Source organism: Emys orbicularis, chromosome 18, assembly GCF_028017835.1.
Source record: "Emys orbicularis isolate rEmyOrb1 chromosome 18, rEmyOrb1.hap1, whole genome shotgun sequence".
In the NCBI taxonomy this organism is placed as follows: domain Eukaryota; kingdom Metazoa; phylum Chordata; order Testudines; family Emydidae; genus Emys; species Emys orbicularis.
The window spans coordinates 13,891,755-14,020,660 of NC_088700.1; the positions used below are offsets into that span (position 1 = coordinate 13,891,755).

At 53.6% G+C, this 128,906-nt stretch overlaps 6 protein-coding genes across 9 annotated transcripts; 3 read left to right on the forward strand and 3 right to left on the reverse strand.

Annotated features, from left to right (window-relative positions):
* The first annotated feature begins 4,342 nt into the window (after window positions 1-4,342).
* Window positions 4,343-19,173, forward strand: CERCAM (cerebral endothelial cell adhesion molecule). Its single transcript, XM_065418788.1, has 12 exons — window positions 4,343-4,560; window positions 8,104-8,214; window positions 9,260-9,377; window positions 9,956-10,090; window positions 11,462-11,666; window positions 12,087-12,206; window positions 12,809-12,885; window positions 14,381-14,487; window positions 15,618-15,750; window positions 16,209-16,336; window positions 16,694-16,897; window positions 18,936-19,173. Exons 1-12 carry the CDS (start codon window positions 4,343-4,345, stop codon window positions 19,171-19,173), a joined length of 1,794 nt encoding a protein of 597 aa, XP_065274860.1.
* Window positions 19,174-24,948: 5,775 nt separating this feature from the next.
* CFAP157 (cilia and flagella associated protein 157) lies at window positions 24,949-35,192 on the forward strand. Its single transcript, XM_065419020.1, has 9 exons — window positions 24,949-25,100; window positions 26,950-27,221; window positions 28,286-28,439; window positions 29,048-29,315; window positions 29,663-29,793; window positions 31,618-31,768; window positions 33,718-33,905; window positions 34,612-34,777; window positions 35,085-35,192. Exons 1-9 carry the CDS (start codon window positions 24,949-24,951, stop codon window positions 35,190-35,192), a joined length of 1,590 nt encoding a protein of 529 aa, XP_065275092.1.
* A 756-nt stretch (window positions 35,193-35,948) lies between these two features.
* Window positions 35,949-43,447, reverse strand: PTRH1 (peptidyl-tRNA hydrolase 1 homolog). Its single transcript, XM_065418984.1, has 5 exons — window positions 43,352-43,447; window positions 39,703-39,922; window positions 38,623-38,722; window positions 37,058-37,103; window positions 35,949-36,161 (listed from the first exon to the last, which is right to left on the reverse strand). Exons 1-5 carry the CDS (start codon window positions 43,445-43,447, stop codon window positions 35,949-35,951), a joined length of 675 nt encoding a protein of 224 aa, XP_065275056.1.
* A 2,499-nt stretch (window positions 43,448-45,946) lies between these two features.
* On the forward strand, window positions 45,947-55,050 carry TTC16 (tetratricopeptide repeat domain 16). Its single transcript, XM_065418985.1, has 13 exons — window positions 45,947-45,991; window positions 46,515-46,693; window positions 47,842-47,932; window positions 48,693-48,836; window positions 49,402-49,502; window positions 49,602-49,731; window positions 51,084-51,298; window positions 51,485-51,726; window positions 52,800-52,941; window positions 53,064-53,229; window positions 54,145-54,287; window positions 54,585-54,770; window positions 54,999-55,050. The coding sequence occupies exons 1-13, from the start codon at window positions 45,947-45,949 to the stop codon at window positions 55,048-55,050; spliced, it is 1,836 nt and encodes a 611-aa protein (XP_065275057.1).
* Window positions 55,051-56,059: 1,009 nt separating this feature from the next.
* TOR2A (torsin family 2 member A) lies at window positions 56,060-62,049 on the reverse strand. Its single transcript, XM_065418778.1, has 5 exons — window positions 61,914-62,049; window positions 60,375-60,640; window positions 59,218-59,393; window positions 58,752-58,879; window positions 56,060-57,910 (listed from the first exon to the last, which is right to left on the reverse strand). Exons 1-5 carry the CDS (start codon window positions 62,047-62,049, stop codon window positions 57,666-57,668), a joined length of 951 nt encoding a protein of 316 aa, XP_065274850.1. The 3' UTR covers window positions 56,060-57,665.
* Window positions 62,050-64,916: 2,867 nt separating this feature from the next.
* On the reverse strand, window positions 64,917-120,423 carry SH2D3C (SH2 domain containing 3C). 4 transcript variants are annotated; one of them, XM_065418693.1, is made up of 12 exons: window positions 120,384-120,423; window positions 114,983-115,649; window positions 102,496-102,535; window positions 78,840-78,968; window positions 75,942-76,390; window positions 74,642-74,766; window positions 72,531-73,096; window positions 71,110-71,225; window positions 70,257-70,428; window positions 69,167-69,278; window positions 67,884-68,090; window positions 64,917-66,096 (listed from the first exon to the last, which is right to left on the reverse strand). In XM_065418693.1, exons 1-12 carry the CDS (start codon window positions 120,421-120,423, stop codon window positions 65,921-65,923), a joined length of 2,799 nt encoding a protein of 932 aa, XP_065274765.1. In that variant the 3' UTR covers window positions 64,917-65,920. The 4 variants fall into 4 exon arrangements, with proteins under 4 accessions (XP_065274765.1, XP_065274767.1, XP_065274766.1 ...); XM_065418695.1 differs by lacking the exons at window positions 102,496-102,535; window positions 114,983-115,649; window positions 120,384-120,423 and adding an exon at window positions 94,516-94,590; XM_065418694.1 differs by lacking the exons at window positions 102,496-102,535; window positions 114,983-115,649; window positions 120,384-120,423 and adding an exon at window positions 94,510-94,590.
* Between the last annotated feature and the right edge of the window lie 8,483 nt (window positions 120,424-128,906).

Genomic DNA, 128,906 nt, shown 5'->3' on the forward strand with positions numbered 1-128,906 from the left:
GTGGGAAGCAGTGTGTTTAAAGATTAGATTGGTCAGTCATTTTGCTGTGAGAATTTGTGTGTGTGTGTGGGTATATTCTCACAGCAAAATGACTGACCAAGTATTATTTTATCAACTTCAATTGGTTAATAACTGAGCAAAAGGATTGGTTAATAACTTAGACTGATTAATAATTAAAGCCCACAGTGTTTTAATATCATGTGCTGCAAAGAGCCGCAGAAGACCCATTCAAGAGCCACTTGGGGCTCGCGAGCCGCAGTCTGAGTATCTCTGTCCTAGACCCTTCAAACCTCTGACCGCACTCAGGTTTAAAGCAGACTCATTGCTTTCTATGCAAAGGGCTCTTGGCTGTGCCCAGGGCCAGCACCAGCACAGCAAGCAGATGCTTGGGGCGGCCAACGCAAAGGGGCGGCACGTCCGGGTCTTCGGCAGCAATTCGGCGGCGGGTCCCTCGGTCCCTCTCGGAGGGAAGGACCTGCCGCCAAAGTAGAAAGCGGCGCGGTGGAGCTGCCGCTGAAGTACCGCCGATCACAGCTTTCCCCCCCCCCCCCGCCACTTGGGGTGGCAAAAACGCTGGAGCCGGCCCTGGCTGTGCCTGACAGCTGCCTTATCCTGGCATGACATGAGACCCCACCCGCTCCAAATGGCCTAAGAAAACCTGCAGGCGAGGATACTTCTTGCATAAACTCAGCAATTATGCCCTGAACCAATTCATAATCTCTGCCACATCAGCAGGGGTCTCAGGCATGAATTGTAGACAACAGGCCAAGTTCACCCCATGCTTGACCCAGTCAGTGGAGTTGCCCCAGGGATGAATTTGTCCACTGTGTGCCTCTTGAATTAGAGAGCTAAACTCATTGACCACTAGATGGCAGCAGATTGCTGATGGAAAAAGAAATGATCCCTGGGAAGGATTTCACGGGTGTAAATACACCACGAAACTGCTGGTGTTCAAGGTGCAGAGCATCAGGTGTAGAGAACGACACGGCAGTTCGGAAGCTGGTGTGCTCATAGACCTTCTGTGGTAGATCTTCAAGGAGATGGATCCCACAGCCCTCTCTATCCTCTCTCATTCCCCAGATCACTCCAAACTAGATGTGTCAGCGACAGGTGCTTCTCTATGAGATTGGAGATGAGATGGGGTGTTTTGTGCTGAAGTCTGGCAATGGTCCCATGGTCACCAGGAGGCATAAATCTGCAGAGGTCCTAGAAGTCATGCTAAGCGCAGCACAGATGTTGTAATTCTCCCATCACGTACCACTATACCCTCTTCAGTTCCATACCTGCCAACATTTGTAAGCTAGAAAGAGGAGGCAGAACCCACCCACCTCCAAACTCAAATGATAGACACCGAACTAGGTGACAATTAATAATAATGTAACAATTAATAACTAATACTTAATTTGTCTATAGCTTTTTCCACATGTGGCCCTCACAGCGCTCTGCAAACATTGTGAACTCAAACTCTCAATCCCACTGTGAGGCCTGTAATTATTAATCTCCAGTTACAGACAGGGAAACTGAGGCTGAATTAAATTTGTCTAAGTGTATACTGTGCATCAGTGGGGATAGAGCTCAGGTTACCTGACTTGGAGTCCTGTCATTTAACTAAACACAAGGAGCAGCTCAGCCTATTGTACTGTGGGGACAGATTTTTGAAGAACCTTATACCAGAAAAAGAGGAAAGGGAATCCAACTCCTTGTTTAAAAAAAAAAAAAAAAAAACCAAACCAAAAAAACCAACTAGCTATTGTATTTGCCTCCATGGAGCAGTGAAGTTAGCAGGCTGATTTCAGGCTGTTCAGCTGTATTTTCTGTTTGTTCTACATGTATTGTGTGTTCATTTCATGATCCCGGATTATAGAACTTCCTTTGGGTCTCTGAGTTGCTGCCTGGGGTCTGGAACTTCCAGAAAACTCTCTCCTGCTGCAGAGAGTTTGGTTATTTATCAGAGTTCTTGATCCTCCCGTTCCTAGAGAGGACCAGGGTGGGTTTGTAGGAGGAACAGCACTCTCTGAATAAACTATCCAGCCCTTCCCTAAATGCTCACCAGTCCAACACACATCAGCCAGGAGATAGAATTGAAGCCTGCTGTGTAGAGAAGAGAGAGGCTATTTCTATGTATGACTGACTGGAAAAGTGTGTGTTGTGGCTGGTCCACTAGAGGATAACAGTTTACTACTGCTACCAGCCAACAGAATTGCTTCTTTAGCTTAAGTGGTAGAGGTCGGTGGGGCAGTGCTGAAGGTCCCAAGTGCAGACATTAGGGTGATCAGATAGCAAGTGTGAAAAATCAGGACACTTTCCCCCCCCCCGCCCCGGGGTTGGGGTATAGCTTTGTATATGACAAAGTCCCTAATATCAGGATGTCTGGTCACCTTCGCAGACACTGCTGATGACCCATGCCAGGGGTGGAGGTTTTATATGCTGTCTTTCATCCGCCGAGGTAATACTCGGCCTTGATGTAAACGCGATTTTCTTTGATGCTGCAGGAATGTCAGGATTTCCTGAAAGGCACAAATGCTATTGCCCTCACACCCCTTCTCTGTTTTCTCTTCCAGGTTCTGTGTCTTGCTGGCTTGACTGTTGTAATGAAGTTTCCTCCCCCCCGGTTTCTGTTTATCCCCCTTCAGATGTCCCAGATGGTCAAACACAGCTGTCTGGGCAGGTTTTGCAGCAGCTGCGATGAGCAAGGATGGAAGGCATCTGCCTAGTCTTTCTGGATAGCTGGGTCCCTCAAACCCCTCGCGATCAGTAGGGCAGGTATGCCAGATGTAACTACTCTTGGGCTCCAGTATGACACTGGGGATGGTCTCTAGGTAGAACTAACTGAATTGTTTGTTAGGAAAAGTTATTTATCTGGCAGATTTAGCTCCTTTTCCAGCTTGCAAATGGTCTGGGGGCCGATCATGATATTTACAGATCTGTTTGTCATATAAAAGTGTTTGCCACATACATTAAAGCCAGTGGATCATTGGCCAAGTATGCGCCGCAAACATCCCTTTGAGCTGTGTGATTGGGTGTCAGTCATGTGGGGTCGTTTCTGTTCCATGATTGGATTAACTGTTTTGGCCCCAAAACAAATTTTATTTTTGTTATGAAATCAATATTATTTTGCAATTAATCGGCTCTTGGCAATGGGCCTGGAATTTGCTCTCTGCAAACGTTGGTTGTGTGAATGAAGCGTGGCTTGCATGGATGCTTGTGGGGGAAAAGGGACACGTGTGAATGCGGCTGAATCAAAATGTGGTTCTGAATTCTTAAAAACAGACGTGACTCATTGCTCCTGCTACTTGCCCAGCTCTCAGGCAGGGGAGGCGAGAGGGGTGTTTGTGTTGGCTGCTCTCGCTAGAGGGGGATGCAAGTCTGCTACATGTGTAACACCAGACTAAAGGGAAGAAAAGGCATATTCCACCACCCCAGCTTTCCATGAAATCTGGGCTTTCTTGCAGGCAAAACTTCTGGAATCACAAGACTCATAGCTGTGAAAGATGGAAGGTCAGATCCCAGCCAGCCCACCTCCAGCTAACCAAGTTTTGTGCCCTACGGGGCATTTTCAAAATGTCTAGTTTTTAAAATGCCAAGGCCATAATTTGCTTACTAAAGCTGCCCCTGCTCCAAGGGGTCGAAGGATGGTGCTCCACGGGCCCCTTTATGCCGATTTGCAGCACTAAAGTGACCACACAGGGACTGTGAAGGACGCACCCTGAGGAGACACCCAAGGTAGGGGAGTTCCCAGCAGGGAAAGGGTCAGGGGAGCTGGTCCTAGGTCACATCCCAGCACAGGGGGCATATTGGGGTGTTCTTGGGAGGAGAGAGGGGTGGCCTGTGCATTGGAGTCGTGTTCAGTGGCTGGCACTCCTAGGCACTATGCTAATATCAACACACACTAATTCCTCCACCTCGGCTGTCAGCCAGACCAGCCCTTGCTGGAGATCTGAACGGATGAAGGAGGCCCAGATGTAGCACAAAGGTGCACGCCCAGAGCAAGGGCGGATGCCAATTCTGGAGATGAGCTCGGCGGGGCTCAGCTCTCAGCAGCCAGGTGTCCAGCCCACAGAGCCCCCCAGCCCAACTGTCCCCCTGGGACTAGGGAGAGGGAGGCCGGCCCTGCTGCTGCCCAGGTTGGTGGCACCAGAATTTGATCTGCAGGGCACAGCCCCAGTGCTACCAGGCCTCGTCCCTTCCCCACTGTGGGCATCCCCCTCTCCTCTCCCCTCCCCTCCCCTCCCGGCGCTGATTCCCAGCCCGGCCCCTCTCTTCCCCCCCCGCCCCCTGCTCCGCCCCGCTCCCAGCTCCGCTCCTCGGCCGCTCCCCACTGCTGCAGCCGCTGCCCGCGGACATGCGCCCCCCCGCCGCTGCTCTGCTGCGCTGCGCCCTGCTCCTGCTGCTGAGGGGCTGCCCCGGGCAGGAGGAGGAAGGGGGGAGCCCAGCCGGGCAGCAGCAGGAGCTGCCCACCGTGGTGATCGCCATCCTGGCCCGCAACTCGGAGCACTCGCTGCCCCATTACCTGGGGGCCTTGGAGCGCCTGGACTACCCCAAGGAGCGCATCTCTGTCTGGTAAGGGCTGCTCGGCTCAGGGGGCACCGGGGCTCCCCGGGGAGGGCAAGAATCCGGGGGTGCCCCCTCTCCCCAGACCCCAAAGGGGCCCTAGGGCTGGGGTTAGTGCCAGGGCGAGGAAGGGCAGCCTGGTGCTGCAGGGGGCAGCAGGGACATGGGGGTGCAGGGGGGATGTGCCCGTGCAGGATGGGTGCCATCTCACTGCTGTCCCCTTACTCGGGGGCACTGCCAGACTGGGGAACCCCTCCCTCCCCAACTTAAAGGGACGCTGGGCAGTGGGGCAGCAGCGGGGCAGGGCTGGTGCCTGAGTTATGGGCTGGACACTCTTCCATCCTACCCAAGGGGGGATGTTCTCCCCCTGCTCCTGGAGGTTAATACCCCCCTCACCCCCCTGTGCATACCGTGAGATACGGGGTGTCTGGAGCTGGGCGCCTCATCCCATCTGCTCTCACTGCGCCTCGCAGCCACCGCAGACGTATTTGACAGCCTCTCACATGAGCTTGTAGGAACTATTACCTCGGGAGTATAATCGTTGTAAAGAGCATCTTTACCATATGTGCACGTCTGTTGGCAGCGGACATGCCCTGCTCGAGATCCAGATGTGCAGTCTGCTGGCCAGCAACCAGCTGTGAGCTGGGCGACTCTTCTATTGTTACCTTTTTCCATCTCGGATACTTACGGTCTGTGGTTGTGTGAGAGGAGACTCCAGTCCCAGCCTCTCCCAGCAGGAGGTGCTGTAGAGTGGGTGCAAGCACATTGGTCCTGTGGGAGCTGAGCTCTCCCATTACAAGTCACAGCCTTGTGTTCAGCTCTCGAGGTACTGGGATGAATGGGGTCTCAGTCCTTGTGAAGTGTCAGACCTTGGGTGGGGGTGGAGAGGAGTATTTGAGGAAGGGGATGTTGTCCTTCAGCTGTGATCAGGACCCTGGGAGCAAAGACTCCTCTCTGCCCGGTGTTGCTGGCAGGGGCTGAGGCTGGCATTTCCAAAAAGCTGTTTTAAAAAACATTTCTCACTGTTTCACTTGCACGAGAAAGTAGGTGAGAGGAAAGGCTAGAGGAGAGCAGCATGGATGAGAAGAGGGTGAGGGAGAGTAATTGGCTGGTCTGCTCAGCTCTGCCCTGCCCCGCTCACTCCCACTACGTCTATGCCCTGCCTGTCCAGCCCCAACCTGTGCTAGGCGGCGATACACGACATTCGTCGCTTTCTCCCATCTCGGTTGGAACAGGACTTGCCACTGAAGCCGGGCCACGTCCTGCGGATGTTGTCATGGGCATGGCGGGGCTGAAAACAAAACTGGGAAAGGAGGCCGTAGGCATTGTGTGCATCCCACAGCCCTGCCCGGAGCAATGGGGAAAAGTGAAGGAGGAGAACGGTTAATTACAAGTTGGGAAGAGCCTGGTCTGAAGACAAATGAGCCCTTGTGTTTGGTGGCTGCCCAGGCCCCGGCAGGGCAGTGTGGGGGCCTCTTGAGTGCTAGTCAGAGAGGGGGGAGGGATAGCTAGTCAGAGTGGGGGGAGGGATAGCTCAGTGGTTTGAGCATTGGCCTGCTAAACCCAGGGTTGTGAGTTCAATCCTTGAGGGGGCCACTTAGGGATCTGGGGCAAAATCAGTACTTGGTCCTGCTAATGAAGGCAGGGGGCTGGACTTGATGACCTTTTCAAGGTCCCTTCCAGTTCTAGGAGATAGGATATCTCCATTAATTTAATTTTTTTAGTCTGCAGTTTGGAAGGAATTCTCCCTTCACGTTCCCTCTCCCAATAGCAGATTGCTTAAAATTACATGTTAATTCTCCAAAAGATTCCCGCTTGCTGACTTTGCTGGTGCCAGCATCCCAGGGAGGTATTTATAGCGCAGGAGCCAGCGTTTGTGCCTGGGTTGCTCGTGTCTCCTTTTAAAGGCATCGCAGCGGCTCTAGGGTGGAAGCAGAGTTCACAAGGGGGTTTAAGCTCATCTATGCCTGGATAGGAACATCCTGGGCTAAACTTATTCCTGAGGCCCATACAGTTACACCAGTGATTAATTTGGCCCATCTGGTCCATATTAAAAAACTGGTAAATCAATCTATTGCCTTGCACTTACAGAGGTGGCAAAATCCCCATTTGACAGGTGGGGAGACTGAGGCACGCGGAGGGTAAATGACTTGTCCGCGGAGCTGGGATTAGAACCCAGGAGTTCTGATCCTTACCTCCCTGCACTAGCCATTAGACAACACTCCATGCAGAAACAGGGTGTTTGGGGACAACTGGCACTGATAGCTTTATGACAACGGAGAGCAGGGAACCAGTTTCACATTCAAAATTTCTCTGCAGAGCATTGTTGGCATGCTGTCGGGCTGCCAGTAAGGCTGGGCAGGCTTGGCAGCTGTCAGAGGGCAGTTCCTGGTGGAGCCCTGCCCCTTAATATTCCCAGTCAGTCTCCTGCTGCCACTGCTCCTGAGTACAAGTGGAGATCCCAGCCAGCTCCATGGAATTCTCCCACTCAGCCGAGAGCACTTTAGGAAGAACCTGCTTTTCTATGGATAAGAACATCCAAGCTGGGAATGGGCGATGGGATGGACCACTTGATGATTATCCGTTCTGTTCATTCCCTTTGGGGTACCTGGCATTGGCCCGTCAAAAGACATGATACTGGGCTAGATGGACCCTTGATCTGACCCAGTTTGGCCATTCTTATGTTCTTATCCACTTACATCAGATGGAATTAAAAAATTGGATTTAAACCCTCATGCTTCAGGGCATGAATCAAATATACTCTGACGTGGGTCAGGAAGAAACTCCCCTGCAGGCAGGTTATTCCATAATTGTCCACTGTGGGCTTACATGCACCTTCTCCTGAAGCATCTAGCACTTGCCACTGTTGGAAACAGGACTTTGGACTGCATAGACCATTGGTTCTCAACCTTTATAGACTACTGTACCCCTGAAGCTCAAGCCCCGCCGCCTGGGGCTGAAGCATGTAACTTAGCTTCACAGGGCACCCTGTGGCATAGGGCCCCGGGCAATTGCCATGCTTGCCATCCCCTAATACCGGCCCTGCGCTTGCGACCCCCCCCCCCCCGAGGCTCATGACCCCCAGGTTGAGAACCACTGATCTAGATGAGTTGATATACCCCCTGGAAGACCTCTGCATACCCCCAGGGGTGCAAGTTCCCCTGATTGAGAACCACTGGGATAGACCATTGGTCTGATCCAGTCTGGTAGTTCCTGTGCACTGTTAGAGGCTTCTTCCTCATTTCTGCCTGTAAGGCCAGCCCTGTGCTTGAGACACTCAACTTCTTCATTCACGCACCCTCTGGAGTCATGAGTCTTCTCAGCTCCCTGGCATCCTTGTTTGCACAGCTCTCTGCTTATGTCCAGATGTGTGGGATTTGGAGGTCGGGAGGCATTTGGGGAGGGGGATCTCCCTGAGAGCTACCACTGTGGCTTCCGATTGAGTTTCATAGGATTGTGTTGCTGGGTTTGGGGCAGGAAGGCACGTGCTGCAGGAAATGGGGCTGGGAGAAGGGGAAGAGCTAATGTCTCCTCTGCATTCTGATTTTTCAGGTGTGCAACGGACCACAATATCGACAACACAACCGAGATCCTGTGGGAATGGCTTACGGCCATGGAGAAACACTATCGCTACATTGAGTGGAAGTCCGTGGAGGAGCCCAGGTAAGGTGCATGGTCACCTGAGGCCCTGCTGTAGCAACGCGTCCTACCAGAGAGTGTTTTGTCTAGTTCATGCATCGGGAACTGAGGGGCTGAGTGATTTGCCCAAGGCTACAAGGGAGTCAACTGGAGATGGAATGGAACCAGAAGTTTCTGGGTCCCATCCCTGCACTCAGCCTACCAGACCTCACCACTGCATTTTTCTTACATGCAGCTTTGTGGTTTGCACCTCCAGATTTGGGGCATAAAAGTCTTTGCATGGAAGTGGGTCTAGCATCCTCTTCCACCCTGTGGTGGTTCTGATCCAGTTTAGGACAGGATGCATGGATATTCTCCTCCAGGTGGGATGGGGATGGCTTTCTCCCAGCACCTTCCACTGGGATCAGCCCTTTGGTGGCACCCGGAAGAAGGCGTCTGAGGTTACCTGCCCATTGGCATTGTGGCGGTCTGCCCACTGGTCGGCTGCTGTCTGTGCCCCATCCTGTTCTGATCCACCCAAACCTGCCATGCCAGTTCTGTGTTCTCCTGTCTTGTCCTGCTCTTGCCTGGAGCTGACTGCACAGAGAGATCCCCCAGGGGCGAGAGGTCCCTATGCACAGAGGGAGCGAGAGGCCCTGCACACAGATGGAGACAGGGAGAGTCTGTTTGCTACAGTCTCCTCGCTGGGAATGTGTGCGCTGCGGTAGCTGACTGTGGCCTGACCCAATCCTGAGCCTGCGTTAGTGAGTCAGTTTCATGTTTCTTCCCTCCCCACCTGGGGCTGTTCAGGCAGCACTGATCCACCGCGCACATGTTTGGGCTGCTTGTGGGATGAACAGGCTGGGCAGACATAGGGCTGTGCAAGCTGAATGGCTCCTCAGTGAGGGATCCCTCCCCTTGCTGCCCCAGAGGGACTCCATGCTAAGCAAACCCAGTCAAGATGAGCCCTTTGTCAGACTGAGCTGATCCTGCCCTGGCCAAGCCACTCAGCCATCAGGCATGCAGGTGCAGTGAGTTTGTAAGTTCACAGCCAAGGGCAGGTTATTAATTCTTTGGTTGCCTGATGCAGCTCTTACCCCGATGAACTTGGCCCCAAGCACTGGACAGACGAACGCTATGAACACGTCATGAGGCTCAAGCAGGAAGCTCTGAGCTTCGCCCGGGCCAAGGGGGCTGATTATCTCCTGGTAAGAGAACTCTGTAACTGGACCAGCTGGGCCCGCTTCCTTCCTTTAGCACAGGAAGGATTTCAGCCCTCCCGCAAGGCCCAACCTGGAGGAACATGACCAGCTTTCAGATGCGTTGAAAGCGGAGATGGGAAAGTTCTGTTGTCACTCTGCCCAGAGCAGGATAGTTCCTTGTGGCAGATTCTCCGGGGGTGTATCCAGCCTACTTTGAAATGACCCCACTGTGGAAACCTGTCATCTTCCTAACTTAAGCTTTATGGCCCTGGTTCCTCTCTGTTTTGTTGTGGATGCTCCAGAGCCATCGCTCACAGATAATGTCCAGGGCTGTCTGAGAGAGCCCCCTGCTAGGAAAATATCCTCCAAGGGTTTCCCTTCCTGGCTGAGTGGTTGGAGGCTGAGGGTGCAGGAGAACCCAGGAGTTTCCCAGAGTGGCATGGAGCCGTGCCTGCCCCAGGCAGGCCGTTGCTGGGCAGGAGCTCTCCCTACTAGCTCGCCTACCTAGACATGTTGTGATGAGCAGCCGCAGCCTCGCTTCAAGCGTATTGCTCCCGCTAAGCTGGCTGTGTTTCCACCACTAGCTCACCGATACAGACAGCATCCTGACCAACAATCAGACCCTGACGTTCCTGATCTCGCAGAACAAGTCGGTGATCGCCCCCATGCTGGACTCCCAGACATATTACTCCAACTTCTGGTGTGGGATAACCCCTCAGGTAAGCTGCCTGGGGCGGGCAGGGGGACTGCCCTGTGCTGGAGGATGTCCTGTTTGCTGTCACTCAGCGGTGGTGCTGCTGCCAAGAGTGGTGTGTGTTACCCTTGGGGGTGCCCCTGTCCTGCAGTTCCTGATGGACCTGGGGCAGGTATGGGAAATCTTCTCCCTTAACCACAGCCAGAAAACATCTCCAGGCACCTAACTGTAAGGTTCCTGCCTGAGGAACCTTCCTCGAAGCACCACCTCTGCCCTTCTGGGCACCCCCTGCCAGCCCAGAGTCGCTCCTAAGGTCTCGTAGCCAAGTCACCCAGTCAGTTCAGGCTGCAGCTTCCGCGGGGGGGGGGGGGGGGGCGGCGAGCCCCGGCAGGGGCTCCGCTCTCCCCCCGGCGGCCGGGGGGAGGGCGCCGGAGGGGAGGGCGGCCGGAGCCCTGGGAGGAGGGCGACGAGCCCCGGCGGGGGCTCGGCTCTCCCCCCCCGGCGGCCAGAGTGCCGGGGGCAGGGCGGCGAGCCCCGGCGGGGGCAGGGCGGCGAGCCCCAGCGGGGGCTCGGCTCTCCCCCCGGCGGCCAGAGCGCCGGGGGCAGGGCGGCGAGCCCCGGCTGGGGCTCGGCTCTCCCCCCGGCGGCCAGAGCGCCGGGGGCAGGGCGGCGAGAGGGCGGCGAGCCCCGGCTGGGGCTCGGCTCTCCCCCCGGCGGCCAGAGCGCCGGGGGCAGGGCGGCGAGAGGGCGGCGAGCCCCGGCTGGGGCTCGGCTCTCCCCCCGGCGGCCAGAGCGCAGGGCGCGGGGGGGGGGAGGGCGGCCAGAGCGCCGGGGGGAGGGCGGCGAGCCCGGCTGTGGCCCCGCTCTCCCCGGCGGCCCGAGCGCCGCGCCGCCCCCCTCCAGGTGCCGCCCCAAGCACCAGCTTGGTTGCCTGGTGCCTGGAGCCGGCCCTGGCTTCCGCCGAGAAATTCCACTGGTGCCTTCTCGGCCGTGTGCCAACCTGCCCATCACTCTTCCTTCAGGTGAGCTCTGCTGTCTCCTAAAACCCCTGAGTGGCCTCTAACGTTGCCCCCTCTCTGCTGTGTGGGGTCCGGGCTCTGCTGCAAGCCCTGTCACCCCGTTTAAGACTGGGGAGGAAACCTACAAGCCCCACCTGTCTGTGTTCAGCTGGACATGTGTGATGTGCTGGGATTCGGCAGGGAGGAAAATATCCCCCCCAGTGTCTCTCTCCTTGGGGCAGAGGCTGGATGATGAGGATGGAGGGAAACTCTGAAGCATCTGAGAGTGGCATGGGGCCCAGCCTGCTGCTGTCAGGGCATGACTGTGAGGGAGCTCTCCGTGTGGGAGACTTGCTGGCTCCGGTCAGTGGGAATTACCCCACCCCTGTATTTCCCAGGGTTACTACCGCAGGACGGCAGACTATTTTCCCACCAAGAATCGCCAGCGCGTGGGCTGCTTCGCCGTCCCCATGGTGTATGCCACCTTCCTGCTTGACCTGCGAAAAGAGGGGACCTCCGAGCTCGCCTTCCACCCGCCCCACCCCAACTACACCTGGCCCTTCGATGACATCATCGTCTTCGCCTACTCCTGCCAAGCAGCGGGTGAGGGCCAGAGGGAAGGGGCAGAGTGGGAGAGGGAGGGGTGGAGGACCCGCAGTGAGCTGTATTCGCTCCTTTCTGGGGGACCTCCTCAAGGCATCCCATGTCCAGGGGTCAAGGCCAGAAAACTGTGAAATTTGAATCCGTCCCCATGTAGATGTGGAATTGAAGGATGTAAAAAAGCAGTGCATTTCCCAGGGGCTGTCTCCTGCCCCGTGCTGGCCCTGCACAGCCCCTTTGCCCAAGGCAGGGTGGTGGGTGGAGGTGATGGAGTGGGGATCTGGTTGGCACATTAGGAGGATCCCAGGGCTTGTGCTTTGGGATGGAGCAAGACGGGGAAGGCTGGTGTGCAGAGCTCTCAGCGAAGGGGTTGGGAGCAGGGGCTGGTGACCTGGGGTTACTCTGGCTGCCGCTGCCTTGCAGGAGTCCAGATCTACGTGTGTAACCAGGAGCGGTTTGGTTACATCAATGTCCCGGTGAAGTCCCATCAGACGCTAGAGGACGAACGCATCAACTTCGTGCACCTCATCCTGGAAGCCATGGGTAAGGGCTCAGGGACCCAGCCGCTGGCTGGGGGAGTGATGGGGAGCTTCAGCTGGGGTCCTAGCCCTGGGGCGCAGATCAGCAGATGCAGCTCCCCTGAAGTCAGTGGAGTTTCACCCGCTTACACCATTTGTTTGGGGTGCATTTGTCTGAGGAGTTGACAGACAAAGCGTAAGCGGTTCCTGTCCCTCTTTGGCAAACGCCCTTAGCGGACATGAGGGAAGTGCGCTGGGTCTCGGGTGGGCGTCCGCGCCGTAAGGGGGCTCACTGGCTTTCTTGCTGGGAGTCACAGCAGCAAAGCCTAAAGATTGAACGGGCCATGGAAAGTGGAAGACCCCAGCTCAGCCATGAGGCACTGTGGCGGGGGGGGCAGCCTGTACCATTCTGGTGGGCTCTGAGCACTTGAGCCTTCTGAGCTGTCAGTGCGGGCTGGGGCTGGCCTATCATCCTGAAGCAAATCCTGGAGAGGGGGGGAAGCTCTTGGCCCACACGCCCAGCTGTATCCGGTGATGCAGTGAGGGTGTTTGCTTCTGTCTAGGCCCTTGGAGTGAGGGCTGTGGGCACAGTGACTCCACCTTAGCCACGTGCTCTGTCTCTTGCAGTGGACGGCCCCCCGATGTACCCCTCTGAGCACGTTTCCCTCAGCCCCAAGCACCTCGGTAAAATGGGCTTTGATGAGGTGAGCACCTGGCTGGAAGTGAGAGCGTATTTCCCCTCCCTGCCCAACACAGCTCCCTCATGGCACCTACTGTCCCTCCACCTCCCTCTGGAGCCTACCCCTGCTGGGCTGGCCAGCGGAGACGCTGCAGTGTCATGTGAAATCCCCCCACCCAACTAAGCGGGCTGCCTCCATACCCCCTGCTGGGTGAAGGACCCTCTTCAACCCATATCCCTTGTCTGGTAGCCTGTGGCTGCACCATTAAACCCCCATGTGGGGACACCAGGGAACAGCACGTGAGGATGGGTGGCTGGTGAGGGAGGTCTGGCAGGAGCTCCGTCCCATGAGCAGAGACCCCACTGAGCTCCCAAAGATTCCGCTAATGCTTCAAAGAGGAGAGAGCTGCTAGGGCCCTTCCTTCATCACACTCATGGCCATGGAGCGGAGCTTGTTCCCCTCCGCGTGCCCAGCTGGGATAGAGCTTTGTCCATCCTCTGTGTCCCAGGGTATCCCATTCCCTTCAGTCACAATGGCCTGCCCACCGCTGAATGGAGGAACCCCATATGGACTGTCCCCTGCTCTTGGCAGCTTCCCTTGGTGAGCATGAGACTGTGCCCTTCCCTGGGTCTCTAGCCCGATGTTTCCTGGGCTGGAGTCATAGAACCGTAGGACTGGAAGGGACCTCGAGAGGTCATCTAGTCCAGTCCTCTGCACTCATGGCAGGACTAAGTATTATCTAGACCATCTCTGACAGGTGTTTGTCTAACCTGCTCTTAAAAATTTTCAATGATGGAGATTCCACAACCTCCTTAGGCAATTTATTCCAGTGCTTAACTACCCTGACAGTTAGGAAACTTTTCTCTAATGTCCAACCTAAACCTCCCTTGCTGAAATGTAAGTCCCTTGCTTCTTGTCCTATCCTCAGAGATTAAGAAGAACAATTTTTCTCCCTCCTCCTTGTAACAACCTTTTATGTACTTGAAAAATGTTATCATGTCCCCTGTCTTCTCTTCTCCAGACTAAACAAACCTAATTTTTTCAATCTTCCCTCATAGGTCATGTTTTCTAGACCTTTAATCATTTTTGTTGCTCTTCTCTGGACTCTCTCCAATTTGTCCACATCTTTCCTGAAATGTGGCGCCCATAACTGGACACAATACTCCAGTTGAGGCCTAATCAGCGCAGAGTAGAGTGAAGAATTACTACTTGTGTCTTGCTTACAACACTCCTGCTAATACATCCCAGAACGATGTTTGCTTTTTTTCCGACAGCGTTACACTGTTGACTCATATTTAGCTTGTGTCCACTATGACCCCCAGATCCCTTTCTGCCGTACTCCTTCCTAGGCAGTCATTTCCCATTTTGTATGTGTGCAACTGATTGCTCCTTGCTAAGTGGAGTACTTTGCATTCGTACATATTGAATTTCATCCTATTGACTTCAGACCATTTCCCCAGTTTGTCCAGCTCATTCTGAATTTTAATCCTATCCCCTTTAATATTTGATTCTTCTTTAGATTTTCCTGATTAACCTGGTGCGGCGGCCAGACCGGCGCCAGCGGATGCTGAGTTCTCTGTATGAGCTGGAGATAGACCCCCTGGTGGTGGATGCTGTGGATGGGAGGTGATTGCTCTGTGCTCTTTACCCTGCTTTGCCACAGCTTGGGTGGGATGCCAGAACCTCAGAGGGGTAGAGGGGGAATGGGTTTTGGATACTGGCAGGGGCGGCTCCAGGCACCAGCGCAGCAAGCGCCTGCCTGGGGCGGCAAGCCGCGGGGGGCGGCCTGCCGGTCGCCGTGAGGGCAGCAGTCAGGCTGCCTTCGGCGGCGTGCCTGCGGGAGGCCCGCCGGTCCTGCGGTTTCGGTGGCAATTCAGCAGCGGGGACGCCGAAGGCGCGGGACTGGCGGACCTCCCACAGGCATGCCGCCGAATCCGCGTTACCAGCGGACCTCCCGCAGGTGTGCCGCCGAAAGCAGCCTGACTGCCGTGCTTGGGGCGGCAAAATACATCGAGCCGCCCCTGGATACTGGGCACAGGCAGGTTTCTTGCTGCTGAAGCTCAGCGCTCCCACTGCTGCTTTGGGTTGGGGGTGGGGGTGGGGGATGCGTTATGACACCACGCCTCGAACCGAGAGGGGAAATTGTGCTAGTCTGTGGTGGAAAGCTGGAACGACACTGGATTGCCTCCTGAGCAAAGGAAGCAAAAGGCAGATGTTGGACATGGAAAGACGAGGCAGCAGCCAACGTTACACACGAGCCCCTGGCTGTCAGTGTCCCACGAGCTCAGCCTGCCAGTGTCTCACAGCACAGCCCGCCAAATCCTCTGCATCCTCCACAGGTTATTGGGCTGGAGAGTCCCACCTCCACCAGGTGTGGCCAGGCCCCTCCTGTGAGGTGCTTATGGGCGGTGTGGGGGAAGGGGGGAAGGCTCACCTTCACAAGGGACTCCCCTGTTGGAGGAGGTGTCGGTGGCCCAAGGCAGGGAATAACCTGCCCCAGATTGGAACTAGCCCGTCTCCGTGGGGAGCTCCCCTCAGGGGGGTGGTGCTGGGAAGTGGAAGTGACTAGATCCGACTGGGCCAGGAGCAGGGATAGAAGCGCCAGCTGTTATTACAGGGTGCAGAACAGTGGGAGTTAGAGACAGGAAGGATCTATCATGCCCACCTCATCGATTCCCCCCGGCCAGTGCAGGATTGTTCCCTCCCACCTGTTCTCCAGTGCAGCACTTCTCTAACCACGGCCTCTCGCCCTCCAGCGCTCTGAACAGCAGTGACATTAAGATCCTGGGTGTGGATTTACTCCCAGGATACTACGACCCGTTCTCTGGCAGGACACTCACCAAGGGGGAGGTTGGTTGCTTCCTCAGCCATTATTACATCTGGAAAGAGGTAAAGACCTGAGGCAAAAGAAGACAATAAATGGGGAGGGGGAGATCACACTAATGCCGAGGGGGCCCATGGCACTGGGCATTGTTCAGAGTGAGAGACAGACCCTGCCCCAAAGAGCTTACAGTCTAAACAGAGAAGGGAAGTGACTTGCGCAAGGTCACCATTGTCAGAGCTGGGACTAGAACTCAGGTCTCCTGAGTCCCTGTCCAGTGCCCTGCCCACTGGAGCACGTTGAGCAACCTTCCTGGCTGGCATGGTGCCCTCGGCAGCAGCCCCTGGATGGGGGTGTCTCCTCTGCCCCACTCCTCTGTTCTGTGAGGCCGTTCTTCACAACAAGCCCCAGCCCAGACTTAGTTTCCGGACTGGTGCCGCTGTCCCGGGGAAGGGAAGAAGGGGGGGAGGGGTCCAGGATGGAGCGGCGGAGCCTCTAATGACAACCACTTGGGCTCTCCCTGCAGATCGTGGCGCGGGGGCTGGAGAAGTCGGTGGTGTTTGAGGATGACGTGCGCTTCGAGGCCTATTTCAAGGTGCGGCTGACGCGGCTGATGGAGGAGCTGGAGTGGGCACAGCTGGACTGGGACCTGATGTACGTTGGACTAGCCCACAGTGAGGGGGAAGGGGCGGGGGTGGGTGCTGGCCCCATCCTGAGCTTGCCTTCTGTATGCTGTCACTGGTTGAATCCCACCATGGTCTGGGGGGGGCCTCCCCCACTTCCCTATGGGTTAGCGCCCTCTGATGCTGGCTACTGTTTTCAGGTAGCTCAGTGCCCTGAGCACTGTTGTTTTCAGCCCCAATGGCTGATTGGAGCCAGCCACCCGGAGACAAGCCTGTGTCCCATTCCCAGCCCCTCGAGCCAGCCAGTGCCCTGCAGCGTGTCTGCTGCCTGGGATTGCTACGGGCCTGGCTCCTTCCCTTCACTGATGGGCTGCTCTTGCCTTTGCAGCTACCTGGGCAGGAAGCAGGTGAACTCGGACGAGGAGGAGCCGGTGGAGGACGTGCGGAACCTGGTGGTGGCTGAATATTCCTACTGGACCCTGGCCTACATCATCTCCCAGCGGGGGGCCCAGAAGCTGATCGCGGCCGAGCCCCTGTCCAAAATGCTGCCAGTGGACGAGTTTCTGCCCATCTTGTCTGACAAGCACCCAAAGTAAGGATAGGCTCCGGCTGCTGCTCCATCCCAGGGGCGGGGCTGGTACAGTGCTGGCTGAGAAGGGGGGGAGCCCAGTGCTGGGGGGGTCTCCGATCCATGCAGAACCCCCGGGAAGGGGTTTTGATTCAGTTTTCCTACCCAGTCAGGTGTGACACCCCTTTGCTAGTCTGCTTTGCAGCTCAGACTCCATCAGCAGCTTGGCTGTGTAAGTGAAGAAACATGCATGTGTGTCTTCTCTCCCCCCCCCCCCATCAAGCGTTACTTGTGCGCTGAAATAAAACATCTGTTACTGTGAGCTCATTCCCCTCAGCCCTGGCTGCGCTCTGGTCTGTGGAAAACGGTCGTCAGTGAGCTGTGGGGGAGGAGAACAGAGTCATTGCTGGCCGAGCCAGGGCTGGTGTGAAACAAGTTTGGAGGATTTCAGCTCCATTTCTAGTGGATCAGCCACATCCCCATGTCTGACCATCACGGCTGAGCACTTCTTCCCCGCCCCCCCACCCCCCCACACTGCCCCTTACTGACTGACTGGGTCATGGAGACTCCGCCCTGCCTGACGTCCATGGATCATCCCCCCCAGGTTAGGGTTGAGGCCAGCCTAGGGGCTGCTTGCTCTGCCCCTGCCCCTGTTCCCTGGTAGGCAGAGGGCTCCGGGGCTTTCGACCAAACGCTGTTCAGCAGCAATGCAGTCACACACGCGGGGTGAGGGGGGAGAACAAGGATCGTTGGAAAACCCGGTGGACCTGAGAGTGCAGGTTTCACGGCCAAGGAATCTGTGAAATGCGTGTCTGGGGATCATGGCGCCCCTTTGCACAGACACCAGGCTCTACATACAGCATGTGGACAAGGCCACCGACTCCCCCTCTGCATTGTGTCCCCCGTTCATCCCCACGCAGTGTGCAGTCCCACAGATATTCAGCCATAACCCCCCCACCCCCCAGACGTCACCCAGCCACTCCATGATGGCCATGTGGCTCACATCCTCTGCAGCTGTCTTAGGTGCTCTCAGATTCCAGTCAAACTGTTGCAATGGGCTGGGAGTTCTGGTTTCCCAATGCTGACTTCCCACCCCTCCTGCAGACCTCGGGGGGGAGGGGAGGAGAAAAGCAGACTGAGCTGGGGGGAGAAGCGTGGGGTGATGGGAAGGGTTGAGAGAGAGATGGAAAAACTGTGGGATTAAAAGAGTAAAGGGAGGGATGGAGGAGGAAGGTGGACAGACTAAAGCCCTGGGTGTGAACCAGGAACCATTCCAAGTCCCAGGCTAGCTAGAATAACATCAGCATTGGCTGTCTGGCACTGGGCCAGCCCATAGCCTAACTGAGCGCCCTGCTCTGCAGGAGACCCCAGTTCGATCTGAATGGCAGAAGGCAGGGGCTGGGCGAGCAGTGGAGGTGGATGTGACAGGAATCGTCCCCGGGTGTAGAGGGGGGCACCATGGACCAGTCCAGAGCGACCCTAAGGGCTGCCAGGAGCCCTGTGCTGGGATGCAGGATGTTGGGGGGCGGGAGGAGGGGGTTGCCAGGTTGCGGAGCTTCCCAAGGAGGCTGCTGGCTGCCGGCGGTCCAGTGCCCCATTCCTGCTCCTCACGGAGTCCTGCAGACCTGGCAGCCTGCAGGGTGAGCTCATCGCGGGATTCCTTGTTTGCTGTAGTTTAACGAGGAGCCTGGGAACGGCCTAGCTCTGCCGTGGATGTTGAGGAACATGTTTCTGGGCAGCCGGCCCGAGCCAAGCAAAGTGCTTTGGCTGCCGTTTGAGCTGCTCCATCAGGGCCTACAGACTCTCACTGAACCAGGAGCCTGCCTGGAGTTCTTGGCTCCCATGTCCAGCAGGAAATGCTTTGGATGATCCATCCAGGTGCTGTGTCTCGGGGCACTCCCTCCTCTTTGGTGTGAGAGGCCCAGGAACAGAGCGTTAGAGGGGACAGGGGCTCCAGGCTGCGGACAGATCCTGGCATCCCCCTAGGTGTACAGATTTTGCTCTCCATCCCGTTTTGCGTTCCTACTCAGCGTCACTGATTTTTCCACTCTCCCTTTTCTAGCGAGGATTACAAGCAGCATTTTGCTAACCGAGACCTGCTGGTGTATTCGGTGCACCCCCTGCTGGCTTACCCCACTCACTACGCTGGGGACTCCAAGTGGCTCAGCGACACGGAGACTTCTACCATCTGGGATGACGACTCCAAGAAGACGGACTGGAGCGGCTCGCAGAAAACACTGAAGGATTCCCGAAGCAACACTGGCCATTCCTTCCACTCGACCTCCCGGGATGAGCTCTAACATCGGGCTGGTAAGCCAGGCCCGGGAACAGCTGCAGAACACGTGTGTAAACATGCAGATTCACGTGTTCGTGCGGATGGAAGTTGGCTGCCAGGAAATGCTGCCCTGCAAATGCGTCTCACAGACATGTCTGAAATCTCCCCTTCAGCTTCAGTGTCCAATAGCAACTTTCCCCTTCCCTACCCTCCTTCCCCGCTGATCCCAAAGCACCTGACGGACACCTGGGAATTAGTGTCCCAACCCCCTTCCTCTGGGGTAGGTCAGTATCATCTGACGAATGAGGAAACGAAAGCACTGAACTGGATTTGCCCATAACTGGCCAGTAAGTTAGTGGCAGGTGAACAGAACCCAGAATTCCTGACTAGGGTGACCAGACAGCAAATGTGGGTGGGTAATAGGAGCCGATATAAGAGAGACCCAAAAATCGGGACTGTCCCTATAAAATCGGGACATCTGGTCACCCTATTCCTGACTCCCAGGCTGTGCTTTGACTACAAGACCCCAGCTTGTTTGAGCTGTCGTTGGGGGAGTAGCTGTGATGTCCCATTGCTCCCCTCAGTACCAGGTGCTCTCCCAAGAGGGTATGCAGGAGTATCCAGGGGGCTAACGCTCATCCTTCCCCAGGGTTCTGACATGTGACCAGCTGCGATGTTAGGTATGAATTAGCAAGACGCTCTCTATTGGTCTACATCCCAAGGGTTGAGGACTTGGGAAGGGAGATACAAAGCCGAACCATGGGAGGTCACGTCAGTACTAACCATGTCCATTTGGGAGGCAGTGTTGTCTACTGCCTAGCAGAGGGGACCGTGGGCCCGGATTCCTGGGTTCTATTCCTGACTGCCACTGATTCTCTGCGTGACCGTGGGCAAGTCACTTTACCGCTATGTGTAAAACGAGGGTGATGTTCCTCTACTTCCCAGAGTGGGGGAGAGGCCACATTTAGCCATTGTTTGTAAAGTGCTTGAACTCCTCAGGTGGAGGTGGCAGGGGGAGAATACATTGCTCCTGGCACCCCAAAGGTTCCCTTCACATTCACTGCTCAACCTGCCTCCTGCTGGCTAGGGAGGGTGGGTGGGTGGTATATTTCACAGGGCTTGCACTGTAATTGGAAAATGAAACAGTGCATGATGCCAAACAGCAGAGCAGCCCTACGCTTTGTCTGCCCCAACCTAACCCAGCAATCGTTCATCCTCGTCAGAATTTCCATGCCAAAGTCCTGCTGTCTGGCATTTTTAGTGCTAGCAGGAAAACGATCCGTGGGCAGGTGTCTAGAATTGAAGGGCTCAGGCTGGGAGCAAATGTACTGGGCCAGGTTTGAAACCAAAAATAACTTTGCCTTATTTCCGTGGTTAGCACGTGGTGGGTCAGGCGGACAGTCTGAGGTTTAGCGTGCCAGCATGTACCCTCTTCTCCCCCTGTTCTGCTCGGAGCCAGCTGGCACCCTCCTCCCCAGAGGTGGCTGCACTGAGTTGGGGCTGGCAGGCGCCCCAGAAATGAAGAGATTATTTTTCACACCGACTTGTTAGGTGTCCTCGGAACACACGCTGCAAGCGTAACAACGGGGCAAACTTCCCCCATGCAGATCCCCACCACTGAACCTCAGTCCTGACCAGGAGGGACCCTTTTGGGGGGCAGAGTAGAATCTGGTGGTCTGCATGGCCCATTTGGACCTTGTTCCTTTTGTTGGCTGGCTCCACTGAGATTCTCAGCAATACAGCCAGGTCCTCTTGCAATGACAAGCTTCCTGTGGGACACAGGGAAACCCAGTGCCGAGGAGGGGGTGCATTTGGGGCAGCAAACAGTTTAGTTTTGCAGGCTGGCATCACAGTGGCACAGCAGCCAACCCCTGTTGCACCAGTAACGCTGGCCTCTCACTTCCTTTTCCAGGGGTGCTTCCCATTCCTCAAGCGCGACAAAGGAGGATCACGGTGGGCCGCTCTGCTCGGCTGCAGATTCGACTGGTTCCTGGCTGAGAGATGCAGCTGTGTTTGCTTGACCAAAGGGGGGTGTTTAACCTGGGCCCGTAATTGTCACTCACTGAAATAGACCGTATGCAGGGTTTGCACCGAGGACCAGGCTTGACTAGCTGCACACCTCTGCTAGGTGGTGAAGCTTTTGGTCTAGTCCTTTGCAACCTACTACTTCTCCTTCCCCATCTCTAGTGGCGCCTCTCCCTGAAAGGACAGAACGGTTTGGCAATGTACGAGGCTCGGTAACCTTCCCGATATTGACTTGCTCAGTATTTTCAGATTGAGCTAATTCCTGCAGGGACGCAGGAGCCCACTCATCTGAGATCTGCCAGGCCATAGGGCCAGGGGTGTGTGTTAGAGCCGATGGCTCTTGCTGTATATTGATTCTTTTGTAATACTTGTTTGGATGTTGTCTTATTTGATCAGCTCATCCTTCTGCTCCATGGAATCAAAGCTCTTTCTCTTCTCCACCCCAAGTTGGAGCTGATAACCACCCTGGGGGCCTTTCTGAAAAGGGGAGGGCATCTAGACATGAGGGGACGGGTGCTTAAGAAATGCCCCAGACAGACTTAGAGCTGTAGCGTTCAAATCCAGTGCAGGGAGAAGTAATGCAAAGATCCGCCCAGTTTCCTGCAGATTAGGGTTCTCTCTACATTATGCCAGCCTGCCTGCTGGGTTTTCCCTCCCATGTAGTATGGTTTAACTGAACTAAGCAAGCCAGCCGGAGGATTAAACTGGACTCTATTTAAGCCAACCCACCCATATTTTGTCACCATCTTCTTGTTCTCTATAGCCCCCTCTAGTGTCTATTGCATTTGTTCGCTCTGCTCTGGGCTACTAGCATGTGTGCAGTAGTCTGCAATGCCCAGATCGCCTTCTTTTCTCCATGTGCAATGCACTGACAGCGCCCAGAGATCACCTCTGAATGCCACTTGGGAAGGGGAAATAAGCTATACCAGTATAGGGCACCTTTACCCGTTATATCGGTACCTGGTATAGAAAAATCACACCCTTAACTGACTAGTTATTATGGTCCAAAATCCATGTGTGAACTGGGCGGTAGTGGGAGCAGAGCACTGCGGGGTGGACTCAGTGTGGGATCCAGGATATACGGGATACGCTCTGGGATGTCATGGTGTGAGAAACCTGTAGCACCAACACAACACTCAAGCTCAAGATTTGCGTGGAAGAGCACCCTGGGTGTGGGCTCTGTGGGGTTGGAGGGAGGGTACTGCCTGCCTTCCGCTCTGTGAATTTACCCCGTGTGTTGGCGCTTCCATCATTGATTAGTGCTAGAACATGAAGCCTGGCTTCGCGTCTCAAACAGGCGCCTGAAAGGCAGGTGCTGCCTAGCTCTGCCACTGGCCAGGTGACCGTGGGCAGATCACGGTCTGTGTCTCACTGTCTGTGTCTCACTGTCCTCAGCTGTTGAATGAGGGACGTGAGCCTTCCCTCCTCCAGCACTGGGAGGGTTAATTAGTTTAATTTCTGTCCAGGGCTTTGAAGATGCCCTGGGAGGAGGGAGCTCCGCCTGCCCCAGTGATGTGTATCTTAGAACTTGTTCCGGTTCTGTGCCTTCTGGATAGTTGAATCTTAGTCTTAGCTGCACGGGGAGGGATTCTCGCATCCGTTCGGCTGCTCTGAAATGCCAGAGTGCATGTTGGCTTGTGAAGACCTGTGTGGAATGTCCTTCGCCCTGCATCACTGTCAGGGGGCGGAGACCATGCTGGCCTGCCCTTGTGGTTGTTACAGAGACGGGGCCTGGCTCAGCCCCACCTTCCCCCCTGTGTAGTCACTGAAATGGGAGCAGAGAGGGTGTAAAACTCCCCTTCTCACCGGGTGACATTTCACAGCTGCTTTGCACAGGTGTGAATGATACCGGGTGCACGATGCAGAGGGGAAGACTCTTGGCTTCAGAAGAGCTGTTCGAAGTGACCCTGCGGCCTGAGCATTCCTGTACAGAAACCAATCGCTCCCCCGGTAACTGGGAGAGACCTGCTTCTAGCCATTAGAAATGAGCCCAGACTTACCTCCGTTTATAGAAGCCTAGAACCTGCCTTCTCGGTAGACTGGCAAAGCAGTTCAGTGGAGTAAGAAAATGCACTCCCTGCCCCAATGGGGTGTCTCTGTCTAATCATCGCCTTCCTTCCCAGTTAGATCTTTGAAGTGATATTCCTCCCCCCATCCCCTCCCATTATATACTTGGCACTAGAATTCCTCTAGTCACTTTAATCTACCACCCACTGACCCTGCCACATTTGATTAGCACCTGCCCCGAAAACAAGAGAAGAATTTAATGCCAGGCCTTTGGGTTACATCAAATGGCCCCTAAAGTTTCTTGTTCAGTGATGCAAAAATATTTGCTCTTACTCACTTTGGACTGGGCCAGGGCCTGGAGCAATCACAGGGTGCAACCTAACTGGTCTCCATGTGACCTTCAGTAAGGGCACAATGGTAGAGGAAGCTATGGACCAAATACACCATGCCTAGAACTGTCGCTCTGCTTGTATCAACTCAGATGCGTTTAATTGTAGGTGTCAGTCCTTTACGAAGGTGAATTAGTATCACTGTACCCATCTCACAGATGGGAAGATCAAGGCATAGCCCAGGTGCCGCTGAGCCACTGGCAGACTTGGTGTCCTGCTGCCCAGTTCCCTGCTTTAGTGGCCAAATCATGCTAGATTTTGTATAGGGAACAAATCCTTGGCTGTATCCCAAGGCATCCATGCCTGTGTGACTTCCCTAAGCAGCCCCTGTCTATCTTAGCGATTTATATGACACTGGACCATCTGAGCACCTCTCCGTCCTTTTAATGTGTTTATCTTCATGTGGCCCCTGTGAGGTAGGGCAGGAGTATTATTCCCCAATTACAGGGAGGGAACTGAGGGCAAGAGACGCTAAGTGACTTGCCCATGATCACATGGGGAACGTGTGACAGAGCAGGATTTAAACCCACATCATCTAAGACCTTGACTAGAGCCTTAACCACTGCACCATCCTTCCTCTGTCCCACCTTTTTACATCCACAGCAGCTGTATTTTCCTTGGCGTGTATAACCAAAGTCCCAGCTGCTGCTTTAAACCAAGCTGAGCAGGGGACGGTGTCGTCACTGCAGTTTTGCACTATTCTAATCTAGCACACAGGGTAACATCCGGGGGGGGGGGGGGTTGCATGCTCATTCCCATGTAAAGGGGTTTTATCAGGGGGGAGGGCGTTGGAGTGGGGGAGTGTCAGGGACTGGGGGATCCAGGGAGGAACCCACAGGGGGCACTTTAAGAGCTCATTGGTTTTTCAGGAGGGTCAGAGAGTGCCATTGACCCTGCCCTCTGCAGCAAACTGGGGGGCATCCCACACAACCCCCCTCGCCTGGAGGGAGGGGGCACAGTACAGGGAACACCCTTGGGGGGGGGGGAAGATGGAGGGCAGCAAAGCCTGGGGGCGCAGCCCAGGGGTCCCCAGTTTGGGGGGTGGCCCAGCCCAGGGGATTCCAGTTTGGGGGGTGGCCCAGCCCAGGGGTCCCCAGTTTGGGGGGGCCCAGGCCAGGGGTCCTCAGTTTGGGGGGGGGGCAGCCCAGGGCACTCCAGTTTTGAGGGGCAGCCCAGGGGTCCCCAGTTTGGAGGTGGCCCAGTCCAGGGGACCCCGCTGGGCGGAGGACGCAGCTCAGGGATCCCCAGGCGGGTCAGCTGCCCCTTGCGGGCGCCTGGCCCTTTAAGCCCCGCTCCCCGTTGCTATGTACAGCGCGCTGCCCCGGTGACGCGGGGTCCCGCGAGGCTGGTCCAGCGGCCGCCGGGCTCCCGCCGTGGCCATGGCCCCCAAGAAGAAGGGCGGCGGCGGCGGCAAGAAGGAAGACGCGGCCAAGGAGGCGAGGCCGGAGGGGAAGGCGGAGCAGCCCCTGGCCGAGCACAGCCGGGAGTTCTACCTGCTCCAGATCCGGGACCTGGAGGAGCGGCTGGCCCGGTGCGGGGTCCCCCCCCCGGGGCGCTGGGCTAACCTGGGGCGCCCACCCAGCCGCCAGGGAGGAGCCAGGCCTGGGGGCGGCTGCGCCCCCCGAGGGACGAGCTGCGGGATCCCCATCCCGGGGGTCTGTGCCCACCGAAGGGGCTAAATCCCGCTGCCCGCGGGACCCCCAGGCTCTGCCCACGCTGCCCAGCTGTGCGGCCCCCGGCATGCCCTCATCAGAGCCCCCTCGAGGGACTCTTTGGTGCCCTTTCTGGGCGGGGGCATCTGCTCCTCACCGCAAACACCATGGGGAGACCCGGTCAGCAGCCCCCCCAAAGCCCAGCTCTGTGGCTGTTAAACAGTTGCCCGTGTCCCTCCCCAGAGACAGCTGCATTTCAGTGAGGGGTGAAGAGTGCCTATATACGTCCCTCCCCAGAGACGGCTGCGTTTCCGTGTGGGGTGAAACGATTCTTGTAAATACGGCTTGCTAAGTGCTCTGGGGCCAGGTGTTTCAGAAATGTAGGTGTTATGATGATCGCTATCCAGGCTCATGATCACCCTTTACTGCTGATGCTGCAGAAGCCAGTGAAGCCCTGGGTCAAAGGTGCAGCTTCTCTTTCTTCTGCTCCCAGACACTTTGCATTGATCCCATGGGCCAAATTCGGTCCTTGTGTAAGCAGGTGCAGCTCCCATAGAAATCAAGGCACCTTGCAGCAGGACTCACTTTAGCTGCCTGTGTTGGAATTAGAATGTCAGGGCTGGGCAGAGAGATCTGTCCACTTCCATTCTGGTGTCCACCTCTTGTCTCCTTCCCATCCTGGGATAGGGCTGGGGGGGTCCCCAGCTGCTGGATGGGAGTGCAGGGGAATGGGCCATGAGTAGGGCCCTACCAAATTCATGACAATGAAAAATGTCACGGACCGTAAAATCTAGTCTCTCCCCCCCTGAAATCTGGTCTGTTGTGTGCTTTTACCCTACACTATACAGATGTCATGGGGGAGACCCGCGTTTCTCAAATTGGGGGTCCTGACCCAAAAGGGAGTTGCAGGGGGGGTCACAAGGTTATTTTAGGGGGGTCGCGGTATTGCCACCCTTACTTCTGCGCTGCCTTCAGAGCTGGGTGGCCAGAGAGCAGCAGCTGTTGGCCGGGCACCCAGCTCTGAAGGCAGCGCCCCGCCAGCAGCAGCACAGAAGTAAGGGTGGCAATACCATACCTTGCCATCCTTACTTCTGCGCGGCTGCCTTCAGAGCTGGGCTGTCGGAGAGCAGCGGCTGCTGACTGAGGGGCCCAGCTCTGCAGGCAGCAGCGCAGAAGGAAGGGTGGCAATACCAGACCATGCCATCCTTCCTTCTGTGCTGCTGCTGGCGGCAGCTCTCCCTTCAGAGCTGGACTCCTAGCCAGCAGCCGCCGCTCTCCAGCTGCCCAGCTCTGAAGGCAGGGCCGCTGCCAGCAGCAGTGCAGAAGTAAGGGTAGCAGTACTGCAAACCCCCCCCCCCACAATAATCTTGTGACCCCCCCCCCCATACACACACACAACTCCTTGTTGGGTCAGGACTCCTACAATTACAACACTGTGAAATTTCAGATTTAAATACCTGAAATCGTGAAATTTATGATTTTTAAAATCCTGTGACCGTGAAATTGACCAAAATGGATCGTGAATTTGGTAGGGCCCTAGCCATGAATAGTCCCCCTCTCCAGTCCCACTGCAATCAGGCTGTGAGCTGTGCTCCTGTGCACGCCCCGTGCCTGTGCCCAGGCAATGGGAGAGACTGGACCAACCTATAAATAGGTGAGGGGCAGGCAGTCAGCCCATCCTGGAGACTGCTGTCTGACTGCCTGTTCGGCGCTGCTTCCCCCTGGCAGGTACCAGCGGAAATGGGATGAGCTGCAGGTGAACGAGACCCTCTTCAGGGTGGAGTACGATCAGATGGCCAATGACAACAAGGAGATCGTGGCCTTTCTCAAGAAGACCCTGAACCAGCGGGTTGATGAGATCGCTGACCTCAATGACCAGCTGCTCAGCCTGCAGCAGGCCAAAGAATCCGAGAAGGATGCCTTCGAGGCCCAGCTGGCCCAGGTTCGACACGAGTTTCAGGAGACCAAGGACCAGCTCACTTCGGAGAACATGCTGCTAAGTAATGTGCCCTGGCTCAGATTGGCCCCTTCCTCTTCCCCCTTGCCCCATGGTCCTTCCTGGGGCGGGGGGCTGCTGGTGCAGCCGTGCAGGGACAGAGCCTGAAATTCTGAGGGTTGAACAGTCCCAGCCTGGGGCTGTGGCCACAGGCTGTTGGGAGAACAGTCAGTGGAAATCTTCTGGCTGGAGTGGGTGGGAATTTGTACCTCCACCCTCAGACTTTTTTTGTGTGTGATGAAAATGTTTTCAGCAGTTTTTGTTTTTCATTTTCAGCAGCACACTTCAACTTTTAGTAATAATAAAAAGGGTTTGAAAAATGATTTATTTATTTGGCCCAAAGCTGCTGAAAACCAAAAAAAAAAAAAATGTTGGGCCTTTGGCAGAAGGTTTTTGAGTTTTCTGATGAAAAATCTTAAATTTTCATTTAGCCAAATACCCTGATTTTCCGTAGAAGAAGAGTTTCACTGGAAAATTTTTGACCAGCTCTAATTCCAGCTGCGTGTGGTGGAGGACACATGGGGGTGTGGAGACAGAGGTGGTGTATACATAGGGTGACCAGATGTCCCGTTTTTAAAGGGACAGTCCCGTTTTTTGGGACTTTTTCTTATATAGGCGCCTATTACCCCCCACCCCCGTCCCGTTTTTTCACAGTTGCTCTCCAGTAACCCTATGTATACACATTTGAGCCTCCCTCTCTTTCCACCACAATGTGGGTTCCAGTGCTGGAGGCTCCTGTCTATTGCTGGTCCCCATAGCAGGTGCAGCCTGGACAGCCTCAGGACAAGCTTTCCTCATATGCTGGCCCTATATTATTGATATTACAGCAGTACCATTGTGCTAGGTGCTGTACAAAAGTACTAAAGAAACAGTCCTGGCCTCACAGAGTTTGCGATCAGGGTGGTTAAGAAGACGCAGAATAGGAGTGTGGTGTGAAGAGCAGTTGGGGAGAATCTCACAGTGGGGTTTGCCGGCTTGAAGCACTTTGCTTCCCCCCCACACCCCCCGTGGCTAAGCGTGGAAGCCCGCAGTGGTCCTTCTGGGGTCCTGAGTGATCTCTGTTGGCAGGTGGGAAGCTGGCTGCGCTGGAGGAGTTCAGGATCCAAAAGGATGAGCTCATGGGCAAGTTTGCAGCCCTAGAGGAGCAGCTGAAGAAACAAGAGGACGATCACAAGGAGTATATCTATAACCTGGAGAGGAAAGCTGTGCTGGACAAAGACAGGTCAGTGCCAGACGGAGACTGACTGTGTGTAATTCCCCACTGGAGTCTGAAGGTGGGAGTGTGGTCTCGTGGTTAGTGCCAAGTGTGGGACTTGGGAGCCATGGTTTCTGTTCCTGGCTTTGCCACTGACTCGCTGTGGGACCTTGGGCAGGTCATTTCACCTGTTTCCCATCTGTGAGATGGGGACGATATTCGGGGGGAAGAGTGAGCCTTGATGACTGGGAAGTGGTTTGAGACCCTGGAATGATGGTACTCAAGAAGGGCAGACTGCTGGGATTCAGGGAGGGTTCTCTCCCTTGGGTGAGTGGGATGCCAAGAGAGCTACCTTCTGCAGCCTGGTGGTGGATGGGTGCTGTGCAGGGAGAGCTTCCCCAATAGACAGGCAGGAGAGCTCCTTCAGCGGGCCTGGGGGTGAGTGGGATGGTGTGAAAGCTCTCTCAGCGGGTGGAGTGCCAGGAGCACTCCTTCCCTCGGGCTGGTGCTAATCCTTTGGACTGGGGTCCGATTTGCTGGGGCTAAGGCGTTAGCAGCTGCGGTGGGCCCTGCCCCAAGAGTGATGTCCTTCTCTGTGTGTCCTGTGTGCGTACGTGCACGCCCCACCCCTGCAGGCTGAAGAAGGAGATGATGCAGCGTGTTAACGTGGTGGCAGCCGAGTTCCGCAAGGTCTCCAACAGCCAGATGGCCGAGACCACCAAGCGCACCATCCGCGAGAACGTCGCCATCAACGTCCAGCTGGCCAGGATGTCCGATCGCAGCTACGACCTCATCCAGGAGAACGACATGCTGAAGGAGGCCCAGGCCGAGATGCAGAAGCAGCTGGAGATGCTGGAGCACAATGAGAAGCAGATGGCCAAGAACAGCCTCAGCAACCAGAAGGTCAGAGCTCAACCAACGCACAGAGGGATGCGGGGTGCCGAAGCCAGGCTCTGGTCCTGTCACTGCTCCAGCTTGTCTGCACCTAGGGACCACGTGGTGGCTTTCAGGGGCCTGGTCTCCCCATTCCCTGGCAGCGCTATTGCCCTAGAGTTTGCTCAGACCCCCATGTAAGTGCAAGTGGGTCATCACTTGGTTGGCTCATTACCATGGCAGTAGGGACCTGACAGTGGGCATGGGCAACTTGCAGCCTGTGTGCGCGGCAGTGAGGGAGCCTGGTCTGAGGCTGGTGCCTGAGACGTCCCTCTTGTCTCCTGATCCCAAAGCTGTGTTCCTGCTGCTCATTTCAGATGATTTGGATGCTCACCAATAAATGCAAGGAGCAGCAGGTGCTGGTGGATGAGTACAGGCAGCAGAAGGAGGCCATGCAGCAGCTGAAGGTGGCCCATGAGATGCTGCAGAAGGAGAACCAGGCGCTAAGGTACGTGGAGCAGAGCGGAGGTCACAGCAAGCCGTCGGGGTCCCAGCAGCAGATCTCATTCCCGTGATGCAGCCGGGTCTTGTTGCAAGGCCATGTAGAGGCAAAGCAGAGTCCTTGCGCTGTGATCCCATCACATTTCCCAGGCTAAGTGTGGCCAGGCCAGGTGGGGTGGGAGACCTTCAAGGAAAACTCAAGTATTACAGGAACTGGGGGCCGTGCTTCAGAAAATGGTGCTCTGCCTCTGGAACGGCAAGCTCAGTGTGGTGCTGTACTGCTAGCTCTTCCATGCCACGCACAATGCAGAGCCTGACTCCAGCGGGCAGGGGCCTGGAAGCTCAGTTCCACGGGAAATTCCCACATTTTGAAAACAGGTTTTGTTCTGAATTTAAAAAATTGAAATTTGTAACAAAACAAAAAATTCCAATCGGCGTCTACTTGGGGCTGCGAACATATTTCATTCTGATAATGTTGAATCATTTTGTTTCAATAAGGTCAAACATTTCAGTTTTGACTTTCTCATTTTGATTCACTGAATGTAAACATTCATGTTCTATTAAAATATTAGTGTTTTAATATTAGGCATTTAACACAGTATAGAGTTGAGTAGACATTTAATGTTTTAGGATGTCTACGTGAAATTAATCAAAATGAGGAAGCCAAAAGGAAACATTTTGCCTTTTCAAAATGCAACAGGAAAGTCAATGGGATTCATTTGGACTTTTTCCCATTGAAAATGTTGTTGAAATCGACCCATTTTGATTTTGACGACAGTGCTTTTTTCGATGGAGAACTGTGCTGTGGGAAATGTTTTGACCAGGTCTAGTCCTGACCCCTTGTGCCCATGAACCCCACAGAGTGGGGACTTGGAAGAGTTGTGTTAACCGAGGTATCCTGGCTCAATGCCCTCTGCAATTGCAATTCGACCGGGGATTCTTCTTCACTTCCTGACCTAAACTGCCATGCAGTGTTGTGGTGCGTTTTTAAATAGTTGCCACTTTCCACCCTAGAGGTGGCTGCATTTAAGTGCTGAGGGAAGTGGTCCCTGTATATCCATTCACCTGCTTCACAGGACCCTTGTGACATTTAACAAAGCAGTGTCTGTACAGCACTTGGAGCCCTTTAGATGGGAGAGACTAGGGAAGGGCCGAGTATTATCGGGATTATGCTTCCCCTGAATGTGTCTGTGTCACCTAAACCTGCTCAACCCCCTGACAGACTCTGTCATGTCCCCCCACCCCTCCAGAAGAGCTGCTGCGCCTGATCCTGCACAGAGGTCCCCAAAAGGTGTTCCCAGGCACTTCCCAGGGGGTGTAACTCTTGGAAAGTAAACTCTCTAGGAGACCTTGCTTCCATAGATGTGCAGAGGGGGCTTAGCCCACCTCAGCCTCTCTGGGGACCTGACTTAGACACACATCTCCATGGAGATCAGATTTAGACACACCCACCCGTGCTCACGTATCTCCCTGGTGGGCTGACTTAGACAGACAGGAAGGCGGACAGAGACATATACATACGTCTCCCTGGGATCTTGGCTTGGATGGCTAGACAGACAGACACGTGCACACATCTCCCTGGGGACCTGATTTGGCCAATCAGACAAACAGACACATACATGCCTAGGGACCTGACTTGGATGAACAGACAGACAGACCTCTCTGGGAAACCTGATTTAGACAAGTGCATGCGAATGCGCACACAGCTCTCTGGGGCCTGCTGAAGGGGATGAACACTTCCCCTAGAGCACCTGCACTCCAAGCACCCCCAGGTGAAGTGGCTGTTTGGTGTTTCACCCCTGGCTGTTCTTGTCTGGCTTCCTCCCTGCAGACAAGAGCTGAAGGAGCTGAAGGAGGAGGTGAGGAGGAAGGTGGTCGAAGGGCAGAGTCAGGCCAAGCTCCTGGAGGAAGAGCAGAAGCTCAGGAAGAATGCAGAGAGGATCCTGAACCAGGCTGTCCAAGCCCTTAAGGACCTGCTGCAGGTGAGATTCACACAGTCTCGGGGATTGGGGTGGACGTGTTCTGGTGGCTGCTTGGCATTAAACAGGCCAGAGCCCAGTGTGCTCCTGAGATGGCGACATTTCCTCGGTTTGCGCCCAAAAGCTAGAATAGAACAGACGCACCAATGGACATAAGACCACCGGGATCACAGAGGTCAAAGGTTAGGAAAGACTTGAGAATTAGAAAGGGAGCAATATTGTCTGCAGGAGCCTGCGAACCAGGACTCCTGGGTTCTATTCCCAGCTCTACCACTACGTCGCTGTGGGACATTGCGCAAGGCACGTCGCTGCTCTGTGCCTCGGTTTCCCCAAGTGTAAAATGGAGATGATTATACTGACCTACCCCATGGGCAGCTGTGAGGCTTGGGCTATTAGTGTTTCGAGGCGCTCAGAGCTCTTTCCAAGGAGAGTCTGTAGAGAGCAAAGCGGTTCCATTAAGAACCGGGTAACACAGGTACAGGCAGCAAACTGTTGGGAAACTCATGAGCTCTTGTAGGATAAAGGAGCTTGCCCACAATCCTGCTAAGGAGAGTTAGACGCCCCTGACTAAGAGCTCTTGAGCCGTATCTGTTTATCTTGGGTACTTATATGGACCCCATTAGTAGGACTTGGGTAATATCCCCCCCCACCACACTCCAGTGAGGCAGAGCAGTGCTACCATCCCCCTTGTACAGATGGGGACCTGAGGCACAGAGAGACTAAGTGACATGCTCAAACTCACACAGGAAGTCTGCGGTGGAGCTAGGAATTGAACCCAGGCCTCTAGACACCCAGGCTGGCCCCCTAACCATTGGACCATCTGCTGCCCTTGTCCTTGGCTCAGTCCCTATCGTGAGAGGCTGGCTCATGGGACAATTCCAGAGTCCTGAACTATCTGGGGTTTCACGTCATGGTGCTGTGTTGACTTGGCCGGAATTGATTTTGCATCAGGCAATGAGGATGTTGTGTCAATTAGGGAAGACTTGACATTAATAGGAATGGATTTTACATCCATTCGGGGATGCTGTGTCACTTAAGGTAGATGCTGTGATAGTCTGGGAGAGCACAATGGCCTCACCATGGTGTTGTGCCTCCAAGCACACATTGTGGTGAGACGTCATGGCACATGTGCCGTGCCTTGTGAGGGGTCTGCCCTGACCACACCCAGAGCCCTGGACTCTTTCAGATCTGAGCCACCAGCATCTTGCTCTGTACAAACACCCACCCCGGACCTTGGCACCGAATCTTCTGTGGCAGCTGTTTCCGGCTCTTTATTTTGCACCAAACCAGAATGTGTCAGGGCTACATTGGCTGGACTCTCTGTAATTTCCCTTCTCCCCTATAGGGGGTGCTAGACTGTGGCATCCAGTTGGAGGGTAGTCATGGGGGAGGATGGGTCCATGCTGCAGGCTGCTGGGGCAGACGCCCTAACCCAGCACGTACATGGTGTTTATTGCAGGTGGGGACTAGAAATCCTCCCGTTATGCCAAGCGCTGAGGCTCTTACTGAACCCCTGGCTGCATCTGAGTGAGGATCCGACGACATGTCCTGTGCTGGGGGACAGGAGGCCTCCAGCTGGGAGGAGGTGGAGTCGGTGGGGAAGAGCCAAGAGATGCTGGGCTACTGTTCCGGGGAACCCCACTAAAGTCTGGCTTCAACCTACAACCAGCCCAACCCCCACCGGCTCCAGCTCCCTGCCCGCTGTTCTGAACGGCCGTGGGGCCTGATCCTTTGTTAGATGGGCACTTCCCTCACCTACTGGAGCTGCCAGGTTCTGGGTGCACTCCGAATGCGGGAGCCAGGGCGATGGTAGTGGAGACTGAGCTGTGGGGCTTCCTCTGCCTACAGTGGAGGTCCAACCCCTGTGCTTTCAAGTCATGGGGGGGGGAGCAGGAGCTGCAGTGCCGTTTCCCCTCCCCTCGGTTCACCTCCCCCACTTCGTCGCCCCACAGGAGAGGCCGTCTGATGAGGAGGATGGCGACTTTGACATGATGTTCCAGCTGCGCCACCAGGAGATGCTGCGGAGCCTGCTGGGGCTGCTGAGACGGGCGACCACGGCTGGGCCCGCGCCTCAGGAGCAGGTGTTCGGGCCCCAGAAAACGGCCAACAGGGAGCATGGACTGGAGTCCCCAGCACAGAGGCAAGTAGGAAATGCAGGGAATAGCCCCACTCCCCATGCAGTCCCTACCCCAGCATCTCTTCGCACCCAAGAGAGGCAGGTCCCAGCTGGAGGCCAGGCCAGACCCCCAGAGGCAAAGGGGAGAGAAATGGGGTTGTACCTTTTTGGCCTCTATAGTCCTGTGTGACACGTGGTTGCGTTTCCGCCTTCCAACTCTGCGATGTCATAAAACCTGCCTCCCTGCTCCTGTGATGTCATGACTCCCATCTCCCCCGACTTCTCCTAGAGCCCTCCAGGGGACGCATGGCAGATGAGACCCTCAGAGGTCACCTTTAGCTCATTCCCCACAGGCCACCCACCAGCAATCTGACAGCTGCGACCTCCCACCCGCATCGGCTCCATCTCGCTCTCCTTGCTGATCCCTTGAGCGTGCAGTTCTCCACTCTGGTCTCTGATTGTCTGCTTGCTCCCCCCCACCCCCAAATCTGGCTGATCCTCTCTGGCGACTGCTGTGCACAGTTGCCTCCAGCGCCTGTCCTGGCTAAGTCTGAGCTGGGGAGGCTCACCCTAAGAGGCACCCTACCCTTGCTCTACTTCCCACCTTCTGCAGTATCTTCCTGCCAATGCCGTTCTAGTCTCTGCCTTCAGGGCAGCAGGTCAAATCCTGGGCTGTGGCATTCCCCCCATGTCGCGTGGTCTAACCCAGCCCCTTTCTCCTCTGCTCCAGCCAGCTGCACCCAGCCCCGTGCCTCAAGACCTCTCCCGTCACCTCGCACCACTTGCTAGTGCAGCGGGGGCAGGGGGCGCAGCTCTTCCACAGCATGAGCAAGACAGGTCTGCTGTCCAAGACCACCCGCATCGGGACCGTCCGCACCTACGCCAGCGCCACGGAGGTGAGGGGGGCTCGGGCCACTGGGCACGGCTGGCTTCAGGGCAGGGGTATCCTGGGAGGTTAGAAAGCGAGTCGCCCAGGGCGGGCTGGGCAGGCTCAGCAGAGAGGCTGGGGATTGAGGTGAGCACCAAGACTGACTCCCACCCAGCCCCTTGTCCCTGCTCCTAATGGTTCCCTCCATGGACCCACAGGGTCAGGGGAAGCGTATCCAAGCGCCAGAGGCATTGGCCTGCCCTACCCCGCCCCAGAGAGGGATGGAGTGACCGACCGGCGTGACAGTGTTTGAATCACTGCCCGTTTCCCAACAGCCACTGATGACTTCCTGGTCGGAGGAGAAACGGGTGAAGCAGCAGCCGATTCTGCCCCTGCCAGAGATAGCGGCCAGACGCTCCTTGCAGGGCCTGCTGACCAAATAGGGAAACGCTGGGAGGGAGGGAGCACCCCTTTCTGCCAGCCGATTGCTCCCTCCCCTGCCCCCAGCACCTGCGCAAAGGAGAGGGACTGAACGTAGATGGCAAAGCGTGTGCAAACTGGGCGCCTGGGTTTATTGTACAGTCTATGCAAAACTGCCCTATAAAACCTATGGAGTTACTGAGATGCCTGGCTGGGGACCAAGGACGGACAAGGCAAAGCTGAGACCAGGCCAGACCCCCAAGTCCCAGACCTGTCCTGCAGGGGCAGGAACAAGGTGCTGCTGGGACACAGTGGTCCCAAGCTGGGCAAGGAGGCAGGCGCCCCTGACCACGACAAGCCTCCAGCTGGGGTCTGGGGTGGAGCCTGGTTGGGGCTTGGAGTCTCTCTCGGGCTCCTCCTTACTCCCCACGGCGCTGCAGTGCCAGGCGTGGGCACTTGGCCAGGTGGAGCCAGGCCATCTACCGGGCTGCCTTTGCCAGCGCTAATGGGGTTGGGAGAAGCCTGTCACCTGACTGGGTGTGTGTGTGTGTGTGTGTGTGTGTGCAGGAATAGCACCTGCCCGGCACCTCCCCCACCAGTTTCATTGCCAGGAGCTTCCCTTGGCACCTGCCCCCGCACAGCACAGCTTGTGGGGTCAGTGCTCTCTGCTTAGCTCCCCCAGCCCACCCCGGCAGCTGTGCCCAGAGGCCCATGAAGGAGTCCAGGACCACTGCTTTCCGTCGGCACCATATTCATAAAAACTCCCCCAGCTCCTGGGGTTAATGAGGTGTCCTGTCCCCCGTGTCGCCAGGGGGTGTGTGGTCCTTGCCGCTGCTCCTCTGCAGGATGTGTTCCAGCAGGAGGTCGGCCGCCTGCTCCAGGACGCGCTGCAGGACCTCGTGCTCAGCGCTGGTGAACCGTCCCAGCACGTAGCGATCCACCATGGCTTCCCCCACCGGCCGGCCGATGCCAACCCTGAGCCGCACCATGCACTGCAGGGAGAGAAGGGGATGCTGTGTGTAATCTCCCCCTCGCCACCTGCTCCTGGTGCCTGCATTCACCCGAGCTGGGCTCTCGGGACACCGTGGCAGTCGCTAAACATGCTTGGCACAGCCTGGAGCCAAAGCAGATACTGGAGGCTCTGACGTGGGGCTGGAGGGCAGGGGAGCTTTGAGACCCTGGTTAGCCAGGGACCAGTCAAAGGGGGAGCCTGTGGGGTGAAAGGGAACCCTAAGTGCTTCACTAGAGCCCCGAGCCCCACACGGCAGAGATCAGCAGCAGTGGGAGAGCTGGGCTTGTGTCCCGCTCTGTTCCTTTGTCTCCCTGGGTTCAGGCTGGGCTCCAGCTAACATGAGCTTGGAAAGAGTTTTGTCCAACAAACGCAGTTAAGTTGGTGGGCTGAGCTCCCAGCCAGGCCATGTGGTTCCACTTTAGGTAATTGCTTCCACGTTTGGGCTCATGGACAAGTCAGAAACAAGACTTGTGTGAGAAGGGCTGGGCTGGGAGCGGGGGATATATAATAATAATAATTAATAATTAATGGAGATATCCCATCTCCTAGAACTGGAAGGGACCTTGAAAGGTCATCAAGTCCAGCCCCCTGCCTTCACTAGCAGGACCAAGTACTGATTTTGCCCCAGATCCCCAAGTGGCCCCCTCAAGGATTGAACTCACAACCCTGGGTTTAGCAGGCCAATGCTCAAACCACTGAGCTATCCCTCCCCGCCAAGGGATGAAGGGCCAAGTCTGCTAACACAAACACAAGGGGAGGCGAAGGCCTTGGGGGTGGCTCCCAGGGGGCTCTGGGGCTGGGGAGAGATGGTGCTTTACATATGCACTGCTAAGATGTGTGCATGATAGAGCTCTTCACCCTGCAAGGCCGACTTACGTCTGAGTGCAGGGAGCTGATGCAGGAACGGACCCCGTTATGCCCCCTAAAGAAAGCAAGACAAACCAGCCGTCAGAGTAGGTGAGAACCCCAGAGGGATCATCCATGGGATTCACACTAAACTCTCCCTCCTCTTTGCTCTGTACGAACAGTAACTGCTCCCAAGCCTGGGGCCAGCAGGGACGCCCTGTTATCCCCCTTTACATAAGACCCAGGCACTGGGCTTGTTTACACAGAGTTGCACTTATTTAACGAGAGGTGAGACATTACCCCAATTTAGTTAAGCTGGTGCAAAGCCCACGCAGACACTTGGATTTCAGTGTAAGAGCAGCCTAGGACGGTTTAGCTTATTCCGGTTTAGACTAAAGCACAAGTCACTCAAAGCAACATCTGAGTATCCACACTGGGAAACTGAGGCAAAGTTGTGCAGAGGAGGCCCCAGGCAGGCTTGCCTTGTCTTGTCGTGCAGCTTGCTGAGCACCAGCAGCTCCCAGTGACTGCACCTGGAGTTCTGGGTGCTCAGCGCTTCTGAAAAATCAGACCCTAAGTGACATGCCCATGGCCAGAGGGGCAATCGGTGTCAGAGAGGAGCTCATGATTCCCAGTCCCATACTCAGAGCAGGCCTCACTTACATGCAGCAGCCTCTGATCTGGGCCAAACCCCCTGGGTGACCCACTGCCACAGGGTATTGCCAAAGAGGGTGCTCGGCTAGGGATATGGCTGTGCAGATACAGAGCGTCCCTTGCCCTGCACCGAACTCCCCAGCAGGGGCTCTGGCACTCAATGCTTTCAGCTGCTGGAGAAGGGCGTATACACTGCACACGCTGTCTGCACTGGGCAGGCCTGAACACAGCCAGGTATGGAACATGTAGTACTAAGAGGGGAGACCCCCAGGGAAAAGTGTGTGGCTGATATAACTGATTCAGAAAGCAACAGAGAGCCCTGTGGCACCTTTAAGACTAACAGATGTACCGGAGGACAAGCTTTCCTGGGTGAATACCCACTTCGTCAGGACTCTCTGTTGCTCTTTACAGATCCAGACTAACACAGCTACCCCTCTGATCCTTGATTCAGGAAGGTCGCTCTTCAATCAAATGTCACTGTCACCACAAACACAGGTCTTGGTTCTGTTAGGTCTCAAGTGTCAATTACGCTAGGATACGTGTGACTCGGGGAGGTTGCCTAACACCACTCTGGGCAGTGTCTGCTGTATTTTATCACAGCAGCCTGGGCACCAGTTGTTTCCTGCACACCTAGTGCCAGGGCCCACAATTTGAGGCCATCCCAATGTACTGAAATATCTCTGGTTTAACTGGTGCTTTGAACTGGAAACTGCAGGAGGTTGGGCAGACAGCAGAGTAAACCGATGTCAGTTAAAGCTTGTCAAGCACTACAGAAGTGACCACAGCTTAGAAAGATTCTGCCACCGATCTGCTGCCACCTCTGCAGTCCTGGGGGTGGAGATGGGACAGTCACAGCCCCAAATGCCCCTGTTAAAACGCACAAAGATGCAGCTCAATCAAATCTTTCAAGGTCATTTTCCACAGGGGATTTCCCTTCGTACCTTGCGCTGCCTCCCAGCTTTATCGCCATCTTCCCCAGCGGCTTGTCCAGGTCGTCGTGAACCAGGTAAATGTCTTCTACCCCGAGGTCGTAAGTTTCAGCTTGAGAAAGAAACAACGCACAAGAAGTGAGGGGAAATTAAATCCATCTGTCACCATCCCACAGCCTCAAGGACCTAAAGAAGGACACTGCAGGCGTCAGTGGAAAAAAATGACAGGGGACGTGGAGGGCAGGAAGTGCATAGCAGGCTAAGAGAACTTCTAACCTCAGGAATGCACTATCAGCCATGCTGGCAAACGAGCTGCACACGCTGTCACTGGAGCTGTCTGATGTCTGCACCACATGATACTGCTCTACGCCGCGATTGTCTTTTGGCCAAAAGTACTTTACAGTCCACACCACTGAAACACAGCGGACTGGAAGGTCGTAGCCAACTAGCTTGCAGCAGGCTATGCAACAGTGTGAGGAGCGGAACTCATAGCCCAGCACGCCAGGGAAAAGCCTGACTGTTCTGAAAACTGCCCTGGGATTTCTGATGTCCATGCAGAGCCCTCAGGACCTTGGTTCCGAACCCTGCCACCTGTTTTTTCCTAGAGATGCCAAAATGGCAAATTGCATGGAACTCAGTTAATCTTCTCCACCTCCCAAGGGTGGTGTGAAAAATTAGTAATGGGTTTAGGAGATTGTGTGTGCACCGCCCTCTACTGGACAGAACCAGATATGGTCAACTGTGTGTCATAAGCCCTATACTGGAAATGGCTATTCTCCTTTAGCTCAAGCGACAGTTTCTTGAGCTTGGTCTACTCTTATTGTCATGCTGCCTGAATGGCCATGGAACAACAAGGAAGTCCTAAGAGGCCTCCGAGTTGTTACATCGTTGTCTCCATGGAAAAGAAAAAGGAGACGGACCCTGGCAGGAGCGGGCCCTGTAGTTCCAGGGCAGGTATTTCAGACTTGTTGCTTACAGTCCTGAGTGGTCCCCTGTGGTTAAGAAGATGAAAGGTGAAGCACAAAGGTCCCTGGAAGGCTAGAGTTGTGTGTGTTGCTCATCTGGCTATTGGAAGTGTTCGGAGTCACTCACCAGCGCTTGCTACACTGAGTCCATTGATATTCATGAGCCGCCGAGGTTTCATCAGCACCAGCTCTGCTTCCTCCACATTAGTGATGGTCACGTCTGCACAGCAGCGTCTGTCCGCTTTCCACTGGTCAGCGACGTTCAACTTCTGGGCCAGCTGATTGAGCACCGCCATTCCCACGTTATGTCGGGTTCCTCGGAGCCCATAATTCCCCAGCCCTGCCACCTGCAAAGAGGACCAGCAACAGGTGTTACCGGGACTCTCTCTACATCAGCATCCAACCAACCAGAGTCACTGGAGCCAGCCCTTGTGGTGTAGTGAGGATCAAATTTGCCCTCCCTGCAGCCCTGCTCCTTTCACTACCAGGGCAGGAAATTCACCCAGCAAAACCAGCTGCTTCCCTTCAGAAGTAGCAAGACAATCACCATTGTTGATTACTGTAGGGCCAGACTCTGTAGGTACAAGGGCCTGTCCCTCTCTTGTTAAACAGAACTGAGATGGATTTAGTGCTGAGATTGAGTGAGATGCTCAAAATGAGCTCAGTGACCTAGGTGATCCCTGTCCCCCCACTCATTCCAGCTGTACCTCCCGTCTCCAGGAATAAGAAGCCATAGGATGACTAAGAGCCGTATCTGTCCTGTGATTGCTTATCCGTATGTGGGGAAGACAAAGTCCCTTAGGTAACTGCAGTTGGCAGAGCAAAGAGCATAATCCAAAGAAGGTGAGTTCCAGCTGTGAAATCACAGTACATTGACACGGTGTCATAAGATCATTTTCAAGGAGAAATGGCAACATTTATTACTTGTCTGACTGTAGTGCCGAGGGGCCCTAGGGAAGGACCAAGATCCCATTGTGCTAGGTGCTGTGCAAACAAGTCCCTATCCCAAAGAGTTCACAAACCGATGATACAGTCAGATGGGTAGAGTACAAGAGAACAATGAGATGATATCAAGTATTTTTTAGGCATCAAGGAAAAGGAAAGATTTAAGGAGGGATTTGCATGTGGATAATGAGGTAGCTTTGTGGATGTTTATCGGGGGCGTCTCCTAAGCGTGTGGCACAGCATAGGAGAAAGCGGGCGATAGGCTGGCACCATGAGCTGATCCGAGGTGGGAGTCAACATCTCCATAGTGAAGGAGAGAGGATAGGCCATGAAGGGCCTTGAAAGTGAAGACGAGCAGCTTATGTTTGAAGAGATAGAGAACGGGAAGATTCAAAGCCAGGAGTGACGTAGTCAAAGTGACGGACTAAGAAAATGATCTTTGCAGCAGCATTCTGAACAGTTATAAGCGGGGCAAGACTGCATTTGTCAAAGCCAGAGAGAAGGATATTGCAGTAATTTAAATGCAATGATGAAAGCCTGGACAACAGTTTTATGTGTGTGGATGGATAGGAAAGGCTATGTATGAGAGATGTTATGCAGAAAGAATTGGCAAGACTTAGACAGCCTGGATGTGAGGACTGAGAGGTCAGAGTCAAAGATGGCACCTGGGTTATGGACCTAAGTGACAGTCAGGATGGTGGTAGTGTCCACCGTGATCAAGAAAGGAGATGGTGGGGAGGGCTTGTGGGGAAAGATTCAGAGCTCTGTTTAGCCATGTTGAGCTTGAGCTGGATATCCACCAGATGTCCGAGTCAGGATGAGATTTTAGTTTGGACAGAAGAAGACAGGTCTGGAGTAGAAAAGTAGATCTGGGAGTCCTCAGCATAGAGCTGGTAGCTAAATTTGTGTTCACAGATGAGATTACCCAGAGATGAGAAGGGAACCAAGGACACCCACAGAAGGAGTGAGGGTTGAGGAAGATCCTCCAAAGGACACACTGAAGGAGCAATTACAGATCAAGGAGGAGAACCAGGAGTGGATGGAGTCAGACAAGCCATGGGAGGAGAAGATTCCAACATCCTGGCTGACAGGCGGATGACAGGTCAATGAGGTTGCAGTACTGGTTCTGACCTTTGGCTAGATAGAGGTCATTAAAGACTTGGGTGAGAGTAGTTTCAGTGGAGTGCAAGGTACAGAAGCTGGATTGGAGAGGATCTGGGATTGGATTGGAGGGGAGGAACTGTAAACAGCGCATTCAATGAGTTGAGAGATGAAAGAGAGAAGGGGTGGTAGTTGGAGAGGCAAGTATGGTGCACTTCCATACACTATGACATTGGATAGTGACACTATCACATTTGACTATGAGACATTTGCAAAGGTTAATGCAGTTGTAAAAGGGAGAGGTATAAAGATTACCAGGAGATATAGATTGAAGTGTGGGATAGCAGGCCTGAGTCTTGTTTGTTTTCTGTTCATTATTAGTTTATTAGAACATTGGTTGTGAATCTATCATCCATGGAACCCTTTGTGGTGGGCAGCAAAATAAACTATTTTGGGAACCAAGTAGCGTGTGTATTGTGGGACAGCTGGGAGGGAACATAAAAATTGCCAAAACAGATCAGACCTGTGGTCCCTCTTGATCAGTATACTGCTGCTTATGGGGCTTATACCCCATACTTCAGAATAAGACATCAAGGTCCTTGTAATAGTGGGCAACTAGAAAATAACCTGATCATGAGGGAAATTTCTTCTTAACCTGTCAAACATTGGCTTTGGCCTTGAATTGTCACTCCCCTTGCATATTTTATCTTATCCAATGTCACTGTGAATGTTCTCATTAGCCATATAAGGGTCAAAGGGAGGAAGGTTCAAGAGATGGGATTGCTCCTACAAAGTACATAGTCTACAGAGTCACAAAGAGGCTGGAGAATTTATGACTGGATTATGCTATTTGTTAACTTCTATTTTGTTCCACTCAAATACACTTCTGAATCATGGTTTTAGAATTAAAGGTGTGTATCTATATGCAAACAGATGCAGCGAGTTGGCACATGGGGTCACACATCTGAAACTGCTGTCTGCAAATCGGTACAATCTTGGGACCTGTGCACTGATGCTTCCCCCCCCACCCCCAGCATAGAGCCTACTGGGTGCTTCACGACACTTCAGATCTGAGTGTACTTTCTCCATTTCAACAAGGGACAGTATGTGGAACAGAAAACCGGCCTTCCAGCAAGCAGCCAGCACGCCCATGGGCTAGCGATGCCCAGAGCTATTTCTCCTGCAGGTTGGAGAACTTAAGGGGCTGGGCTGGTCCATGGGCCGTGCTGACATCCTCCAGCACAATAGTTCTCAACCAGGGGTACGGGGTCCCCTGGGGGGCTGCGAGCTGGTTTCAGGGGGTCCGCCAAGCATGGCTGGCATTAGACTCGCTAAGGCCTAGGGCAGAAAGCTGAAGCCCCACCATGCAGGACTGCAGCCTGGGGCCCCGAGCTCCAACACCTGGGGCTGAAGCCTGACAACTTAAGTTTCATGGTGCCCTTTATGCCGTGGGCCCCAGGCAACTGCCCTGCTTCCTACCCCTTAATGCCAGCTCAGATTTTATATGGAGAAAAACAGTTGTTGAGGCACAGGTGGGCCGTGGAGTTTCTACAGCATGGTGTGTGTGGGGGTGTCTGCACCCCAAGCCCTGGCGCCCCCCGCTCCTGGCTCCCCCACGGGACCTACTGCCTCCCCTTGACCCCATCCCCCCGTGACCAGGAAGTGATCCCTCCTCCCGCGCCTGCTCTCCCCCGGTGACCCCGGAAGTGTTCCCTCCGCCCACTCTCTACCAGGACCCGCTTCCCGGCGGCGCGCGGATCGGCCTCGCGGTGGCTCATGGTGCGGCTCAGTAACCTCCCGAGGCGCTTGGGCAGCGGCCGCAGCATCCCCTTCTTTCCCCCAGCCGAGCGGCCGACTGGGCGCCGCTGAGACCTCAGGCCACAAGCACCCCTTAGGAGCAGCCTCTCCGCTTCTACAGCGTCACGCCCACTGCGACCAATCACAAAGACCGCACCCTACCACGTGGCAGTGCCATCTTGTTTGCGGGCAGAAGGGATTCACACCACGTGGTTTGATGGGCGATGCCATTTTGATTATGGTGCAGGAAGGGCGCAGGTCACGTGGTCTGCAGACGCGGCCATCTTCCTTGTGGGCGGAAGTGCTCAGCTACTGTAAGCCGGCTGCCCTTGGTTTCCTTTCTGATAGGTTGACCAGATATGAGGACCCTTTCGTTTAATCTTTGCTGGTCCCTTTATCAGACTGGAAGAGCTGGTGACTTATGTAACGTACCAAGCGCCTTCAACTGCTTGCTTGTTGGCAGAGCTACCAGGCACAGGATTCATGCCTGGAGGCTGCATCAAAGCTGGCAGGTCAGACCAACCCTCCTTGACCTGTCTGTTCCATGATGTAATCAGCTTTCATGCATTTGTAGCTGATGAGGGCCGTGTATCACAATATCAGTCACGCTCCATGGCACTAGTACTGGACAAGGATGCCTCAGAAAAGTCTCTCTCAGTTGACATTTGGGCAAGAAAAAAGTTCCATCACTATTATGGGATGAACATCACGTTGTAATGATCCACATTATGGGATTCTCTTCTCAAATTATTTTACCCATTTGGATCATAGATGTAAATGGCAGCTTTAAACCCAGGTCCACATGGCTGTTGAACATACAGAGGTAATATGGAGCTGGAATCTAAGAGTCAGGACTGCTGGGTTCTATTGTTTTGGTAACATTCCTTTGTGTTTCGGTTTCTATAACATGGGGTTAATACAGATGTAAAGGAGTAAAGTGAGGTTTAATTCATAGTAATATTTTTTTTTAATGGAACTTCCCTTCTTTTCAACCAAGCATCTTAAAATACTTCACATATATTTAAGAAATGAACTCCCAAACCTATTGTCGTAGGAAATTATTCTCCTGCTTCAGCTGGTAAAATGAATCACAAAGAGATTAAATGACTTGCCCAAGGTCACCCCAAAAGTCTGTGGCAAAACCAGGAGTAGAACCTAGGAATCTCAGTCGTATGCCATAACCACATCTGCACCCATTTTGAGATCCTTGGATGGAAGGTGCTAGAGAAACACAAAGTATTATTAGAGGATAAAAATCCTTGAACTCTGATCACTCTGTTACTAACAAACCCTGGAAATCCCTTACAACTAGTGCGATGTACTGTTACCACTGGTAACAGCTGCTCTGGTGGTAGCAATGGAGGAAAATTATAGAGATAACAGGTTTCTGTAGACATAGAACTAGTCTAAATGACCCATCACCTGCCATCTATTTATCTAAGGTACTTATACAGCCACCATTACAATAGTTCCACTGTTGGTGGAAGCACTAGTGTAGACAAGATTCAGAGTTGGCAACTCTTGTGATTTTCTTGTGCTATGATTTTTGGTGTTTATCTTAAAGCCCCAAGTGCCAGACTCAGGTTATTTCCTGATAATGTAATTGAAAAAGGAGTAACTTTATAGCCCTCAGGCTGGGGAGAAAAGCTTGAAAACTTGACCTCTAAATGTTTCCAAACCAGAAGGCAAGTGCAAAGAATCCCAAATATATTAGTGTTAAAATCTCCTAATTTTTAAACCAGTTTCATAATTTGGGGCGTGTCTTGTGATTTTTCAAATGTTTGCATTGGCAGTGGAACCAGACTCCTGACGGCTATCGGTACGTTTAACATCATGTCATCTAATCGGTCTCAGAATCCCAGGGGGTAGAGTGGGGTGACCAGCTAGTAGGTGTAAAAAATCAGGACACTCTTTTTTGGAGGGAGGGGATGTTTATAGTTCCGTATATAAGACAAAGCCCCTAATAATGGGATGACTGGTCACCCTAGGGTAGAGAACATGGGTGACTGCAAAAGTCTGGTCTGCTCCAGACACCAGTGGAGCAGCGCTGGTGGAAAACAAATGCCCACAAGCCCATGGTGAGTCAGTGGCAGAGCTGGGAATGGAACCCAGGAGTCCTGACCCCCATCAGACGGGGCAGGTTCACCGCCTCTCCTTCCTAGCTGGCTGCAGTTCGATGGGACACCAGGATTTTGCCCATTACCCAGGTTAGTGACTTCAGCATGGGAGGGGCTGTTGCAAGCCCTGCCCCTCCCTCCCAGGTAGGGTGACCAGACAGCAAGTGTGAAAAACCGGGACGGGGTGGGGGGTAATAGGAGCCTATATAAGAAAAAGACCCAACAATCGGGACTGTCCCTATAAAATCGGGACATCTGGTCACTCTACTCACAAGCCAGGCTCACAGGGTGCCATGTGAGCACAGCAGGGATCCCGCCCTGGCCATGGAGCCTTCTCACTCTGGGCCCACCCCCTCGGCCCCCAGCTGCCTGGATACCGCCTGCCTAGCAACGAGGGACACAACCACTGGGATGGCGGAGGCGGCGGCCCCGCAGGAGGAGCCAGGGCAGAGCAAAGTGAGCACTGCTGCCTGGGCTAGGTGTCAGAGGGCACAGAGCTGGGGGATAGAGGGAGCTGAGAGAGGTGGGCGTCAGAGGGCACAGAGTTGGGGGGGTAGAGGGAGCTGAGAGAGGTGGGGGCAGAGGGCACAGTACTGGGGGGGTAGAGGGATCTGAGTTGGAGCAGAGGGCACAGAGCTGGGGGGTAGAGGGAGCTGAGAGAGGTGGGGGCAGAGGGCACAGTACTGGGGGGGTAGAGGGAACTGAGTTGGAGCAGAGGGCACAGAGCTGGGGGGTAGAGGGAGCTGAGAGGGGTGGGGTCAGAGGGCGACTGACGCAGAGTGGGTGGGCAGAGGGAGCTGGGAGGGGGGGCAGAGTGCCAGGTGCAGAGCTGGGGTGGGGTCAGAGAGAGCTGAGACAGGTCAGAGGTCACTGGGGGTCAGAGGTCACTGGGGACTAGAGCTGTGGAGGGGTGGCCAAGGGCAGAGACCCTGTCAGGGTGGTGGAGAGGAAGAGTGACCATTAGCCCCTCTCGCTGCAGGTAGGACTGGAGATGAAGACAAAGACTAAAGGACTGTTCCCGACTGCTGTGTCCAAAGAGAATCTCCGGGAGAGATCCCTGCGAAAGATCTTTGGGTCCAGCCAGACTTTGCGAGACCTTAAGGACCCCAGCGGAGTGAAGTCCCCAACAGCGATTGTGCAGAACAGGATACAGGAGCAGTGAGTGTCCAGCAGACACTTCTTACATTTTCACTGTTACAAACACCTGCTTTCTTGTCTATGTCCTGCAAGGAGGCTGGGAACCAAACTTTTAAGAAACCTTACTTAGTGCTGGTTCGAGGTCCTGGAATGACAGTCCTGGGGACTGGTGTCTGATTTATCCACAGAACAGGTACCGCATGGGCTGCAGCTTCCTCTGCCCAGCCATTGTGCCCTAATCCTGCTCTGGAGGATTCCCTTCTGTGGGCAAGAGGGAGGTCAGGCTGAACAGCCTGCTTGGTCCTTGGTCTCTCTGTTGAGATTGCCAGCTAGGACCCAGTAAGAGCCTGCTGTGATGGTGTTACTTGTCCTCTCTGAACTGAAATGAGACCTAGCAACTTAAGCTGGGAATTTTCACCAGAAATGGTTGCCATGCTAGGTAATTTTCTGAAAGTGAGGGCAGATTATCTGCAGTTGAACTGCCATCTGCCAGTTGGAATACTGTCTGATGTTTCACTGTGCTGATTGCCCCTGGATTTCCTCACATGAGGACAGGCAGAACAGGGACAGTCACCCATAGCCCATTTTAGAAGGATAAAACCTAGGAAAATCATAGGTCCTCTAACCTCCATGACAGACTCTCAGCTCTATATGGTGAGGCCACCAAACAACCATCAGATGGCTTCAGTGACTACCAAGCTGAGGAGGCTATGAACTAGTGACCTAGAGATGATAGCCTCTTTATCCCATTACTAGTATCTACTGGTAGTCCCCAGTTCCTGCATTTCAGAATCTGTTCTCCCTGAGCATATGGGCAGTGGGGTCACCAGAGTCTGCTGCAGAATCAATAGGTGGCCAGTGCTGGGCAATTAGCAGAGCTGTGGTCCTGCAAATTCCCCTTCTTGATCTTGAGAAGGCTCAGAACACTGGCTAGTGTGCTTGTAGACAGTCACCCTCTTTTCTCCTACTTCCACCCAAAGCTCTCCATGTGCTTAACAAATAATGAATTAAGCCTTGTAACACCCTTGCAGATAGAATCATTATCTCCAGTTTACAGGTGGAGAAACTGAGTCAGCACTCCCATGGGTCTGTGACTGTCCTAAGGGCTGTGCTGCAGGGAGGGGAAATGTGCTTCTGCATTAGCTCATAATGCTGTCTTCTCATTACAGCTGCCAGAGAGGGAAGGAGTTCTTCTCCCAAGGCGAGTGGGAGAAAGTTGTCATTTGTTATTCCAAAGCCATTAACCTGAACCCCCAACAGGTAAGAGGATCATGATTAGGCAAGGGGGAATGCAGAGCAGGCATAGTTAGGTGAAGGTACAAGCCCACCTCGCATGGCATAGGGCAGTGTTTTTCAACCTTTTTTTGGGCAAAGGCACACTTGTTTCATGAAAAAAATCACGAGGCACACCACCATTAGAAAATGTTAAAAAATTTAACTCTGTGCCTATATTGACTATATATAAAGTAATTCTCTTGAATAGGAATCAAATAAACACAAAGAAAGTATTTTATAATTACTTTATTATGAAATAGTAAGTAAACAGAAATATGAAAAATTATAAAATACTTTATTCAGTGCGCAACCTGGGCCTGTTTGGCTGAACACAAAGCTGATATTCTGAGCTATTTATAGTCCTTAACATCAGTGGTGGGATTCAAAAATTTTAGTAACCAGTTCCGACATTCAAGCATGGTTTAATATTTTTTTCCCACGGCACACCAGGCAACATCTCGCGGCACACTAGTGTGCCGCGGAACAGTGGTTGAAAAACACTGGCATAGGGAATATGGAGTCCTTCAGCAAGAAGGACAAAGCCTGTAATGCTCTTGCATTTCCAAGATTATCAAAGGAAGAATGTCATTGGGGAGGTGAATATTGGCATATATTAGAATCTGTCTGGGCGGGATTGCGGTGTTGAGTCTCAGGGTTAGTTTCAGTGTGTCCAGATAGAGGATAAACAGGCTAAGAAAGAAAGGTATCCTAAAGGACTGAAGAATGTCTGTGGGTGCATTTGCAGGTGGAGTTCTATGTACAGAAGGCAGAAGCCTTTCTCCAGCTCTGTGATTTCCAGTCTGCTGTGCTGAACCTCAGAAAGGCGTATTCCTTGTCCTCTGCAAAGGAAGAATATGTAGAGCGCATGGCCTTCATTATTTACCTGCAGGTGAAGGGTACAGAATAGCCACTACCAGCTGGCACCAGCCTTCCCCATCCCCACCCCCACTCCGTGCCTTTCCTTGATCTCTCAGTATCAGCATTAGAACACTGGGTCTAGTGACTGACCTCTGATCTTGAGGGAAATCTGGAGATGCTACTTGAAGTGGAAGTCAACATGATCTTGGATTTCCAAGGGAGAGTCCTTTGTGCATATTTATATTTGGGGACAGGGGATTCTGTCCAATCCTTCCTCTCTGAAAGGTTTCATGTTTCTACTGTTCATAGTCATGGCTAGTCTGCTGGGGCCCCCTCTCAACATGCTAACTTATTTGCAGCACAGGAAGAGCCAAAAGTCCTATTTGGGGTTCATGCATGCTCAGTGCTCTCCAGCTAGGAGGGAGTGGTATTTAGTGCAGCTGCATCTCCTCTTAAGCAGCACTTCCGTTCCTGGATTGGTTGGAGAGAGAGAGAGAGAGAAAAAGAACGCTCTGTCTTTCTCTCTTGTTAACCTGGAGCAATGGGCAGGTGGCCTGAGTCAGACTGATTCTGTGCTGTGTGATTTGAATCCGCAGGGCCAATGTCTGTTTGACCAAGAGGTCTATTGGGATGCTTTGGAGTCCTTCACTCGAGCCTCAGAGCTGCAGCCTGACAACTCACTCTATCGCAGGAGGAGGTAAACTGGGGTTTGCGAAAGGGAATGTCTTTATCTTAGCCCCTCTAACAACTGTATTCTTCACTGGTACTTTATGGTGCCCTTTCTTTCTCTTTCTAGCATTGCCTGTCTTGCAGCCCTGAACAGATACCATGACTGTTTTCGGCTCGTCAACGAAGAGCTAGATCGAGACTCAAAGAACCCAGATCTGTACATCCTGAGAGCCAAGCTGCATGAGCACTTCTGTCGGGTAGGGGCACCTACTCCGCCCAGGGTGTGCTGGCTGCAGGGAATTTTCACAGAACAGTCATTCCTGTCCCCATGTGGCCTATAGCCAGAGTTCTCAATCTGCTGGACAACGGTGGGGCTTAACCCTTTGCTGGGTTAATTGATAGTTACCTAAGTAATGGGAAGCAACAGCATACGTGCAAGGCTGCATATGGATTTCATATGGAATTGCTTCCTAAGGACAGAGAAGAGCTAAGTTGCTCTGTGGTTAATCAGTTAGCACAGGTCGGCAACCTTTCAGAAGTGGTGTGCCGAGTCTTCATTTATTCACTTTAATTTAAGGTTCCGTGTGCCAGTAATACATTTTAAAGTTTTTATAAGGTCTCTTTCTATAAGTCTATAATATATAATTAAACTATTGTTGTATGTAAAGTAAATAAGGTTTTTAAAATGTTTAAGAAGCTTCATTTAAAATTAAATTAAAATGCAGAGCCCCCCGGACCGGTGGCCAGGACCCGGGCAGTGTGAGTGCCACTGAAAATCAGCTCGCGTGCTGCCTTCGGCACGTGTGCCATAGGTTGCCTACCCCTGAGTTAGCATAAAGCATCAAATTGGTTTCAAGAGACGTGATTCTAAACCTTTCCAGCTACTCTCACTCCTTTTGGGAAACTGATTGTTTTTATCCGTTCTAGGTGACAGCCTCCTGGGCTGTGGGATTCCACACCTCTGGGGCAGGGCTCTTACCTTCCCCTCCCGTTTGGCCGTGGAATCCTACACCATTTGGGAGCCTTCTCCCTCCTTGGTCTATAGAAAGCAGGGAGAGAGATGGAAGCAGAGCCTCACTCTGTGGGTAGTGTACTCTTCTTTTATGAGCGATCATACATTTCTTGGCTCAGCAGAAGTGAAGTGCCCTCAACCCTGAGAGGATCAGAGATAGTAACTGGAGATCTTATTTCTGTTTTGTATTTCCTGTTAGAAATAGGACTCCTCTTGCCCTGCACCTGCAGAAGCAACTGGTGCCCTCGGTTAGAAACCAGGGTCTGAATGATAGGATTCTGGAGAATGCATTGAGCCACCTCTTTTACCAGCTGCTCACAGCGGTGTGGCAAATGCATAGACAGAATGAGACCGATCAGAGAAACTGCCTCCTGCCCAGTGTGACCTATTGGGCAAGCACCAGACTGGGAGTCAGGAGATCTGGGTTTCTAGTGTCGGCTCTGCCACTGATGCAGTGTGTGGCCTTGGGAAAATCTGTGTCTCAAATTCCCTGTCTGCAAAATGGGGATAACCATCCCAAGTTCCCCTTTGTAAAGTGTTCGGTAACAGAGGGAGGAGAGTGCAAGTTCTTAGTATTCTCCTAACCTCTGTTTCCAGGCTACCTTGTGTTACCAGGACGTCCAGGAGGCCATTGCGCTGGAGCCGCGGCACGAAGAAGCTCAGATTCTAATGCAGAGGCTGCTGAAACAAGCACAGAAAGCCAAGAACCAGGCTATGAATAAGGCCTTGAAGGGAAACCTGAAGGATGCCCTGCTCAAAATCACCTTTGCCATAGAGAACAGCCCCTTTGATGCAGGGTACTTCATCTTCAGGTAGAGACCCCATTGTATCCAGTCCTCACTGAGGTGGCTCGTGTGCACGTGTGACCCACTGAGGGGAGTGGGAGTCTGCACTAGTGATTGGGTGCTGGTTCCAGGTTCTGAACGCCCCAGTCATTTTCATTCTCCTTAACTAGTGGGCTCTAATCCTGTCTCCCTCCCTTCTTCCCTTCGTGGCAGAGGGACTCTACACAGAAGGGTCAAAGACTTCAACTCAGCCATTGATGATTACATCAAGGCCACAGAGCTCTGTGAAGAAGAGGGAGCTGTGGCCATGGAGGCGCAACGGCAGCTCCTGCTCACGTACAACGACTTTGCAGTGCACTGCTATACTCAGGGCTTCTTCGAAGAGGCTGTGCTGCTCCTCAACAAAGCCCTGAAAGGGGAGAAGAACGAGAAGGGACTCTATGTCAACAGAGGAGGTAACAAGGCTCTTCCTGGGTGGCGATTGAGTCTGTGGGAGGGTATCCTGGTGGGGTATCCTCTCTCTCACTTAAGAGTTATCCCAAGGAACATTTCTGGTTCTAAGGGAGTGCATGAGTGAGTGCGCTGACAGCAGTGGAACCATGTAATTGGGTATGTACAGGTGCACACGTGAGGGGGGATGTACAGTGCCTATAGCTACCCCGCCCGGGATACAATCATGTTGGGTCTCATAAGTAAAGCATAGTCAGTGCTCAAATGGGAGACCTTGAAGGGTGCTGCAGGTGGCATTCTTTCCTCCCATTCTCCTGTACCAGGGAGGCAGTGGTGTCTGAGTAAAGGACTAGGAGCTAGATCTCTGGGCTTGTATCCCTAATTCTGTAAATGATTCATTCCAGGATGCAGTCAGTCGCTTAACTTCTCTGCACCCTGTTTTCTCATCTTTAAAACGTAACTAATACCTATTGCATGGGGGGTTGTGAAGATTAATTAGTCAATGCTTGTAAAGCGCTTTGAAAATGGAAAGTGCTGCGTAACTACTAAGTGTTAGTGATTATCACTGACTCATTCCCCACCTGTGGTACTGGAAGCACCTTCTTAGCTTGGGCCCTCACATTCCCATCTCATCCAATTTATCACCAGGAAAGATCCCATGGAACTTTTTGCAACAGTTGAGGTTGTCACCTTGTTAATTCCAAATTGGAAACTACCTTCTGCCTCCCTAAAATCTCACTGTAGTTTGCTGATTGCTACATGGTGTTTCTAAGCACTGTTGAACTGCTGTTGCATTCCACCCTACAGGTGGCTGCATTTCAGTGAATATCATCTAGATGTCCTATAGCACTGTTTGTCCAGTTGCTTCTCTGTTTCTACAGAGCTTTTGGAGCCTTCAGGATGGGAGGCACTGTAGAGACATGTTGTTGTAGCATTTTATATAGACTTGGAGAGAGACAGAGAGAGCAAACAGGACAGCATCAATTACTGGCCTTTGTAGCAGCTATAACATCCCAAGACACTCAAATACCGACCTCAGCTTGCTGTTTGCTAAAGTAATCTGTGTGCTCCACTTCAGACTGCCTCTTCAGGCTGGGAGAGCTAACCTTTGCCTTGGCGGATTATCAGCAGGCGCTGGAATTGAGTCCAATGGACTTTAGTTTGCGAAAACGCGTTGGTATGTTGCTGGATGAACTAGGATTGCAGGAGCACAAGCAGAGGTATGTTGGAATGGCTCACTGCACCTTACATCCAGTTGACAGAGTTCTTATCCCCCCTAGCTCACGCTGCCTAGGGATTCAGCAGACCTGACTCTTCTGTTTCCCTGTATCTTTTCCCCCAGAAAATACCAGCGGGCAGTACACTGTTTCTCTGGTGCTATCGAGAGCAACCCTCGCCTGCCACACTATTACCTGCACCGGGCCAAGAGCCGCCTGTTCCTGCAGGATGAGATGAGTGCTAAGGAGGATGTGATCATAGCTCTGTTGCTGGACCCTGAAAATGATGCGGTACCTCACTGACACCACTCCCTGTGCCAGACACTGACCAAGTAGTGAAAATCTGTGACACCCTATTCATTTGGGCCCATAGGCTTTGTGCCGTCTCCTGGACACACACACTTAGACTGCAAGCTCCTTAGAGCAGAGACAGTCTTTGTTCTGTCTCTGTACAATGCCAAGCACAGTGGGGTCCTGGTCTAGGACCAAGGTTCCTTCACACTACTGTAATACAGACAACAATGATTAGGGCTTGGGGTTTGCAGCATTTATTTGCTAAAATTAAAAACCTAAGGAGGCTTTTTTTCCTGCTGCCTATAAACCAAGAACTCCAGTTTCTTGTAATGTGTTTTCAAGCTGCTCATGATGCATCTGGCTTCAGAGCATGCAGCCCCCTGTGACTAGGAGCTATCGGGAAACAAGACCAGGGCTTCAGTGGAAAAATAAAACCCCACATCCACCTACCGTGCTAGCTAAACAAAGTACTGCATGCCGTTGAGTATAAACTAGTCCTTCATTTTCCAGGAATTGCATTCCCCCCTCCCCGAAAGGTTTTGATGGATTAAATATTTCTTTAAATTTAAAACCAGAATTTCTACACTAGCAAGGTTTCATTTGGATAAAAAAAAAAAATTAACACTGAGGCTCATGCCTCATAGCTGTAATACTCTGGTCTGATTCCAGTGGTTGGATTTGGGGTAGGATGGCTATTGGCCCAGGCAATGTAGATTAAACTAGATGATCTGATTGTCCCTTCTGGCCAAAAACGCTAGAACTGTATTTTTAATGTAACTTATGCAAGTGTTTGGCTGCTCTCATGGGAACTGCACAGCTTAATCCTGGCAGCCCTATCTGATGATGGAAGGAGGAAGAGCTTTTACCTTCAGCACACACCTGGCCATTCAACTGATCTCATTCCCTCTGCAGGTCCTACCTGTTATGACCAGCCTCTTTCCAGGACAGCCCATCCAGGATATTATTAGCAGCAAGATTGCGGAGGTTGCCAAAACAATCTTGGAAAGAAAACTTCAAGCCTGCCCCTACTCTAACAGTCCAGCTAAACTCAAATGGTACGGAGAAGCCAATGGGCACAGGTCTGCTAAAGCTGTTTTGAAGATCTAATAAGCAGGACCCAAATCAACCACAAAATTTGCACTGATTTCAATGGAAGCAGGAGTGACAGATTTATTCCAGATAGTTTTTTGTCCCTTTGTGATCCTACAAGGACAGTAACTTGCCATCTTTCTGTAGACTGTGAATCTTGTCACAAGGACTAGATCACATGATCTCTGAGGGGATCTGTTCATGCATCACTTTTTGCAGCTACTCTGCAAAGTAAGTTCTCTGCCTTATGTGTGCCCCTACAGGCCACCTGGAGCTCTGGAGGATGAACCAAAGGAACCAGGTGCTCAAAGTGAAGATCCTGAGAGAGCCCTGCAGGATTCGGAGAGTGTCATCAGCCCTTGTGCCACGGAACATGAACTGTACAAGCAGATAGCCAGCTCCAGAAGGACAGTGAGTAAAGTAAGTGAACCTGTCTTGGAGGAGAAAAGGTGAGAAGGCAGGAAAAGTCAGAGTACAAAAACTGCTCCAGCTTCATGTTAGAGACAGCACCTGAGCTGCCTGGGTTACAGACACTAAGCTGTGTTTCAATGGAAAGTAGGTGCATTTAGACTCCTTTCCTGCTACCTCGGCTCTAATAAATATATTGCTTCTCTCGCTTCACTTTCTCTGTAGCCCCCTCCTGTTTTTTCATCTTTATTTTTTTGGTATCTGCACAGACATCCTTTCTTCCTGCAAGGTGTGGACCCAGCCATTGTCCAGGTAGCCTAGGAGCTGTCTTCCCAAAGCAGGAAAGCCAGCTCTGCCAAGAATTTTAGGCAATTTTCCAGGACGTCACTATATTTACAGGCTTTGCTGTACTACAACCTAGTGCCACAGAAGGGTGCTGAATTTATAAGAAACTTGTAACACCGCTGCTTTAGAGGTGAACATCTAAGGGGCTGTTCCTACATAGTGATAAGATTTGGACAGGAAAGCAGACTAGCTGTGAATGATCTCTGCGCACTGCATTAATCTGAATGCAGGCTGAGCAGGAGGAATGCTTTGATTAGGATAAACTCTGAAACCAGAGGTGTTAATCTAATGCAACTCATGCTGGGTGGCTGACATACATATGCCATGTATAGAAAGTTTTATGAAGTTATGCCTGTCCTTTGTACCCCAAACTCTCACCTCAATTGCTCTGACTTGGGTGGAGAGGAGAGTGCTAAACCTGGTTTCCAAAACAACAAGGTTTCAGTTTCAGTTTGTGTTAAAACAGATGAGGAAGTTGACCATGAGAACCTGAGGAAAAAATGACTGTGGCAACTGGGTTCTCCCTCTTAAGATGAAAATGTCACTGCTAACTCTCTGGTTGTACGGTGAAGTAGAAGATAACATTTGTTTTAATCTCTCTGTTGTGGTTTTAATGGTCTCCTGAGCAACTCCTTGGGCTTTTAAACAAAGGGACGTATGTGGCAGAGAAAACAGATGCCAGTGCTCTCTTGGCGTTTAACTTTGACAGAGAGCAGCTGAGACTTCACCATTCCCTATGCCAGCTGTCCCCACTGAGGATGCATGGTCCTGCTTATAGTTGAGTATGGCCCTTTCACTGGTCTTTTACACCAGAGGAAGGCCACTACTCTTGTTTTCCATCATCAGACAATAGATATTTCTTCATGTCCCTGCCTGAGTTAGTTTTGTCAGGTCAGGCAGCTGTTCCAATGCATTATGCAGGCTCATAGCTACCTCCTTTCTAACATGCCAGCTGGAATCCCAGTAAGTGACTGCTACTCATGCATGGTTTTTCAACAGATTTATTTTAAATTAAAAACAATGAACATTTTGGAAGAGGCAGAATGTTTGACTGTAAATCTGTATCTTGGTCCAACTCTATCCTGGGCAGGATCTGAACAGAGGTAATAGCACTGGCTCCTTCTCAACCAGACTGTAGGTTGCTCTAATGCTATACTGAAGAGACCTTCCTGCAGCAACTGGCATGAGAGTTCCTGGAGCACTTTCTGCCTAGACCCAAATCTGTTTGCTCAGACAGAGCTTACACTGTTTCCTCTTACTGGATGCTGGGTAGCCAGCTGCTACACAGTGAAAGGGCAAAGAGTGCTGTGCTGGTCAGTGATAGCAGAGCTGCGGGAAGGAGATTCCTATGAATTATTTCCACCCCCCAGCAGCATTTAAGTGTGATACAGTAAGCTGCATTTGAGGCACTGAATTGGAATGGAAACTGGCTCTGCCGGGACAACAGGTTCCCAGCAGTGTCCTATCAGAACGACAACCTCCAATATATAATATGCAAGAGGTTCAGCCGCTCAACACCTCAGCTGGGACACACTCATCCCAGCAATGTAATACAGCACAAGACCAATACCTGGTACTTAAAACCATTAGTTAATGCCTAGTCTCCCTGCGAGGTCGGAATCACCATTTTTATATCTGGAAAGCCTGACATGGGTGGCTCCTAATTCTTCCCTGGCAGGATGCAAGTAATTGCCATTGAATCAAAGGGAGTGACCTGGTATTCTGTGGTGGAAGAAATGTCCAGGGAGGTTAAGGGCCTGGCTCAAGGTCACACCCCAAGTCATGGGCAAAGCTGGTAGCAGAAATCACACATTCCTTTCCCCCTTATGCTAATGCACTCAGGGATACTGCAGTTGGAATCTTACCTACGAGTACCTATTCACAGTGAAAGAAAACCTGAGAAAAGTTGGCTCTTAACATTTACCCCAGAGATTTAAGATGAGACTCTGGTCAATCTGTTTAGAATGTTCAGAGGGCAGTGTGGCAGGCTCTAGGACATTGGGGCCTTCATATTGAGATTCACATTAAAATACATGTTTAAAAATGCCATTAAAAAAGCACTAGAGGGTGAGACTCCCTTGTCTGCAGCCCAGGGAAGATCATTCATTGGAGCTAGGCCAGAGAATCTTGACAGCTGCCCAGAGAGTAACGGGGAAGATCTGCACAGTTCCAGCTATCAAAGGGAGGTGGCAGTAGCCAAGAACCCTTCCCAGCCACTGATACATCCCAGCCTCTTCCCCTTTGGACTCCACATACACATCACGGTGGTATTCTTGGCTGTTCTGTGTTCACCCTCCACCAGGGCAAAGAACAGATTGATAAAGTGCTTAGAATCAGGTCAGTGTGCCCTTTGTTCCCAAGACTGCATCCGGCAGTCTCTGCCTGAGGGCTGGAGGCTGCACTTGTCCTATCAGAGTTCCACAATCTGTTGCTCTTCATGGTCATCCCCGTTGTATTGGGCACAGCAGCTTTAAGTATTCTTAAACTCTGCTCCTCTGAATCTGAGCAAGTATATGGGTAAACTTATCCTCCAAGGGCTGCTTACCAGCTCCTCAACTGTGCGCTACTTTGGAGAAAGTCCTTCTCTCAGGTTAGGAGAAGAACGTGACGCGAGAGGCCACCGTTTTGCAGCCTGTTGATGAGAACACTCTCTCCTCCTCTGGGAAGTAGGGGATGCTGTCAGCAACTGCCTGAATGATGTCCTGCTGTACCGTTAAGCCTTGCTGGGTGAGTTCATTCACCACACACTGCTTCACGTGATGTTGCTTCAGTGGGAGAAAGGGCACAAGGAGATCAATGAGGTGCTCCTCGATGATTCCAGACTTCCAAAACCCATCTGCAGGAGAAAAAGGGGGAGGCAAAGAGCTTTATCTTCAGAGTCTCTCTCAGTCCTATGGAATTCAACCCTGTTAGCATAGGAGATGCCCCCACCCTCTAGGAGGAATCAGCTATCAAAGCCAGCACCACCAGAGCTGGTTTCCAGGAAGTCATAATTAGAGCCCTGTGTGGATACAAAAATTTGGATTTGCATCCAATCCAGGAGCCACAAAGATGGTAAACAATGCGACTGCATCCAGAAATGCAGATATCTGTGGCTATAAAGTGGATATCCACAGATTTGCAGGGCTCTAGTCATAGTACCCAGAAGAGACAACAGATCAGATTCAACTGAGGGAGCTGGATCCATCTGTCATCCACTAATTGTAGTCAAGTCCAGTGTTCTCCAAATACATGGTTCTTAACAGCTGTACTGATACTTCAGATATACCAACCTATGTTAGGCCCAATCCCAAAAATTGCCAAGCAGGGAAATAAAGGAAATCTCGACGTACTCAGTACCTCTCAGGATCAGGCCCTTAATAATTAGCTTCTTACTGGGCCCCACTACCCTATCTGCCTCCTATTCAGTCGTGGGTGCCCCTTCTCCCAGTGGAACTCTGTTAAGCATGGTAATGTTTCTGTAGGCTTGACCAGCAGAACCACTCCTTTCATCTGCCAAAGCAATTCATCCAGGTCCTAACTCCACCTCAGGCTTCTCCCTGAAAACTGATAATAGCTTGACACATATCTGTAAAACACTGTATAAATATCATTGGCTTATTTGAAATAGGGTATGGCTCCCCCTGCTGGTGAGCATGCTCACTGAAAAGCATTTCCCAGTTGATGGAAAGACTTACTATTGGGATTTTCAAACACAGCTTCTGAAACTGCAGATTCCAGATCTTGCAGGCTGATCTCTTCCCGGTCCTTGCGGGCATACCAGAGATCCAGCACCATTCGATTAATTTGCTCACCTCCTCCGTTGCTGAGCAAGACCAAGACAAGAAATTACCAGAAAGTTATCCCATGACATCAATATTGTACTGCAGTGGCAGTGCCTCATTCTGCAGTGAGTATGGAAGCAGTCTTAGTTGGCCTATGAAGACTGCTACAGAGGTTGCCAAATAGTGGAAAAGACAAAGCACTATGAGACCATGTACCTTTGCAGACTGAAATGAGTTGAGATCTCATGGATCTGACACAAAATACCTGCTCTGGGTGATTAAAATAGGGAGGAACTTACCAACATTTGACCAAATTAGTAGCAATGCATTAGAATTATTCCCAACCCAGTTATACTTGCTGCAGAGGGAGCTCTCTTACCTTATGAAAATGAAGATAGCTTTTCTGTAGTTGGTTCCATACACAACCCAGGAGGGTCCAAGGAATGGTATAATCACATCGATCAGACCTGGGTGCATCTTATCCATCTCATCAAAGAGAAACACTGATCGGCCACAGTTTGTCAAATTCCCCTGGATCCAACTCTTCAGATTTTCCTGGAAAACCAAACCCAACCAACCAAGCCAGTTAGGACCATGAACTTGTTAGAAAAGCTTGAGCTACCAAAGAGCTAAGCTTACATGAGAACTACATTAGCCTGGGCTAATAATGCCTGAAATAGCAACCTCCAAAAGCTGTTGTTCCTTAGAACAGCACTTGTGATGCTCTGCCTGGAAAGAAGGATTAACTTTGTACGTTGCAAGACTGACTACCATTGGTGAAGGTTCCCTGATAAACTGTTTTGCTCTTAATTCAACATGGTGAATTTTGCCTAATTTAATATAGTGTTACTAGTACAAATCCATTTAAAGAAGAAATATTGAGTGGATTAAACGGAAATTCAAGAGCTCCGCAAGTTTAATAGTCAGACCCCAAAAGTTACTGAACATGTACTCGCTCTCCCTTCACTCTATGCTGAGACCAGCCATTAGTATGGACGCTTAGGAAAATATACTTTAACCAAATTGAGTTCTGGTGTAAGCAGGTGAGACTCTTCTGATGTCAGTTGCAGATGTTTACACCACCAAGGCTGCAGCTGGTCCAATATTTATACCAGTCCATATTTTAATGTACAGACTTTCTGGTGAAATGCATTAGTCTTCATTGAAGTGCTTTTTCCAACAGAGGATTGTAACTCAAGTTTTTCTTTAGATTCTGGGCAATGCCAAGGTTAATGGGAGTACAATCAAGTAGTTAGAGCAGAAGGCTGGTAATCAGGAGCCTAGGTTGTATGGCCACTTCTTCCACTGACTTGCTGTGTAACCCATCTGTAAAGCTGAGATAGTATCCCACAGGCTTAATTAGTGTTTGGAAAGCACTGGAACAGTTTCAGATAAGAGGTTCTATAAAAATTGCACTTTACGGTATGTGTTGGAAGGTAGGAGAAGAGTCTCAATACTTATCCAATGGCTGACTAGATAATCATAAGAGGAAATAAGTCTTGTAATTTAGCTTTCAGAGGCAGCCTCCACTCTTACCTTGTACTGCTCGATCTGTTCAGCGTGGGGAAAGTGCACTATTGGGGAGAACTGGTGGACATATGGACTGCGGACCCCATCTTGGAACAAGTAGCGGACCAGCATGGAGCTCACGTAGGTTTTGCCTGTGCCAGTCCAGCCATGGAAGGACATCACCAGAGGTTTGACAGGATCATGATTCTGTAAAAACTCTCTCACTCCTTTCACCACCAATTGCCTCACTAGGTGCTGCCCAACGAGGTTCAGGGCCAAGTCACACTCCAGACCTGGAATGAATCCAAAACAAGATTTAGAATATGTTGAATTAAGAGATGGAAGTTATTTGGGCTGTTATTTGAAGCCATCTCTGCCCTTTCCCCTCAGATGCTGGGTTGGGGGATACTTCTTTTGGGATAACTTCAGTTGGCTCAGGACCTGTCTACACTTAAAAATATACTTCTTTTACTTTACCGGTATAGTAAAAACAGTGTGGATGCATTTTTATCAACATAAAAGTGCTCCAGGAACTGAAAAGCTATACTGGCGTTAAGGCACTTTTATAGCAGTATAATTGCATTCACACTATAGCTTTTACTGGTATAACTAGTTTAAGCAACAACAACAACAAAAATCACACCCCTAACCAACAGTTACATACTGGTAAAACTTGTAAGTGTAGGCCAGGCCTCACAATGGTAGTAAGAAGTCTAACAGGGAGTAATGGGATGCAGTTAAGAAAAGGAAATACTATGATGAATTTCAGGGGATATTGGGTGGAGGAAAGGTCTCTAGAGGGAAGCTCCATTACTTTAGACATTTGAAATAAGAGTGAACAGAAACACTGAACAGACTGGAAGGAACTGTCCAGGGAGCACGGTCCCTATTCAATGCCCGTTGAAGTAGATGGGCATCTTTCCAACAGGCTTTGGATCAGGCTCTAGTCGACACAAAACGGCAACTCTCTGAACATCTGTATTGCTGTGGCCCTGAAGGAACTGGTTTTAGTGTGAAACTTAGAGAAGGGGCATCCTTCCACTTCCTCTCTAGGGATGCTCTCAAAAGGAGCAGCACGTCACAATCATCCAATAGCCACATCTGGCCCTCACCCCTGAGATCTCACCCTCTGCATCTGTGCTGGGGGCCTGCTGATCTAGTGTCTCCCCAGGGGGCGAGTCACCCTGTAACGGGGGCTCACCGAGCAGCAATCAAATGCACTTTAGTCTTCATACAGGCTCCTTAAATGTACAGCAGTAGAGCGCTCAGGGGAGGGGTGCGTGACAAGAGATCCCCTGCAGCCGGGTGTGCACCGCAGGGGACGGGTCAGGGCAGCCAACACCCCGCCCCTGGAGGAACCATCCTCCCCTGGCCCCTCAGGGACCCCCAAGGGTGGCCCCTCAGTCAGGGATGACCCGCTCCACCTCCTTCCCTAGCTGCTCAGGAGCCCCTCCCCCTCCAGAGACCCCCGCCCGGCTCTCCGTGTCCCCCATCCCCTCCCTGCTCCCCCGGACTCCTTCCCCCTCCCCTCAGGCGCGCCGCGGAGTCCCGGCTCCCCCCGCTCACCGCGCACGTCGGGCCGGAAGTCGCACTCGCAGGCGGCCGAGAAGCTGCAGCGCAGGGCGCGCAGGTCCCAGGGGGCGGCCGAGCCCGCGGCCCCCAGCAGCAGCAGGAGCCGGAGCAGCACAGAGCCGCCCCCCATCCCGCCGCGCGCCGCCTCCCGTCCCGGACCACAGGTCCCAGCCTGCCCCGCGCGGGGCCCGGCTCCAGGCAGGGCGGGAAGCAACCGCCAGAGCCGCGGCTGCCTCGGCGCTCAGGGGGCGGAGCCAAAGCGGGCGGGGTGGGGCCTGAATGCAGGGAGGGGCGGGGCACCTTGGGGGGTGGGGGGCAGTGACCAGGGTCCTCGGGGTACAGGGCCTAGGGGGAAGATTGCTCCTGTGGGGCTACCCAGTGCATGGCTGGGTTTAGCGCAGTGGTTCTCACACTTCCTATTGGCGACCCCGTTCACACAGCAAGCCTTTGAGTGCGACCCCCCCTTATCAATTAAAAATGGGGAGGGGGGGTTAATTTAATCTAACGGGGTTCAGGCTGTCAGCCCCGCACAGGGCTGACAGACAGCTCGTGACACCCACCTAGTAACCTTGCGATCCCCTGAGGGGGCGTGACGCCCAGTTTGAGAACCCCTGATTTCGTGTCTGGTGTCCACACTGCATCCCAAATGAGCAACTTCAATTCCCACAGGTGCCCAGCAGAGCTCTGCATCTACCCCCGAAAGTGTAAACCACAACGGAGGAAGAGCATTGCAGCAGGGTGGCTTGGTACCAGATCCGGGCATTTCTGGGATCATCCTGATTTTGGAGTGGTCCAAATGTCTCAGGCCTGGCTCATGGGGTCTCAAAATAACTGGGAGCCCAGGTCACGTTGCCCTCTTTAGTCAGTGTTGGGATGCATGTGCTTGCCCCGCCAGACAAACTTGCATTTGTGGGAACCTAAGGCAAGGGCGAGGAGAGAGGTTTTCACCTGAGATTTGAAATGAGATGGAGCAGCGATGAGAGGATGAGCTAGAGAGAAGTCACTCCACATGATAGAAGCCGTACAGGGGGAACCAGCAGCTGCTGCACTCATGGATGGGTGCAGCTAACAGAATCTTCCAAGACATGCATTCTGCATAGCACGAGTGAGGATCTCGCTTAAACTCACAACTGGTGATTAGTACACAGGTAAATTTGCTATTTCGGGGTATGGGAGCGCTCCTGGGGGCCCCATTTTCACCCTCTCATTTTGCCTTGTGCACCTTGGCATTGCAAACAGGTTCCCTCTAACAAAAAAGAGTTTGAAGCAGCTCTCTCTGGAGCCTGTCCATCCCCTGCTCCCAGCACTGAACAGAGGAGGTTGCTGGGAGGATCGCTGAGCATGCCCCTCTTGACTTAGGACTGAGCATAGTCACTCCTCAGCGCTTGCAAGCCTGCTGGTTTGGGGCACGAGAGGACTCTAGGGACCTGAGCTCAGGCGGATGGCTGGCAGTGTCAGGCTGTTGCCTTTTTAGCAGCCAGCTTTTACTGGTAAATTACCCCCTCCCCCTGCTGCCACCCCCCTCCCCACTTTGATAATTGTTTGCAGTGTTGTTGTAGCCGTGTTGGTCCCAGGGTATGAGGCTGTGTCTACGCTAGAGACCATACAGGGGCACAGCAGTACTGATGCACCTGCGCTGCTGTAAGATCTCTCGTGTAGCCACTCTATGCCGATGGGAGAGGACATAATTAAACCACCCCCAACGAGCGGCGGTAGCTATGTCGGCGGGAGAAGCTGTGTGCTGTGCACACTACCATTTATGCTGGTGAAAATTATGTTGCTCAGAGGTGTGTTTTTTTCACACCCCTGAGCGACATAAGTTTTGCCGCCATAAGTGGTAATGTAGATATGAAAGAGACAAGGTAGGTGATGTAAAAGATACTATTACCTCACCTGAGTGCTGTGCACACAGGCGTGTATGTTGGTTTAACTTATGTTGCTCAGGGCGGTAGTTTATTCATATCCCTAAGCGACATAAATTATACCAACATAGGCTGTAGTGATAAGACACTTTGAGTTACGCAACTCTAAAAGCACCACGGGGTGGCGTCTTCTCACTAAATCAGTAGCTCTCCAATTTTTTCCAAAAGGTGCAGCACATATTGTCTCTTGGCTTCCTCCTCTCCCTGTACAACCTCATGGATCTTCTTCCAGTCCTTTCGCAATCACAGCCGCAGCCTTCTAGCAGCAGCCACAGCATTTCCAATGGGATAAACAGAATTCCCCGAAGCCTAGGTTTTGAGTGGTTTTACTTTAAGTCGGCTTTGGAGCCCGTAGTCCAACCATCAGCCAGAACAGGCTGGTGTGGTCACCAGAATTACAGCAAAGCGAAAAAATGTACAAGCCAATCAGGAGTTCTAAGAAGTTCTGGAGAGGTTTTTACCCTGCAGTTGGCTGAAAATGCCAGGCCCAGAGGATGGCTGGGTGATAACCAGCAATGATCGTTTATGAACGGATGGGTAGACAGCTTGTTCTGGTGTAAAGCAAAGAAGATGAAAAGGTGGATAGGTTTTTAGAGCTAGGTGCTGATGACACCCTCAGGTGTCTGTTACATGCTACATGTTGTTGCATTCAGGGCTGAGTGGGTTAGTCCCAGCCCTACCGACTGGGCTACTGTCTGATAATGTTTTGAAGCCCTTAGTGGACCTCAAACTCTGGGGACCATCTGATTTTGAACATAAGCTGATGAGTCGTCCCCACTAGGCAACAAACACATTATCAGAAGAAGCCCACTGATCTTTTGAAGGTATGTGAATGCATTGTCCTCAGAAGGAGCTCTGCTGTGCCTAGGATACATTTGTATGCCCCAGGTGCATTAAATTTCTAAAGTAATGCCAACAAAAGAAGAAACACCATCGATGCTTGGGGCACAATACATAGACACCACCGACACTTGGGGCGTCAGTACAAACGCACCTTGAATGGTACGAGCTTGTGTCACTATAGAAAAGTATTTTAAAATGTTCTCCAAAGATGTGAGTCCATTGAGGAAGAGCATAAAAGTTTATTGTATGTAAGAACCAAAAACAACAACAAAAAACCCCCACTTCCCCCATGATCTATGTACACTTATTTACAAGACGAAATGACGTGAGCATAATTATTTACAAGAACGCCCTCACAAGTCTGTACATCAAGAAGTAAATGTGAAATTTATTTACAGGCAGAATTAAGAGGCCTCAGACAAGACAGAGAAAAGATAAAATATCTGAGGCCAACAGGCTGTACGAGTGGGGGCGGCACTGGGTGATCATAGCAACTGGACCCCACGTGGCTGAGAACCAGCAAGGCTGAATGAAGAACACAACGGTAATGAGATACCTTGTGATTGCAGGGCCAGAGGAGGTGGATTTCTGGCTTCACAGGCATCTTTGTGTAGATCAGCTGGGATGCACACACTGGCCTAAACTACAGCTGAGAATCAGCAGGAGGTCCCATGGCTGGGAGTGATCAGCGCTCTCCTTCCTCCACAAAAGTGCAGCTCAAAACATTTGCACCGGGACTGCCCAGGGAATTTCGATAGGATGTTAGTGGGGAGGGTCCGTTAGTGAGATTCCACTATTGATTTGTATTGGTGGTTGAGGACGGGAGGTCACTGCTTTGGGTGGAAATTAAAATGCAGCCTCCTGTAACTTTGCATGTGCGGAGCACGGATGGACCTATATCAATAGCTGTTCTGGGCTCCCTCCCCCATCAGTCTGGGCATGCTGGAACTTTTCAGAAGGTTTCTTTTCTCCAGAGAGCTACGTACCCATCCCAATGCCGCGATTTCACCCCTGGTCAGTTCTTTCCTTTGCAGATGTTAAATGCCAGCTTTCTTCCTCACGCCCTCGCACCTGGCTGGCTCCCCTTCTGGGTCTGTGGTACCCACAGCTTCCTAGCCCCCCTCGCTGCATGAGGAGTGGGCTGGCTTGCAGACTGGGGACCTGGTTACTTGGCCTCTTGAAGGACTGATTGGTGCCACCCTCCCCCTGTGAGTTTAACTCCGAGTCCCACGTCGGTTACAGTTCACTGAACCGCACAGAGGGCTCCAGCTTGTGGGACAATGCGGTGAGGACCTTGTCGAATTTCTCGTAGCGTTCCCGCTGGCTGCTCTCAGCACCGCGGCTGCCCCACAGGAGACGCATCTGGAACTCAGTGCTGAAGATCTCAAGGAGCTCAGCCTTGCCCTGGAATCCTGCAAAGGACACAAGACCCAAGAGCGTCAGAGAGAAGCCAGCCCACCAGGGACAAGCTCACCACATGCATGCTCTGAACTACCCTAGCCTAAATGGAGCAGCAGGAAGCAACTGGGATTCCTCTGCCCTTCCAGCTCTCCGGGAGAAGCAAACTGGCCTGGGGCCATGAGCTCAAGAGAGCACATGGTAAAAGGGTTATTCCAGGAGCAGGGTTGGGAGGCTGATGGTTCAGCCACACAATGCCTGTCTCTATCCTGGAGAGAGATTGGCTGAAACATGGACCTTCTTACTAATAGTCCTGCAATAAGCTACGAGTTACCCCACATCCAGTCCAAGGCCTTAATGACACTCTGTTCAAAGTCCCTTCAAACACAATGGGCCAGATTCTTCCTTGACTTGCAATTCAGAGTGACCAGATGTCCTGATTTTAAAGGGACAGTCCCAATATTCGGGGCTTTTTCTTATACAGGTGCCTATTACCCCCTACCCAGATTTTTCACACTTTCTATCTGGTCACCCTACTTGCAACTCACGATTGCTGGGAACCGCTGTGTAACCCAGCTTAGGAGAATCTAGGGGGAAGCGTTGGGGGTGTGATGGGTGTTTACCCCATGGAGGCAATGAAAGAGTTAATGTGGCTTGGAGAGGCCAATTATGCTACCTGGCTGCACCTGGAGGGTGGGCCAGGCATATCTGATGATGAAGCCCAGCTGGGTGGTACTACAAAGACAGGAAGTCTGAAGCAGAAGGTGCTGCAGGAAGAGACAGTGAAGAACTCTGCAGTCACTCCCTGGGACCAGAGAGTGTGGGAGGGTCAAGAAGGAACCCAAAGGCAGAATTGGCCCTGGGATCCTCTCCTGAGTAGAGAAGTCTAGCAGGAAGCCAGGAGTTACACAGAACAGCCATTGGGGATGGAGCGGGCTCTGGTGGTGAGGAGCCCTGAAGATAGGGCAGAATCTGGACTTCCAAGGAGAGAGCCCAGGGAGGTGTTAAACTGAGGAGCAGAGAAGGATGAAAGGTCAAGCCCAAGGACAGCAGAAGTGGGTTTCCATTTGTACTTTGATTTTGTTGGGGGATTCCAGCGGGAGCCCTGTATGGCCTGGCCCTGAGAGAAAAGTAAACCTGGAGAGGCTGTGGGAGGGGCCAGCTGATAGGCTACAGTAGGAAGGGAGGCAACAGAAAGGAGTCTGACAGAGCAGACCTTGGCTGCTGGTTATAGAGTCTCTTGGACTGGAACGCAGACTAGAGGGAGGGCCTGGATTCCCTACCAGTCCCTGGGGAAGGTGGTGTGAGGCCCATTAGATGGGGATAAGGACAGTGGAGAGCCCTAAGAGAAGGGTGTGAGGACCTGGGACTGAAGAGCTTTTGTCAGGATGCTGGACTGTTGTTGAACTTTCTGTTATGCTGGATGGGGTGAAATTGACCTGGCTGGAGCTCTGAGTTGGGAGAGGAGATGGACCACTGCAGGTGGTGCTGATAACCTTTTATGCCATACCCAGCCACATGGGGGTGCTCCAGTGGTGAGTCCCCTTTTCCACAGGGGTAAATGCAGACCACTTATTTACTGCCAGCAGCCTGGCATCCCCACTTCTGTACAGGAGAACGGCCCCAGTTCTGACAGCGGGGCACCCTCTGTGGTGTGGAACCAACTCCACAGGGATGGGAAGAGGAAGATCTAGTGTTGTGTGGACCTTCCCCTTGCCAGTGGGATATCTGGTGCAGCCTGGAGGGGCTCTTTGGCCCAAAATGAGTTGGATATCACAGATCAGACTCAATGCTTCCTTACCCTGAAGCTTCACCTCTGCGTTGGTATGGTACAGTCCCCCATGATGCGCCACCATCCGCGCTGCTTCCAGGTGGGCCATGACAACCTCCACGCCATTGTCCGTGTTTTCCCAGGGCTCCGGGCTGTCCAGGAGCGCGGCATCCCGCTCCAGGAGTGTAATAAGGGGCACAATATGAGGGAAGGTGGTGTTGGTCAGCGGAGGGCCTTCTGCAAGAGAACAAGAACACACCCACATCCTGAATTCCCTGGCTACTGCCTGATGTTTCAAGAGCCAAAGGGGCCACTTCATACGCTCACCCTCAAAGTTTGTCATGGTGAGAGGTGCAAGACTGAGAGCCCTGTGGACCGGTGCCCTCCAGATAGCTACAGAACAGGTACAGTCTGGACAAGATTCCAGGCACTTCCCAACATGCCCCAGTCTTTACCCCAGAGAGGAGGGAGACCCTCCCAGGAGCAAGTGGGCAGTCCAGTCCTTGGTCTCTCACTACCAACAAGGGGGTCAGTTAGTACCAGTTATGGCAGTTTGTGAGATGTGGACACCTCTCCTCTACAGAGGGGTCTGGGACAGTCAACTCATTTCACCTAGGTCACTAAACAGAAGAGGCAGGACTGGTTGGAACGGGGAGGCAGGCGTTCCGGAGCACACGGGTTGTGGACAAGTGAACAGCTGGACTCCATTAGCTTGGGGTTGCAGCTTCTGCAGGGTCTTGCACCTTCTGCATCCTAGCAGCAGTGTGCAATCGCTGACTGTAATGCCCTTGGCCTTGCTAGGCAGGGGGAAGCTCATGGAGGAGGAAGCATGGACAGATCACAGGCAGCAATCCCACCCTGGCAGCCCCAGTGGCGTTTGGTGGCCCATGACTTCAGAGGTCTTGGAAGGAGCTGCTGCTGCCATAGGGTGGAGTTAGGTCCCAAGGGGAGGGGAGGAGTAGAGCCACCAGGGACTGGAATGGGGAAGAGGGGGCAAGGGGAGGGTTGAGTGGGGTAGGAGGGATGTTTTGGGTGACTGGCAGAGAGGCCATGGTGTTGGGGGCTGCCCCTTTCCAGGGGGTTCTCACTATGGAAATACCCATCAGGATGATGAAGAGTCTGGCAGGAAGCCAGGTGGATGTAACTGGACACGCCAGTTTCCTCTCACTCGTTCAGTGGATGATATGGGAAAATGGGACAGGGGCTAGCCCATCCAGAGCTCCGGGGAATTGTACGGACCTTTGAGAGAGAGATTCAGAGCAGAGCACAGGGGAAAGAGAAATGCCAGGCGAACGACTCTTCCTCCCCGTTACCTTTTCCTTCATTCAGGCTCTTCAGGAAGGGCTTTAGCTTCTTCTCATAGAGGATGGCCCCCTCGGTGTGCCGCTGGCGCAGCGCCATCCAGGTGTGCTCTAGCCGCGAGATCTGGAAGCAGCAGCAAAGGAGGGGTCTGACCACGGGACTGGCAGCAGCATGCTCTCAGCTCTACAGGGACTGTCCCACTAACGCACTGGGATTCCGACACTCACGAGGGACCAGCAGCACCAGCTAGAGCTGGGGACAGACTAATTCTGGGTGGATCTGCCAAAGCACCTCAGTCCTGAGCTGCAGCCTTCCTGCTATTCCAATCCAAGGACACCCAGACAGCTCAGCTAACACGCCTCGCTCCTACCCTGCCACACCTCCTCCTGCGCTCATCTAGGATCCCCCACAGCTTTGCTATAAACCTCGGCCCTAACTTGCAGCCTCCCCTCCCGGTCCCCTCTGCGGACTCCCTTAGTTGTGCCAGCTCTCTGGGCATCTCTAAGCTTGACCGTGCAGCAGTGGTGAGAAACTTGAGAGCTCATCAAAAGAATTTTTGCTTTGCTGGTATTTTTTCCTTCCTCCGTGGCTGGTGACGGACAGTGAGAGAGATGGGGAGGGCAGGGAGCAGCTCCAGTTCCTTTGTACTAGGGGAAAGTGAGTTCCCAGCTGGGCTTGATTTAAAGTTGAATTCTATCTTCTGAAGGGAGCAGCTTGGATTGCGAGATGCTGGAGCCTTAAAGCAGTGATTGTATCATATTGGACGGCGACTTCGTTTCCTGCGAATAATACAGCCCGGCAAAGAATACCAAATCATGGCCGTATGGGACCAGGCCATTTTCGGGGGGTGGGGATGTTCCCATCCTCGCCATTTCCCTATAGCTCTACTCTGCTTCAAGCACTGTTCTGAGTTATACCCAGGATGAACTGGACCCCGTGTCCCCCACAATATTCTCTCTCCACTCTTCCCCCACCCCAACGTGCTGGCGTTTGGGGCTCCAGGAGCCTGAGGGATGCAGTGAGGTGTGTGTGATTTGGGGAGGGGGGGTGGGAGAAGGGGCCAGGCTGAGCCGAGCGCTCGCCACAGAGGGGTTTTGCTACCTGGGTCATTTCCAGCGCATTCATCACAGCAGCAAAACTGAACATGTTCCCCAGGGTGCTTTTCAGCTCGGCAGCCAGCTGGATGGTCTTGTGCAGCAGGGCTGCCCTCTCTTCCGTGCTGCCTGTGCAGCCCAGGATATCCACCGCAATCATTATGGACATGGTGTGGAACCTGACGTGGGAGGAAACAGAGAGGCTGAGATGTCAGATGAGGAAGGAAGCAAAGGCAAGGGAGTTAGGAGGTGGCGAGGGGATATGGAGCGTCTTGGCCGCTGGTTCAAGTCTGACCCAAGTGGGGAGTGGCCAGAAGATGTCCCCATCATGACGGCTCTGTGGTTCCCCACATGCAATGCATTGGCTGCCTCAGTCCAGTGGGACACAACTGGAGGCCTTATCCGCAGGCTCAGCAGAGAGGCTGAGGACTGAATGGTGTCATGGAGCCTGGACTCCCCCTAGAGGTGGCCCATCAAGGTCAGGTTTGAGGCCCATCGGGAGGCCAGCACTGGGTGTGATGCTTGCACTGCAGCTGCCTGGGGTGTGTGGCTAAACTGAGGATTTCAGTCTCCAGGGCCATTACTCTGGGGCCTGTTGCTGTCGTTTCAATAACCCACTGAAAGCAGATTGGGGGCAGAGCATTGTACGGCGACGGAAGCTGCATTCGGAACCACAGGCCAAACTTGCCAAATCTGGTGGCAACAGCTAGTCCCCGAGATCCAGAGTGAGATACCTAACCGAGTGGGGCTGAGCCCCACGGCTCTTCTGGAGTCAGGCAGGGTTGCCTGAGACAGGAGCCAGGGCAGCACTTGCTTTCCCAAGTCCCACGGGCCCCCTGCCCCTTTGCTTCCCAGCCTACCGTTCTAGGAGGTCGAGTCGAAGCTGATGGCCGTGGGGCAGGGTGAGCAGCTCCATGCCTGAGCTCACTCCCATGAGCCTCTGCATCTCCTTGGTAACACCCAGTATCCTAGCAACCTGCAACAAAGAGGGAAAGCAGCTGAAGCTCCTCTGATTGAGGGGAGGGGGCTTGGCTCAGTGCAGAGAAAGTTTTCGCTCTGGACAGGCTCCGCTGTGAGGCAGCCACAAGCTTAGGTCTTCCCCCGGCCTCATCACACAGCAGGCTCAGCCAGGAAAGCACTGATGCTTGGGACTCCCTGAGCTGCTGCCAGTGCGGGGTTTACACACACAGGGCACGCCAAGAGATGGACAGAGAGGGGTTGTGTGTGTGTGTGTGTGTGTGTGTGTGTGTGTGTGTGTGTGTGTGTGTGTGTGTGTGAGAGAGAGAGAGAGAGAGAGAAGGTACTAAACCCTGTGAGCAAATGGAGATGCACCCATTTACCCCAAGGGATGAGTTTGGCCCTAAAGCCCAAGATCCCCTGATGTCGAGAACCAGTGTCCAGACCCTAGATGGAAACAAACTCTGGAAGTGAAATGGCATGGACGGGGCAGGCCGGTGGCAGGTGTTTGAGGACACAGCCTCAGCAGTGTCCTTGGCAGGGGATGGCTAGTATGGAGCCTCTTGAGGCACAGGTGGGAGAGTCAGGAGATCTGGCTTCTAGTCTTGGCTCTGCCAATGACTGCCTGGCTTGGGGCAGGACACTTCTCCCTGGTCCCCAGATAATCCTGCCCTACCTCACGCACAGGGGCCCGGGAGGAATGTAATGGCTTTGAGAATGGACAGTGCTCTTTGATTACAACCCAGCCCTAGGAAGCTGGCTCCCATCCAGCCCAGGGGTGGTGGTGACCAGGGTGGGCCCAGCTGATCCCCAGTAGGTGGCCTGTGCAAAATGAGGTGGATTGTCTCAGTCCAAGTCCTCACCTCGCAATGAGCTCTCACGTAATTGGCATTGATTGTCCCCTTGTCAGCGGTCTCAGAGAGGCCAAGGGCTGAATGGGACCAAAAGAGACTCAACTCCCCTCATGCCCCTAGAGCACTGGTAATACTAATTTGCCCCCACAACACCCTGAGACCTCAGCCACACACATGCATTTTACATATTGGGAAACTGAGGCACAGAGCACTGACGTGACTTGCCAAGGGTTACAGAGTCACTGGTGGATCTGGGATTAAAACTCAAAGATGGTCAATCCCAGCTCCGTGCTCAGTCCACCAGACCCCACTCATCTGCTCAGCTGGCACCAGATAGGTCTCTTTGAGACGCTACATTCTCTAGTTAAATGTCAGCTCTTCCAGCAAGCCCAGCAAGGGAGGGGTTAGTTCAAGGCAGCAGGTCATGGGAATGACATCGCCCTCCCCACCCTCCAAATCTCCAGTCATACCAGGCAGTCCACTTTGGTGATGTGTCTGGCAAGGGCCTTGGCATCCACCTCTGCCAGGAGCTCCTTCACCTTCTTAAGCACAGCCATTTCCAGAGGCTTGTTTTCCAGGGGAATCAGCAGGGACTGGAACGCCACAGGGTTGAAAGACGAGCCCATCTCCACAGTGGGTGAGACAAAGCCCACAATGTCCTGCTCCCCTTTCATCCTCTGCCCTGCCTCGCTGGAGCCGTTCTCTGCAGTCACCCTCTGACCCCCCTCCACCTTCAACCTCTCCACATAGCTCTTAGTGGGGAGCGGCTTGGTGTCATGAGTCGGCCTCTCCTGGCCGACAGGAGAGGTGGGGTGGAGCTGGCAGTAATGCCCTGTGTCCGGGTCGCTATAGCTGTTAACAGAGGGGGAAGGAGAGGCCGTGGAGTACCCATGGCAGGGAGTGGAGTGGGTGCTATCAGCCAGGTCTGTCAGGGGGTTGTTTCCTGGACACAGCTGTGGCTCGCTGGATCTTCTTATGACGGGAGAGGCTGGGGTTATGCCACCAGCTTGACCCCCTTGGGGCTTTAGCCGAGTCACTGCAGAGGGAAGAAGAGACCCAGTTACTGTAGATCAGAGAAGAGACATGCATCCCAGGCACACGCATAAACATGCATGCTGCAGGCCAAACCGAGAGATGCAAGAGACCCAGCTCTCAGATAGAACAGACAATCTGGATCGGGACCTATGAAGTTACAAATATCTTTGTCATGATCGTAAGAACTTCTAGCCAGTCAGAGGGCAGGACTTTGAGCCCATGTTATATTTGAGGTTGCCAAGGACTGGCAGAAATTAGAATAGTTTCTAACAGTTGTACCACCCTAGGGTTTAGTCCCCCCGTCTCATTCCAGACTAGCTGATTCTTTTTAAATGGTGGTGTGGGGTTTTTTTTTTTATGGCATCAGTGTGATGTAGGTAGTTAGGAAAGATTGAGGCCCTTGTTTTCTGTGTACTATTCCTTTAAGTTTCTAAGATCTGCCTGTGTGCAAAGACAGCAGCCATTGTGTTCTCAGAGTGGCTGCAGCCTGTTACATAGGAGATTCTCACACTATGCTCTCTCTGACTGGACTTTCATTCTCTCTGGATGTTTTCCCTTAATCTGAAGAGGGGTTATTTTAGACAGTTGGTGTTTCATTAGCAGTAAGTGATGCAGCAGGCAGGTAGAGTTGTAGGAAAGAGATCTGTCATAGGGTGACAGGCCTTTTGGAGGAAATTGGGGCCAGTTTACCCATGACTAAAGCTGGTGAGCCAGCCTTGGGGCTAATTGATTGCCCAGGGGCTAACTGATCATCCAGCTGGCTGGTTGGTGCTTAACTGATAGGTAAGTACCTGATTTTAATATAAAGGTCAGCAGAACTCAGTTGGAGAGGAATCAGTATGGTGATCAGTTGGGGACAGAGAGCTCTTGGAGAGAGGAGACCCCCACAATGCACAAGGGGAGTGCTTCCTAAACCAGTTATGGGAAGGACTGTTGAGAACTGAACCCCAGTGCCGGGTAGGAGAGATGGGAAAAATAAGCAAAGTCCTGATGACAGCAGTATCCTAAGCTCCAGAAAGGAGGACTGAGGGTTATTTATGTAAAGAGAACTGAAGGACTGGCGAGAACAGTACCCCAGCTTCCAGGAAGCTCTTTATCCAGGGAGGATCCAGAGACTGTGCAAGAGGGGGCACCCCAACAACAGAGCTAGGAGTGGCATCAGACTCAAATTGAAGGTCTTTCCCTGTTTGGGACATGTTTTCTGTTGATTAGTCGTTCTTTGATACAAAATTGTTTTGGACTTACAAACTCAAATGGGGAAACTGAGGCAGTATCTGTAGTGTGGCACCTGGCCACTAGGGCTGAGGAAGGGGTGAAGCCTGACTCATTGACAAGATCTGTATTAAGCATGTAGAGGCCAGTGTTATGTGCCACAGGGCTAGTATCTATCTAGTAGCAGCCCGGCCCAGTTTGCATGCCTGAGCCTCTGGTGTCACACCAAGCGAAGTCCCTCCCCTCTTTCCCCAGTTCCACTCTTCATACTATGAATAATGCACATTTGAGTCTCTGTGTATGACTGCTTTCCACGGGGCTGAGGGATTCCTACCGGTGCTGTAGGCCGGAGACAGTGGGCTCTCGGAGATGGGAGACATTGGGGAATGGAGATCTTGGATTTGGTCCACGCTGACTGCGCAGTTCCGGATGACATCTCGGTGATGCGGTAAGGATACGCTGGGGGCGGGGTAAAAATAGGTCAAGTCACTGATCCCTCTAAAACACATGGCTCCTGTAGACGCTCCAGGGTAGATGCCAAGGGACAAATTCACAGTGTAAATGCGTGCAACTGTCAGTGAACTGGTGTCTGTTTGTGCCAGCAGTGAATTTGGTCCCCAGGCTTCAGGGGTGGCTGGGGTAATATGCCCACATCTCAGGAGAGGGCACATAGGACTTGATTTTTCAGGAGAGCTCCGCTCCCGTTTACACACCAGCACAAGTAGCCAGGCTTTCAGAAGTATGTGGTAGGGAAGCTCTGCTGAAAGTCCAGTCTGTGGGGATGGGGTTTTCAAGAGTGCTGAGCACCTTCGACTCCAGCTGAAGTCAATGGGAGCTGCAGCTGCTCAGCACCTCTGGAAACCAGGCCTTGATTCTCTAGGAAATGCTCAGGACAGTCCGCTAATTCAGGCCCAGCGCATAGGTTCTGTAGGACCAAAGTCAGAAGAGAAATGTTTGTGCTATTTGTGTATTAACAGTCAGTGACAGCCGTTTGGATTTAACCATTCTCTTCTCCCCAGCCTGTCCCCACCCTCCCCCTAGAGGGCCAGTAACCCAAACCAGACCCATGGGGCTGTGCAGGAGAAATAGCCAAGACATGAGGGGAAATTGACTCGTTTTGGTTTCACTGCCTACGCTGACCAGAGGGCAGAACTGAGCAGTGACGAGTAAGTGAGAGTTTGACAGTTCTTTCCATTTCCCATCTCTGGTGTGCTTGGCAAGGCCGGGGTATTTTTTTTTTTTTTTTTTTAAAGATCCAATCAAATGAAATTGGCGGAACGTATAACCCTACCAAGCTGGTCGGGTGCCCTGTGCATGCTTGCTGCAGCTTTAACTGATCTGACTCACTGGTGACGCTGAGGGGTGTTAGCTCAAAGCGCTCTGTGGCTCTTAGCGAGGAATGCCACCGGTTGCTGATTATTCTGGTGTGTTGTCCAGCAAGTTGGGGGCTGGGGACTAGGAGTTGGGATTCCTGGGTTCTAGTCTGGGCTCTGCCATTGATTTGCTGTGTGATCTGTGGCTAGTCATTTCCCCTCTTGGTGCTAGTCTCCCCGAAGGGAGATAATCCCAGGGATGTGGTGAGATGCCAAGGCCCTCTGAGACCCTTACGTTCCGCCTTTCACTTATCTCGTTACCTGGTGGGGCACCCCTCGCCCCTGGTGATCTTGTCGGCCGTCAATCCATCCGTCATGGTGATGCTCCGCCTCTTGATGTGCCCCCCTTTCTGGCTGGCGGGGCTGTGGGGCCCGCTGTGCTTCCCATTGGCTAGTCCGTAGCTGGCCTCCAGGTAGCGCAGCGGGAAGGTGCGGTTGATGGGGCAGTAGACGATGGCGCCGCTCTGCTCGGAGACAGCTTTGCGGTTCCCCACGTAGAAGCGCACCAGGGCGGGCACGTTGTCGAAGCTCTCCTGCTCGAACAGGTACTGGATGTGGGTGCGGCCGTCGCTGGACTTCACCATCACCTTGTTGATCTTGAAGTGCAGCGGCTCGTTCCTCCAGCGGCACGTCAGCACGTAGTCCCCCAGGCTGGTGAGTGAGTCACGGATCAGGAAGTCCCCGTTCCTCTGGACCAGGCTTTCCGACACCTGGGGACGCAAGGCGGAGATGATCAGATCTCCCCTGCTCTGGGTGGGGCTGGCCCTGGGGTCAGCAGGGCCTTGGGCCGAGTGAGATATTGGGTGGGCGCCACCACAAGCAACTTTCCATAACCTGGGTGGGGGATGGGTGTCAGTGGGGGAGAGGGATCTGTGGGGGGAGTGGCGGGTGGTGTTTGGATCATGAAATAAATTCATCCTGGAGGGGATGGAGAAGACTTAGGCGCATGGTGAGAAAGAGGGAGATGGCACTAGCCTAGGCCCAGCCCCGGGCCCCGATTCTCCCCTGCCCTGCACCTTGTGCAGTCATTTACAAAAGTGCTGCAGCTCTGACTGGGTTGCGTTTTGCACCATGTTGCACTGGGGTAGGTGATTCCACCAGGTGCACGGCAGTGGTGAATCAGGCCCCTGATCCAGGCCTCTCACGTGGCTGCAAGGAGCTTGGGGGAGCTCTGCTAGCTTCCTTCTCAAAATGCTCCTTGTTTCATGAGCTGGAATCTCAGTCCCATCCCCTGAAACTGTGGGGTGGGAAGAGACCCGCCAGGACACAGAATGGGGGCCAGATTCATGGAGTTTCCCAAGATGGGACCTATGCCCCAGTTTTAGGCTCTGCTGAGATCCACAAAACTCTCACTGAACCCTATAGGAGCCTAAACTCCCTCAGTGCCTAAGTTTTCAGGGTAAAAGTTCCCTTGGCACCTCGGTTTCTGCCTCCGGACATGTGCACTGCTGCCTCCCTCTAGACCTCCAGGCACCCATCTGCCACCATCAGAGGGAATCCCAAACCAGCGGAAGGCAGGCGTTTGTCAGCCTAAGTCATGCACAGGGCCCGATCTGGTAGGTGGCCTCAGCATGCCAACAGAATCAGGTGCCATTCAAAATCTGGCCAGATGAGGGGATGGGGAAGGTGCCTACCTTCTAATTTTTAGTCCAGTGGTTCGATCGCTCACCTGAGTGGTTCAATTTCTCCCCTGCCACCTAGGTAAAGGGGGGCAGGCTCTGAACGGGGGTCTCCCCCATCTCAGGCAAGCACTCTAACCACTGAGCTAGGGGATATTCCGATGTGGGGCGCTCTCAGTATCTCCCGTTGAAGCTGTTCCATGGGGGATAAATAATGAAGAGTGATCAGAGCAGGGGGGCTGGACCCCATCACCTGAACCGCTGGGCCGCAGAGTCACTCGCTCTCTCTCTCGCCCAACGACCGTTCTACTGTGGATAGTGACTGAAACCGTCCTTGAGCCAGAGAGAGGCTGACTCTAGAGCCCAGACACCTACCTGGGAGGTGGGAGACCCAAGGCCCATCCCCCTGCTCCAATCACTCTTTGCTCTGGGCTAAAAGTTATAAGGTGGGTGGCGGCTCCTCCTCCAGCCATTTGCATGTGGAGCAAGGGAGGCGCCTAATTCATTCCTGCAAGAAACCACTTAGGTGCTGAAGCCATCTGGCTCCAGGCGGTGGGTTCCCATTTGTGGATCACCAGCATGGCCAAGTGTTCCCTTCAGCCCTGACATAGGCGCCTATCTTCGACAGAGGGGCGGGGCTTAGCATACATCCCCCTGGTCGGGATCTCCCATTGGTGAGCTCAGACGGCTCCCTGCCTAGCATGCTGGCTTTTATGAATGGCATTGTAAGGTGTCTCTCTCCCCTGGTTACTGCACAGGGAGCCTCGGTGCCAAACTTGTGGATCACTGTCCTTTCTGCCATTTTTTTTTCTAGGCGCCTAAAAGTTAGGCCAATGCTGAGTGTTGCAACACCCACGTCCCTTTGTGCCCACCCCAGAACAGAGCAGGATTGTCTTGTGGGGCACTTGAGTTCCTCCTCCAAGCATTCATCTCCCCATCTGCCCCAAGCTAGATCTAAAGACTATTTGGGGGGGGGGGAAGAGAGAGGCTGGTTCCACGGCCGCTCAAGTGAGTGGAGAGGAGCTGAGGGGACCCTTAACGGGGTGGGGGTATTTGTATCATCAGGGTTCAAGGGAACTGCTTGTGCCCCCAAGTGCTGCTCAGAATGGTCCCATGACCACATGGCCAGGCAGTGCTCCCTGCAGCACAGATCCACGGAGGCAATGCAGACTGGCCAGCGACCCTTTCCCAGTGGAGTTGGGCTCATGTGAGACCAGCCTGCTCCCTCTCTCTCCACCTCTTCCTGTCACTCAATAGGTCTCTGTCTCTCTTCTCAGCCCCAACCAAGATCATATCCCAAGGCTGCCTGAAGGGGAAATCCAGCCATGAGGTGTCCCAGTGCAGGGGGCAAGAGCGTCCTGCCCTCTCCTTCCAGTCCTGCTGCCAGTGGCAGAATGGGCAAGGTGTTGAGTTCAAAGCCCCACTGCGGAGATGGGCCTTAGGGTGTCTCTTGCTGCGCTAGTGCTTGAGGCCAGCCCGGATTCTCCAGGGCAGGCAGCCAAGGCTAGGGGCTTCCAGCAGCAGCCCAGCTCCCCCTCACCTCTCGGGGGATGCGCCCGTGGTACCACACATGGCTGCGCAGGTCCGTGCTGCTCAGTTTCAGCTCCTCCTCCAGCTCTTTATGAAGCTTCTCCGGTGAAGAGTCAAGGATGTACTTCTCCTTGGAGAACTAGAAAGAGCACAAGTGCACATCAGCCACCACTCCGTTCCTCTGGACATGCCAGGAACCACCCGAGAACAGAACCAGCACCCAAGGAGTTGCCCTTGGCTGGAGGAGAGGGCCCATCCTAGACACACCAGATACCCCAAGGAGATAGGAGCCCCACCAGCTGTAGAAGGATCCCCTCCAATACAGAGCTGCCACCGCACAGCAGAGATCCACCAACACCGAGTTACGGATGGCAGCAGTGTAAGGATGGTTTGGATGGCCTGTCACCGACAGAGATCGGGGCTTGTGGTGAGGGAAGGGGGATGATGCGTAAAGAGAATTGTCAGCTAACATGAGCTGCACAATGATCCCGTCACCGGGTGCACAGGAAGGTGCATGGATGTGCTGTCTGTAGTGGAACCCGAGATGACAGCTGGTTTCACGAGAAGGCTCTTGTGAGGAGCCCTTCACTCTGCACATCCCCTGGGGCCAGCTGTGCTGCTTCACTGCTTTTCTTCCTGGATTGATTGCGCCTGTGTTTGTTCACACACGCGCTCGGGGGAGGAGAGATGTATTGATGCCCCTGTTCCTCCACTCGGGCAGCATATGCTTCTCTGAATCAACTCCCCTGCAGTGGACGAGAGGTCCCACTGGACACAGCCTCCTCTCTGCCCTCCCTACTCTGCCACCAAACTGTATGACATCATTGGGTTATTTCTGTCTGTCAGAGTCCCAGCAGGCCAGGAGCCAATGACGCCAGTGCAACAGAAGGCAGAGCTGCTGGAGGAAGAAAGGTCAGAGCCAGCGATCCTGTCTGCAGCAAGCTGCAGGTGACTACAGCACAGTCCTCAATGTAGGTTCCTGCGTGTACAGTGCGCTCCCTCTGTTTCCAGCGCATCATCTCAGCTGGCACTGCAGGACCCCGTCGCAATGCAATTCTAAACCCTACACCTGGACTGGGCTACCATGCTCACTACTACAATATCTGCCAGCTCAGTCATGGCTTATCGGGTGAATGAGGCTTAATTTCTAAGTGGGGCTGGGAATTTGATCCGCCAGAAGGTTTTGGACTGAATCAAACCCTTACTCTTCTGGCTTGTTTGGCACTAATTTTTCTGGGCTGTGCACATGGGAGACGCGCACATGTACTATCCACGCATCCCTTGCATTCACATGTTGCCATGAACAATATGGAGACAGCTACATAAGACACCTGTTGAGATGCAAGAGGGATGGCTTTAATTTTGTTCCATCGTGGGATAGCAACCAAAATGATACAAAGCTTCCCTCTGTTTCCAACGGGGTAACATCTCCTTGCAATATGTCTGTTGTGCTTACAGTTAATTTGGCCACACCGGGCTATTGTGCCCGAAGATATTTATGTAGCAGAATTCACTTCCCATTCTTTATAGTGGTCTGTCTGTCTATCTGTATTGCTGTTGCAGAAATATTCAATGTTCTCTATCTGGCCCTCTTCACCATAGTATCTGAGCTCTTCGCACTTTAATGGATGTTGTCCCTGTGAAATAAAGAGGCTGTCGCAGGGTGACACTGGCTCTTTAAGAAGGAAGAGGCCAGCTCACCTGTGACTGAGAAGCCAACCCTCAACTGGGCTTAAAAGGATGCCTGGCTGGGACCTAGAGGGAAGGAGAGAGACCTGGAGAGTCCCCCAGCTGCCTGTGAGCACAGAGCGAAAGAGCAAGGAAAGGGGCAGGTGAGAGCTACCTGAGCGTGTCAGGAAAGGGGCTAGCCTGCTGACCTTCCTGAGCTGGAGAGCCAATAAGGGGAGGCTGAAAAGGGCTGAATCACTGGCTGGTGTTTGGGTCTAAGTCACGAGACTGGTGATTTTCACGTGGATGGTCTAGAGAGTGGGGCTCTGGAACAAGGGCAGAAAGGGACTGGGAGGGAACCAAGTGCTGGTGGGTGACCTGGAAGTGAGATCCCTAGGGGAAGAATGGAAAAATCTCACTACCTTTGTATGTTTTACTGTGGGAAGTGGGAGAACAGTTTTACCATGGCGGTTCTATGGACTATTGTACCTCTACATCAATTATGCCCAAAGATGGGACTTTGTATCGGACAGTAGTAGACTGTGTTCCTTTTTATGGTTGGAGCATGGGGAAACTGAGGCAGATGCACCTGTTGTGCCATGACCTGACTTTGGAGGGTGCCCTGGGGAGGGGTTGCCTTGTCACAGAGGTATTCTCCCCCATGTATAGATGAGGAACCAAGGCACAGCACAGTACATCTGTGTAAGGCCCTTGTCTTTTTTGTTTTGATTTTGTGAAATATTTCCTGGGAATTTCTCAGTGTTTATTCCAAAACTTTAAATATGGGTGAAAATTGCTGTTTGTTTTTTTTAAAAAAGGGGTGGGGAGCCAAGTACTCACTGGGGGGCAGTGGGTGGGGAGCATGCCTGGTGCTCATGGGGTAGCAGGAGAGTGCTCCCTGGGGGTCTGTTGCTGCAGCAGTCGGGAGGTCTGGGCTGCTGGGAGCTGGCTCTTTGCCCATCTAGCTCCCCCAATTCACAGCAGCTGTGGGGACTCTGCAAGGGGGAAGCTGGGTCCTGGCTCACCCAAAATTCAGGTGAAAATTGGTAAATCCCCAATACTGATTTTCCTGCCTCCCCCCTCCCCCCCCCCCCCCCCGCCACCAAAACCTGGGAATTTTTCCGAGAAAAATAGGTAAATCCCAAAACTGCAGAACCTCCCAGATGTGTGGCCTGGGCCAAGTCACTTCAAGTGGGTTGGAACCAGGACTTCAAGGCAGGTCTTTAGCAGACCATCCTTCTTCCCTGGTTGGAGCAGCTTCTCGTGTCACTTCTATTGGAAAGTAGTTTGACTGCCACCAAGATGCTAGGCTGCAACCAGCTTTCCATTATAAAAGCACTGCCCGTTACTGGGTCGAGTCCGCCCTGTCCCCCCAGCCATCCCCCTACTCCCCACGCTAGGTGTAGTTCGATGTTTCTACAGGCTCATGCATAGGCTCTAATGCTATCCTTTCTCTAGATGTAAATAGATGCTTTTTCCTTGCAAAGCTATTCAGCATTTCAGCTGTTTCCCCCCACCCATGCCCCCCCTCCCACATGCACACAACTGTGAGGTTGGAACAATCAGCATATTTGGATGACACCTCCCAGCGGGAGGCCAGAGAAGTGAGTGGCATTGTGGTCAGGATTTGAAGGGGGGAGGGGTTGAGTCTGGGCCAGGGCAACTAAAATTAAAAAAAAAGCCACTTCATCTGATTTGTAATCAGTGCACTGTTGGGGAAAGCTCACCCTGTGGGTAAGGATGGATCACGTAGGAGTAACACAAGAGACCCATCCACGAAAGGGTTAACTCCACTCTGTTAGTCTGCTAGTATCATGAATAATAATGACCGATTTAAAGGGAATTTTTTGCATAAAAATGAGCTTTTTACTAACACTCCTGCACCTGAGCCTAAAACATCCAATCCTCCCCTCCCCCCCGCCCCTAGAGAGAGACAAGGGAATGACGTAATGTCTCGGATCAGCTGAAGCTGGGACTCAGGGCCAGGACCACCCTGCTCAGACTCCGTGTCAGGGAGAGATGACAGGATTCCCAGAGGGCTGCAGGGGATGCCCAGTCACAAATGCCCAGTGGAGCTCCATAATCACAGCCGGACATGCCCTCACGTACACAAGCCCAGACCTTGGATCCCTCTTCCTGCGAGGGACAGGCTGGGCTCTCCAATATACCAGTGCAGCATCTCAAAGGAGTTGCTCTGGATTTACACCTGGGAGTGCCACTGGGCCCCCCCATTGCATTATTTTGCACAACACACACTCATGCAGGCTTCTCTTGTATAGAAAGAACCTGGAGCACCACTTAATACAGGCATGACCCACAGCCCCGCAGTTCAGGGTTAGTTGCACGTTCTGGGCCAGCGCTGAAATATCTAGTGCAGAGGGGCCTGGGAGTTAAGACTCCTGGGTTCCATTCTCATTTAGCACATCAGGCAAATCATGCCATCTCAGTTTCCTCATCTGTAATGCAGATACAAGGCCCATTTTGTCCAGTTAGAAATTACTCTGATGGGGTTCCCACCACTTCATATCAGAGTCTGAAGCATCTCACTATTACAAAGTTTCCTTTGTTTAATTTCCACCTTTTCCTCCTCCTCCTTATTCTACCTAGTAGCCCACATTCCCAGGTCCAATGATGCAAGTGCACTGCAATCCAGGGTGTAACGGACAGGAAAGTTTGGCTCACTCCAGCGGTTAGAGGTTTGAAGCCCCTTGTCATCCCTTTTGATTATGGGATGCTAAATGCTAACACACCGAATAACTGTGATCGCCACATCCATTTATGGCCAGGGTCTCGCGTTCCCACTGACAGAACTCCCATTGAAACCAATGGGGATTTGGAAAAATTGTGGTTCTATTCCCCCCCATGTCTCTGATCTGGATATATGGTATAAGGGCTGCCTTGCCCCAGCACCAGCAGAGTTCATTGAGGTGTTTGGTGGCTGAAGTTAGAGGTGAACCACTAGCCGTGGTCCAGCTGGCAGGATATTAAAGGGTCACACACACACATCCACAGGCAAATGCTTCAGACCTGCACTTGCATGACAGCTGGCCTTGGTTCGTTAGAATGTTGCCCCCATGCCCAACACCTTCCTGTCTACTCCCCTTCCACTCCTTCTGTTGCCACAGGTCTACGTGCTCTCCAGACCTTCTCTGTAGGTTAGCTCCTTTATCCGTTCCTGCCCCAGTTCTTTTACATCTGTCACCAGCCACCCTCTCCTTTCTTAGTAGAGCACTAGAGAGCATTGCTCCAGCTCAGCTCTCCAACCACCTTTCTGGTGGGCTATTTTCACTCTGGCCAGAGCCTGGAAGCCACATTACAGTGAGTATGGCTTCTCTTCTGCTGATGAAGCTTTCTCCTGCCTCGCTATCCTGGACCATAGGGAAGCCTTTGACACCATGGAGGACTCCTCCTCCTGGGTCCCTTCCATAGCTGTGTAGCATATCAAGTGCTCTCTGGTCACGGATCTGGTCCTACCTATCAATCTCTTTTGCTGGTGGAGATGCCTTCTTTACGGAGTCCCAGAAGGTTCATTTCCTCCTCCTGCTCTCTACCACCTCAATCCTTTTTCTGTTTTTTAACCTGAAACATCTCTACCCTGATGATACTCGATGCTCCATCTCTTGACACCTTTAATGATTCTTCCCCATCCATCTTGACCAAGTAAATTTGTGGTTTCCTCCCAGCTTCCTTCAGCTAATTGTCTCAGGCAGACTATTCTCTCTTGGGCAATCAGACCTCCCATGTGCCTTCCACGTAGGTATCATCCTAAACCACAAGCTTTCCATCTGCAAATCTGCCTGTCATCACCTCCCTGGCATTCCCTCTGTGTACAGTATGTCACCTCTGCTGAAGTCCAGAGCCAAGCTTTCATCTCCTCTTACAACCCCATTCTCTATGGCTTCCCCAGCTACCTCAAGTACACAGATGCATGATTACTCCCTCCTATCCTCTGCTGGCAGCATGTTCATTTGTCCTGGAACTGGAAAACTGCCCTTCTTGTTTTGAACTCCTCCCTCGGCTTGCCCTAGCTAATCCACAGACCTTCCCACTCCACGCTCAACAGGAACTTGCCTCTTTTCTGTCCCCAAGCCCACCACTGCATGCACTAGTCACTTGTGGTGCAAGCGCCTTCTGCTCTGCAGCCACAGCCTTCTGGAACAGCTGCCTTCTCTCTTGCTCCATCCAGCCTTCCTCCTGATTTAAAGTCTCTCTTCTCCCTTTCCTCTGATACAGGATCCTAGATACAGCCTCAGACCAGAAGGGGCCAGCCTCAGACCTGTCACCAGCAGGTGAAACTCCATTGATTTCAAGGGATCTGGATTGCTCACAGCAGCTTCAAATTCAGCCCTATGATGTGTGCTCTGTGAAGCTGTACTGTACTGCCCAGTGGCATTCTGGGCCAAGATGGGGCTGACTACCTTGCTCCTGACATTCCCCAGAGTATCCCAGAATCCTTTGTACCGACTGCACTGGCACGGGCTCCAACCAGATCCCACACACCAGACCCTTTCTTCTCCCACCTGCTGGTGGCTCCTGGGAACCTGCAGCAGAGTGCTTGGAGTGAGCCCTGCACTCTTCTGGAGCCCTCGAGACATGGCACCCTATATGTCTGCCTGTGCTCAGATATGTCTCTACCACTGGACTGGAGCGTTGGATGTGAATTCCTCTGATAGCAGTGGGGCCCAATCCTGTGAGGTTCAGAGCACTCAGAACTCCCACTGACTTGAGGGGGAGCAGCAGGTATCCTGCGGGCTCCCCGTTAGCTGGGGCTCTCCTGCCCTCAAGTCCTTAAACACACAGGCAAACCCATTCAACACGGCTGAACTTTATTAGCAATGAATGGTAGCCAGGGGATGCAGCCAAAGTCCAGCTCCCTCCCAGGGGGCCTAGGCCTGAGCAGATACCGTTGCCATGACAACCCCATCCTCTGACATGGAGCCGCCCGCATCTCTCCATGTGAGTGGCGGCAGCAGCTTGTTCATGGCGGCTCCCTCCCCTGCAGCAAAGGCTTCCAATAAAACACCTCCCAAACTAGCTTCTAGGGCAGAAGGGGATGCGGAGCGGAATGATGTACATTCAGGTGCAGCCTGCAGGGCCCACCTGGCAGTACATGATCCACACAGAGGGGGTGGAGCCGGGCGGTCTTGGGTGGGACTCCCCACAGTGGGGGGATCCTATTGAAGTCACTAGTGCCTGAGAGTGGGAGGGCTCGGGGGGGGGGGGGGTAGGGGTGTGTGGAATTGGTGATTATGTCATTTCCAGCCCCTCTGTTCTCTGCCGATGCAGCCGCTCTCAGAGCTGCCCGAAGTGGGGGGAAAACAGCTCTCCCGGCTGTTTCATTCCTGCTTTAGTTTTCCCCCTTTTCCCAGTGGTACCTTGGAAAATAACAGGGAGATGTATTCAGAATTGGGGGCAATCCAGAGCAATTGGGGGGGTGTATGGGAGTGACCCCAGCTCAGCATGCACAGAGGAACAAGAGGAAGAGCTGCTGAGGGTCAGAAAGTGCCAGCAAGAGCTTTTTCAAAGCTGTTTGCTGCCTAGAATTAGTCATTGCATCATTTAGCTGGGAGAATGGCCCTTCCCTCTCCTCATTAGCTTGCTCCAGAGATCTCTCTCCAACCCCCTCAGGCACACACCTCATTCTCGCCAGAGAGACTCTGGGAGGCTCTTTAACCTTTGCCACTAACCTAAATAGACAGACAGTCAATGGACTGCGTGGGCACGTGCAACAGAGCCCCCGAGATCCCATCACAACTCCATCCACGCAATGAAAGCTTCCCCCCTGCCCTTCCTCCTGGAAATACAGCAGGACCCACACCACAGTACGTTAGGCTTGTAGAATCAGCTCACCCCATATAGAGTGGGAGCACGCTATCTCACCTCTCGGTGCATCAGTTCCCCCTGCAGGCGATAGCCATCTCCCCCTCATTCACCCCACCCGCCTCATCCCCGATGTACCCTTACACATGGCAGAAGACAAGCCACAGGGATGCAGCGCCTGGTGTGATGGGGCACCAACTTGGGTGGCAGCAAGATGCTACCATAATATCAGTATTCAATAGCAATCATCCAGAAATAGTCTTTTTTTTAAAAGCAAGGAATAAGTGAGAGGAGTACGTTTGGTCTATTTCAGTCTGTTTGATAAGAAACTGGCATTAGTCAGCCTGAGGACCTCCAATGTTACACCCGCAATAAATAGATTAGTCTTGGATTTGTTTCCCCCTCCCCCCTGGATTAGTGACTGTTCCAGCCAATATCGTACATGTGGGCTTTCCCCAAATCCTCACCATCCACATATGCAAATATGCAGGATAACAAAACCAAACAAGCCCAGCCAAGCAGCACCCACTGTCCCCGAGACTGGATTTGGCCAGAGGCCAGGACAGCATTAGTGCTGTTGGCCAGGTGTTAAACTAGCCGAAAAAAGGGAAAGTGTTGAATGAGCAGGAGACCCTTGCATTAGGGTTGGGGAGGGGGGAGAGCAGAGAGCACCCTGAGCTGCCCTGCTGATTGGATGGAGAGATCCCACCATTGCAGGGGCTCTGCCATGCTTTCCAGCCCTGTGCTGTGCACTGTTTATTCCCTAGCTGTCCCTGGATGGCCTTGTCTACACTAGAGTGTGCTGCATTAGCCACCACTTGGTCCCCTTTGCACGCCTGTGACGCGCTGTACATCCATGTGCAGACGTGCTAGCAGTGCACCATCTGCATTAGACATGCTTGGAATCAGCCCGCATGGTCCTTCAGTGTGCAGTGCCAGCACGGATGGGGATTGCTGGTGTGAGAGCATCATTGGTGCATGCAGCCCTCCTTCTCCCACAGTGCACCTGTCGCTGCTTAAATTGCCTGTCTGGTCTGCCTTCTGCACAGGGTCATGTGTGCCAGAAGCCATGTGCACAACCAGCCCTGACCACACCATGGAGTTATGCGCCATTATCCCAGCAATCAACTCCTTCAGCAGCAATCAGCTTGATTCCGCCTCAGTCACTAGCGCGTCTCAGAGGAGGCCTTCCCATGAGCGTGCTGCCAGCTGGCCAGGAGCCGACAAGCAGGCGCTGGCAAGATGAGGAGATCCAAGGCCAGCTGAATGCTGTCATAGGAACACTCTGGTGTGTAACCGGGCATTCTGGTTGACTAGCTGAGAAGGGCAGCACCCAGAGCAGTTAGCAATGCCAAGAGATCAAGAGACTTACGGTCCAGCACAGGGACCAGGACAATAACAGTACATCTGGTGCAGAGTAAAGAACATGCCTATTCCAGAAGTAGCTGGACCAAGTTCTTGGCACTTGCCCTTCCATGCAGCCCAGTATGCTACTAGAGAGCAGGGAGGCAACTCACAGCACAGTGGGGAGGAAGGAGGAGGTGAAACGGTCACGCCAGAACTAGACAATAGTAGGAGCTGCCACAGACATTACCAGGATCTGCTTGGGGAGTCCAACACAGCAGCCATGCTGGCTCAGCAGGAGGAAGAGAACCTTCTGCCCAAGCTATATGGGGGCCAGGGCCGGCTCTGGCTTTTTTGCCGCCCTAGGCAAAAAAGCCACCCGCCGCCTCCCCCCACCCCGCCCCCAGCGCGGCAGGGGAGGGCGCCGAGCCCGGCCGCAGGCCCGCAATCCCCGACCGGCCGGAGCGCCGGGGGGAGGGCACCGAGCCCGGCCGCGGGCCCGCAATCCCCGACCGGCCGGAGCGCCGGGGGGAGGGCACCGAGCCCGGCCGGGGCTCTCTGCTCTCCCCGGCGGCCAGAGCACCGGGGGGAGGGCGGAGAGCCCGGATGGGGCTCTCCGCTCTCCCCAACCAGCCGGAGCGCCGGGGGGAGGGCGGCGAGCCCAGCCGGGGCCCCGCTCTCCCCAACCGGCAGGAGCGCCGGGGGGAGGGCGGCGAGCCCAGTCGCGGCCCCGCTCTCGGACCAGAGCGCCCCGCCGCGCCGCCCCCCTCCAGGCACCGCCCCAAGCACATGCTTGGTGGGCTGGTGCCTGGAGCCGGCCCTGATGGGGGCTGAGACAGTCTTCCAGGTTCCTGGGAATGCTGCCATTACTGCTTGGAAGAAGGCAGGGGGAGTCCTCCTCTCCCTGCTTCCTTCCCCCTCTGCTATCCGCCCCCGTCCCTGCGCAGCACAGCACCGGCTGCCGAATGCCATCAGCCGGATGAGCGGGTTAGTTCCCCAGGGTTGGCATCCCCCGCAGTAGTAGGCCAGCTTCCAGCCAGGGTGAGAATGCCCAGTTCGGCGACTGGCTGAGCCATGCCATTCGGCTGGACTAGAAGGGGCAGAGAGAGGCTGAGAATCAGAGAATTTTATTGAAAGGAATTACATGGGGGCCTTGTAGCTAAGACACTTACACTCCATTTTCTCTTTCTGCCCTAGGCCAGACATGGCAATAAGAGACACGTTTCTCTTACCCACCTGCAGTCCCATTTCATCCTTTCTAGCTAATGCACGAAAGACAATCCTGGGCATATTTTCTATGTACAACTAGTACAGGCCATGAGAGTTAGCTTACGCCACATGTCCGCCTGCTGTCAGGCACAAGATACCTTTTTATCAGTCTAGCAGAGAGAATTAATCTTAGCCCTTATTTCCCCCTTGCCCCCAGATCCTCGGCAGTTGTGTCTGAAAATGCAAATCAGTTGCAGGAGTAATGCATGTTTCCATCAAACCCCACAGAACTTCTTTTAGCCTCTCCATCCAGGGAGCGGTTCCTTTGATATGATCCATGTGAGTAACCCTAATTTCCTCATGAACTCAAGAATTGCCTGACAGTCCCTTGCTGGAACCCTCTGCACAGGGATGCTGTCAACTCCACTTCTTTTTCTTTGTAGCACCTGCTACAGATGTGGGGCCGGAGGACGCGATCCATGGAGGAACGGCTAAGAAGCCCAAGGACCAGGAAAAGCAAGGAAAACCAATACTTGGGACACGTAGAGGGACATGAGAAGGGTCTTGGAGTGAATGATGGAAGGAGGTAAAAATGATGCCTGCTTTTAAGAGACTGGACAGGTTCAGGCAGAAGTGGAATGATTGGGGAAGGAGACCTGAGATCAGGCAATTCTAATGAGAGTTTTTCAAGGACTCAGGCATCACATTGAACCTAATAACTGGCCCCTGCACCTGCCAGATACAGGTTAATAGTGCTCTTTGGAGCACCTCCTACTCTCCAGCTCCTTCATAGCCCTCACTCCAGGTATTGCACCTCTCTGCCACAGTCACCTAAGAGGACTAGAATCCCCAGTTAGATGGACAAGATGCACCTGTAAAATATTCAGTTACCATTGTTCGTGTAACTGCGTTACTCTGGTTTGCCATTGCAGCTGGCCTGAATTTTTGTTTGTGTATAATAAAGTAGAATCTGGGGGAAAAGCCTGTGTAATGAGCACAATCAATCATACTGGTCTTTAATACCAAAACCAACAACAGTTCACTCCTCCATTCCATCTAGGAATGAAGCCACGCATCCCGAAAGAGCGCCCACTGGTACGGAACGCACCAGCCCGTCTGTTTAGCAACATAGGTCACTGAACACATCACTCAAGTAGACCACTCTCTGCACTGGCTCCCCACTGAGGACAGACTCCAGTTCAAGGTCTCTGTCCTGATATTCAAAGCCCTCTTTTGGAATTGCTCATGGCTACATGACCTCTCACGGCAGCTGTGTTCCATTGGAACAATGAAACATGAGCGTGGGATGGGGGGGTGGGGGGGCTCTGAAATGTTAGGGGGCTGTACTATGGAATAGCAGTTAGTGCAACTGCAGATAGTCGTGTGGATGTGGGGCAAAGCTGAAGCCAAGTCAGCATGGCTATGGTGGACATGTTGCTGTGTTGGTACTTAGATGGGCACTATGCTACTGGTTCAGTCTCTAGTGTAGACACAGCCAGGGCATGAGTATGCACATCCATCTATCTAGATATTCGTTCTCTCACTCCAAGGCTGCAGCTGCATCCCTTTGCTGAGCTGCCATTGGTCAGAAATGATGTCATTGCTTCCAGTGCTGGGTGGCGGTACATTGCTATTGGTGGAGGGGCAGAGATGCTGTTGTCAGCTGGAAAGGCTCCAGTCATTCATGTGGAGTTCAGTGCGTGTTCCCTCTGGGGGCTTGGACAGATAGATGGAGATAAAGATCTGGCAGAGCCAGGTGAGCACTTGGGGCTCACTTTTAACCCTGCATTGCTGGGACATAATGCCACATCCCCTGCAGTGTCCCAGCAAGAGAGACTGTAGCTGGTTTAACTCTTGCAGTGCTGGGTCAGAGTGCCTAAAGCCCCTTTCTTTAACCCATGCACTGAGGAGCCAGAGCTGTATGTCCTGTGGATGTTCCCTCAGCAAGGCTCTGCAACAATCAAAAGAGAAGCTGTCCCCAGAAAATCCTGCCCAGGTTTTAGGCTGAGATCAGTGCTTGCATTGATAGGGCTTTTGGGCTTTAGACTGCTCTCTGCCTACACTCAGGCAGTGCAGACAGGATCACTAAAGCTCAGAGGACTATACCTCACAGGTCTGGAGAGTCCTCCTGATTTAAGGAGCTCCAAGTTACCTGGGACATAAGCAGTGGACTTGTGATATGGTGCCTACCCCACACAGCTGATGAAAGGACTAAAGAGGACCGGAAAGTCCACACAATTAACCCACCTGGTTGCACCTGGAGGGTTGGCCAGGCCTAATTAATGATGAAACCCAGTGGGGAGGGACTGTGTGATGCTATAAACAGAGGAAGTGTAGCACATAAAGGGGGAGGAACTCTGCAACCACTCTTTTAGTAGCAGGGAGAGACCAAACCAGTAAGATCAGGCTCCTGGAGGATGAGGACAAAGGCTTGGTAGGAATACATCCAGGGAGGTAGTAGCAGGGAGTCTGGTGGAATGACCCTTCACTGCCTGTCCTAGGGTACCTGGACTGGAGCCTAGTGTGGAGGGTGGGCCTGCATTCCCCTGCCAGCCCCTGGTAAGGTGGTACAAAGCCCAAGAAAAGTGTGTACAACCTACTGGGCTCAGACTCAAGAGTGGCAGACCAGGCAGAGGGATTGGACATTTGTTTGTTACCCTATTACCCTAGAAGGGGTGAGACATCATGTGACTCAGCTGGGGGGCTGAATCCTGAGAAGTAGACCACCTCAGGGCCAGACTGGCTGTTAGTAGGGGCTGCTACAGGAGAAGATGCTGCTACACTATGCCCAGCCAGGAGGGGGCATGCCAGCGGTAAGTCATCCCTTCTACCATGCTCTTGGGTTTGTCCTTTTTTTAACCCATCCTGTACTAGATTACTCTCCTCCGAATTGTTCCACTCCTGTCATTTGCCAGACACCTGGTGTATCCTTGGTGTGATGGGAAACAGATACTGAAGGGACCTGCTTCTCCACTGCTTGCTACCGCCCCAGCACCAACACAGCTAGCATTTCACACCTGCTCTGCACAAGTGTAAGTGGTGACACCAGGTGTAAGGTGGTAAGAACCGGGCCCTGGCTCCTTGACCCCCAAGCATCCTTTAGCTGAAGTCAGGCCCAGCCAACGCAGTAGCATAGGCCAAGCAGCTGAACTTCAAACCATAGAGACTTTTTGGTGTAAGTCTCTAGCTGATGCTGGGTGGGTTCTCACCAAAAGGCTTTCTGGAAGAAGTGTGTTTTGTAAGAAGGGATTTAAAGGCACCCTTGCACATAGTGAGCTGCAGGGGAGAGGGCACCCCCTCTCCCCCCAGGGCCAATGGTGGTAGTGGAGCACGGGTAACAGCTGGTAGAAGCATCATACATGTCTGCTTCGGGTGTCTTAGGTTTTGGATTGTATCTGCTCACCCGCCAACCTCAACACAGCACATTGACGACACTGCTGTAACTACATGTCAGCTTTGCTCTTCCTACGTCTCTGACTGCCCAGCATGTTGCATGGTCAGACGCGTTGGGGTGGGCAGCAAGTGACAGAAAGGAGGTGACAAAGGCAGGGGGCAAAGAGGCTTTTCTTATGAGGCTCAGACTCTGTTGCTTTTTTGGGCTGTGTGGAAAAATATTCACTGCAAAAGCCTAGAAACTGGGGGTTCTGTGCTCAGATTAGATTGTATTCAGCTACTCCTGTTTGGTGAAGGGGGGAGGGGAGAGAGAACGGCCGACGGGAAAGGTTGCTTGAAAACAGGACCAAGTGTGGAGTATTCCTCAGTAGTGTTTGTAGTCCAGCTGAGGTCAGGGCCCTGTTATGCTAGGTGCTGTACATGCCCCTAGTGGGAGACTGCCCTTGCTCCAGAGAGTTCACAGTCCAGCCTAACTAGACAAGGCAAAGGGGGGGGGGGGGAGAAAGGAGGGATGATTATTCCAATCTTACAGCTGTTGTCAACCCACAATGAAAAACTGCAATACTGCCAAAAAACTGGCCCCATGCTATTGGCAAAGGGATTTTGGTTTTTGAGTCCCAACCAAACGGATTCAGTTTTCATGAAATTGTGTTTAAAAAGCCCCTGTCAGACAAAAGGGAATATCTTCCTCTTCTTCCCCCCCCCCCCCAGTCTCCCTCCAGGCTCTCTCAGGGCGCTGGAGCCCTCCAATGCCAACCCTGCTGCCAGTGCAGGTACCCAGCAAGTGGCACACACATGCATTAGGACCTGGCTACTTTCCCTGCTGCATCCCTGTGGCAGGCAGCTGCTGCTGAGCCTACAAAGCAGATTGGCTGTGTCTGAAAGCAGGGGGAATCCTCACCGCTCCCCCAGCTGGGGTGGGGGCAGCACATACAAGGCAGCAACTGCAGCAGGAGAGGGGGGCTAGATTTAGCTCCCAGTCCCTGACCTGACTTTGTTGTGCCAGGTGAGCCTTTGCAGCCCCATCTCGATTGCTCAGCAGGGCTCTGCAGAGCAAGTGGCTGCAACGGGGTTAGCACTAGCCTGACTCAGTCGCTCTCCAGAGCTGAGTGTGGCCAACAAGTGCTGAAGCTGGGGGCAGATCTGCATCACCAGGGGGGAACAGACCTAGCTGGCCCCCTGTTGCTGACACACAGGCTGGGGAGGAGGGGGGGAAGAGTTGACTATCAAGCCCCAAGAACTATGTTCCCCAAAGCAGCAGCCTAGCAAGGTTCAGCCAGGCAGTGGGGGGTAGGGTGACCAGATGTCCCGATTTTATAGGGACAGTCCTGATTTTGGGGGTTTTTTTTATATAGGCTCCTATTACCCCCAACCTCCTGTCCCGATTTTTCACACTTGCTGTCTGGTCACCCTAGTGGGGGGTGACTGACCCACTTTCCCTCACCTTGCAGCGGACAGCAGCTCAGTGCCCCCTCCCCCATCCCTGCTTACACTTGCATTTTCTTCCCGTGCTGCCAAGTCCAGCCCAGGGGGCTGCCTCTGGCCCCCTGGCACTGAGACATGGGGTGCTCCCTGCCCCATGGCACCCCAGAGACCAGCCAAGCAGAGGGGTGATTCACCCCCCCCAAACCCTGAGTCATACTGTTTCCCTCCACACCTGTGCTACCTCTCCTGCTCAGTGAGTCAGAGCTGGGGATGGGGACCCCCCCTTCACCCAGCTCAGCACCTGCCCCACAGGGATGCCTAGCTCCAACCCCCCACCCCAGGAGCAGCCCCCAGTCTGGAGTGGCTAGTGGAATTGACCTCTGGCCCCCCCCTGCATGTCAGGGTCTGCATGAGGGGGTGCCCAGCTCCATCACTGACCCCAACAGTGAGTGCCCAGCCCCGTGCCCCCCAGTAGCCAGCCAGTGTCCTGCGCTGACAGCTGCCCCCCACCATGCCCAGCCCCGTGCCCCCCAATAGCCAGCCAGTGTCCCTCGCTGCCAGCTGCCCCCCGCCATGCCCAGCCCCGTGCCCCCCAATAGCCAGCCAGTGTCCCGTGCTGCCAGCTGCCCCCCGCCATGCCCAGTCCCGTGCCCCCCAGCAGCCAGCCAGTGTCCCACGCTGCCAGCTGCCCCCCGCCATGCCCAGCCCCGTGCCCCCCAGCAGCCAGCCGGTGTCCCACGCTGCCAGCTGCCCCCCGCCATGCCCAGCCCCGTGCCCCCCAGCAGCCAGCCGGTGTCCCCCGGCCGTGCCCAGCCCCTCACCTGCACTTGCATGAAGGATCCCCGGTAGAAGCAGCAGGCGGCCGCCGACAGGGCGCTCCAGAGGCTGCACCGCTCGGTCATGGCGCCTCCCCGGGGCCCGGCGCTGCAGCCAGGACCGGCCCCCCGCTGCACCTGCCGCTCCCGGCTCCCTCCTGCAACCGCCGCGGCCGGGCTTCAATTTCAGCCGCTTCCCCGATTACCTCATCCCTTGTCAGGCTGGGGGCGGGGCTCGGGCTCGGCCCCGCCCCCGGCCCGCCCCCACCCAGCCCGGAGCCCGCGGGGAGCGTGGCACGGTGGGGCCCCGGCCCTGCTAACGCCGGCTGGGACCCCCCACCACGGGGCGCCCGGCCCCGCCCCCCCGGAGCTTGCCAGTCCCCCCGCAGCCTGCCAGCCCTCCCACCCCCACGGGGCGCCCGCCCCCCCAAGCCTGCCAGCCCACCCCCCACGGGGCACCCAGCCCCCCCTAGAGCCTGCCTGCCCCCACCCTACACTCCAGGGGGGGCCGGGTGCCCCGTGGGGATGGTGGGGGGCTGGCAGGCTCCGGGGGGGGGCGGGTGCCCCGTGGGGTGGTGGGGGCGCAGCAAGCAGGCTCTCTTCCCCCCCCCCCCCCCATCATTTTGACAGCCTGCCAGCCCATCCCTGCCTCCAGGTGTCTTCCCACCCGGTTATCCCACCCGGCTCTCTAGCCAATCACATTGCAGGGCATCTTTGCCTCTCCACAGGGCACCTGATCCAGATCTGCCAGTCCCCCTGTTACAGCCAGGAGGCCCAGCTGCCCCATGCAGGATAGTCTCCCACATTGGCTGTGCTAACAAGCCTCCAAGAAGGGCTGGTTCACAGGGGACAAGCTCTGAGAAGGGAGCCAGCTTTAATTGGCACCAGCTCTGTTTTCTCACATTTACACTCTCTAATCAAAGGAGTAACTAAACCCAGGGGGAAGGAAGGGGACTCCGGTTCACACCTTGTTTAACCCTCTCCAGCCCAAGCACCCCCTCACCCAGGCCCATTCACACTTCCCTGCATTCCAAACCCTCCCCCAGGCCAAGCACAATCCCCTTCAATTCAACAAACTCCAGGGTCCATTTGGTACCATTGTTTTTTCTTCCCTAGCCCCACAGGCCAGGCACAGCCATGCACTCTCTTTTGGTTCTCTCCAAACTAGGCTGACTTTTGTTTGTTTGTTTTTCCCTTCACTCTTTAATGGGAGGTTTCTTGGCTTTCTCAGGAGAAAGGAGACCTGGCCCTGGGAGAGGCACAAGTCCCAGCCAGCAGGAAGCCACCCCTCTGCACAGCTGCCATCAGTGTCAGCTGCCCTGTATTGAAAGCCAAACGTGGAGTCCCATTTGGTTATCCAAGGGAAATCGAATCTTAGGCTACAAGGTAGCTCACAAGGGATGGGAGGAATTCTCTACCCATCCTGTAACCCACGCGTGGGGCGTCCTGGGAGGTTCTCCACTTTCTCCTGAGTGATTATGTTTTGCCGCTGCCAGCATTAGACTAGATGGACCAGAGCAGGATTAGAGGCCCAGATTGATCAAAACTTTGGGGGTGAGACAAGGCAGGTGTGTGGGAGGGGATAGGGGAGAAGGATGAGCCTGCAAGTTACTTACAAACGTCTGGAGCTCCAAATGCTGCAGGGAGATATAATAATCCCCACCCATGCAATTGCCAACCATGCCCCCATCCCCAAAGTCCCAGGAAGCAGATGCACCTGGGCAACAGTGGTGCAGAAGTGCTTGGTATTTAACAGTAGGTGTTAATTGCTGCCTTGAAGGAGCTAGGTAACTGCTAACACACAAAGGTATTTCTGCTGCAGTTAACATATGAACAGTACATTTTCTGATGTAATTAATTCAAACAAGTCCCTCGCATCCTGAGGAAAGGACAAAGCAAATGCTGCTGAAGAGACACACTTCTCCAGAGTGGCAGCTCCACACACAACCATGTGTGGGAAGATCAGAAAGGAAACCGATACAATGTGGGACCTGTCTGTGGACCTGTGGCTGACTCAGTCATAGGGGTTTTGTTCTGTGATGTTTCAATGGACAGTGCTTTTATCCCAGTGGTGCCACCACCTCTCTGGGACTCCTGTAAGGTAGGGAAGCTTTATCATGCCATTTCTCAGAAGAGAAACTGAGGCTCAGTGACTTGCCTGAGGTAAGACAGGAAGTCCATGGTGGAACAGGGAATTGAATCTGGGTCTTCCACATCTCAAGCCAGTGCCCTACCCATGAGGCTGTCCTTCCTCCCCAGCATGGGACATGGCACATCCATACTGTGCACCTTTCAAGCAAGCGGTAACTGGGGCAGGAAGAGCAGCACAGGGCAGAGTCCCGGGATCCTAGGGGCTATGAGTGAATGGTTGGCTGTGGTGATCCAGGTCTCAGCAGACTGGAGTATAGCGCACAATGCCACGTACTTGTGAAAATGCCATCGATGGTGGAGTGCAGCGTGTGTGTTTGGAATCTGCCACATGAACCTGGAATTGAATTCCCTTCTCGTCTTTGTTTGATAATGGAGACAGCGACACACACGCATTCCCATAGGCATTTCCAGCCCTTCACTGCTGGAAGGGGAGAGCACAGGCTCCTCTTTCACCCTGAATGAGATCGAGGGACGGAACAGATGGTGGTTTAGAGAGAGACGCTGAACTGAAAGAATCTGATTGTGATTCGTCTTCCTGAAAAGCCTGCTCCTCCTTGAAGGATTTTGTTGCTTTCCTTAGACAGAGCTGGAGCTTTGGCAGGACTCAGCTCCTCTCTGGGGAAGCAGCGCTGGTTGGTACAGCACTGAGCTCCTATGCTGATGGGTACATAGCCTATGTCTAGCTATCTCTCATCTCTTATCTGCCTCCCTTTCTAGGGTCGGACCTGATCTGTGCCACCATGCAGCTCTCTGAAGAGCCTGGGATTGCATACAGAGTGAAATCAGATTGCATACAGAGTGACATTTGGTTTGTGGCCTGCAATTCTGACCTTCAGCACTCCCTCTTTTCACGGTACCAGCCATTCCCCTGGGCCTTGGGGGGCCTGTCTCTTCCTCAGGATGGGAAGGGGAGTAGTCAGGGCTCAAAGTGGGCCAGACCAGGACGGTAGCACTCTGCACGTGTGTTAGTGACCACACCGGGTGTAAGCAATGGAGATTCGGGCACAGCCTGTCCAATGAGATGCCAGCCACCTCCTGTTCCACTGGCCCCCTGCTGTCCGGCGTTTACACTAGCCCAGGTGGCATGTGGTTTGCTACTTGACTGTGTCATTTCTGTGCTGCTGCTGCACACAGGAGTGCATCAGCCAGTGGCAGCAGCTGCTCCCTCATCAGAACGAAACTGTGAATGAGAGCAAACAGGGCCAGCAAATAAAGCACTCAGCTCCCTCGGGGACGCTGGCACACTCACTTTTGTATGCCCAGGGCTCCTCAAGGGACACTGCCCAGCCTGCCTGCTTTCTCACTTCAGCAACCTGGACTCTAAATAGATTCAGTAAGCAGACCTGGGTTCTGGGCTGCAGTCTAAGTGCTCCATCCTTGCTCTGCTTGGCTGCAGGAGGACCTGTTGAGGCTTCATTTCCCAGTCCAGATGCTCTCCATGGTGCTGGTGAATGGACTGGGCTGTGAGAACAGCTCTGGTGGTAGCAGGAGCAAACCCACCGGGGGTTAAGAGCTGATGAAAAGTCAGCCCTAGCCAGGTCTTGTAGTCAGTGAGTGCCAAGCTTGGCCGATTCTCTTAGGAACTCTAGGCCTTGTTAGCACTGAACTGTGCCTGCACCTTCATTCGCAGGGTGTAAGCCGGGAGGTGTGCATGCTCCCTCCTCTGTCTCTTTCTCTCTCTCTCTTTCTTCGCTTGGTTGCTGCAGAACAGCTGGGCTGGTTCATTCTATTCGCTTATCACTTTACTTGCACCACAGTCAGACATACAGAAATCTGAGTCCCTGGCTGAGAATCAGGGTTGTACCAATGCAGATTCCCAACAGGCCAGCGCAGCTACCCTGTTCCCAGTCATACCTCTTTCTGAGAGAGGCTGGAGCTGGGAGCTCTCCCACAACTACTGCAGCTCCACATTCCCTACAGCGACTCCTGCTGGTGACCCTGATTAGCTGGGTGCTCTCCCACAGGCAGTACTAGTGCACCATTGCTTTCAGTGACACCTGCAGGGAGAAGCTGGGACTGAAGGATCTGATCTGGTCACAGGAGGTGGGGGAGTGATGATGGGGAAGCAGGAGAGCAAGCCAAAGGCAGTCAGCGCGTCTAGGTTAAGTGGAGCCCGCACTGGAGGCAGACCAATGTCCCGCACTGGTGGAGAAGACATGGCTATGCAGTTAGGTTTATTACGGTCATTTGGACTGGCAATGCCTTTAACCCCTTAGCAGCTAGAAAGGGGAATCTCTCTGCCTGGAATTGACACTGCTCTCTTGCTGGAATGAGAGAACACCAGTTGTCCCAGCTGGTAACACTCCAGCCAGGAGAATGCATTATACCCGGCAACGGAAATGATCAGGGGGCTGGGGCATATGACTGATGAGGGGAGGCTGAGGGAACTGGGCTTATTTAGCAGAAGAGAAGAGTGAGGGGAGATTTGATAGCAGCCTTCAACTACCTGAAGGGGGGTTCCAAAGAGGATGGAGCTCGGCTGTTCTCAGTGGTGGCAGATGACAGAACAAGGAGCAATGGTCTCAAGTTGCAATGGGGGAGATCTAGGTTGGATATTAGGAAACACTATTTCACTAGGAAGGTGGTGAAGCACTGGAATGGGTTACCTAGGGAGGTGGTGGAATCTCCATCCTTAGAGGTTTTTAAGGCCCAGCTTGACAAAGCCTTGGCTGGGATGATTTAGTTGGTGTTGGTCCTGCTTTGAGCAGGGGGTTGGACTAGATGACCTCCTGAGGTCTCTTCCAACCCTAATCTTCTATGTGCAGCACCAGCTCCTGAAAGGGGCCAAGGACTCACTGACTTTAGGGGGGTGTTGACTCCCAGAAGGGGGGGGGGAAGAGTATTGCAGACAGTCAGAAAGGACTAATGGCAGCAGCAAACAGTTCCCACCTGGGGGCAGTGAAATTCTCACTGTGGAACTCAAGGCTGCTGGGTGCCTGGCTGAGGATCAGGCTGTCTGCGCATGCAACTGACTTTCATCTGGATGAGAAGGTTCTGGGCACAGGGATCTTGTCTTATTTGCCTGTAAAGCACCATATACACCTGTGCCACTGTATGAATAACCACATGAGACGGGGCTCTTTGGATAAGTGCACGTAGGTGACAGGTGTGAGGGAAAGTCACCCCTGTGCGAGGGCCCAGCACAAAGCCTTTGCATCACTTTAGTCCCACTTAAGGCCTTAAGCTAGGGTTTAAATAGGTGCATAGGCCTCAACCTGGCCCTCTGTCCAAGGTGACTACGTCCTGGTGAGGATGAAAGGTGCACAGCGGTAAGTTACCTGTCTGTGCATGTGTATCTCTGCAATGGCTCTGTCTGTATGTAGCTGACTCCACTAGCTCCTATCACCACAGCTGTTAGGGGAGGTCTACGTGTGGAGCTGGGGGTGACATACCCACCCTGGCTCTCTGTGACCTCGCACGCTAACCATTCAAAGCGAATCATGGACTACCCAGCATCCGACAAAATACAAACCAGCCCAGTCCAACGCCACACCAAAAACAACTGACCCACATGGTGAACAAGCTCAATCCGGACCGGAACCCTGGCAGCTGGGGCTGCTGAAGGCCCAACATGGCTTATTCCCATGTCTCTGTTTTAGTTAGTTCATGATTTATAAAACGCTCCCATCACTGAGGCTCTGGGTGCACGAACAAATCGAACAAGAACAACAATAATCAACATCGGCTAAAGCGAATTCCTTCATTGCCTCCCCTTCTTCTCCCCCCCCCCCCCCCCATCATCACCACGCTCAGGACAATGCCTGTGTGAACAGAGGGGCCTCGCTGGTGCCCTGATGCTGAACAAACGTGGACACTAACATGAGGAGCCAATTCTAGAGCCAAGGACTTCCTGCTTCTGGCTGTGTAGATTTCCAACCTGGGGGCTGTTAGTTGGTCTTGGCTGCCCTAATGGCCTGCAGCCACCCAGCCTCTCCCATATTGCTAGCTGGGAGTGGGGTCTCATTATGGAGAAAGTCAAGAACAACTGCCTTCAAAAAATGTTCAGTGCTGGCGAAAGGTTCTGGACTGATGGTCCTACGACCTGGAGTCTTCGCCCTTAGTGATGAACAATGGCAATGCTACCGTTCCCCCTCACGGCCTCAGCCCTGACCTGGGGGGACCACCTCCAGGAGCAGGCGCGTAGCTCAGACTCCATCATCTCTGCCTCATGAACCTGCCACCTAGTGCCACTGTCAAGATTTTCAAGAGCAGCTCCTGACTTTGGCACCCAACCGGCCACCCCTCCAAGGGACCTGATTCTTCTAGAGGCTCCACTACGGTGTCTCCAGCTGGGCACCCAAAATCACTAGCCAGTTTGGAACCCTGGGCCTGCGGCTGGGAACACTGACCCACTGGGAACTGGCCTGAGACAGCAGCTCCTATAACAGGCCACCAAACAGACAGCGGCTGGGGGCAACTTCCATTCACTACTGAGCTGGGTTGGATTTGAACTGCTGGTGTAGAGGTAAAGACTCTCTGTCCCATGGAAAAACTCTGCATCCCCATCCCCTGAGCCAAGCATTTCCAGCCCTGCCTCTTTGAATAACTCCACAGGAAGCCTGCTGAAAGAGGCTCGCTCTTCCATAAAGCCAGGCATCTCCCGAGTGAATTCCTGGCACTGCGCGAAGAGCCCTCAGGAATGTGACTAGTTTGCTGGAGGATAAGCAGGGTCTTTGCAGAGGATTTGGAGAGATTTGCACCAACTTTCATGTGACCGCTCCAGAGTGGCTGAAATGCTGCATTTCCCCTATTAAGGCTGAGTGAGGAGATGGCAGACCGGCTGTGTCCCCGAGAGAGCGGACACCCCTCCCATTGCCCAGAGCATGAAACGAAGGCAGCTCCCACTCTGAGGGCTGCTTGTGAGGAGGGAGGGGATGCCCTCTACTGTCTCCCTTTGGTGCGCCCACCTACCAGCCTCAAAGGCCTCTTGTGTCAGCAAAGTTACCCTCCAGCTGCCGAGAGTTTGGCACAGCTCCTCGCATCAGAGAGTGGTCTGAACCAAAGCCCTGGATCCAGGCCTGGGTGCATTTGAGGGCATGTTCACACTGTAACCAGAGGGGTGACTGCAGCCCTACCTGAGCTAGCTTTAATCTAGCTAGGGCGGGTATTCACCGCAGTGAAGCTGGAGTGGTATGGGCTTCAGCATGGCCTGTACAAGCCAACCTGGGCCCTTAGATACTTGGGCAGCTAGTCCATGCTAAACGCTGCTGCAGCTGGTACCTGAGTGAGCCTGGGTATGTCTACACACGCTGCCATCATACTCCATGCTGCCCAGCCCTACTCCATCTCTGAAGAGGGAATCTACAATGGGCTGAACGTGGGTTGGGAACAGGGATGACCTGCCGCTCTGGATTCACGTGCAATGGCTCAGGCTCGTCTCTATCCATAAAGTCCTGCTGGCAGCCGCAGGGTGCTTATCACCACTCTCCAGATCCCAAAAGGGAGCAGCAGGACAGTCCCACTGGGGAAACTCAGCCCTACGCAGGCGAGGAGGATGGAGCAGTATAAATAGCAAATGAGGTTCCCAAGCCCTGCATGCAATAAGACACCATCCACAGGCTGATACCTCAGCATCTCTCACTCTGATATTAATGCACCTACTGGAGCAAATGGAATAGGAGAAACAACCAACTTCCTGCAGCGCTGATGGATTTCGACAGAACATAAAGATGCTCCACTCTAGGGGCTCTTGAGAGCAGGCTGCACACTCCGCCCTGCTGCTGGATCTGAAACGTGGATGCAGCTGATCTTTAAAGGAGAAGCCGGGCTCCTAAGAGTCCATGCTCGCCCGGTCAGGACAGCAGTGAAAAGACACACAGTAGAAAGGGGAGGGTTTCTTACCTTAACGTATTCACTGCAGGATTCCGGGCCATCAGCGGGACTAGAAGAAACCAAAAGGCGTTAATGACGATCAGAGAGTGACCGCAGAAAAACATGGTCAGTGTGCCCCCAGGCAAGTCCTTTGGTCACCCCGTGACAGACCATCTTGGGGCTGGCCTCAGGGCTTGGGGAGAATGCCCTGGGCTCACCCTGACTCATCCCCCGTCAGGCCACTTCCTGGGCAATGCTCCAGCAGCAGCTCTGCTTTTGAGCAGCCTAAAGCGTGGTTACAGGGTAATCCCAGCTGGGACTTCCCTCTAGGATGGCTACTTATAGAAGGCGTGCAGAGGGCGGGTTCATGATATAGTACATGCTCTATACCGATGGGGCTGTAAGGACAACAGAAAGTCCTAACCGTTGCAGCTACAGGGACTGTGCACGTTTATTCCCTCTGTTCCCTGTAACACTGAAGACCGACAGAGCTGTTCCTGTCTGAGGCCATGTACTGCCTGAAGGAGGAGGGGGAAGCCCTGGGTCACTCAAGGCTACAGGGCTTTTCCCAGTTGGGGGAATGACCTGACTCGGGCAGGCACCAGAAGTCCTTGGTAAACAGCTAAGAGAACAAACGTGTTTTCATGTGATGTTCCCAGAGCCCTGGCATCCCCTCCCCCTGCCCCATCCCTGAGCTCCTGGCGTGGGGCTTAGCGTCCCTAATGCAATAGGAGAAGAATGAGGTCTTTCTTGCAGGATCTCTCCTCAAATCAGCTTGGATGGCGTGAGCCGGGTCAGGTTCCATACGTCTGCTGGGTTCAGTGGGGTCTCTGGAGTTCATGGCAGTTGAGCCAGAACCTTGCGGAGGTGACACTATTGGGTGGAAACCTTCCAGACCCAGAAGGGCTGGGACGGAGGGGGAGAGGAGCAGGCAGACCAGGTGTGGGGGCTCCCTGTGTTTACTGGAGGGTGAGGGGGGAATGTTCTTGTAATCACTGATGCCTCCTCTTTACTAGGAGAGGGATGCTCATTTTCCCATTATTCAGGCCTGGATTTCCATCCTGTTCTGGGAACAGTGACTCCCTGTTCCCAGATGGGCTCGCACCAGTGTTTCCTGTACACCTTCCTGCCCTGCTTGGGCCCCAGCTGCTTCCAGCCGGAGCACAGGGGAGCTCTGAAGGGCGGAAAGGGGTGGGACAGCAGGCCCAGAATAACTCGCAGGATCAGGGGTCAGGAGCCAGACAGATGGTGCCTCCACCCGCCCTAGGAAGGTTGGTCAGGAAACGCGCCCCCCCCCCCCCCCCCTTTCTACACCATGCCCTGCAAGGATTCAGCCCCACAAGCCAATCTGCTTTCTCAGCTACAGCCTCCTGTTTCTGCTTGGCCCGACGGGACTGCTGACGGGACTGCTGGCAGGAGAGGGGCGCAGAGATGGGTATTCACAGGCTCTGTGATGAGCACGCAGCAAGGGCTGGATCCTGCTCCCCTTGACATCAGTGGTACAGGATGAGGCTCTGTGCTGGCTAGAGAGAGAGAGAGAGAATACTCCCTCCTTCCCATCTGTAACTGGACCCTTGACAGAAGAGTCGCCCTGGGAGGGAGTATTTGCTTAAATACCTAATGAATTAATCAGTGAGCAGGATGGGGACTGAGCCCTGCTGGCTAACACCCCATAATTAACACTTCTTTACTGGCCCCATGTAATCCTGCAGAATTTAAACATTCACTGAAGTTCCTTGCCCTTATGGCTGCAAAAAGAAACCATTCTGGGTGTGACTCAGTGCACTTCTGTCTGGGTGAGGTTGCACTCAGAGAAAAGCACCAGCCCCTCCAACACATGAGGAAGTTACCCCCTTGAATCTTAAACCTCCACATTGGTAACTGTGTGACAGATTCCCAGATGCTGTAAAGTATCAGGGGGTAGCCGTGTTAGTCTGTATCTACAAAAACAACAAGGAGTCCGGTGGCACCTTAAAGACTAACCGATTTAGTTAGATGACCTCCTGAGGTCCCTTCCAACCCTGATATTCTATGATTTATTTGGGCATAAGCTTTCGTGGATAAAAAAAAACCTCACTTCTTTGTGAGGTTTTTTACCCACGAAAGGTTATGCCCAAATAAATCGGTTAGTCTTTAAGGTGCCAACAGATGCTGTAGTTATTCTCTTGTAATGGATGTTTAGGCACGTCACCCCCTACTAAAGTGCTTCCACCTTTGAGGTGTAATGCTGCTGTTGTTTAACAGCTCATGGCAACAGCCTACAAGCTTAGGCTAAGTGGAGCAGGATGCTGTATCCAGTTGAAACGGCAGGGGTAGTTTAGGGGCATGGAATATGATGACCTGAGCCGGAATTTGGCCAGGACATTGGCGTTCGCACCCCAATTCTTACCAGCAGCAGGGGCTTAGCACTGTAAAAAATAAAATAAAATCAAAACTTCAGTTTAGTTTCTTACCCAAAAGATGGCACCTCCAGCGACCCGTAACGTCGTGCTGGAGTGTAACAAAGAACACCCCCAACCCCACTTCTGGGGGTCTCTTTAGAGGTCTCCCATCCAAGTCCTGAGCTATTGCAACTGGCCTTAGCTTGTCAGAGCCGTCAGGGTCACAAGGTAACACAGCTGCAAGGCGTGGGACGTGCCATATAAACTCTCTGGCTTGGCCTACGCTTAAAACTTCTCAGCGTAGCTATGGTGGTTGGGGCATGAAAATGCACACTCCTGACCGATGTAGCTGTGCTGACAGAAGCGTGCTTCTGTCGCTGTAGCTAACGGTGTTGGGGGAGGTGGTGGTCCTATGCCCGCCGAAAAACTCCTTCTGCGTCTATAGGGGCGGCTACGTCTGCATGGGCTCTGGAGCGCAGCCAGAGCCTGGGACTCGCTGCTGCTTCCAGTTTAATTTTCCTCTGCAAATCGCTGTCCGGCGCCAACTAGTGATCAATTGGGAAACAGCAGTTTATTAAGAATTCCAACAGGTCAAGGGCAGCAGCCTGACAGCTCTGAAGCGTGTTGCTGGGAGTTACCTTGGAAGGTGGCTATGTGGCCCCCAGGGCATTCTGATACTCTGCTCTCCCACTGCCAGTGTTTCTCAGTGTGCTCCTTGTTGGCTAGAAGTTCTGGGAACAAACAGACTGTTGGTTTTAGCTGCCCATGCGGCAGGGGCAAGGCACGACAGGATCAGTTATCGGAGGTTTAAGGGAGGAGAACAACTCGTTAAGGGCACAGTCCATGCATGACCCTTGCATCTTGACAGGATCTGTGCATGGCCTTTGCATCTTTGCCCGTATGGAGCCACACTTCTGTTAGTCAGTAAAATACAGCTCCAGATCCCCTTCCCACCTACAGCAAACCAAGGAGTGATCCGAAAGGCCAGAGTTTTTAATCCCAATCAGACTCACTGAGCCGGGCCCAGGGGGAGCGGCCATTTTAATCTTTAAAAAATAAATGGGGACGCTCTTTGCACCCCAGCAGCGGGAGAGGTCAGCTCCCACTCTTTCTGCAGACGGGACCAGCAACCAGGAGAGGCACTGGGGCATTCCATAGTGCAACTTAGCGGTTTAATTTTTAAAGAGTAACATCTTATGAGTGTCGGAACAATAACTCAACCGGGAAAAATCAGCGGTGGAGTCCTGCATTAGGCATCCACAGTGCCAGAGTCTCCCTCTGGGACACCAGGCTCCTTAACTGTATGTGCGGACAGAAAGCAAACACAGACGTGTGCTGTAGAGACACCCCCCCCCCCTTGCAATCGGCTGGGAAGTGCCCATTGTAAAAGCTGGCTTTCCAAGCCGAGATCAAGGGGCCAGTTCTAGCCCCTGCCCCTCTGTGCTGCTTTGAAGGTGTACAAGGGGCTGCACGGGAGCTGCAAGGTCTGGGAAGAATTCTATGGGTGCAAAAGCAGCACAGGGCCCTACGCTGCCTCCCCGCCCAGGGCCCAGCATAGCAAGTGTGTGCGCCTAGCATGGGCCGGTGCAGGGTTCCGGGCTGCGATGCTGCCGTAAGTTAGAGCAGCCCCAGAGCCTGGCATTTTAGCTCCTGCAGCAGCCTAGAATCTAGAGGGCGCTTAAAGCTATCTTCCCCCATCCCACTCCTCCTGGGCTGTTTTTCCACAGGCTGAGAAATGCTTCTTCCCCTTACACCACTACAAACCACATACGTAGTGGGGCCGTCCTGCTCCAGCACAGCACATGAGTAACCCCAGTGAAGTCAGTGTCACTACTCACAAGCTTAAATTCAAGCAAGCCCCTAAGCACTTGGCAGTGACCGGAGCTGTATCCTCACAGGCCAGTGGCAAACGGAGCCTGTCGTAGCAGACAAACTGCCCATCTTCTGGAGCCGAGAGGGGGAGGCGAATGAGCAGGATTTTTGCTATTTGTTTGCTATCCTGCTCTCTCTCACACCCGTACAAAGGGGGAATCCTTAAAATCAATGGAGTCACACGGGGGGGGCTGTCAGGCCCAATATTTTACACTGGTTTGTGAACTTTTAATGGTGTAAATGCTCGAGAGTTCCATTTTCCACGTGCCGTAGGAGCATTCGTGGCGCGTGGAGCGACGGCAGGGAATTGTTAGCGCTTTGTCTATGCTTAGGGCCGGCTCTAACTTTTTTGCCGCCCCGAGCAAAAAAACCCAAAACAAAACAAAAAACAAACGAGCACCGCCCCGCCGAAACAACCCCCAACCCGAGTGCCATCCCACCGAAACAACCCCCACCCCGAGCGCCATCCCACCGAAACAAACCCCCCCCCCCCCGAGCGCCGCCCCACTGAACCAAAAAAACAAAAAACCCCAAGCGCCGCCTCGCCGAAACAAAATAAAACAAACAAACAAACTGGAGCGCTGCCCCACCAGCCCAAGATTGTCCGCCCCTTAGAAGGTGCCGCCCCAAGCACCTGCTTGGTCGGCTGGTGCCTGGAGCCGGCCCTGTCTAGACTGCACCTTTCATTTTGCAGGGAGTCTGCCTCTCTGCAGTGGCTATTTTGTGAGGCAGAGATGACGCAGACCGTTAGAGACGAGATACGCATGTTGCACTCTCTCAGGGAGACTTTAGTTTTGTTTTTTCCTGTATTATTTCCCCTAATCCCTTCAGGCTAAAAGCAAAGGTTTGTTCTTTGTAGGTGGGAAACATCATATCCGGTCTCCCAACACTGCTACTACTAATTAATAAGCTAATCAGAGCCCCTGACTCCAATGGGAGGTAGGTGAGGATTATTACCCTCTTTTACAGATTGGGGAATGAGTCAGAAGTGAAATGACTTGCCCAAAGCCAGAGAGTCTGGGGCAGAGCCTGTGTTAGCCCGCTGGAGTTCATAGAATCATAGAAGATCAGGGTTGGAAGGGACCTCAGGAGATCATCTAGTCCAACCCCCTGCTCAAAGCAGGACCAATCCCCAGACAGATTTTTACCCCAGTTCCCTAAATGGCCTCCTCAAGGATTGAACTCACAACCCTGGGTTTAACAGGCCAACGCTCAAACCACTGAGCTATCCCTCCCCCTCCTGCCTCCCAGTCCTATGCTCTTTCCACTAGACCACACTGCCTTGCAGCAGTTGTGACATATACTTAGGGTCAGGGACCTGCTATTCTGTACTGCAGCTGTTAGGAGATAGTGGACATTCTGCCAGGAATCTCTGCAGCCTGAGAGAGCCAGGCATGGGATCTATGCTATGCGCCAGGGATCCTTGCAGTGCCTGCCTCATCCATATGTTTATTTCCTGGCTCCAGACTACCACAAAGACTGAATTTAATTCATGTTAAACATTGGGCTGAATATCCACAACAAACCTTCCTGACAGGGAGATCTACTGGACTGGGGCCCCATCTCCAGGGGGCGTGAAGGAAGCTCCAGTGCTTGGAATCCAGAGCTAGACTGCACAAAACACGAGTTGCTGCTCAATAGGACCCCATACTGCACGGACCCCTGGGACACAGGATCTCCCTGACAGGCCGTGATTGAGCGAGGGTTTCCCTACTGACCAGCTGCAGCACCCTAGCAGGTTGTGGGGGATTAGCGCCATCCACCCAGCTTGCCACAGTGCCCTAGAGCAAGCCTCAGTTCCCAGGCTGGTTTCCCTCGGCAGCTGGAGCAGGAGCGAGCCGTGGATAACGCTCCTGGGAGAAGGCACAGCCGCAAGCAGGAGAGGACGTTTCCCTTCTCGCTGCCAGCCCAGCTGGCATTTTCCAGGTGATTCCAGGATGTCAGGGCAAGGCTGGGCCTGGGCTGGTGGGGTTTCTACAAATCTGCCCCCTCCCTGCACCAGCTGCGAGCTGGCCTCCTGAGGTGCCGGGTCAGAGAGAGACCGGCTGGGGCTTGGGAATCTGTGAGAAAAAACAAAGGGTGGGGGAAGGGAGACTCCAGGCAGGAAATTGGGAGCATGAGAGCAGCTGGGAAGTGGAATTTAGGAGGGTCTTGCAAGCTTCTCCAGTGCTCTGCAAAGCCATCAGGGCCTGTGGCTAATGAACTGCAACACTCACATCCCAGCATCCGGTGCCAGAGAGCCCCCACTTCCACTCAGCGCTGGGGAAGAATGAAACCACTATAAATAACCCCTTCTCCTAACTGTAAGCAGATGCAGTGCCTGCGCCTTGGCCCTGGGAGAGGCAGAGGGACGCTAGCGGCCGCAATATGCAGGGAGCTGTGCGACTGAATGGTCGGAGGATTCTTGAATGAGACTCAAACATTCTTGAAGCCTGTCAGAGCGCCTGGGAGAAATTCCAGCGCTCCCTTTGGAATGAGTCCCTGCGGCCCGGGAGCCCCTTCCAACTGGCCTGAAATGCCTCACAGGAGGGAGGGGCAGGCTCATTGGCACTGCCCCAACGCTTGCAGGGATGCCAGTCAGTGGAAGGCTGAGGCGTGTTGGTTTTAGCCCCTCAGCATGGCGCCGTTGGTTCCGAAATTGATTCATATTTACTTCCAACAGCTCCCACTTCAGCTCCTGGCTTTTCACCACATCCAGGTGCTCCAGCTACAAGCCGCTCCTTGCCTCACCTGCATTTCACAGCCAAAGAGTATTCTTAACATTGTGTGTTCCTCTTCTGCTCTGCGGCATGCTCCAATGGACAGGGCATTGGCCTGGAACGCGGGAGACTCTGCTACTGGCTGGCTGGGTGACCTTGGCCAAGTCACTTTACTATTGAGTGCCTCGGTTTCCCCATCTATGAAAATGGAATAACGCTCATTGCCTCCTTTATAATGCACTTTAAGATCCATTGATGAAAAGTGCTATGTATTTGTACCAGGGATTTTGCATTGCAATACAGCTTCTGCAGGGGGCTAGCTAACTGTGTGCTATCACTTTCCTCTGGGAAGCACAGTTTTCACTAGCCCTGTGCATATCCACTCTTCTCAGAAAAGTCAAGTCCCTTTCTTCCAGTAACCTCCTTTTTTGCTGCTCGTCAATTGCACCATGAATAATTCGGTCTCTAATTCGTCCATCTGGTCACAGTTCACATTCAGGGTGTTGTTACATGTGTCTTGTAACACACCAGGCAATGGTCTCAGCTGGTTTCTTGTAAAGAAAACATGCTCGCCCGAGTCACAGTCACGCCTGGATCAGTCTTCAGGGAATTTCTGAAAGGCTTTGCCTAGCCCTTTGCAGTCCCCTTCGTGCTCCCATAGGAATGGATCGTGGCTCTGTAGTGCCACAGGTAGCAGCCCGGAGGATTTCACCCTCTGACTCCTCTTTCAGAACCACTTGCTCCAAGAAGAAGGTGGACTCACGGCAGTCACTCCTCCAGTTCAGGAAGCTGCACTTGCTCCATTCGTGTGAACGCTTCAGCTTCCCACCGCGTACTAAAGCAGGGCCCACAAGCATGCTGGGGAGAGCCTGAACTTTTCTGGACCCACTCACCTGACAATGGTCAGAGTTACAAAGATTAAAAGCCCCTGACATGTGACAGGAACCACTGACTCGGGTGGCTACTGTTACAGGACATGCCCCTGAGGACTATCTATGGGAAGAGGTGTGTATAAATGTTGTTTATACAGGCTCAGCTAGGAAGGGTCAATTCCACCGTTGTAGGATAATACACCAGGGGGAAATGCTGGTCCATATTTCTTTAGGTGGATTATTCCCAGATGGTGTCTTGCCCCTGGTGCAAGAGGAGTGGAGGTGATCCACGTAGGATGGAGAATTTTCCTGATCAGCAGCCTTCCTGGGCTTCCTTCCAGTGGGAATGCTTCAAGGTGAGCTCCGGAACCCAGCATGACTGATAAATCCTCGGCTGCAGCCTCAGTGTAATGGGAGCAGAAATGGATCCAAAATATGGAGCTGCCCCATGTCACATGGGTACTTGAGGGTGACACTCGGGAAGTAGGACCTTTGGGCTCAAAGGAGAGCATCACCATTCCTAGCTATGGAACTACAGGAGGACCTGTCTGGAAACTGCACTCCACTTGGCACACCTGCTTAACGCACCAACCTTTCTCCTCTGCTCTGATCCCAGGTTACACAAGAGCGATGGTCGCAGCCTAACGCTTGGTGAACATTTGTCCACACTGCAGAACTATGCCACAGTTTGACACCACTCAGGAGGGGACCAGGATCAGAACAGCAGGGGCTGCCGCAGGGCAGGATGGAGGTGCACTAGCAGAGCAGGGCATGGCCCCCGAGAGGAACAGCAGGAGGCGCCGTAGGTCAACATTAGGGTCCAGTGCTAAAGCTAGGTGCGATCACGCCTGCACTAACAAGGGGTGTGGCAGTATTAAGCTCTAGTGGCAGCGCTGCGGGTGGGTAGCGGGTACGGTCCCTTCCTGCACTGTCCACCGTAGCTTGTATCCTGGAGCTTAGATGCTGCAGTGAGCTCAGATCAGTGCATTAAATCATGGACTATCTGGTGCAATCCTCAGGCACAACGGGGTGAGTTACAGCTGGAGAGTTCACCTTACAGCTGAGCTCCTAGTTAGCATCAGCCAGCACAGGGGAAAGGTGCCTTTGGTATCCAGGGCAGGGACAGCCCGTCACAGCCAGGTATCCCTGGCCTCCTCTCCCCTTCACTGGGGAAGTGAGACATTCCAAAAAAACCGGGGGGGGGGGGCAGCTCCGGCTGCAGTTGTCTATGGAATATCTTCCTCTGCATCCTCACCCAGGGCCCAGCTGCAGCACGCGCCAGTGGCCTTGTGGATAACACCGGGCTTTGTGCGCTCACGGGAGGCACTCAAGAGTCTGGTGTTTCCATGACCTGCCCATGCCCAGCTCGGGAGAGAGCGAGATGCTCCCGCCCGCCCGCCCGCCCAACATCCTGCTCTCCCGTATTCCCCAGCAACCCAGGGAACCCAGCAGCTTGCCCCGTCACACTAGCTCACCCCTCCCCCTGCCCTGGCAATGGGCTCTAGTGGCATGAGCCGCTGAGAGACAAGAATTCCTGCCTCATACCAGCGCTGCCGCCACCTTACCTAGGATGCTGGGCAGAGTCATTGAAATTGTGATGTGCCTCAGTTTCCCCAGGAAACTGGGACCAGTCATACCTGCAGGGCTGGCCAGCATTAACCAACTCGGCCCGGATCCTGCTCCTGTTTAAGTTAAAGCGACTTTTGCCTTTAATGTCAAAGGGACCCCACTGGGCCGCATCCTGGCCATGTCAGTGGCTAGTGCTGGGGAATTCTCCTTTCCGCCTGCTCGGATCCATTCCTAGCTCAAATCCCCGGGCTAGCAGCCTCTGCTCGCGGCTGTGCAGGTCCATGCAGCCCCTGCCCTGCCTCCTTGGCTGGGCTGGGCCAGGGCCACAGCAAACTCCGGCAGGCGAAGGGAGGGGGCTGCAGCCGGAAAGGGCTCAAGTTCCCCCTTCTGGCTGGCCGCCCTAGGGAGTGACGGGGCGGGGGGGGGGGGTGTCTGCAGGGCAACCCCCACCCCACTCAGCTCCACACGGGGCTCTGGGCAGGGCGCAGGGAGCCGGGCAGGGGTTGGTGCCAGGGTGACCTCACCCCAGGCCAGCGCCCCACAGCCCGGCCCGCCGGGGGCTGCCCTCCTGCCTGCGCTTTTCGCCCCCCACGGGTTTGCGCTTCCCACGGGCGAACCTGCTGCCCCGTGGGGTGGGGGACAGGCAGGGCCCCCGCAGCAGCCCGGGGCCCCTCTCAGGACGGACCCCCACCCCCGCTTTGCGTTGTGGTTTGCAGCTCCCTCCTCCGCCCCTGCCCACGGGACACGCTCACCTGCCATGGCCCAGCCCGTGGGGCCTCCTGCCCACCTCGGTCATCGGTGCCGGCTGCCTGCGCTCCGAGCCCGCCAGCCGGAGAGGAAGTTTGAGCGCTGCCCCGTGCGAGCGCTGAACTTGGGGAGGGCTGAGCCGGCCCAGGCCCGCCCCGCTGCCTCTGGCCCTGCCTCCCTCCCTCCCCTCGCCCGGCTCCCACAGGCTGGGAGAAATTCCTCCCCATTCCCATGCTCCTGGCAGGCCCGGCAGCCCCTTCCCTACCGCACACCGCCTGAGCAAACAAACCCCAGAGCCCTGGGAACGGGACCGGCCCCGGCAGGGGGGCAGGCAGGCGTCTGGGCCAAGCTCCCTGGGAATCTGGAGTGACTCCGCTGGCGCCGCACTGGTGTCAAACCGGCACAACAGAATCAGGCCTGGCTCAAGCAGGAGAAGCAATGGGCCGGAGAAGGAGCTGGTGTAAACCGGTGTCTCTCCACTGACTTGACACCAGGGAGCCTGGGACATCAGCTGCCTCCAGATCCTGTGGGGACAGGCGGGCGGCAGTCCAAACCCCTCCGACTGGGCCGGAGCTCAGAACCCTCTGAACAAGCAAACCCAGTTCCAGGGAGACGGCTGCTGAGTTAGAGACAAGCAATGGGGCTGAATCCCCTAAACCAAGGCCAGTGCCCCTCGTGTCACGCCCACACAGGCCTCCCTCGCACCCGAATCGGGTGGCATCTCACTCTGCCGTCGACAGGGGAACGCTGAGCGGCGGCACTGGGAGGGTGGTATTGATGCTAAAGAGATGGATCCTGCGCAGCGCTGGGACCTCCTGCTGCGGTTGGGGTGGGTTGTGTTCTCCCCCGCAAGCTGTGCCCTATGGCTGGGCTTCAGGGAGTTGCGGGGCAGGGGAGCAGCCAGAGCCCAGCAAGCCCAGTTCCCAGGGAGAAGGGTTCTGGCTCACACCCGCAGGCTGTGGTTGTAGAGCCCAGCACTTCAGTGCAGGCGTGTGTTCACGGGCATGTGCGTTCACAGGCGTGTGTAGTGGGATCAGATGGCCTCAGTGCAGCCAGCCCTCAAAGTGGAGAAGACAAGGCATAGTGCAGCTCTCATTAGAAGGTCACTTCTTTGGGCTGAGTTAAAGGTGAGGGAGGCTTCCCAGGCAGGGGCTGAAATTGGGGAGGGCAGGGGGTTGCTGTCCTTTAGGGCTTTGGGGGCCAGGCTGACAAGATCCTACAGTCATCACAAAAGCATGGTGGGCGCCAGCCAGTGCCAGCTGTAACTCCCAGCAGCCGCCCACCCAGCCCAGCTCATCCCCTCCCCGCATTCCAAGTACGTTCCCAAGCAGAGGCCTCCTTTACAGATTCCACATGTGCTCTAGCAGTCCTGGTGGAGCCGAGAGGCACTGGGGTGAGGCCCAGGGGCAGCGCTGTCCTCTGGGAGTCACAGGCCTCTGGGGTCCGAGAAACCCCGCAGCAGCTGCAAGTGCCTTCCCCCGAGCTGGTCGAGCTGGTCGGCTGAACCAGAGACTGGGTACTTATGAAAGTGACACTCCCCTCCCAGGAGGAGAGGGAGAGAGAAAGGAAAGAGAAAAGGATAGTGCTATGCAATGGAGCTCTCCAAATCCCGCTCCCCCATTCCAACTCTGCTCCCAGACACAGCGCCCCCAACTCCTGGTGTATTTCTCTAGTGGATCAAACTGACAAAGCCACGACTTGAAACTAAACTGAGAACAAGGCAACGGGAAGCCTGGGCTAAACCAGGCTGCCTGAGACGTTTCCGTCCCGACCGGAAGCAGGAAAGACCACAAATCCCACGGGAAGCTTGTTCTCATGAAGCCGCCAGTCCCAGGCGGCGGATGCGAAAGGTTAAGCAGCCCCACTTTCCCAGGTGTTTGTGTAAGGGAGTGTTGCCTAGGGACTAGCACCCAGGACTGGGTGACCAGCCTCCTGGGTTCTAGGCTAGCTGCGTGACCTGGGGCAAGTCACTTTGCCTCTTTGTGGCTCAGGTTCCCTTGTTGGTAAAATGAGGATAATACCCCCCTGTCCCCTAGTGGGGTGTGTGGGAAATAGCTGGCAAGCGCTGGGCGGGCAGAATACAGCGTTATTATTACCTCCGGAGAAAATCCATCACTAAATACAAAGGAAGTTGACCCGAGGGGATGCCTCGGAGGGGCTCGATCCTGCAAGGCGCTGAGCACTCTGGCCCTAATCCAGCCGAGCACTTCAGCGTGCACTCGATTTTGAGCATGTGCTTAGTCCAGGACCATTCAGGGGCTTAAATGCTTTGCTGGGTTGGGGCCAGAGTCCTCGGCACCCTGCAGGCTTGAACCCTCATTCAGCAGCAGAACAAGGGTGCACTGGAGTAGCTGAGCATGCTCACGCTGTGTCTTACCTCCGTTGCAGGCTCTCCCAGGAGGCAGGCGGCAGCTCCTCCTTCACTCCTTCTTTTCCTTCCAACAGGACGGGCTCTTGCAACAGCTCTGCTTTGGTACAACCAGTTCTAGGAGCTTGGCTAGGCTCCTGGGCTGGGCTGGCAGCGTGTCCCTCTCCCACGCCCCCAGGTGCCTGCCCAGGAGGGGGGTCATTCCCCGAGGCGTCAGATCCCACCCTGGGCTCTGTTGTGATGGACTCCCCCAGGCTGGGGCCGTTATTTGATGGCAAAGTCCCCGAGGAAGCATCTGCTGCTGGGGCAGGGTCAGCGGGCGCCACTGACTCTGGGATGGCCGGTGGGGACGTGCCAGGGGCTCTGCCACCTGTGGTCCCTCTGGCATGGGAGCTTTGGGAGCTCTTGGTCCGTTTCCCTGCCCCGCTGGGGGTGGTCCTGGGCATCGTCCCCATGTGGCTGTACATGTCGCACGACCTGGCGTAGGGGGATGGGCTCTTGGGCATGGTGTTCAAGTCATCCTGAGTGCTCTCCAGGGTGTCCTCCAGGAAGCTGTTGGGATGCAGGGTCCCCACCCGCAGGCTCTCCGTGGGGCTGGCGGGGGCGGACACTCGCCGGAGGGTGAAGGCTCGAGGGATGTTGCTCAGGCTCCCGAAGCCTTTGAACTTAAAGAACTCTGGAAAGGAAAAGGAATCGTGAGCTGGGGTTACTCCTGGCCCGGGGTGGGGTGGCGGCGGGTGACAGGGTCTTGGCATGGGATTGAGAGGGTGCTGAAGGCAGTCTCTACAGTGGGGTTCTGCCCTCTGGTGTGGGTGTAGCTCAATGGAGTTGCACCCTGAGAGAGAAGAGTCAGACCCAGCCAGCCCGACACCCCTCTGGCCTGCACCTTGGGTTGTCAGTGAGGTAGTATGGCCTAATGGCTAGATCACTGGACTGGGGCTCAGGAGCTCGGCTCAGTTCCTGAGTCTGCCACTTTGCTGAGCCGAGGCTTCGGATCTGGGCATCATTTCACTGATGGAGAAAGGGAGGCACAAGGCGATGACGTGACTGTGCCTAGAACAGCCTCTCGCGCCCGCTGGCAGAACCCGGTTCTTTTCGGCCCTCCTCTTGTTGCCTTTCTCAGTGAGGTTTCTTTCCCCCCCTCCCCTCCCCCGGTGAGAACAGTTGTGGATCCCAGGGCTGCTCGGCACAGTGTTTTTGCGTGTGCTCTGCACAGTGTGTAATAATCCAGAACTTTAAGGGGCTGTTCAGCTCAGAGCCTGTGCACATTAGTTAAATCGGAGTCCGTGGGGGGGGGGGGGGGGAGGGAGAACGCAGCCTGTGAGCGGACACATCTTCTGTGGGAGGGGCTGGACATGTTCCAGCAGGGACGTCATGGGTGTCAATTGCAGAGTGCTGGCACTCACCCCCACCTCGTATTCCATCAGGCCCCAATCCTGCCCTCAATGACATCGGGGCAGCACCGCCCCACATCAGTGACATAACACCTGTGTCACTGGGGGCGGGATTGGGGCCCTACTAAGGGCCTGATTCTCCTCTGCCTTGCACCCTGTCTCATCGACATGCCCATACTCAGTAGGTGCCTGGGATCAGGTATACCAACCCCACAGTGGCCACCACTACCACCTGTGAACTCCATTTAGGGCCATAACCCAACGAGCCCTCTCTGCTGGACGAGAGCCTTAGCCCAGTTTTGGGATAAATGATTTGTAATTCCCTTGTTTCTGTTCGTTGGCTGCCCTGGACAGGGAGAGACTTTAACGTGACCTGGCCAGAGGGCCAAGTCACAGGAAGAGGCAGACTACTCCAGTGTTGGTGCGACCGTCGGCAGGAGGTGCCCGACAGGGAGAGAGCTGCTACACCACGCTTGGCCGCAAGGAGGCACTAGTGGTGAGTCAACCCCTTCACGGTGTGAAATGTAACAGCTCTAATTTGGCAGCATTTTACACCCAGTTTGCATTTCAGTCACCCTGCACCTAAGAGACTATTTCAGTCAGAGAGTGACTCAGCCTTGTGATATGCTCAGCTTCCACATAGAACAGCACCACATTTCTCCAAGATCTAGCTGCCCATACATTCAGCCAGGCAGAACCTGAAACGCTCTCTGTAATACCCGGTCACTCCTGATGATATAATACCCAGGGGTATGTAGGTATGTGGCAGCAGGTGTCCATGAGTGTGTCTATATTTCTGAAGGGGGGAGGGGAGTGTATGTGTGTCTGTCTTTGGTACATGGTGCACCATGATTGCGTATATCAGCGCGAGCGAGACGGTGTAGCTGTGTGTGTGTGTGATAGCGTGTGCGTATGTCAGTGTCTGGGGGACCCTGTGCCTGTGTGTGTATGAGCATGAGTGTATGTTAATGTGGGTGGGACCATGTGACCGTGAGTGTGTATGTGGGTACATGTGGGGGCCAGGTCCCCGTGTGCATTGGACCGTGTGATCGTGAGTGTGTATGTCAGTACGTGTGAGGCCGGGTTGCTGTGTGGATGGGATCATGTGACCGTGAGTGTGTCTGTCGGTACGTGAGGGGCCGGGTTCCTGTGCGGGTGCCCATGTCTACGAGTGTTTTCCTCGGAACTAGTTCAGGGCCCCTTTGCACTCCAGCGCTAGCAGTTCGGCCTGTGTTCAGTGAGAAGCGTGTGCTGTGGGAAGGATATTCATCTACCCACTTCCTAAGCTAAGCGAGCGAGCAATTAGAGCCTCTCGATCACTGTTTTAATCTCCCAGCTGCCACCTGCTACTGCTGAGTGCAGAGCGTTAACCGAAGTCATATTTATAACCCTCACAGGATGAGTTTGCGTTTCACACCCCAGCCCTTTTCCTCCAGCTCTGCTCTGTAGGGTAGGGTAGCGCAGCACAGGGTCAGAATATCACCCCCCCTTCTCCTTGTGCACCCCACAAATGAGGGCAGAACACAATCTCGCTGATGTACCCTCAGTGCCAGGGTTGTGCTTTTCCTGTGGCATTACTGTCTCTGCATGCCACACGCATGGTTCAGGGAGCAGGTAATTGGGCCTCCCTCTGGGATTGCTGTTTCCCTTCTAGGAGGCTGCAGTGCCGTGCCAATGCAGCATAGCTTTATGTAGTGCTGTTACAGGGTTTGGGGCCAGGACACAAGGCAGGAATCACCGGGTGAAAGTCTCTGGCCTGGGTTAGCAGGAAATCAGACTAGTCCCAATGGTCCTTTCTGGCCTCAGAGTCTATGGAACCCTGGCTGTTGCATTACGAATGCGAAGCTTTGTCCTTCTCTACCACCATTTTTTTTGCAGGATCTCAAAGCATTTGGCAAACAAGACTTGGAAAACCACGGCAGGAAAACTCAGGTACAAAGAGAGGAAGTGATGTGCCCAAGGTCAGGCAGTAAATTAAGTGGCACAACCACGAGTGACACCAGTTGTCCTGACTCTCAGGCCTGAATTTCACTCCTAGATCAAGCCACCTATAATCTCTTAGTCCATTTCAGAGAAGGGGCTAGCATACGAGGAGAAGGGATTTAACTCACTTTTCTGGTTTATTTGCATTATGGTAGCAGTTAGAGGCCCCCACTGAAATTGTGCTGGGGCTGGACAAACACTTAGTGGGATGGTCCCTGCCCTGACACCGTCCAATCTGAACAGACAAAGGCTGGGACACTGAAGCACAGAGAGAGAAAGGGGAAGGCTGCAAGTCAAAGGGAGCGGGGCAGCTAACTGTGCCTTTGGAATCTCCCCCTAAGCGACTTGCCCAGGGTCATGCAGGAAGCCTGTAGCAGAGCTGAGAAGGGAACCTAGATCTCCTGAGTCCCAGTGCAATACCTTAACCTCCAGACCATCCTTCTCCTCTGTCAGCTGGGGGAGAGGGCCCTACTGATGGGGAATTGATGGATTTGTTGACAGGGGGCATCCAAAAACCGCTGTGCCCCAGGATGGTCGAGTGGTAAATGCAGCTCTGCCACAGACATCACTTCATGACACTGTGCCTCAGTTTCCCTTGTCTCTAAATCAGGGATAATCCTGACTTGACGGGGATGCTGTGAGGCTGGATTAGTACATGTTTGCAAAGCACTGAGTGATCCTGTGGGGGAAGGACAATTCTATGCCCAGTCTCAGGGTGGGCACTGAGCATTTGGAAATGGGGAAGATGCAAATTTAAATTCTAGCATCATCATCTCAGGCCAAGTTACATGCGAGGGAGGCTTGCTGGGAAGGAAGTGTTTGAGGGGGCAGAAAATTAAATTATGCTGGGGTAGCTGCCTTTAAGGGCTTCGGGGAAAACCCCAGGTCTTTGGGAAAGAAGAGAGTTCAACCCACAGCTGCTGATGATTAGTTTCCTCTGAGACCAACTCCAAAGAGCTTATTAGCCCTGTGCACACATCGGGTGAGATCCTGGCCCCAGTGAAGTCGGTGGGAAAACCCCCATTGCAATGAGGCCAGGATTTCAGCCATAGCCTAGACCAGGGGCAGGTAACCTATGGCATGCGTGCCGAAGGCGGCACGCGAGCTGATGTTCAGTGGCACTCACACTGCCTGGGTCCTGGCCACCAGTCCGGTGGCCTCTGCATTTTAATTTAATTTTAACTGAAGCGTCTTAAACATTTTAAAAAACTTATTTACTTTACATACAATAGTTTAGTTATATATTATAGACCTATAGAAAGAGACCTTCTAAAAACGTTAAAATGTATGACTGGCACGCGGAACCTTAAATCAGAGTGAATAAATGAAGACTCGGCACAGCACTTCTGAAAGGTTGCTGACCCCTGGCCTAGACACACTGGAGTCAGTCTGGGTTCACTCCATTGTTCCACACAGTCCCACCACGGCCCGTGGCTGGAGTCCCACCTGCTGCTCCGTCCAGGTGCGGGATTAAGGGCGGTTCAGGAGCCCCCATGGTGCTCAGGGAGGGGGGGGGGAGGGAGCAGAAACACCTGTCCTGTACTTCTCTCTGCACCCGATTTCACACTGTATTAAACCAAACTGGTCCCAGCTCAACAGTTCAGTTCAATTAGGGGCTGATCAAGTGGATTATTTTGTGTACCTCAACCTGCGAGAGGTGGGACTAGACACCCACTCGGCCCCATCGAAGCAAATCCAGCCCCATCCCAATCAGCCCAACCGAGAGCGAAACAAAAGCGGCTCTTGCTCTGAAAGGCCAGTGAGAACCTGGCAGCCACGAACCCACGGACAATATGGGCCGTTTGCATCCTCCGCTGGTGCGGTTGGGAGCAGCCCCTGGGCCAGCTCCCACCGGACCAGTGCACAGCCCCACGGGGGCGGGGGGGGGCGGGCTGAGACACACACACACACACACACGCACACAGGCTCACCACACGCAGTGCTCTCCCCCCACAGCCCCTCCAGTCCGCCTCGCCCTGCTTTAAAGCTCTGGCTGTCAGGCTCAGACAGGCGCGTTCCCCGGAGCGACTTACTGAATTTTTTGAAGGCCCCTTTCTTCTGGCCCTCTGCCATCGTCAGCTTCTGATGGAGCCACCAAAACGAAGCAGGTCTAAGTTTATAACTTTCCCTATGCCCTCCCCTCCCTTCCTCTTCCCCCGCCCCCTCTCTCTCTCTCTCTCACTCAGCATTTCCTCTATCTTTAACAAATGCCATCATGCATCACCTACTCACAGCCCCTGCCCCCTCCCCTTGCTGTCACCACAGGGGATAACGCCCCCTGTTGTCGCCAGCTGCCCTGCCTTCGACTCATCCACAGCCACCAGGGGAGTCGTGATCTGTATTTTGCTCGCACCCGGTCAGGACCAGGGCCCCATACAAACACATAGGAAGACAGGGTCCAGGCCCCATATCTGCTCTTGCGTTGGCCAGGAATCAAAGCAGGGTCTTCCAGGCTGAGGTGGGGGAGGGGGAGAAGGTTATCCTGCAACCACCAGGGCTTTTTAACCCCAACCCTGCAAAGTGATGTCCCTGCCCTCGAGGATCCAGCCAGCTGGATTACAGCCAGCTGCGCAGATAGTGAGAGATCCTCCCGACCCTCGATTGCTCTGGCCACCAGGGCGCAAGAGGGGTTTCGTCCAGCTAGTGACACTGGACAAGGGGGAATCCCGACAGCTCCTCTTCGGGCCGGATCCCATTCCCACTGCGCTTGGCCCTGCACAGCGGAGGGTTGCTGCTTGGGAGGAGATTGCTGTTGGCTGGGCAGAGGAGGTGTTGACATTTGTCAGGTTGATATTGCCCTTCTGAGCCCAGGGATTAAGCCATCTGGCCCCGTCATTGTGGTCTGAGTTGCGAAACAAGACAGGGGTGACAATGCTGGCAATGACAGTGTAATAAAAATGCACATTCTCAATGGGTCCCTAAGTGCTTTTACAAGCTTTACTTACTGATTGCACCTTGCAAACAATGGGACCAGCTCCTTGCTCCTTTACACTGGAGTACATCTGGAGTGACTGGGTACCCATATTGACTGGGTACATGTCACCTCAGGATGCGATGCAGAGATAAAGTTTCATGACACCTTAAATGACTGCTTCTTGGAGCAGCTGGTCCTGGAACCCACCAGAGGAGAGGCAATTCTTGATTTATTCCTAAGCGGAGCACAGGATCTGGTCCAAGAGGTGACTGTAGCTGGACCACTTGGTAATAGTGACCATAATATAATTAAATTTAATATCCCTGTGGCAGGAAAAACACCACAGTGGCCCAACACTGTAGCATTTAATTTCAGAAAGGGGAACTACACAAAAATGAGGAGGTTAGTTAAACAGAAATGAAAGGTTTCAGAGGGGTAGCCGTGTTAGTCTGTATCAGCAAAAACAACGAGGAGTCCTTGTGGCACCTTAGCGACTAACACATTTATTTGGGCACAAGGTTTTGTGGGCTATAACCCACTTCATCAGATGCATGGAGTGGAAAATCTGTAGGGAGGTATAAATACACGTCAACTGTTGAGAATAGCCCACTTCCACCTTAATTGAATTGGCTCGTTAGCACTGACCCCCCCCCACTTGGTAAGGCAACTCCCATCTTTTCATATGAGGTGTATTTATACCTCCCTACTGTATTTTCCACTCCATGCATCTGATGAAGTGGGTTTTAGCCCACGAAAGCTTAGGTCCAAATAAATGCGTTAGTCTCCAAGGTGCCACAAGGACTCCTCCTTTTTTTTAGAAATTAAAGGGTACAGTGCCAAAAGTGAAATCCCTGCAAGCTGCGTGGAAACTTTTTAAAGACACCATAATAGAGGCTCAACTTAAATGTATCCCCCAAATTCAAAAACGTAGTAAGAGAACCAAAAAAGAGCCACCATGGCTAAACAACAAAGTAAAAGAAGCAGTGAGAGGCAAAAGGCATCCTTTAAAAAGTGGAAGTTAAATCCTAGTGAGGAAAATCAAAAGGAGCAAAAAAACCCTGGTTTTGTTCATACCCATCAATCTTAATGAGGCTTTAATTCAGCCCATACCCAGGTTTCAGCCAGCACATAACAGTATTTTGAACCCTGAAGGGATGGCAGGTAAGGAGGACAATCTAATCCACATTCTACCCACCCAGATGCCCACAGTGGAGTGGCTTGCACAGGTAGAACAGTATTTAGCCCATTTAGTGGAACCAGGCGGTGAATCTGATCTCGCTTCGATGGTTCGGTCCGTGAGTTCCTACAATGGAAGTAGGTGTGAACCATTGAGTCCAGTTATGGTCCCAGGAGATGCTGCCTCACAGCCGGCTCTCTGTGCACCTGAACGGAATCAAGTTTTACACGAGTGGCCAGCTCAGCAGAGATCAGAAACGGGGCTTCCTGGGCGGCAGCGAAGGGTGGCCAGTGGCGAGGTTGAAGTGAAGGTTGGTTAGGCAGGAATCGATCCAACAGGACTGTAATCGGAGGAGCGTTTTGCGCCGTCTCCGGGGGCCAGATGAGGGGGCTGTGTTCCCCACAGCTGGGGCTCCTCATCTTGTCTGTGCAGTTTAAACAGCATCCGGCTGCAGCAACAGCCGCGCTGCGTGGAAAGAGAGCGTGGCATTCCAGCATGCCGAGTGCTTACCCATCCCCAGGGGAGCAGTAGCCCTGGAACGACCCAGATGCACAGTGCATGGGGGAAAGGGAGACCAGCCCTTCTGGTCCAAAGGTCCAAGCTGGTGGGATTAGGCTCCTGCTCTCTGCAAACCCGGCCTGGGTTGTGTAGGTCAGAGCCAGGCTTAACACCAGAGCATTGCTGGGCCTGGGGAATGGGGGAGGCTTTGTACCAGGTGCGATGGCAGTGCAGGGGGGAGACACAAACACCTCTGGACATTAGGGCCAAAGAATTATCCACAGGACGCTCTGGCCAGAGACTGTAGGGGAAAGGACAGTGTCTGGGAACCATCCTCCAGCTTTTCTTTGGCAGTTAGGTGGGGAGAACACTTTGGGGCGGGGCGGGGGAAGGTGTGTTCATGCAGATGGGGACGAGACAGGTACCTCAGGCTAGGTCTACACTACCCGCCTGAATCGGCGGGTAGAAATCGACCTCTCGGGGATCGATTTATCGCGTCCCGTTGGGACGCGACAATTGATCCCCGAATCGACGCTCTTACTCCACCAGCGAAGGTGGGAGTAAGAGCCGTCGACAGGAAGCCGCGGAGGTCGATTTTGCCACCGTCCTTACAGCGGGGTAAGTCGGCTGCGATACATCGAATTCAGCTACGCTATTCGCGTAGCTGAATTTGCGTATCTTAAATCGACCCCCCCCGTAGTGAAGCCGTAGCCTCAGACGGGGCCTTTGGGAGGGTGGTGCTGAGAAGACAGGGCCATGTGGTGGATGGAGGGTTGTGTGTGGGGTGGGGTGGGCCAGGAGGCAAGGGAAGGAGGTGGATGTGGGTGCATGGGAGGGGGCTGGTGTGGTGTTTGGAGCGCTAGGGGGCTGGTGTAGCCTGTGAGAGGGCTGGGCACCACCCCTTTCGGTAGCACGCTGTTGTGGCAGGCGGGCAGAGTTGCCGTTGCCGGAGAGCGCTCGTTCATTATTAGCATGCCAAGAGGTGGGCGTCACCTGCGACCCCCCCATACCACAGTCACCTGCTCTGTCCTGATGGCTGCACGTGCTCCCTGGGACACTGAACTTCATCCGCCTGCTCCCCTTCTCCTTGCTGGGAAAGTGGCCTGTGCGCTCCTTGCCTCTCGGAGCCAGGCCCAGCATGCACACACAGCTGCAGAGCAGCAGCTGGGCTGGCCGGGCTTGAAAGGGCCTGTAACCCGATCGGCATTTCCCACGCTGGGTCAGAGCCGGGCAGGGCTAAACCCACAGGCCAAACGCTGGGGAATGTGTTACTGAGACGGGAGGGCGAAGCAGCTGTTGTGGGCTAGGATATCTGCCAAGCCGACCTGTTAGAGAGCAGAGTGGGGCACCTGGAGAGGGCCTGGGCTGCAAATATCCATGGCTGGGCTGGGCGGAGCTATTGCTGGTCATATCAGGGCTTTCACCACACCAGACACAGTCACAGTAGCTCCCTGCTACCTGTGGGACACCTGGTGTGTGGAAGATGCTTCCATCACACTAGGTTCTAGGCTGAATCTGGAGAGGCCCCTGGAGCATTGTGGGATTCTTTTATTGGACTTGGATTAGATTGTCCTCACCTGCCATCCCTTCAGGGTTCAAAATACTGTTATGTGCTGGCTGAAACCTGGGTATGGGCTGAATTAAAGCCTCATTAAGATTGATGGGTATGCACAAAACCCTTCAATTAACATAACGATAAGGATAATTAGTCACAGTCCCCCACCTAAGACAAAAGGGTAACGTGAACCCGCCCAGGAGATTTGGACTGTGTGGGCAGAGCAGTTTTTGCGGCTGAGTATTGTTTTGCATAAGGGGATGGGAAGGGGAATGTGAGGAAAAGTTGAACACAGAACCAGACAGAGAGCCTGAAGCAGCAGCAGAAGCCTGTAAGCATGGTTTGACCCTGAGATAAACTGGCATGTCTACACATACAGCACTGCAGCGGCACAGCTGCACCGGCTCTGGTGAGGATGCTGTAAGCTGAAGGGAGAGAGCTCTGCTGTCGGCATAATAAAACCACCTCCGTGAACGGCAGACGCTCTGGCAGTGGGAGAAGCTCTCCCACCGAGCACTTATGTCGGTATAACTCACATCACTCAGGAAGTGGTTTATTCACATCCCTGAGTGACATAAGTTATACCGACATAACATGCGGTGTGTAGGCGTAGCCATAGAGAGAGCTGGGCTGAAAAGAGGCTAAGAAATTGCTCCTTTTGCCTTTGGTTCCTCCTGCATTCAGAGCAGCAGGACTTTGTTTATTCCTTGTAAAGAAGCAAGATGTGTCAAAGCAAAGCCAGACTCCAGAAGCAATTTCTGTTCCCAGCTTGGGCATCCCCAGGGCTCCAAACTCGGGTCAAAAAGAGGCAACTATACTTAGTAAATAACAGCAAGACTTTGCATTTCTCCACCACCTTTGATCGGAGGCTGTCCATGTGATTTACAAAACCAGGAATTCATCCTTGCTAGGCTCCCCTTGAGAGAGCTAATAAATGGCTAAGCTGAGGAACAGAGGTTAAGTGACTTACCCAAGGTCATGCAGGGAATTTGTGGCAGGATTGGGACTTGAACCCAGAGCGCCTGAGTCCTAAATGAATGCCTTGAACACAAGGCGCTCCATGCCACTTTCCGCATATACAGTTTTGGTGTCATGGCATGAAAGTCTTGGCATATGTGGTGCTTTCAAACAGCCTCGTTTGCCCAGGACTCAGCCTGCAATCTGTATATGTCACAGCTCTGATTTATGCAGGTGAGGTGAGTCAAAGAGGAGGTAGTACAGTGCTTTCCATTTGCAGGGCGATCGATGGCCTCTCAGTCCGTGGCACCTAAACCTACAAAGCTGCTGAAAGCACCAGGACAATGAAAGGCAGGTCGTTCGGCTGAGTATCGCTCAGCCCCAGGGCAGATTGGATTTTGGTGGATAATATCCACATTTGTCAACCAGTCCTCTCCACCTCCCCGTTCCTGACCTGAACGTTTGCACTTGGCGGCTGGGGGACCCATTGTGCCCTACGTGCGATGACCCGTGGCTGAGTCAGAAAGCAAAGGACTGGGGGGGGGGGGGGGGGGGCAGAAGCAGATTTGATCCTTCTGTCATCGTTCACTGCAGGTCTCCTGAGCTGCGAATGAGCAGGTGCTCGCGGGACCCTCTGGGATCAGGGTGCCTGGGTGTTCTGCTCCTCAGCCTTGCTCTCGAGCCCATGTGTTAGATCTGGACTCCCATCTGCCTCTGTGGCTGTGAAGGATCCTGTGCCAACCAGTCTGGTTCTTCTGTGCCAGGTGGGTGTGGGAGCACCCCGTGGCGGGGGGGTCACAGAGCTTCTACCTGCACTGCTTGTGCCTGGGCTGGATCTGCTGTCTGGCTAAACAGACAACATCAGAGCCCAGGCCCTGGCAACCTGGCACTTCTCCCCAGCACGACATTAACACAAGGTTGTTACATTTTCCTCTCTCTGTTTCTGGACATGCATCTGAGGAGTCGCCTCCCCCACAAGCTGAGCTCACTCTCTGCTCCTGTTTATTGTGGCTTTTCCTGCCAAAATCCCCAGAAGCAATGGAAGAAATCCACTCACCGGCCCCTGGCAGGGAAATAATACAACAGGATGGAGAGTGGACGGCTCACTCCTGCATCTCAATGAAACACCCGCGCCTGCTCCTCTCCTGGCGTTGAGTCCGTTAAATGAGTGGGGCCCAACATTCTCCCGAGCCAGGAGAGGGGATGATTCATTGGGCAGCGGCTCGAGTGTGTATGCCAGGGGAGCTGGCACACCGTGTTCCTGATGTAAGCGCTCTCCCCACGGACTATTGTTCATGAACAAGCAGCCTTATCAGCCGGCCAGGCTCAGAAGAGCGACTTGTTGCTCTGTGTCCACAAAGTTCTTTGTCTCTGCAGAGATATGGGAAGCCCAGATATTGCTAGGACGGTTCTGGGGCGTGAACTGCCAAGCCAAACAACAGGCCTGGGTCACAATGGGGTGTCAGTCACTGGTGTCCTTCGCAGGGCTCTCTCTGTCCCTTGCACACCCACTCTCCCGCTCCCGGTTCACTCACAGATCTCAAAGGACCCGGCGAAGGCGAGGGGAAGCTGAGGCACTCAGAGGGCCTGCGTTTGCAAGAGTAGCTGCTATTTTGGGGTGGGGAGGGGCCTTGATTTTTGGATGCCCAGCGTTAGATAAGTTCGGGTTGATTTTAAGAGGAACGGAGCACCCAGGGCTCCCACTGGCATCACCTGGAGCTGTGGTTGCTCAACACCTCCAAAACCCAGGCTCGAGTCTCTTAAGCCAGGCACACAAAGCACTTTTGAAAATTTCCCCCCAAGTTACACCACTGCTCAGTGGCTGAGCCACTATAGAGCAGGAGTCTGGCCGCTCAGGCCCCTGCTCTTCCCACTAGGCCACACTTCCTAAATAACACGAATGATTTCACCACCTCCCACCTGGAAGATGAGATTGGATTTTGCACCATTGTGGAATCTGCAAATCATCCTGCAGGGAGGAGCCAGCCTGGAGGCCAGACGAGCGGGAGGGCTTTTGCACATGCAAAGACTAGTTCTGCTCAGCGTAGCAATGTGAACAGGGCCGGCTCCAGGCACCAGCAAAGGAAGCAGGTGCTTGGGGCGGCCAATGGAAAGGGGCGGCGCTCTGTCCGGTATCGGGGCGGCATGGCCAGGTCTTCGGCAGGAATTCGGCAGCGGGTCCCTCAGTCCCTCTCTTCCTCTTTGAGCTGCCGCCGAAGTGCCGCCGAAGAGGAAGAGAGGGAGTGAAGGACCCGCCGCCGAAAAATGAAGTGCCGCCGATCGGCTTTTTTTTTTTTTTTTTTTCCCCTGCTTGGGGCGGCAGAAAAGCTGGAGCCGGCCCTGAATGTGAAATCCTTGTTTATTGCAGGAAAATTTCTCCTTGGCCAGGAGAGCAACGACCATTGAGTCATAAGAACAAGGTCACATCTCATCCATCCCCCTGGGCCAGTGCAGGACTGTTCCCTACAATGTGTATTGCACATGTTGTGCTTTGACAGGAAGAGAAGACTGGAGCAGCTAATTCTGCAGGGCATGTGAACTGACCTGAGCGGGGAGTTTCCTCAAGGAAGGTGTAAAGTTATTTTATTCCTTAGCGCTGTCAAGAGGCTCATCAGGCCTGTTGATTATGTCACTCTCCTTTCCTAATGCCTGGGTCACTCAGGAGGCCGGATGGATCTGGTGGAGAGCTGCAACGAACCCTACAAATTGCCTGCTCCCCTGCAGGGCCAGTGCCCATGGTGCAACTGCGTCAGGTTGATCCAAAAATTGGGTTTGTTTAGTCTTGAAAAGAGAAGACTGAGGAGGGACATTATAACAGTTTTCAAGTATGTAAAAGGTTACAAGGAGAAGGGAGAAAAATTGTTCTTCTTAACCTCTGAGGCTAGGACAAGAAGCAATGGGCTTAAATTGCAGCAAGGGAGGTTTAGGTTGGACATTAGGAAAAACTTCCTAACTGTCAGGGTGGTTAAGCACTGGAATAAATTGCCTAGGGAGGTTGTGGAATATCCATCTTTGGAGATTTTTAAGAGCAGGTTGGACAAATACCTGTCAGGGATGGTCTAGATCAGTGGTTCCCAAACTTTTCGGCATCACGCCCCCTTTTAATTTTTGAGAAACCCTCACGCCCCCCACCTCTCCTTTACCATCATCCAACCCCCCTGATCCTTGTCTCCTGACCGCCCCCTCCCGGGACCCCCTGCCCCAACCGCCCCCCTGAGACTCCACCCCCTATCCAACCCCCCTGCTCCCTGTCTCCTCACCACCCCCCCAGAACCTTTGCCCCATCCAACCGCTCCCTGTCCACTGACTGCCCCCCGGGACCTCCTGCCCCTTATCCAACCTCCCCTCCCCCACCCCCCCCTTACCAGGCCACTCAGAGCAGCAGGACTGGCTTATTGGAAAGCCTGGGAGGTGGGTGGGCGCAAGCTGTGCTACTCGCATGGCGGCGTGGCTGC

Bases quoted from the DNA above. Each gene is read 5' to 3' on its own strand.
- PTRH1 (XM_065418984.1), bottom strand. From the start codon at position 43,447: ATGCTGCGGCCGCTGCCCAAGCGCCTCGGGAGGTTACTGAGCCGCACC. The intron at 37,104-38,622 runs GTACGAAGGGAA...TGCTTTCTTTAG, and splicing joins AAGCTGGGAGGCAGCGCAAG to GGGGCATAACGGGGTCCGTT. The intron at 36,162-37,057 runs GTAAGTCGGCCT...CTCTCCCTGCAG, and splicing joins TCAGCTCCCTGCACTCAGAC to TGCATGGTGCGGCTCAGGGT.
- SH2D3C (XM_065418693.1), bottom strand. From the start codon at position 120,423: ATGGCAGAGGGCCAGAAGAAAGGGGCCTTCAAAAAATTCA. The intron at 78,969-102,495 runs GTAAGAAACCCT...TGCTCTTTCTAG, and splicing joins CCTGCAGTGAATACGTTAAG to TTCTCCAAGGAGAAGTACAT. The intron at 73,097-74,641 runs GTAGGAATCCCT...TTCCCTCTGCAG, and splicing joins GTCTCCGGCCTACAGCACCG to TGACTCGGCTAAAGCCCCAA.
- TTC16 (XM_065418985.1), top strand. From the start codon at position 45,947: ATGGCGGAGGCGGCGGCCCCGCAGGAGGAGCCAGGGCAGAGCAAA. The intron at 47,933-48,692 runs GTAAGAGGATCA...GTGCATTTGCAG, and splicing joins TTAACCTGAACCCCCAACAG to GTGGAGTTCTATGTACAGAA. The intron at 54,288-54,584 runs GTACGGAGAAGC...GTGCCCCTACAG, and splicing joins AGTCCAGCTAAACTCAAATG to GCCACCTGGAGCTCTGGAGG.
- CFAP157 (XM_065419020.1), top strand. From the start codon at position 24,949: ATGGCCCCCAAGAAGAAGGGCGGCGGCGGCGGCAAGAAGGAAGACGCG. The intron at 33,906-34,611 runs GCAAGTAGGAAA...CCTCTGCTCCAG, and splicing joins CTGGAGTCCCCAGCACAGAG to CCAGCTGCACCCAGCCCCGT. The intron at 34,778-35,084 runs GTGAGGGGGGCT...GTTTCCCAACAG, and splicing joins CCTACGCCAGCGCCACGGAG to CCACTGATGACTTCCTGGTC.
- CERCAM (XM_065418788.1), top strand. From the start codon at position 4,343: ATGCGCCCCCCCGCCGCTGCTCTGCTGCGCTGCGCCCTGCTCCTGCTG. The intron at 4,561-8,103 runs GTAAGGGCTGCT...CTGATTTTTCAG, and splicing joins AAGGAGCGCATCTCTGTCTG to GTGTGCAACGGACCACAATA. The intron at 15,751-16,208 runs GTAAAGACCTGA...CTCTCCCTGCAG, and splicing joins ATTATTACATCTGGAAAGAG to ATCGTGGCGCGGGGGCTGGA.
- TOR2A (XM_065418778.1), bottom strand. From the start codon at position 62,049: ATGGGGGGCGGCTCTGTGCTGCTCCGGCTCCTGCTGCTGCTGGGGGCC. The intron at 59,394-60,374 runs GTAAGAGTGGAG...TTGGTTTTCCAG, and splicing joins AACAGATCGAGCAGTACAAG to GAAAATCTGAAGAGTTGGAT. The intron at 58,880-59,217 runs GTAAGAGAGCTC...GGTCTTGCTCAG, and splicing joins GCTATCTTCATTTTCATAAG to CAACGGAGGAGGTGAGCAAA.